The 121,896-nt window shown below is 41.2% G+C and overlaps 6 protein-coding genes across 11 annotated transcripts; 2 read left to right on the forward strand and 4 right to left on the reverse strand.

Moving 5' to 3' along the window:
• Positions 1-46,477: 46,477 nt before the first annotated feature.
• dlgap3 (discs, large (Drosophila) homolog-associated protein 3) lies at positions 46,478-68,901 on the forward strand. The gene is made up of 11 exons (XM_038725810.1): positions 46,478-47,620; positions 51,997-52,211; positions 53,882-53,984; positions 54,083-54,299; positions 55,935-56,473; positions 58,139-58,233; positions 59,192-59,411; positions 61,444-61,738; positions 61,832-61,923; positions 62,148-62,294; positions 62,971-68,901. Exons 1-11 carry the CDS (start codon positions 46,574-46,576, stop codon positions 63,274-63,276), a joined length of 3,276 nt encoding a protein of 1,091 aa, XP_038581738.1. The 5' UTR covers positions 46,478-46,573; the 3' UTR covers positions 63,277-68,901.
• A 2,013-nt stretch (positions 68,902-70,914) lies between these two features.
• On the reverse strand, positions 70,915-75,601 carry LOC119907465 (tissue alpha-L-fucosidase-like). The gene is made up of 8 exons (XM_038725234.1): positions 75,025-75,601; positions 74,732-74,866; positions 74,102-74,239; positions 73,849-73,954; positions 73,208-73,408; positions 72,680-72,870; positions 71,672-71,771; positions 70,915-71,448 (listed from the first exon to the last, which is right to left on the reverse strand). The coding sequence occupies exons 1-8, from the start codon at positions 75,363-75,365 to the stop codon at positions 71,314-71,316; spliced, it is 1,347 nt and encodes a 448-aa protein (XP_038581162.1). The 5' UTR covers positions 75,366-75,601; the 3' UTR covers positions 70,915-71,313.
• An 8,074-nt stretch (positions 75,602-83,675) lies between these two features.
• zbtb8b (zinc finger and BTB domain containing 8B) lies at positions 83,676-87,786 on the reverse strand. 4 transcript variants are annotated; one of them, XM_038725382.1, is made up of 5 exons: positions 87,647-87,786; positions 86,908-87,100; positions 85,528-86,461; positions 85,187-85,365; positions 83,676-84,259 (listed from the first exon to the last, which is right to left on the reverse strand). In XM_038725382.1, the coding sequence occupies exons 2-5, from the start codon at positions 87,079-87,081 to the stop codon at positions 83,951-83,953; spliced, it is 1,596 nt and encodes a 531-aa protein (XP_038581310.1). In that variant the 5' UTR covers positions 87,082-87,100; positions 87,647-87,786; the 3' UTR covers positions 83,676-83,950. The 4 variants fall into 4 exon arrangements, with proteins under 4 accessions (XP_038581310.1, XP_038581311.1, XP_038581308.1 ...); XM_038725383.1 differs by lacking the exon at positions 87,647-87,786 and adding an exon at positions 87,509-87,527 and having other exon boundaries at positions 85,642-86,461; XM_038725380.1 differs by lacking the exon at positions 87,647-87,786 and adding an exon at positions 87,509-87,527.
• An 11,070-nt stretch (positions 87,787-98,856) lies between these two features.
• heyl (hes related family bHLH transcription factor with YRPW motif like) lies at positions 98,857-103,275 on the forward strand. 2 transcript variants are annotated; one of them, XM_038724008.1, is made up of 5 exons: positions 98,857-99,415; positions 101,482-101,548; positions 101,638-101,721; positions 101,822-101,903; positions 102,145-103,275. In XM_038724008.1, exons 1-5 carry the CDS (start codon positions 99,336-99,338, stop codon positions 102,825-102,827), a joined length of 996 nt encoding a protein of 331 aa, XP_038579936.1. In that variant the 5' UTR covers positions 98,857-99,335; the 3' UTR covers positions 102,828-103,275. The 2 variants fall into 2 exon arrangements, with proteins under 2 accessions (XP_038579936.1, XP_038579935.1); XM_038724007.1 differs by lacking the exon at positions 98,857-99,415 and having other exon boundaries at positions 101,173-101,548.
• On the reverse strand, positions 101,407-104,098 carry LOC119906699. 2 transcript variants are annotated; one of them, XM_038724010.1, is made up of 3 exons: positions 103,628-104,098; positions 103,411-103,516; positions 101,407-101,524 (listed from the first exon to the last, which is right to left on the reverse strand). In XM_038724010.1, the coding sequence occupies exons 1-3, from the start codon at positions 104,042-104,044 to the stop codon at positions 101,487-101,489; spliced, it is 561 nt and encodes a 186-aa protein (XP_038579938.1). In that variant the 5' UTR covers positions 104,045-104,098; the 3' UTR covers positions 101,407-101,486. The 2 variants fall into 2 exon arrangements, with proteins under 2 accessions (XP_038579938.1, XP_038579937.1); XM_038724009.1 differs by having other exon boundaries at positions 103,411-104,098.
• Positions 104,099-115,918: 11,820 nt separating this feature from the next.
• Positions 115,919-119,910, reverse strand: LOC119907799 (coagulation factor XI-like). Its single transcript, XM_038725481.1, has 9 exons — positions 119,749-119,910; positions 119,454-119,619; positions 119,112-119,221; positions 118,826-118,988; positions 117,542-117,654; positions 117,323-117,455; positions 116,979-117,085; positions 116,385-116,541; positions 115,919-116,177 (listed from the first exon to the last, which is right to left on the reverse strand). The coding sequence occupies exons 1-9, from the start codon at positions 119,807-119,809 to the stop codon at positions 116,078-116,080; spliced, it is 1,110 nt and encodes a 369-aa protein (XP_038581409.1). The 5' UTR covers positions 119,810-119,910; the 3' UTR covers positions 115,919-116,077.
• Between the last annotated feature and the right edge of the window lie 1,986 nt (positions 119,911-121,896).

Here is a 121,896-nt window from a genome sequence, read left to right on the forward strand (position 1 = left end):
TCTTTTCAAAGGTTACTATTCCCGCTTCATTATCTCAACCTTTCCTCTCAAGCATCCCTCTTTTTTTGCTTTTCTTCATCCATCTGCTACATCTGGATCTGCTCTTGTAAATCAGCAAGGAAAAGCAAGCATTCCTCTTCTCCTTGCTGTCTCTCGTATTTTTCTTCACACTCTGAGAAAGCCTAACCCATACAGTCTCTAAAGCTGTGTCATCTCACTTGTAGCTTAATAGAACTCCTTTCAGCAGGCAGGGCGCATCAGGCCTTTACAGTACACATGCTCTCCTAGAGATCTTATTAGCTTTATCCTTACAGTATGTATGTCTAACAGGCACAATACTTAACTGTATGTCTCACTCAACAATATGCTAGGATCGAGGGGTTATCACACAATTTCATGGTGAGCTGGAATGAAGAAATGTGAACAGTGTATACCAGCTATATGGAAGGAATACATGCAACTGCTATTAAACTTTCCCCCTCTGTTAAGCTGACTCAAATCCCCTATAGGGTGTTTGCAGAGCTGAAGTCAGTGTTCTGTTAATAGGATCTAATTGGAAATGGCTCAAGTTAAGGAAGTTGCTTGGGTTGTCTGAACCTAATCCGGAGGAAATCCCTAAGAAGTTAATAAGAATCTATGTGCTATGTCCCAAATTTAGGACAGTGGTTTGCAAATGGAACTAAGCCTTTGGACTCTTTGGGTTTAGCATTTGCCCCACAGTTGAGGATACAGTAATACTCCCTACAAAGGTTCTTAAAAAAAACGTTTGTTGAGGTATATGTCCAGTTCATCAGAGCTGTCAGCTGTTGTATACTTACACTACACATCTGTGCCTCTGTCCACAGGAGGAATATTTTTAACAAATTCAAATTATGTTCTCTCTTCAGGGTGGTTGGACACAAGTTTCCTGGTATAGTGTCAGATTAATGTAGTTTTGTAATTTTACATGGGCCTGGAATGCAAGGGAAACCACAAGAGGTGGTTATATACCTTTTTTGTGCATGTAATAGGTTTGCAAAGTGAAAAAGCCCAAAGTCCATCCCAGAGGTAGTGCCCATCTCCCACAGAAAACTCTGCTCTGAACTGCCTGAAAACAGCTTGTTTCCCTTGTTGCTCGCCAAGCAGCTACTCTGACACGCCCTCAAAAACACCGGTGGAAAAACAGTGAGCTGCAGCACACCTCTCCTCTCCCTTCCAAACACTAGCTACCCTCCAGGCATCACAGACAGAGCTCAGTTTAAACTTTATGGATGAAAGATACTTTTGTTACAGATTAATAACTCACCACTCTGAAACTCTTGCTTCAGTCCATGTTGATAAGTTGGTAAGGGGATGTACAGCTAAACTGAAGCCTTGTTTACCGTGTTTTCTCACTTACCCGCCCTTCTCCGCTTCTAATTGGCTAGTAGTCCTTAACTAAGAACTGTGCATGTGCAACTCCCAACAAAGCTACTCTACAGCTAAAACGAACACAGGTGAAAAAAGGAGCTGCAGCAATGTATGACAAAAAATTATGTGTTTTTTGAATATTAAACCATGTAAACCTGTTCTTGTATCAATCTTTTAGTGCAATATCATGTATGTAGTCAGCTTAAAACATAAAAAGAAGCACAACCAACTAATGGGGCTAACATTAACCTTAATGAGCTGCTTAGCTACAGCTGATTAAATCTGCCAGAGACAGTTGTCATTTCAGCAAAATGGTCAGTCGCTAGAAATGATAAGCCTGCTTTTTTCTAACTGGCTGAAATGAAGGACCCATAGTTTAAAAAAGTATTACGAATTTCAATGTTAAGTCTATCACTGTTATCAGTCAGTATATCTACACATACATAAATATACATATATAACAGGCATAACAACTGTTACTTGCAGGGGCTTATCAAACGGTTAATTCCCTCATCAACTGGCAAAATAATATCAAGTTTAAACTAATGTAAAGGTATATATTACAAATGCTGGTGTGTGTTTTTTTCTTTTGTCACCTAGAGAGGCTAGTTAAATAGAGCTATTAAAGTTGAGCAGGGCTGCTGTATTGCTGTGCAGCAACTGCTGTCTCTGTGGTCTCTCATTGTTTCCTGATTGCAGTGGTCAGGCCAAACCTGTCCTATGCTGGCCTGGTATGAACTGGCCTTGCTGCTCAGCCCTGTGGGGAATCCTTGGCGCATGTCTGGCCCTAATTAATGCCCCTACTGCAGTCTCTTGTTAGAGAGGGAGATGGAGAGAGAAACTGAGAGAGAGGGACAGAGAGAGAGAGAGAAAAAGAGAGAGAGACTGTAGTGAAGGGGACTATCAAATATTGATTGTATTTGCATAAATAGCCGCAGTTGTTAAAAGCACTGCATGATCCCACTTACTAGCTTTGCACTCTCCTGGCATGCGTAGGGAGGGAAAAAAAAAGAGAGGCCGAATGGGGAAGAAAAGTGGTGATTAGAGTCCAGAGAATTCACAGATCTCCCGCAATGCGACATAACGTAGGCCGCTCAATCAAGCCATCCCAAAGGCTACGCCACCACTTGTTCACTTTGTAATTTGCACCAATTATTGCCCCATTAGTGAGCCCACTCTAGTAAAGCGGACCGAAGATAATGAGGGTTTTCTGTAGAGTTGGTCATCAATACAATAGGTTGAAGAAAGCACCTGAGGAGGTGAAGCAGTCACTCTTTGGTTGTCGTTTGTATATCAGTCGTAGCACTTAATAAATGTGGCCTTTGAAATGGGGGGCAACAACATGTAGAGCACAGAGAAAAAAGGAGAAAAATAATTGCTTTTCTCCTCTCTTACCTTCCCAGCGGCTATTCAGTTTACATCCTATCAAGCTTGGCAGGATTGGCCCTCAGTGAGGTGACCCCTGGTGACCGGTGTGAGAAGGTTGAGGCTGGATTATATATGATACCAAAAGTTGGTGTGGAAGAACAGAGAGTGAGTCTGAGTGTGCATAAAAATACAACTCGTGTGCACGTGTGTGTAGTATATGCGCGTCGGAAAGTGTCGATGAGGATATTAAGGATTTACTGTTAACTAAGCTGTAGCCCTCTCTCTGCATTTTTAGAGGTTATGCAGAGGAGAACTTTGAGTCCCACAGTTGTTGCCAAAGAACAGAGTGTTCAAATAAAATTGCCTTTGCAGCTATGTTGTAAAACTCACTGAAATGTTGAGCAAAAGAAAAAGATTTGTAGCTGTTTACTGGTTAACAAAAACGTCTGAACAGCTTATTATACCATATACCGGTAACTATAAATCTTTATGTAACTGAATGTATTATATGATATGAAATGTTATATGATACTAGTGATATAAGGCTATGTTTTAAAGAGTCACCAGTCTTACTTTGTACAACTTTACAAACAGAAAACAGTCAAATAGAAAATTGCACAGCGGAGAGCAGAATTATCTGGGAAAATATTATAAAAGTAGTATCAGTCATCATATTGAGAATGGAAGGTTACTCACTATTGCAGTCCCACTTTGTGAATTTGATAGCTCAGTTTTTGCATACTGAAAACCCATTGCCTACTGTAGTGTTACTAAAGTTAATGAATAGAGGTTTTATGGATTTATTCACTACAACTCTTGCTGGGTCCAGTTTTTAATCTAGTGTTTTTGTGTTTGTTTGTATCCATTACATCCCAGTACCACAACTGACTACAAACTAATGTCATTCTTACACCACAGAGTATTATACACACGTACTTACTGTCACAGAAAACTAAAGTACATTCTCATACTGGTATTGATTTTGGAGTAAGTGAATGAATTTGCATTGACTATGTCTGGCAATATTTTCTTTTGCCCTGAGAGATACTGACTTGAAGTTGCTAATTTCCACTGTCTAGTGTGTTTGTGAATTGGGCACTGTGTTTTTTTCTGTAGTAGCTGGAAAGTGGTGGGCAGATGAAGTTTCTCTGAACTCACACACCCATTGTGACTGCCTTCATTAACATAGAGGCTGCAGTGTGGACTTACATTTGCTTCTGTGTTTGTCTATATTTGCACCATACATTCATCCATGTGCATGCATGCCTCGCTGTGTGTGTTCGTGGAGGAGTTTAACTGCATATTTTGTGTATGAGAGAGCTTGCAGAGCTGATCAGTGTCCATGCTGAGGGCTTTGTCACAGCTGACCTATATTAGATGAAAGCAGCTGGATCAGTGGCCTGCAGGGACAGCAAAAGAGTTGTGTTCTAATTATCTCTGCAGCTAGCTAGCGACACATTACACCCGCGCTCATACACACACATGCTCTCGCATAACACAGGCATACACACTTTTCGGCAAATCAATGCAAGCTTGTGAGAGCATCTGCCATGCTCCGCTTAATGAACAACAGCGGCAGATCCTCCGTGTAGGATTGTCAAGGATACAGCACCTTATGTCACACAATGCATATTAAAACCCTTCTGTGATCATAGACTATGCCCCTTGATCTTTGAATGCGACTGTGTATGATGCAACTCTATTTGCTTAGCAAAACATAATTACACTGCTAAAATAAAATCAGGTTCTTCTTGTGGCATTTGGGAATTGCTGTAATGCACCCACTCATCTTGTAGATCATTCCTTACGTGGATTCAGACTGTGTAAATGTAGTCTGTATAGTGACCGCAGTTGCCATGGAGCCTCATACTAACACACTGAAGTTGTGCGTTAGCTGTAGTCAGGAGCAAAATGAAAAAGCCCGGGGAGCTAATGCTTACTAATCACTGGACTAATGCTAATGCTAATGGAAGGGTAATAAAGCGTGTTGGATCCTATAGCATCCTCCAATGCAACCGCTGTTAGCTTAGTTGTTTTTAGCATTAAGCTCACTTAGACACAGCAAGAATGCTATGTTCTTTCTTTTGTTTTATTACCTCTATTAGTATGAACATAGGCACATTAGACATGTTCTCACATCTGATGACACATTCACAGTGTTGTTTTTGTGCAACACTCTTTGGGGGGTTTTCTCAAGTGATTTCACACATTCTGCTACCTTTGGGAGGTAACTGGACCCTGCACACACTTAATTAAGCTTTTAGCCTTCCCTTTCTCTCTCTTTTTATGCTTTCCATGCCTCATCCACAACCCTTTATTTCCATCACAAAATTTACTCTCCCCACTGTTCCTTCATTTGTGGGTCCAGGTCCTATGTAGCGTTCCAAGCAGGGGTGCCGTAGCATAAGCCAGGCAGTCATGGGAGCTTCTTGTTTGGGGACCAACAGGCACAGCCACACATTTTCCACCACAATGCATCTACAGGCACCGCCAGAGATTATTTTACAGGTTGAAGCCTATGGGGACGGATGCTTCCTATAAAAGAGGGAGGGATATACTGTAGAGAAATGAAAGAGAGACAGAGCTAAACACTTGTCTGGTATGATAGTATTTGCACAGATCAGCTCATGTGAGCTTTTTGCAGCTTGAGCTTCCCTGATGTATTTTCTTGTTTTTCTTTGTCTCTTCCTTTCTGCAGAGTAATTGAGAGCGATTATTATTTAGCCGTCCGTTTCTACCTGAAGACATGGAGCAGCATTTCCTGATGAGACTGTGGTAGGTAGAAAGTATGCTCTTACGATACACACACACGTTTGTTCCTCTATCCCTGTCGTGGCCTCCCATTGACATAATGCATTCCCGACCCCCTGACCCTAACCATAAGCTAATCGTAACCTGAACCCTAAAACCATGTCATAACCCTTAAATAAAGCATTTTTCCCATGGGAAAAAAGTCCCCATGGGTGAGTGTGCATTCAAGGTCCCCACTGAGGTATAAGAACATGAAACACATATAAGTGTGATTCCTGCAGCTATGTGTCCCTTGTACACTTACATATAAAATCCCACTTCTGTCATTCTTCTTCTTGCCGTCCTTGAAATCCATCCCATGGAGGAGCACATAAGAGTTCCCAGTGGAACCACTCAAGGATTAACCCATGTCAGTGAAGCAGCTCTAAGAAAGTGGGGATCAGAAGCTTGCAACTCACTCTTTTGTCTTGTGCTTGATTTCACATGTGAACCAGTATTGATTGAGTAACTTTCTGTAGATGTTTTGCTTATGTCTGCATTCATGGCTGAACAGCATACAACACTTTGAGTTGTACCTACCATTTGCGGGTTAACAGTGCAGGCCACAGAATGCACTGATTGTTTCACAGGAATGTTGATGTCAACGGGACAAAGTTGGCTTGATGATAGAGAAAGTGATAGAAAGAGAGGAGAGTCAGACCAGTGCTAGCTGGCACAGTAGTAAAGTAAAAAATAGCAGGCAGGGCCGACCGATTGTGCTGGCCCGAGGTTGTACTACTATTCTTAGCCTCAGTCTCCTCCTTTCCTCACTCTCTTCTCTCTCTCCCCTCCCTTCTTTCTCCTGAGTCTTTTGTTACTGCTGTGACGTCAGAGCTCTTCAGTCCATCTGGTGTCTGGAAGCACTCTGAATTTATCTACTCTCTTTAATTGGCTAAAACTACTTAACGGTCTTCCATCCATCTACCTCCCAAGAATTTCTCATTTTATTTATTTATTATCCATATCGACCTATTTATCCATCACAACCTCAGCTGATACAGTCATGCATCCCTCTTTTCTGAGTAGGATTAACCAGACAGTATCTGAATAAGCCTACTTATACCATAGCCACTTATCATAGATTTCATTTAGTTGGACTCATGGTTTGATTAGGTTTCATCAGTAAAGCTTGCAGTTTATTAGCCTATATCTTGTGAGTTTCAAAATGATACATCTCAGTGGTCGTGAGATGATTAATGGACTTTTAAATTTGAAAAAAGAACAATCTGCTACACAAAGTTTTTCTCTGATCTTTGCTTGTGGTGAAATACTGGACCATTTTAAATTAAACTACATAAGAAGTTTCAAGGCAAAATATCTCTTAGGTTGAGCTGATAACAACGCACAGACATCTGAAATGTGACAAGTTTCCCCAACTAGACTCTAGTTTTTTGCCCATGACATACGTATGTGCTGTATTTTATAAGCTCATCATATGTTTTTATGTAAAGTCTTAATCTGAAAGATAACAAGCTGTCAAATAAATGGTAGTAGAGTAAAAAATACAAATTCTCCCTCTGAATTGTAGTGTAGTGTCAGTATAAAGTAGCAGAAAATGGAAATACTCAAGAACCTCAAAATTGTACTAGTTGTAATTCTAATCCGATACACGTCTTTTTGTCAGATTTAGTGAATATCTCCTTGGAGTCCGCCAATTGGCCATTCTGTGTGCACTGAAAAGAAATCCAGTGTTAGCACACAGCCCTGGCTCTGTAAATGGAAAACAAACAAAGTGGTCCAAGTGAACGTGAACGTACCTACAGGACACAGAATTTAGAGTAATTTCAACCTGAGCAAGTGAAAACACCTGCGTGAGTGTGCAGAGCCGTTATTGGACACCTGCCAGCCACTCAGTATTAAGATTGGAGGGAACGCTTTGTGAATTAAGATTGAAGGGAACGCCTCCTTAAGTCGGATTTCCGACTTAAGGAGGCGTTCCCTTTGAAATGTTCTACTTTGAACTTGGAAATTCCGACTTCCCATGCCAAATGGAACGCGCAATTAATGCCCTCAGTAAGTAAAGTTGGGACACTGTTAAACTAACTCACATGAGTGAGTGAACAATTCTGTTTTAGTCTACCTTAAGAAGTATCTGCTTATATCGAATATACACTTTACTGATGAAAGAAATGAAGTGACTTTACTGAGTTCAAACACAAAACTCATCAAAGAGTCAAAAATGATATCCTATACAGATGGGTAACACGGAATAATCAACATTAAATGTCTTAATAAGGTTATGGGCCACCACAAGCTTCCAGAGCAGCTTCACTGCTTCTTGGCAGATTATCCAAGTCTGTGGAACTCTACTGGAGGGATGAGCACTATTCTTCCAAACGAAACTCGATGTGGCTGATGCCAGCTACAAGCCAGGCTAAATTACAATCCAATCTGCGAAGAATGGTTGAATAGTTCCCTGTGACCATAATAGTATTTTTGCTTTAAATGCCCATCCCTAGTAATAACCTGAATAAATAAGTAAACAAATGCAGATGCTTTTGTAAATGTATATATTGTAAAGCATTGTGGATAAATGTTACCCCTGATATTTATTGCAGTTTGTAGCTGTGTGTTTGATTTAACATCATTTTACAGTAGAGTGAACTCCATAAAAGCAGAGATGAGTCACTTCCCTCCATTATTTTCCCCTTCACTTAAGTTCCACTTCTGAATGGGTGCCTGTGTGTGGGTGTGCATACATTGCAGCATGCATGTGTGTGTCTGCATTTGCAGACAAACATGCACTTTGTGGCTCTGGGCCCTCTCTCCTTGCTGTCAGCATATGGTTTTTGGGAGAGTAAAACAGTGGCTTTTTTTTTTAACACTTAAGGGCAGCATCTTATTAGCGAGCACATTGGGATGCGTGTAGTTTGGTTCACGTAGCTGTGCCAAAGCAGACAGAACTCTTGCAAGAAAACAGATCATCAATTGTGCTTCTTGATTACCTGCAGTGCAGCTTATCAGCAGAAGATAAGAGAATTACGCTGAGAATCATTTTCTCTGTAGCAGCCCTGCATGCCAACCCCTTTCTCAACAACTTTATACAGGAATAATATTATTTGATGTACTTTCTTATCATTATATTGCAGTCACCAGTGCAAAATAAACTTTATTTCTGGTATTTTTCATACAGGATTGTGTAATTTTCCAAATCAAAAAAAGTGATTTACTCTTGTGCTTTTTCTCTGAGCTGCACAAACAGAGGGCTATCTGTCACTGTCAAAAGCTGCAGCTCCTGCTTTGTATTGCTGACAAGAAAATGGACACAATAAAAAATAGATAACAAAAAACCATGTCATAAAAGTGCTCACGATTTTGAGCCATGGGGGCTACTGTAGGTCTTTCAAAAACTGATTGTGTTGTTGTGGGGTTCAGAGAAAAGGCAACGGCTTGAACTTAGCCGACGGCTAAAATCATACTTGGGGAAAGATTTTGAAATGAATCCTATAAATAGTTAAAATGATAAATAGAATTACCCCAAAACTTTCTTGCTCATCTGATTTTTGATGAGAAGATGGAATCAATATTAAGTGGAAATCAACGTTAAACAAGTATTATTCGTTTGGAAATGACTGTGCTGTTCTATTCTTTCTGATTGTCTGTTTCTCTGCATCTCGATCTCTCAACTGAACTGTCCATCTTTCCTTGTCTCCAATTCTCTCTCTCTCTCTCTCTCTCTCTGTCTCTTTCACAGATGATTTATGAATATCTTATCAATGTTGAAAGCAGGGCTCATCTGTTCTGAACTACTCAAGTCTCATATCATACAGTGAAAAGAAAAAAGAAGAGATTGAAGTATAGGGATTTAAATCCTACAGTGTGTGTGTGTGTGTGTGTGTGTGTGTGTGTGTGTGTGTGTATGTCTGAGAGACAAAGGGGGGTGGGGATGTGGTGGGGGGGGGCCTTCATATGATTTAATCAAAGCCATCCATCACATCTGGATAATTAGACAGCAGCATGGATCGCATGACCAGCGCCAATCGGTTAGAGCACACACACTTACACACATGCTTTCACTCCTGTACCCGTTTCTACACATATATAAGAGCCAGAAAACAGGACAGGGGGGTCCCAACACAGACTGAGGTTCAACACCCTATCCCTGTATGCACTCAGGACTATCAGCAGCTTAAACATATTGGCACATAGTTGTAGCCAGTCAGCCTAAGTTGGTCTCCGTCAGTGGGGTTTCCACTGCTTCACTGCTGGCCAATTAAATGTGTAGAATTAGTGCTGGCAGTCAGAGAGCTCTGCACAAAATCATCTAATGACCAGAACACTGGGCCTCATTGCAGAAAATGTCAACAAAAGTCTTAAAATCAGCCCTAAAAGAAGTGAAAAATACTGATATATTAGAACTTCACTTTTTTAAAGGATCAATGTGTAGTTTTCAGAAGTCAGTGAGCAGTAGTGAATATTATAATGAGATTGTTGCTACACTTTATAACAGTTAGACCACAGTAAGTAATTACTGTAATGAATGGGTCTTCCACTGTGTTGTTTTGCACCTTTATGTTGCATTATTGTATATTATGTGGGTCACGTAAGTTACAGATAGTGTACCCGAGTATCAGTAAAACAAATATAAATCTAAATTCAAAGCAAAATGCAGCGTATCCAAGCTAATGATAGCTGGCTGGCTAAAATCAACACTTTGACAGAAAACCAGTGGTACACAGGATAGTAATATGGATTGCGTTAGCTGTTGAAGTAATGTGGTAAGCCATTATTTTGCACTGGATGTTAGCAACTGCACGCTGTTAGCCAGCAAGCTAACATTATATAAGTTGAGCCAACTAAAGCACAAAATCACACTATATTTCACCTGCATTGCAGCAATGTTAATTTACCTGTCGCCAAATCTGTGTCGGTCTCTCCATAACTCAAGCCTTTCCGACTGTGTTTCCTCCGACATCGATTTGATTCTCATTTAGCCTGACGGCTCCAGCCAAAAACTTTATTATTACTTACATGAAGTTTATGTTGTGATTTTTACTGGGAGCCTGTCGTTCTGTGGTATTGTTGGAAGACTGCATTTTGTTAGCTGCAGTGTTGTCACTGTAGTCAGAGAGAGGATCGGTAGCACGCATGTAGCTATGACCCAATACCTTCACAAGAAGCAGAATTCTGGCTGTTGTAAGCAACAGAGAAAACAGGCACGTTTGCTTTATTTCTAAGTGAGGTTCCAGCCAATTGACAAAAAGTAAGTCGGTTCGTCTACTTTGAGCTACACTGACATATCTGGATCAAACTATTGGAAATTTGGTACAGATATCCATTTTGCCCAGTCTTCACATATTCAATTAAAGGTATAATGTATAAGATATGCCATTTTTGTTTAGAACATTCACATAATTAACAAATTTTATCAACAGAATATGAAGAAGTAACAGTTCTGACGCCATGTCAAAGTCGTCTGTGTAAAGTTTTGCCGACATATCTACTGAAGTTAGCATGCTAGCCAGCTAGCTTATTGTAGTTTTAATTTTTATGTCAAAGTCGTTGCACATAAGACATCGTTTAAAAAAGTGCCATTCCTTTAAACTTGACTTATGACTTATCTGTCATTGCTGTAATATACTGTAGGTCATAAGATCCTATTTGACTTGACGATGTAATACTTTTTCGACTTACATTGGCTTTGCACCTTAAAATAACTCTGTAGACAAGATAAAATTGTTACACTGTTGTTGCAAATGTACATCAGGCAAAATGAGGTAAGATGTGATCTGATTTGATATCTTGGTCAGGACCTTCCTTGCTGGTATTTGGCCTGACACCCTTACAACGCAGAGATTCAAGTCTTTACTAAGCCTTCCTTCATTGCTTTCTATCATAGCCTGATATTCCAAAAATGAGTCCCTGTCTCTGTGCCAAGTATTGTAAAAGCCCATTCTGCATTTATTCAGATTGTTGAATGATTGCAGTGAGATGTAGAAATTACATTTCCATAATGAACTTGGATAGGAAAATTGTTTGATTTAGACAAAACAGACAAGAAGGAGTTCCAACCTTCTGTATTTTTATTTTCAACCTTCTGCAAATTTGCTTTGATCCTCTGTGTGAATGCTTAATATGTAAAAGACACTCAGCAATGATTCTGCAAATTACATGCACATCAGAGGATGATGTGTATTGCAACTACAGATTAGCATTAATCCTGCCAAGATGTATTTTTTTATTGTGTTAGCTCATAATAACCAACATTGCTGGTCTAACACTTTGAGTGATCCTGTTTTAATGGTAAGTTCGTGTTTACATTGATTTAATGAGGGGGAGTAAAGTAGATCCATGGCTATCATAGGATTTTCAAACAATATGGACTAATGAAAATGCGCATATTGTAATGAATGCTTGCAAGTGCTTACACGCTAAGGATTGATCTTGGGCAGTAATGGCAGTCTTTCTCTCTCTGCTGACTAAGAGCAGTGTGATATCTTGTCTTTTTCCCTCTCCTCTATTCCTTACACTTTCTCTCATTGATCATGCGAACGAGTGACAAGAATGCAGAGTTGAGATTTTCGAGGGAAGGTGAAAACTTCCCTGCATTTTTTTCCTCTTGTCTTTCTACTTCATCACCACAGCGACATCTCTCCTCTTTTCCTTTTCCCTGCCACCTTCTCTTCATCTCTCACACTCTAACAAACACAATCACACACAAAAAAGTCTGCGAAAGAAAATCACATCCTCATTTGTCATTATCTCACCTTATCTGTTCTTCAGCTGCAATCTTTCTCGCCGCATTTCATTTTCAAGTTGTGACTGAGTTGTCGGTGCAGGTAATAAGAGGGTTTGAGCATAAAACAGATCAGATTTGTCACAGAAACCAGCTGGTAAAGTGAGGTAGGTGCAGTGCTGAAATTATACAATTGTGTGTTTGTGTTTTTCACACACGAGTGACTGTGTGTATTCTGTCTAGGGGGAGGCAGAAAATTCAAGTCTCTCAGAATTTATGCTCCCACAGCGACCTGCCTTGCCAGTCACAGCTGAAACAACATGTGCTTGAACCACCACAGAATGCACGCACGCACACACACACACACACACACACACACACACACACAGACAGTCAGGACACGTGCACACTGACTAATGTGAGCATTTGTGGTCTAGTAAGGGTGATCTAAGAAGAATCAGAATATGTTGTACTTCTTTCTCACTATAAGTGCAGAAATCAACTTCCCATCCACTGCAGTGGCATCACAAAAGGAAATAACAACTTAGTTACTTAAGAGAAAATAAAGGCAAACAACACAATTATTACTCAACCTGTTCATTCCTGCTCACTTTTGTGTCCAAATAAAATAAAACTATGTAAATAAAACCCAAGTTGTGATAAGGTATAGACATTAGTATTTGAATTTAGGTACTGATATATTGTTTCAATAATACACTTTTTTTTTTTATTAACTTGAGATATTTAACGATACTGGGAGTATGAAGGCAAAATACAGGAATGACACAAATGTAACACGCCTTTCCATTTTACTTTATTTCTAACCAAATATTGATACTTCTGCTGACTGATCAGAAAATATAATCACATGTGCAGCGTTGACCCAGTATGTCTTGCATCAGTGATGTCTTTGCACTGGAAATGTATACATTGATAAGAGCCAGACATTACTGACAATATCAGTGGGAGAGACATGCTGTATGGAACGATGTAGAGGCACTGTAAAGAATGGACTGAGGTTAAAAATGGTTGCAGATATGGTTACCATAGTGAAATCAGCCTATAACAGACAACCTGTGCTGTGAACGCAAAGAGATGTCTGTGGTCATAGCCTTAAGAATGCTGTATAATATACATGTATAAAAATACTTAATATTTGACACAGATTGATTGATTGTAGTGTACTTCAGTATATGGCGTGTCATGTTCATAATTTCCAGCTCCACAAACAACAACAACAAAAAAAAACTGGATTCTATCCAACGAAGGTTAAAATCAAGGGCAACTGGACTTGGTTGAAGATACTGGAAGACGTTTCGTCCCTCATCCAAGGGACTTCTTCAGTTCTGACTGACTGGTAGGGAAACTCAGCTATTTAACCTCAGTGGGATCATTTGCCAGGATCATCGATACCGCTGGTTCGTTAGTGTTCCTGGTTGTTGTAACGATAGTCGTTACGGTCGTTAGGACTACCCGTGGCCAAGACTGAACGACAATCGTTGGCATCTTCACCTGAGGCCAATAGGTTTGCCAGTGGACTTACAGCCTGTGGATACCCTAAATGGACCTTTGTGAAAACAGCCACAAGATCCAAGAAGATCAAAACTACAGGGGAGGAGGAAAAGAAGGTCAAATACAACAACATTGTGATTCCATACGTGTCTAGAGTATCAGAGAAACTCATTTTTTTTTCAGGATTTTCACCAAACATAACATCCCTGTGTTTTTTAAACCCAAGAACACACTAAGACAGATTCTGGTACACCCCAAAGACCGCACACCCAAACACAAGAAAAGCAATCTAGTGTATGCAGTCCAATGCAGTGAGGAATGCACAGACCTGTATATTGGGGAGACTAAACAACCACTACACAAACGCATGGCTCAACACAGAAGGGCCAACTCCTCAGGTCAAGACTCTGCAGTCTACTTACATCTGAAGGACAGAGGACACTCGTTTGAGGACCACCAGGTGCACATTTTAGACAGAGAAGATGGATAGTTTGAAAGAGGTGTCAAGGAAGCCATCTACACTCGGGTCGAGAAGCCGTCATTGAACAGGGGAGGGGGTCTACGCCACCACTTATCCCCCACTTACAATGCTGTCTTTTCATCTCTTCCCAGGAAACTCAACAAACCTATTGGCCTCAGGTGAAGATGCCAACGATGGTCGTTTAGTCTTGGCCACGGGTAGTCCTAACGACCGTAACGACTATCGTTACAACAACCAGGAACACTAACGAACCAGCGGTATCGACGATCCTGGCAAACGATCCCACTGAGGTTAAATAGCTGAGTTTCCCTACCAGTCAGTCAGAACTGAAGAAGTCCTTTGGATGAGGGACGAAACATCTTCCAGTATCTTCAACCAAGTCCAGTTGCCCTTGACTTTAACCTTCGTTGGATAACTATGACCTGGATGACTGAGAATCTTCACAGACAAATCTGGATTCTGTAAGTGTATTTTTTTTAGATCTTGGACTTCTTAGATTACTGTAAATGATAGAAAACAAACTGCCTCACTTCAGGAATAGCCAGTCTTGAGGAAGACGGCAGCTAGTGGAGCTACAAGCTATTTATCACCAGTAGCAACTTTCAAGTGCTTCACTATAAAAAAGAATAAGGCAACTGACATAAAATAATCTAAAGCAAGGCGTTTATACTAAAAGATTTAAGAGTAGCGGTTCAGGGGACTTGGGATCTCACAGACACTCGCTTGATCAAATGTGACTTCAGACATTAACATACATGGAGGCAGACTGTCGTCGTCAGCTATGTGCACTTTTATGTGTTATGTTTTGCACAGAAAAACAAAAAAAGAGAATAAAACTGTGGATGAGCTCATGGCTGAGAATAGGGCATCAGCATGGTTTATACATTTTATAATGTGAGCAAATACACCTTGGTGGTGCTTACCGGTCTGCTGGCTCTTATAAAGATTTGAAATCTAGGAGGCTCCGATCCAGTCGGTGACCTTAAGATTATGTCTTCCCTCACACTACAGTTGTCACTGTTTTTGTCAGACTCCATTTATCATTTTAATAAAAACACAATGCTTTTAGTTTTGATAAATCTTACAAGCTGTTGCTGTCATCTCTTCCCGATTTCTCACTATTTTACAATAAGTGAAACAACGCACCTCTAAATGCTATGCGTTGGATGTGTGGTGAAACACTATATTGTACCACCGTAGACTGACCTGCAGTCTGACTACGCGAGGAGGCCAGGCAGAGTTGGCATCCCTTTGTGAAAAAAAATTAAACGATTAACCAATCAGGTGAGGCCACTGTCGTGCCACTGCCTAACTGTGAGTAGTCAGGATGATGCCATGTTTTGCTTTCACTGCATTAATGCATATACTGTTGTGTAAGGTTTGTTCTCATTCAGATGAAATAACGGTAGCTGTTAGCAACTTTAGCTGGTGCAGTTATGGTGGGTGGAGATTTGGAGTTTTTAGTTATAAATAGTTTTACTTAACTAGCACTACAGCAGCAATTTAAGATTAAATCTGATGGAAGACCAACGCCAAAACTGGAGACAGCTGCCACAGAGAACTGGGCCAGGTTAGGCTACCTGACTAATTGTTTTTACTCTGTTGGTCTGGTACTCGGTTGTTAGTCTAGAGTGATGTTGTGTTATGAACATTTGGCCAAGCATTAAGAAGTATGTAGGCCTATTTGATACATGCACCACTGCTACTATGCAAATGTAAAACTTCAAACGTCTTCTGATTGAGCTTGTGAATGCTTCTTTTATTCTTAACCGAAGCCTATTTGTACTGTGCACTATAAGCAGCGGGCTATGTATGCTATTTGGGGTGAGAGAGAGTGAGTGAGAGAGAGTGTGCATCTTTAAAATATGATTCAGTTTTGTGTAAAATTATACCCTGCACAATACATTAGATAATTGCCCTCCAAAAATGACATCCCCTCTCACTTGGCTTCCCCAAAAAGTTACCCCACCCCATGCTACTGACTACAGGTGAGTAACACCTCCTGCAATTGCTGGGAGGTCATTTTGAAAGTAGCTATAATACCTGACAGGTACTGGGGATTGTTTAGCTATTGCTACATGTAGCATTGTTTCTCCCCAACACTCCTGTGAAATACCTGTGTCTGTCTTATTTAGCTAGCATACAAAGGCACCTTTTTCTTTTCTCTATATTGTATTTAAGATTTGGTTCTGTGTAGTTGATTTGTTTGAATCTTTTATAGAAATGTACTACAAAACCAGATAAACACTGGTAATTAGTTTTTAGTTTCTTTCAGGGAAGACACAAAAGGAATATGAAGAAGATAAAAAAAAAGGAGGGCACGGCATGTGACAGAGCAGGGAGAAAAGAAAGTGTTGGGCATATAAAATGCATCACTGAGCCACCTGCCTCCCTGACTATTTGACTGACTTTTTCTCCTCTCTCACGTATTTTACATTCTATCCCTTTGCATCACCCCCCCATATCCCCTTGTTCTTTCCATCCTCCATTTTTTATCTCCATTCCCCTGACTCTGCCCTGACACTCCAAAGCTCTGCTCCCCTCATTAACTCTCTTTCATGCAGCTGCAGATGACAATAATTGGTTTGAAAACAGGAGACAATGGGATACAAGGATTATCCCCGGCTCACACCCACCACCGCCACTACCCCACACCCACCCCGCGAGGACATCACTGCTCTGTATCCTCCCCTCCACTTCCTGTCCTCCTCTCTCCTGCAGACGACAACTTCGCTTGTCCTTTTTTTTCCTTGTGATTTGTTTCATAATTGCTCTTTGGTCTCTTGTCTTTCGCCCTCATCTTTCCCTTCAATCCTTTCATAATTCTTTCTTTCAAACCACACACACACATTTTCTTATTATCTCTCTTTTTTTCTTTGGCTTTCTGTCACCCCCTCCTCTCTTCTTTATTCATATTTTCTCAGGGAGCTGTGAGATGAGTCCCCATAGGGGTAAATCTTCTGTTTCTGCCAAGAGTGGAAGTGACATTACTGACACACACACACACTCACACTCACACACAAAGAGAGTTCTGTGAAACGATAATGACATTTGATTAAACACTGTGACTAATGTAATGCCATCTTTCCAAGGAAACCCGAACCTGTGACAAAGTGACTGAGGAAAATGGAACAGATAGCAGCTGTGGTTGGTTGTGCTGGTGGTGGTGGGGTGGGTGGTTGGTTGTTGGGGGGGGGTTAGGGGTAGGTAAACCATCACCCAAGTTCACCTCATGCAGATTGGCAGAGAAATGTCAAGCATTGTCATTCCACTCCTTCTTTCCCCTCTCCATCACCATGTTTTTCCCTGTTATTCTATCCCTTCGTCATCTTCTCCCCCATCTTTTTCCCCTGTTCCCATTTGTCCTGACGTCACTCTCTCCATTCCTCTGGCTTATCCCCCCCCCTCCATCGATACTCTCTCCATCTCTCCTTCTGTCCTCTCTCAGGTTTCGGCTGTAACTGCTTTAGCGCGAGGGATAATGGTTTGTAATTCACTCCCGGCTCCTCTCTGCTGGTCAGGAGGCCCACTCATGTACAAGCAGAGAGAAGTAATCAGTGTGTGTGTGTGTGTGTGTGTGTGTTTGTGTGTAACAAGAGGGTCCTGTAGATTTTGTATAACAAATTTTCAGGCATGCTGCCTCTGAGTGTGCGTGCATCTTTCTTTCTGGTTGCATTCATGCTACAGTAATATCAGCATGTGCATTTGCATTATTGGTGTGTATTTTCCACCCAAAATCTGCATTTCAACCATACTTCCTGTGTGTAGGTGTATGTGTGTCAGTTTATAATAAACAATCTGTTGCTGTATAGGGATCATCTGATATATTACCTAACTCCATGTCAAAATTTAAACACCCCTTCCGTCCAGAAATAATGAGCACGCACACACACATACACACTCTGCTGTGATGTGGAAACTCTGAAGCAACACTGCCTCCACCCCCCTCCCACTGTGGCACCATGGTGCAAGACTCCACTACTCCACCTCTCTGGAGGATGAATAATAGAGGGATCCCATATGTGTCAGCTTGTAAAACTAGATCACCAACTGTGGGCCCGAGGAAGCTTGGTAGGCCCAGGGGTGCCCCAGGGCCTCTGAGGTGGGTGGGTGAGGGGGTTGAGGCAGAAGCAGGACCAGGCAGACTGTCCACCGTGCGGTGCCTCACCTCAGGGCGACAAACACACAGTGGGGAGTGGCACGGCCCGCATAAGCAGGCCAGTAGCATCTCAAACTATACTGACCTTTCATCATTCTCGTCATTACTCTGTTGGAGTGTGACTGGATTGAGATTATGTTGTTGTGTGTGTGTGTGTGTGTGTGTGTGTGTGATTTGTTGTACATATACACACATTGCAGCTTCTTTCAGGACTTTAACTAATTAAGTACAGATGGGCAAGGGATCTGCTTTTTTCTGGCTTGTTTCATAGATATCACTATTTGTTAGCTATAATTAGCATTTTTATATTAACAATAAAAGATCACATGACTACATGCATGTGAAAGGGATCGCTCATAGCAAAGAACCCACAAAGAATTATTACCCGACTCAGTTTCTCTCAGATTTACAGACCTTTGTAGCATCTTTCACTGTTTGGGTTGAAACTAAAAAACAGAGTTAAAGGAGAGAAATAAAAAAACAATGGACATAACTTTCGCCTGTTAGACAGAAACATGACTCGATATGAATGCTAATGTTGCTCTGTTGGATGGAAGTACAACATGTTTCCCCCCACTCTTCCCGATTTCTCACTATTTTACAATAAGTGAAACAACGCACCTCTAAATGCTATGCGTTGGATGTGTGGTGAAACACTATATTGTTCCACCGTAGACTGACCTGTAGTCTGACTACGTGAGGAGGCCAGGCAGAGTTGGCATCCCTTTGTGAAAAGAAATTAAACGATTAGATTCAATCAGATGAGGCCGCTGTCATGCCACTGCCTGTGATTAGTCAGGATGATGCCATGTTTTGCGTGCACTGCATTAACGCATATACTGTTAAGGTTTGTTCTCAGAGAAAGTTATCCCTGTCAACCCTTTACCCATATCCATAGTAATCTTAGAACACTTACAAGAAGGAGAGTGTTCTACATAATATTGATGCACCATGGTGGTGAAAACTAAAGAATAAATGTCCACAGGGACCAGTTTGTGCTACATGGGCTATTTCTGGACTTCCATCATTAGATTTCAACCTGCAGATGTCAGACAGGCTGTCTGCCAGTGAAAGTTCAGTGTCGCTCAGATTAGTCTAAATGATTTTCCAATATACTCAGAAAGAGAATGGTCTCACTGAAATTCAGAAATACCCCTTTCAGTCTGAATACTATGACACAGACTGCTTTGTCTGCACATCATGGTTAAATTTAACACCAGCAGACTGGTAACATAGCTAGCTTAGTTCCTAACAGTAAATTCAAACAGTTTGCTTCTGTCAGACTGTGTAGCATATGTAAGACAAATATTTATTAAACTACTTCTTAGAACATAAAATGTCCCAAATTCAATTCAATTCAATTTTATTTATATAGCGCCAAATCACAACAACAGTTATCTCACAGGGCTTTTCATAAAAGAGCAGGTCTAGACCGTACTCTATGATGTTATTTAAAGAAGCCCAACAATTCCCACCAAAAGCAAGCACTAGGCGACAGAGGCAAACGAAAAACTTCCTTTTAAGAGGCAGAAACCTCGAGCAGAAACATGGTTCAGGGTGGGCGGCCATCTGCTTCGACCAGTTGGGGGTGAAGGAGAGAGAGACAGAGAGAGAGAGGAGCAGAGAGAGAGAGAGGGATGGAAGGAGAGAGAGAGGGGAGGGAGGCAGCCTACACAATATACACACAGAGGTACAGACAGTAAAGGTGATGTTGCTATAGACTAAATGAAAAATGGTATAGATATTTATAGATAGAAGTGTTAATGATAACAATCGTAATGTTAATGATTATAATAACAATAATAACAATAGGACTAGTAACAATAGTTACTGTAGCAGAGGGTGTCGAGCAGGAACACGGGGGCAGCAGGTGACCCGCAGCCACAGATCCAGACTCCACAGGTCCAGACCCAGAAAAACCTGCAGGAAGTGATAGGAGTAGAGAGGAGAGGGACGAGAAAGCACAAGACTACCGGAAAGGGGAGAAGTTGAAAACATGCAATAATGGGATGAGGTTGCATACAGAGGGAGAGAAAGTAGAGGAGAGAGGAGCTCAGTGCATCGTGGGAAATCCCCCGGCAGTCTAAGCCTATAGCAGCATAACTAAGGGATGGTTCAGGACTCACCTGAGCCAGCCCTAACTATAAGCATTATCAAAGAGGAAAGTCTTAAGCCTACTCTTAAATGTGGAGATGGTGTCTGCCTCCTGAACCCAAACTGGAACCTAGTTCCAAAGGAGAGGAGCTTGATAGCTGAACGCTCTGGCTCTTAGTCTACTTTTGGAGACTCTGGGAGCGCAGTGCTCTGGTGGGGTGAAAAGTTTTTTGTCACGGGGAAACACATTTGATTGTGAGTTGACAAATAAAAGAGTTTAATTTTCAACACATCATCACTAAACAGATATCATATATAAATGATACATTTTGGATAAATCATGTCTTTGGTATTCTGTTTAGACTGCTTTCTTGCTGAGAAGATTGATAACATGGCTACAGTCGTTAGCTGGTTAGCGTAGCTTAGCATGAACAATGGAAATGAATAAAAGCTAGCTTGACTGTGTCCAAATGCCATTTTTACATTTTAGTTCTTGTAATGATTAAACAAACAAGATATATAACCTGTGAAGTGGACTTTAGAAGAGGTGCTGGAAGGAAGATTTTATTAACTGTTTTGAAAATGATTGCTAAGTTAACTGGCTATTAGCTGTAGGGTTTTACTTTTGTGGACAGATATGACAAATGAATGTGCGCATTTACCAAAAAGATTCGTATTTACCATACAGACATGAGAGCGATATCAGTCTTTTTATCCAACTCTTTGCAATAATGCAAACAGGTGTTTATCACAAAACTATTTCATTAAGTAGATGTCAGTTAATTAAATGCAGTCATTTTGAATTTTGACCACAAGTAATGTGAATATATTTTTCCACAAGCACCGCTCAAAGGACCAGATTTGGGGAGTGTCTCAGAGTACAGAAACATGACCACTCATACAGTGCACCAATACCTCCCACCTCACCGGTCCATTCAGCTGCTCCACTGCACTTCTGATTTAAGCCCCCAGATTTGTTTTCTTTCCAACAGTTACTGAACTTATCAGGCTCTGACATGGTGGTGTTTTCGCTGTCACGGTGCTGGTCCTTCCCTCTGTTGGTGGCAAGGTGGAGAGTCGCTTTGTTTGTCGAGATGTGCTCAGCAATTCAATTTCACAGCTCCGTCTCAGATGAGAGCTGGAGGAGCATCAAGAGAGAGGGGACAGTAATTGAAAGTCAGTGGAGCTCATCCTGTGTCCTCTTGTTCTTTTATTTCTTTTGTGTACATATCTCTTATATTTGTGTGAGTATTTGTGTTTGCCCTCTTTAATGTCACTGTGTCATAATTATTTGGACGCTCCGTGTTATCCACAAAATAATGTATTATAAACAGAACTGACATGGTGCTCTCCCTCCCTCTGTCCCTGCTTTTGTAGCTGTCCCAGATTTGTCCAAAAAAATGTGGTTTGATCTCTACCTTGCTTTGAATCAAAGCCATTTACTTTAATCAATAATTGATTTACCTGTGTGAAATAATAATTTAAGCTACATGAAAGAACTTAAATTTGCATATAAAGGTACATTGTTATCACAGAGATCTGTCCCTGTTTAATTTAAATTATGCTACAAGTCTTTCTTAAAGCTTGAAACAGGAGTGTTAAAACTGGAGTTATTTCATCAAGATAAAATTCACATATAAACTTTTTACATCCAGTATCCAGGATGACATTGTGAACTGCTAGGATTTTAATATTAGTATGCAATAATGCTTAGAATATCCAATTCTATCCTGATATCTACATCCAAGGAAAAAAAAGAGGAACCATAAATCAATTTAAATTCTCGGGAATTATTTTGGATCCAACCTTAACTTTTAAAAACACAAGCCAAAAACATTTCCAGCATTTCAAACATCCGTAATTACTTTTCCTCCTTTTCTGCACTCCACTCATCTGGCCTAATGCACGCCGGTTCCAGAGGGCGACAATGAAGCCCCTTTGCTCCATCAGTGACAAATCTCTAAAAGGTTTGGACAAGAAACCACAACACCACCAACATAAAATCACCCACCCCCCACGCTGGTTGGAGATCGACAGCAGGATTACAAGGACATAAACAAGGGGTGACTTCCCCAGGTGTTTATTCTTTTTCTGTGCTGCTTCAAATTTGGAGTAGAATCCAGAGTGCAATCATCAATTTTAATCTCATGAATCAGTATTAACTAATCAAACACACACAACTGCTCTGTAATTACCATTTGCATCCTGTGACTGTGTATATAATGAACAGTATTTTATAATGCAAGTTGTATGTAATGTGCATGCTGTCTGTATTTTTGTTCACCTGTCTGGGGACTACATAATGTTTGTTTCTGCTTTTGGCAAGTTAAATATTTATTTCAGCAACCAAAAGCATAAAAAAGACCACACCATCAAAAGTTAAAGATAATTGTACATTTTCTGTCTTTCTTAAAATATATTTTTTTGGCTGATGTTGGCATTTGGCTCTTTCTTTTTGTTGTGTCACTGGAGTGTGAACCAACAAGGGCTTTTAGTTGAGTGTAACTAGGTCTGAATGAAGGTTTTGGCTGTGATTTTGGCCAGAGGAGAGAGAGGAAGTCACACTGCATAATTCAGAGGGGATGGTAGATTATGCACCATCTGTGTTCATATCCCCGTGGCCCTGTCAGAATTGATCCACAACCCTTGACCTTTACAGATACTCAGAGTGTTTTCCACCCGATCTGTCGTGCGTGGTGTGTTAGTGTGCAGGGCATGTGGGTGTTTGCATTTCTGTGTTTTGAGCCTGAGTCAGCCTGCTGCTCGCTAACCTTTCCACTGGATTACAAAGTGCAGGTCAGATACACACGACAAGTTTTTCTGTCTTTATTTTGTTGTCACTCAAATCAAAGGTCAAGCATTTCTGCCAGAATGGCGTATACTTGCACTAAATAGGTCATAAGAATGTAGTTAAAGAAACAGTACATATCTTTTGGGGAAATTCTGGGAACTTATTGGCTTACAAGAGTTACTTAGAGAAGATTGATACCACCTCAGTGTCTGCACAATAAATATGAACCTTCCATTTCACACAATTTTCCTATTTGTGTTCAGGAAAGGCTGTGCATCACAGACAGGCAGTGAAAAAGGAAGTCTGCAATTGATTTAGGTAAAACTGTTCTAAATCTGTTCTGGTGTGTTGTCTCAGAGCTCTTTGGCTGCCATTTAGTGATGTGTCAGCCACAAATGATTTAGCTCTATGAGCATGTCTCTTTTAAAGTGGTCATATTATGCTCATTTTCAGGTTCATAATTTTATTTAGGGGCTGTACCAGAACAAGTTTACATGGTTTATTTTTCAGCTACCATATTTTTGTCATACTGTACATTGCTGCAGCACCTCTTTTCACCCTTTGTGTTGACCACTCCGTTTTAGCTATGGAGTGAAGCATCTCACTGCTATTTGATCTTTGTTGCACATGTGCAGGACTACAGAAGCAGAGTAGCACGGGTCCTGACAAGCCGGTAACCATAGCTTCGGTTCAGCTGTACATGTTCCCAAACCAGCTTTGCAATCTAGACTAGAGCAAGAGTTTCAGAGTGGTTATTAAGTTTCATACATGAAGTTTTAACTGTGCACCGTCTCTACATCACAGTAACAACTTCTGTCCATTAACTGCCTGGAGCATAGGGTTAGACAGTTTTTACTGGGGCACGGTCAAGACCCTTTGGCGTTTGACGTGTAGGGCTCCGAGGTCAAGTTATCAACAATTGGCACATCTGCAACGTCTGGTCAAGTTTGAAATAATAGATATGTAACGTCCGGTTACACTTATAGGGAAAAAACATCTGGTTAACGTGAAACAGCTCACTGTTAACGCTGCGAGTGTTCACAACAAGGTGAGAGGATGAAGAGGTACTATCCTTCTGGGCACAAGAAGAGAAAAAAACTCAATGAGTGTGACTTTTGGGAACAGCAGTCAGGTAAACATGTGTTCTCTCCTCTCAAAGTCTGATGTCAGCAAATAACAGTAATGTAAGGTTAATATGCAGCTGCAGTATCTCTCTACTCTGTCGTGCAAATCCAGCTGAGCAGCGCACCTCTTGTCTGGCTGTGTTTAAGTTGCTTTTCAGCCTTTGTGTCTGAACAATGTTAAAGTGAAATACAACTATTTATTATTATTATTTTTGATAATCGCCGACGGGCAACGGTGTTTATAAAACTGAAAATGAAAATGTATTAAAGGAAACCTGGAGGAGACAGTTTCAATAGGCTGGATGAAGCTGATAACAATAATATCGATCAAGTAGTAGTCAAGACCGCCCAAATCAAGACCAAGTCAAGACCAAGACCAGAGTTTATTGAGACTTTTAGGGGCTGAGAGCAGTCGAGACCAAGACCGAGGGAGGGCGAGACCGAGTCAAGACCAAGACCGAGTCAAGACCAAGACCAGTTCCCTGCATTGCATGGCATGTATTAAATGTGGAATGAGATCAAAGGTACTTCACAAATTGATTTAAAAGAGCCACATTCCCATTAAAACACCCACATGCAAACACTGAGCTGAAGTCAACGTAAGCATCGCAGGGAGGGGTGACAGTCGTTAACGGTTACAACAAATGTTTAATCAGGGTAATTGGTTGCATTTGAAGCAATACGTTTTACTTCCAATCAAAGTTAGGATGTTAACAAATCAGAGTTATGGTCTTGACTAGTCTTGAAACAAAATCCAGAGTCTTCAATGTGCAAATGCGGTCGAGTCCGAGACGAGACCAAGACCATCAACAAGTGGTCTCAAAACCGGTCTTAAGACCAAGACGGGTCTCAAGTACTACAACACTACTATCAAGTATTGTTGTCTATAATATATAGGGGCAATGCTTACGTTTGTCAGTAGAGTAGATCCTGGATCATCAGCCAGTACAAGCTCAGTTGATCCACATCCAGCCTCAGCCAGTACGACCACAGCTGTGCCCCAGTAAAGCTTTATGTTCAGCAGCGCCCCTGGCCTGGAGGCTAGCTAATGTTTGGTAGGTAGGGTGGGGGTGAGGGGAGGCAGATGGCGGATGTCTTGTCTCTGTTTGCTGCAGCCCAGTGTGTTTCTCCACCAGTGTTTTTGAGGTGCGTGCTACACCAGCCATTAGGTGAGCATTATGACTCCTATTACAAGGTGATGCAGATAGGTTATGGAAGCAAAGACTACAATCAAACTATTTTCAGGCACTTCAGAAGCAGTGTTTTCTGTGGAGGTTTGAAACACTCTTTGGGAGGACTTTTTCACTTTGCAAACCCACAAAAAGATATATAACACAATAAAGGAAAGGGAAAAAGCCAAAAGCATAATATGACCTTTTCAAATGAACGATGGAAGCCAGCTCCTGTCTGAGAGCTGATTTTGTGGAAAAAAAGAAAGCATGACAATGAACAAATTATGCTTAGACTTTCACTACTTGAAATATACAGTATGTGTCTTTATGGAGTTGCGTTATTATTTATTAACCGTACTATTTAATTTTCATTAGCAGGGTGTTATTTTTGTTATAGGATGGAGATTAGGATAGTTTTTGACCATCAATATGTCAGAATATTTCAGTGTTCAGATGAAGAGTCTAGTATATTATTTCTTGCAACACAAAAGAATGTAACTTAGACAGTGATGAGCAGAAGTTGGACTACATCAAGAGCCGTTTGGGAGCTGAAAGAGCCGGCTCTTGTAAAGGAACGGAGCCATAAGATCTGGCTCCCTTGAAAGAGCTGTAATTCCCATCACCACTGTCGTTTATCTTTACAATCCCAAGTCAGCACAAAGGTGTTATGCAATATCTTTGTGTCTGCTGTGACAACCTGACCAGCTTGACAAAGCAATGAGGACAAACTGACCCTGTGTGTGTGTGTGTGTGTGTGTGTGTGTGTGTGTGTGTGTGTGTGTGTGTGTGTGTGTGTGTGGCCATGAAAAGCGTTTTGTGTACCCCAGTCTAGTCAAAGAGAACACTGTTTTAATGGTCTACAGTATAGAGGAACCATATGGCATTGAATGGAGTGATGGCTGAAGTGAATACATGGCTTTGATCCAAGCTGTGGAACATCAACACAGCGAGTGCTATTCTCCTCCTGATCATTAAAGTATGCACACCTCTGCTAGTACACAGGTATCCCTCACCCTCAGGTGGCTGTTAGATTCTACCAATTCTCCTATTTTCTGCATTACAGTAGATATTTTGAAATGTTGTAATTCCAATTTTTGTTCTGCCCACTTTCCATCAAACTGCCTTCTCTACTTAATAATTTAGTAAATTTCTCAGCAGGCCTTTTGAGAGGAGAGAGCATGTCTGAACCTTTTTCCATGTAGCTGTTGGTATAAGTCAAGGTAGATAAAGCAATAGAAACAGCAGATCAACAGAGTTGTGAGAAGTCTTCAAGGTGAGAGTTTCTGCTGCACAAGCGGTGCACCTTGCTCAAAATACATCATGTAATACACCCAGGCTGGAAGTCAGTGGGGTAACTCATGATGTGATAAGCCTAAGTTAGGCTTTCCGCATCTGAATGGTTGCAATGGTTCAAGAGGGTCTGTGTGATTTTGATGGTGAATTTTGTCACCTGTCCATATCCAGGTGCAGTGGTCCCATTCTTCCCACAAAATTGTTATGATGACGAACAAGTGGCTATCCAGGTTTTTTGTGTCGACCACATACTTTATTTTCATGAGACAAGTGTCTCATGTAAAGTTCTTGCTTTTTGATGATCTGACACCAAAATGGCTTGGTTGTTGCATCTAAAAAATGAGAAGGTGTCACGGTGAGTGGTGGTAGAGAAGGTTGGAGGACCCAAACGCAGGACCCAAAGCAGAGGTGGTACAGTTCAAAGGAGATTTATTCCAACAAACAAAAAGCGAGCACACTTACAATGAGTGGCTGAGTCGAGGTAATCCAAATCATAGAGGTACAACTAAGCTCTGATCCGACAGAGAAATCAAAAAACAGGTGAAAACCACAATCCAAGGAACAGGCAGGACGAGACAGAGCGATCTACAACCACAGACAGACAGAGCGTCAACATGCTACAAGCTAAAATGACAGGGCAGGGAAGGAATGGAAACACCAACATTTAAACACAGGGACTAACGAGCATGGCAGAAGCAACACTGGTGACTGGGATCAGGTTAACGAGGCAGAGAGACAGAAGGGGAAAACAGAGAGACTGGAATGCAGGCGGATACTGGAGGTGAGCAGACACAAGTACTGAACATCAGAGTAATATAAATAAACTAATACGAGCGGACGGATCACAAATAAACTAACACCAACAAGGAACACAGACCGAAGCTGGGATAAAAGAGAACACAGATAGACATGGGCAAAACACAGAAGTACGCAGTCCAGGAGTGAACACTAAGACGTGAATAAGAACGCAGGACATAACTAGGATATGAGACAAGACAGATACTACTGAAGACAAGGAACGAGAGAAACAGGTAAACAGAAAGACACATGAAACAATGGCAAAAACTCAGAAACTCACAGGGAAATATTACAAGTCACAACAGAAGGTGTATTTAAATACCTTATTGTCTCCATTTATCCAGCCTTTTGCAGGAATGACACCTGTATACAGTAGAAATACCACTCTCTGTTCACTATTGTGTTCCTCTTGTAGATTGGAACAAGCCAATGAGAAGGTAAGCTCTTTCTCAATGCTAAAAGAAAAGCTCAAGGATCATGTTGAGAATATTTCTTAAGGGGCTTTGTTGGTGTAACAAGGAAAAGTAAGACAGGTCTAGCTTAGAGTAATTTAGCTGACCCTATAAGTGTTTTCTGACCTTCTAGCTGTAGGTATTTCTCACATGTAACTGTCCTTGCCAGGGAGACAACAATAGACTGATTAGTTAGAGACAGTAGCTCAGGCGTCAGGCTAGCAAATATCAGTGTTCTCTGGGAATCTCACAAGGTTGAGTCTTACAAGAATGTTTACAAGAACTCACTGGCTCCACAGACTAGAGTACAACTCATGGATAGTGATAGATTCCAATATGATGAAGCATTGGAGTCTAAACATCAGATAGATTTGTTGTTCTAGGTTAAGGCCAGCTAAAGATGACCTAATAGGGAAACCTACGGGCACTAGGGGAAGACAGAAAATTTGGTGTTGGCATATGATATGTTTACATGTTGTATGCTGGCACTGTATCTCCTCGGCCGGGCTCAATAAACCATGCTATGTTTTTTCTGTACATGCTTGATGGCCTTTGTTGAAGTGGCCACAGCCTTAAAATAAGCACAGTCAAATGTGTCTGAAGAAGCAAATCCGCTGTGTGATGAGCTTGAACTAAATGACTATCTTACTGTAATTCTTGCCAGGGTTGGGATGCCTGAATACAAAGTACGACATGAAAGGCTGGGAGCCCCGTCTCTCACACGGCACACATCAAAGAGCAGACAGCCGAATGACACCAAGCTTTCCTCTGATCCTCAAGGAGTCAAGAATGGGAACGAGTGGTTGACAGAGCTCCTTAAAACGCTCCGTCTCCCCACCCGAGCGATTCTCCTGCCTCTTCTCTCCCTCTCTCACTCCCTCTTCTCATTCTCAGCTTTTGTGATGTTATCTTTCATTTCATTGACTCCAGATTCAATTTTTTCCCCCCTCATCAAAGCTGGCTGAAAAGTTAAAGGCCGTTAAGGGTTAGTATCGATGTGATGACCCAAATTGTTTCACTTACATGGCGCCCTTGAAACTTAGTCAGGTCACACCGCAGATGCCTGCACACATAGCAGAGTATATTGGGGGGGGGGCACACACTTTGCCGGTCAGACTGAGTTAAAGCCGCTGTGTTTGTGTGTGTGAATATGTCAGATTGTCTAGGTAGCGTTAATGTATTGTAGATTTCTGTCTGATTGTGATTAATTAGATGATGAGTGTGCGCTGACAAGCTGCTTATTCTGATTAGAGAGATCAGCTTCCTGTGAGAAGCAGAACTAACGAGGCTCATGAACCTTGATACCAAGCTTTCTTAACACATCTGCGCCTTGTCTGTTCTGTCCTCCCACCGCTTTAGATTTCTGTCACCCTCCCAGCTTCAAAAGGCAGTAGCCATCCGCTTCCTACCATGTAAAGATACCCTTTTTAGATATGTTTTAAACAGTTGTTAATCTTGTTTTAATCAGCTGAGATACTCACATAAGAAATGTTTGTTGCTTCCTGTTTGTGGCCCGATTCCACTTGCTTTCAGTCAGGTCAGCTAATGATGACGATTTTTCTGTCTGCTGTTTGGTGTTGGGGAGGTACTGAGGTACTACTAATGGGTTTATCTGAGCTCTTTCAGTGAAAACTGGATGGAAGTTGATGAATGCAGAGTTTGTGAGCCGGAGAACAAAAGCAATTTGTTGAAAGAAGCTAAAAAGCCCCATAGACTTGAGTATTAACTACAAAGAGTTAGGTTGTAACTTTCCGGAGGTTTGTCAGCATTAGTGACCACACCACATTTAATTTATTGTAAATATAAAAAGTATTTATAGTGCAGCTTTAAAGCAACAGAAGAGAATTTAAATTTATAGAACATGTGGTGATCCGTTACAGCTTCTTTATAAAACTATTAAACCATGTGAGGCAATGCTATTATTGTGCACCACTTTACTGTGATAAACAGCACCTCTAATCTACTCTAAAATCACTGTAAAGTACAGTGAGAGTGGTTTATTGGTTAAAAGAGAAGGTCTGTATCAATACAAGTGGTTCAAGTGAGAATAATATTTCCTTCCACCCTTGAAAAGCTCTGACATCACTTAGCATTACCTTAAAATTTGGCTCTATAAACTAAACAGTGCTCTGCAGAATTACTTGTATGTGTTCAAACACTTATGAGTTGCTCCATATACCACCTTATTAAAATGAAATTGCTTTGTGGCTCTGGGGTTCTACAGTGCGAATACATGAATCACAAGTGGATGAAATATTGACAGAATTATACAGTGATTGGTAACATACAGTACATTTGAAACGTGCTAATGTGTCTTTTTTCTGTACAAGTAAAAAGATATATGCTTGGGGGAATTTTCCCCTGCACGGATCTGCATCCTACCTCATCTGACTTGTATAATCCCCCTTCCCTCCCTGCCTACTTTCTTCGACCAAATGGCAGGTGTCCAGCTTGTTTTCCAGCCAAGGATGTGAAGAAAATTAAAAAGGCGGCTAAGCTACAAACAATCAAAAATCAATTGCATTACAGTTGGACAGTAATTCATACTGAACATTCAGAAGCATTACTCTGTCCTTGTAGTGGGCTTCTGCAAAGTTCTTACCTTTCGATTTTTTTGTGACATCTTTGGTTGCCAGCGCTCAGTGCACCGATGCATAGAATAGATTATTATCTGCAAAGAAAATATAGCAGCATTCCTTATAAAAAAAAAAGAAATGCTCTGCAGCACACAGGCAGGCTCCTCTGCAAATGTGCAAGTTTGAGTTAAGGTGGATTTAACCTCCCTGTTTACTGAATATAGCTTCTCCCTCCATGTGGGAAGACTTTCTATCCTGTAGCTGTGTAGCTCATCTGTTTCCCACAGATGGCTTGTCAGTCATTCAGTCTCACCAGAGATCCAAAATTCCTCAGAAAGTTTTGCTAAGCGTGTCCCTCTGAGTCACCCAAACTCTCTGTGTTTCTCTCCGATTATGGAGGGCTCATGGCTGTCTTTTATTGTCTCCATTGATGGGTGATGGACAGACCGTACTCGCTCGCTCGCTCCGTGACACATGCAAACACAAACACACACACACACATATGCAAATTTGCAGGTCTGTGAAACTGTGCAACATTAGAAGAGTGATAAGTCCCCTAGCACACAACACGGCTCAGGCAGAGATAAAAAAAGACACAGTTGGTGCAGAGAGAGATGGATGGAGCACAAAACTATGCACTCACACACTCACTGCAATTTTACTGTTGGAACCACACTAATCATGGGTACATTGTATTCCATTACTGTGAGGCAGACAGGTAATCATGTGGCTGTTTCCATGAGTTCTCTCCTCATTAACACTCATTTGCGTTTTCCTCTCCACTCCTGATCCTGATTATCTGTGGATCTGAAGCTGGCTCTGCAAGAACAGGGACCTCATTTATCAAGTGAGCATGCAGCTAAATTCTACATTAATACACTTAGTATTTATCAATTCAATTTTTTTAATTCTAAAAGAGGCATCCACTGCATTCAAATCTGTGACCCCTTGACCTTGCAAGCTGATATCATTTAATGCAGGAAAGACTCATTTCAATGGACCTCCACTGATCACCTTTGGAGAAGCTTTATCAAGTCGAGCCTGAGCTTGGAAACATTAAATGTTTCACAGGAATCCTGTTACGATGTGGAGTTTGAATAACATGGGCATTTACCAGTGGGGAGTTTTGGAACTTGAACTGTAATTAAGTCAGGATTTCTCTACTTCTGTATAAGAACATCTCTATCTCGACTACCCACCCAAAAACAAAATGAGCTTTCTTGTATTATATAGTCAGTGTAACCCATAGTAAAACCCACCGCTTTCCTCAATCTTTTCTTTGACAATTTTATTAGTTCTGCAGACTCATTTTGATTGTCTGACAATTTTATCTCACTAACATTTTATTGAACCAGCAGCTTTCACTGCTATAAAAATCCATTAACAGTAGGGAGACACCGTCGTTCCTTTCACTCCTGCATTCAAATCTTTCTGTTCTACTCCATTGAATTGATTGGAAATCCAACGTACATACCACCTGTAAATTTCACCTGTGTGTGTAAAGATTTCTGGATTCCTGCTCTGGCAAATGCCTCCTTTCAGCATGCAGTCCTGCCGATTATGTCAGTGTGACAGCAAGTGGAAAGTGTTTCCACAATCAGGCATTTTTAAGGACATCTCAGCAGTGGAATTTGTATTGGTTTCAACAATGGCGTGATAAATGAGGGCTGGTATCAGCGCTGATTAATGAAGTCTTCATTATCTCCTGTTTTCCCCTCTTCCTTTCATTCTCGCTCTCGTGTGGTCTCATTGTTTTGCCTGGTTAGATTGCGCCGATTTTGTACTTCATAATGAGATGGGAAACAATAGCAGAGTACTTTTTCACTTCTCCTCCTTAGCGATACTTGTTCTTTTGTCTGCATCCTCAATGAATGACTCCTGAATGTCACTTTTTTTTAATCTATCTTCCTCATTTTCTGCAAGCAATTTTCATTGATTCTAACTATGAATGGGGACTGGAATGAATGAGAAGACCTTTCCATTTATAACACTGCTGAATTTTCACCGTGTTGAATTTGTAGGCGACTATAAACCAAAACACCAGTTTATAAAATTCAAATGCATGTGTGTGTATGTGTGAAGCGGATTTTAAATGACAAGACTAAATGTCAGATATTGCCAGTGTTGGTGACTAAATGTCTCTTTGAAGGAACAGCGATTGTAATGCTACATGGCAGTCTGCATATCCTATTAGATAGTATCTATTACAGAAATGAAATTACCCTCAGTTAATTTGATTTGGATAATATTAGGCTAATAGAAGAGTGTGGTGCTCTGTGCTGAATATGAATTGAGTGAACAGAATTATACATTCATATAGCACACAGCTGCAACCTCTGGATGTGAGATGAGCTGGATTTCAAGGTTTCTTTTTTCTTCCTTTGCTATTATTCCTTCATTTACTCTCTCTCTATTCCTTTCCTTTCTCTGACACACACTTGACACAAAGAGTACAGTAATAACGGGAGCCAGCAATGGTGCAGCGATGACAAATTCAACACTAAGTGAAATAGATTACTTTTGTTTGGCATTGCAGCACATAAGCGTTCAGTAATGGAATTACATGCATCGCTCATCTCCACCAAAAGAAGAAAAGAAAATCAAAGTAATGCGTGAATGCTTTTAAGGCTTGTAGATAAAAAATAGGGCAGTTTTGGTGACAGTCATACGCAGTGTTCTCCATGTGTTATTGTGCCTGTGGAGACTGTTGTATCTGTTTACAAACAGCTGAGACAAAATAATATGTGCTCGCCTCGAGCTGTTTTTGAATATTCTGTCAAGTCTGAAGTTATTGAGGGCAGTTAAGCCAAACACACTGGAAGTTAAAGTTAGTTGTTAATCTTTCAGCTCTTTGCTGACCATTAAGACATTTGTCCTGTCAATGCATGTCCCTGCTCTGATGGCATCGTGGTGTCACAGACTGAGATTGCTTTGTGTGTAGGGATGGCAGAGCGAGACGGCGTTCGTTGGAGGAGTGGTGGCCGAGAGGGAACATAAGCTTGTATCCTGGAGTTTAGGTAGATGGGTGCAGACCCAGCAGTCACTCTGGATGCAAGCATTAGTGACTTGAATTTGATACGGAAGGACACGGGGCCAGCGGAGGTCGTTGAGTACTGGAGTGAAATGAGTCCTTTTGGGCTGATCAAAAACCAGACGCGCTGCTGCGTTCTGAACCATTTGGAGGGGTTTCACCTCACAAGCTGGAAGACACGCTAGGAGAGCATTGCACTATTTGACTTATGGACATGCTCCCAACAGGATGAACTGTAATTCCTTTGGTGACCCCAGAGCTTCCATCTCTTAATCTTTCTTACTTTGTAACATGAACACTGTATTTCTACTATTAACCTTGCAACGGTTGTGACGATAGATAAAATAATTGCCGCCGTGATAACTTTCCAGATTTGTAAAATCCTGTGTTTTCCCATCTCATGAGCCTTTAAGTGCATTAACCTGTTACTTCACACGGACTTCCTGGATTGATCAATGTCTGAATGCTCTCTTAGCCTTGTTTATTGTTCAGGGATTTTACCAGGAGAAACCGTAAGACTTAAGTAGTTTGCTTTCATGTGTCAAGTCAAGCCTTTAGGGAGTCAAATGTCACAATAGTCAATATCCAAATCAAGTGTCACGTACTCAAGTACAGCTCCACTCTCGCCTCACATCAGGCTTTTATTGCATCGAGATGTGAACTCAAGGCTGGAACGTGCATCTCAGCATTGATTTGGGGAGTTTCTGTAAGGGAAAATAGCTCAATGTTAAACTTAAGTGGATCACTTTAATCAGAAAAATACCTGGGACAGCTACTGCATCCCTGGAGAGCTTTTATGCTCACTTCTTAGCCTCTCTGTGGCCAGTGGATAAGTGTGCCAATGCATGTGTTTGTTTGATGAGTTCTGGTGGTGGTGGCTGGATGAGGGTAAGTTAGTGATACAAGCACATCCAGCGGGAGAAGGTCGTACAATCACACCACCAAGAACACGGTTTTCACTGCCTGTCACTTTTCAGCTATAGCACAGCTGTGTCCCTATTGCCAGGAGTGACAGAACACCTCGCAGCACGACACAGCTTTTATCTTTATGTGTGTAAATGTAGGTGCTGTGTGTGTGTGTTTTTGTACCTGTGTCTATGCATGTGTAAAATCCATAAATCCATCTAGCTATTGATTTATGCATGTGGCACAGCGGACACTGAGCATAGACTAAATTATGTAAACATTTACAGTTTAGCCATGATTACTGTTAAACTATTTATTTTGCACCTTAATGAGATTAAGTGTTATTAAGCTTCCTCCATCTGTTCGATCTTAGAGTCCACAGACTGTACGCTGCACTTTTAGCACTGATATTAGTTTGCTCATATAGGGAGTTGCAGGGAAGAGAGGAGAGGGAGATTGGAAGTGTGATGGGCATAATAAAAAGAAGAAAATATGAAGAAAGGAAAGGCCCACGTCAGTATTGGCTTTGCCCTCAAAGCTACTGTACATGACAATCCTACATCAAAGCGCCTGCTTAAGCAACCACACACATTTAAACATGCAATATGCAAATGCACATATATATTTTGCATGTATACTTCATTTGCATTTCAAACATGCTTACATTTGTATTTTTAAACATTTTCAACTAAACAAACACTAATAAGTTCTAATCTTGCTGCATTGCTGACCTGACTGCAGCCTCGGAAGATAAGCTGAGGCTGATCACAATTACTGATCCCAGTAGACATCTCTCTCTCTCTCTCTCTCTCTCTCTCTCTCTCTCTCTCTCTCGTGGTGTATGAACACCCATGTGAAAATTATGCAAAGATGTTCTACATGTAGTAACCTAGTTCACCAAGTAACCTAGCAACACTAGAGTCAGCTGGTTAGAAGTGTGCGCGCGTGTGTCCATCCTCCTGCCTGTCTGCCTGTCTGTGATTTGCATCTGTGGACACAGCTGCAGCCAGCCATGTATCTGCAGCATTTGGAGGAGTTTGAAGTGACTGCATGATGAGAATACATCTACAAACTGGTAAAGTTGTGAATTCCTAGAGCGATCCGTCTCACTGCATGATGTTAGTTCGTGAGTTACTTCTTTTTCTGATTATGTCTTTGCTCTTAAGTACATCTTGCTGTGATTTTTCCTTCCCTGTGATTACCTGTCAGTCACACGCCCAGAACTTGATCAGTATTTAGGTTTCTCTAAGTGGTCTTTTTTGTTATTTTTTGTTAAAGAAAGAAAAAAGTTTGAAGATTGCTGACCAATCAATCTCACTAGAAAGTCAATTTTGAAGCTTTTCAAATTTCCATTTTTCAGAACACTTTATCCTTATTAGTGTTGGCAATGTTGAGGCAAAGAATGTCACTTGGCAGATAGAGAAGTGTGTGTGTGTGTGTGTGTGTGTGTGTGTGTGTGTGTGTGTGTGTGTGTGTGTGTGTGTGAACGTCTGAGCCCGGTGGAGACTTTCACCTGGATACACACATTAACCGATGGGTTTTTATGTCACTGTGGGGACAACAGGTAGAGAATTATTTTTGAGGGTCCCAACGAGGATAGAGGAGGGGGGGGGGGGGGGTAGCAAAATAATGAAAATAGATCATTCATGGCTAGGCATTGAGAACAGCAAATAAGACAGCATTCTGGCATAAATGCGAATGAAAGTTTATTCTTCACCTTGGAAACAGCAGTTGGCCTGACAATCATCCAAACAAAAGAGAAATGCAGAAATGCATCACTGCTTATATAACAGAGGATTTTTACCCAGGAAAGTCCTACCCAAATTAAAATACACACAAAGCACCCAATATTTAAAGTTACAATCATTAAGATTTCACTTTGGAAGTTTGAGGTGTGCAGCCTGTCGCATGTAACTCCTCCTTCTTGTTCCATTACTCTCTTGCAATTTTTTTGCCCATAAAAACGTCATAGATCAGCTGAAAAATAGATGGGTTTAAAAACAAAGTCAGAGGCAGTGGCACTTTAAGGCAACCAAAACTTAATGAGAGAGGGAAAACACATTGAGCTGCTGTTTGGTGTGTGTGTGTCTGTGTGTTTGCGTGTGTGTCATGATTCTCATCTGAACTGTGGTTTTCTGCATCTACTTTTGATTTTCTGTCAGGAGAGATTGTAATGCAACACAACATGAGTGACAAGAGAGAAGAAGCGAGAGGGAAAGAGAGTTATGCATTGACATGGTAAGAGCTGAGGAGAAAAGGTGCGGATGAAGGAAGAGAGAGGTGCAAAGAGGGAATAAGAAGGGCACCAAAAAGGAGAGGAGGAAAGGTGAGAAGAGGGGAGAGAGGACCAGGAAAGAAGAAGGAGGGAGCTTCTGGGCGTGTTCGAAATGTAGAGTATTGGGAAATAAGAGCACGAGTACTACAGCATATGTGACCTTGTGTCAGTCTGTGTGTGTGTTTGGAAGGAGGAGTGCTCTCCTGCTGAAAGTAAGGCCTAAAATCTAATGTCTGACTCTGAATGAGCCCGTTACGCTGTTCTCTCATTGCGTTTGATCTTTGTCTACCACCATCTAATATCCTCGGCACTGTCCTCTCATGTTATCCAAGGTAGAGAGGGAAATGCAGGCCAATTACAAGCGAGCAGCACTCTACTAAGTGGTGTTGGTATTTTCCTTCGTATGAAGTCACAGCCTTCTCAGGCTGTTTTCACTAGCATAAACATACACCATATGTAGCATGTCTAAACTAGCTATGAATTTTAATACATTTATGAGAATACCCAATTATGAATTTTAATATTCAGACAATATTAATCTCTCGTTTCGCGTGGCACCACAGGAGTTGTTATTAACCTAGAGTCTCCGGACCTCTAGGTAGCAGTGATCAGTTAATAATCGCTCAATTATCTTAAATCAATCAGTCAGTCTCATATCATAAGGGTAAATTCTCTTAGCAGGGACGTAGAAATAGGCAACACACAATTCTTTGGTTACAGTTAATTTATTAACTAACTAAGGTGATATAAAAAGGTGGTTAAATACATCAGGGAAAAATACGGCAGAGGAGACTAATGAAAGTAAGCTATGAGTTTAGGAGTTAAAAAGACAATATTAACACTATGGGACATCCCTGACCACAGAATGTTTTGTTTGGTCTTACTGGTTGTTGGGGGCCTGCTTTGGCCTGTTGCACGGGTCCCACGCTAGCTGCCCGATCCTGGCTTTTGCTAGGGGATTCTCCAAGGTTCTCCGTGTCTGAAGAAAACCTCAAGGGTTGGCCGTCCTCTGTCTGGCAATTCGGCTGTTTTCAGGTGTCCTTCATTGCCGCTGGCAAGACCACGTGACTGGGTCTGACCTCGGTGAAGTTGGCTCGATAAAAAAGCTTAAAAGGGAACTTGGCCGTTCCTGAATTAGACCAGTGTAACTTAACGGACTGATAACTTTTAACAAAACAAAAGAAAGAAAACAAAACAAGTAAAGTTGCGAGGGAAAAATTGATATCGCGGCACTTCGCATGTGTAGCTTCAAGCGAAACAAAGACTTTGTTGCGCTGGTCGAATTCTTAGGCATTGCCGGGAGGGGCACACCGGACGCGTGCCAAAGCGTCCAGAGAGCAGAGCGGAGAGCGGAAGGGAAGAGACCGGATGACGTTGTGTGTCGCTCTTTTGTTGTCTGGGGTGTGGTTCCCCAGAGGGCAGTTCTTCGTTCCCGAGGGACTGACTTTCTAAACTTTTAATGTCTATAAAAGAAAAGGAAAATCTATTTGCGCGTATTATAATCAAATATTTTCCACAATCAAACCTCAGTGGTCAAACAGTTGTACCGTTCTAAGTTTAAGCATTTGGTAACAGGAAAACACTTGTCAAATTATTGGTCATGATAAATGAGTGACATTTATACATTAACGTCATTTCCGATGATGGTATGTAATACTTATTTCGTCCACTTGGGGGAGCTCAGGTTACATGAGGAAAGCTTAGATTAATCCAAAAACAATCTTTCCTTAGGAACTGGGGAATTTATTTATTTGGCCTTAAATTCAAGCTGGCAACTAACAGCGTATAATATGACATTTATCATCATTTCTAAAGGAATTGTGTGAGAAAGTATTGTGAACAAGCATTGGTTACACATAAAATGAATGTGTCCTTAATCTTGCTGAAAATTGAAACACTGCAAAAGTTACTTATGTAGATTCTTTTCAGCAATAATATCAACAACAGATAGAAACACAGAGCAAGGGCAGTTGCCACGGTTACATGTGTGTGTGGGGGGGGGGCAGTTTAGGGTTTCCTGCCCCCCTCCAAGGAGAGTTCCGATAGGCTGTTCGTAATCTCTGGTTAGTTTCTTTGTCATTTTAACAATTCAGGCACCGAGAGGCTTATCTCGACTGTTGCCAAAGGTGGCCAGTTTTACGATCAACTGCTCAGGAATAGCACTTAGGGAAAGTGACCTCTCCACCCCCCTTCTGTTGGGGTCTCTTCAGCCATCTGTAGAGGGTTGATAATTAACCCCCTCTCCTTCTCTCAGGGAGAGTGGAATAGTTTGGAGTAGTTCAAATTTATTTAATATAAAATGCACAAATCCACACTCTTGTCCACTACATAGCTGAAAGTAGGCTGTTTTAAAGAAAAAGGAATACATTTTGGTATGATTCCATTATATATATTGGGGGCTGCAAGGCAAGAGAATAGATTTAAAAAATAATTGCCATTTGAGGAAATGTAACTCCCCAAAACTCTAATCAATCATTAACCATTCAATTTGCTTCTTCTTCCTATACTTGGTCAAACAGGATTATCTCTCTCTGCATCTCTATGATTATGTATTTCTTTTTTTGAAATGGCGTACCAATTTACATGGAGCACAAACAAAACTGTGTGGAGCTAGCTTAAAGTGGCAGTCAGTAATAATCCACTGAACCTTTAAGTCCTAAAAGATGTACATTTGACCGGACAAAATACTGAGAACCTAAATTTTGATGACAGCAGTGGTCCTTTGGTAAAATGGTAACTATAAAATTACCTATGTTTACCCTCTCCTGAAAAGCAAGCTGTTGTGCACTAAATAATAACTATTCTGTCTGCAAAGACTGCAAGAAACAGGCAAGAAGAGGGTATGTGATTTGGTGTAGTACAAAACGTTTGATGCTGGTATTGGAAAATGCTGCACATACAGCCTCCAATAAACAGTCAACGTCAGTTTCTTTTATCAGGTTATGTGGGGAAAAAAGTAGTGAATTCAGTTTTGAAACTACCTTAGAAGGTATTAAAATGTCTTAAATTTGATTTACAAAGGTGCTGCCATAGTAATGTTAATTACAAATTACAAAATCAGGAGATATTATGCATCTAGATACATTATAACTAAATGTTGAATTGTTGCTACATTAGATTGTTCCACAAATTGAACTTGAATTTAAAAAAAATCCTGCTGGACAGTCATTTCTGCTAACATGAAATAATGGGAGAAGGGAGTTTGTGCAAGAGAATATGGGAAGGATGGGAGATGGAAAACAGGGCAAGAGGAGAGGAGGAGACTAGGAGAGAAAAATAGAGGAATTGCCCTCTAGGCACTCTTCAATTTTGCCCTTAAGATGGGAGCATATTTCCCCTGTGCTGTGGCCATCAACTCTCTCTCACACACACACATTGTGTGTGATTTAAAACTCTCATACTCTCTCTGCTTCTCACTCTGCCAATTTTATGCTGGTCCTTCTTGCTGCATTTCTGCTACGTTTTCCTCCTCTCTCACACTTTGCTTGCTCTACTCCTCCTCATCAGGCATCTCAAGCTACTGTCAATTGTCAGCCACCTTCATCAACATATATTTTTATGTCCAGAGTGCCCAGTCTGCAATTACATCTTCATCCCAAAATAGATATGAAAGCATGTACCAGGCCTTGCATTTTTAAATAACTTTAAAAGCCATTATCTTTTCTTCTTTTCTTCATATTTCTTACCATTTATTCCACATTGGCCTTCCTCTCCATATGCAGAGAGCTGACGAGCGTCATATTTTACAGGCGGGTCTGAAACATTCTATCTTTCCCGTCATCCTTGATTCTTTCTGGGTCATGATGTGTTAGCTACAGCAGTCACCCGGGTGTCAGAGATGTGTGTGTCTGTGTGTGTGTGTGTGTGTGTGTGTGTGTGTGTGTGTGTGTGTGTGTGCATGTGAGAAAAGGCAGCGGAAAAAATTAAAATAGATCATTCATGGCTAAAATCTGAGAAGAGCAAATCAGTCTTTCTGCCACTTTCCCAGCATGTGTGTCTCTCTGGCTGGCAAAGAAGTTGCAGAAATCCACGCCAACACACAGCTGAGCCAGTACTCTATTATTTCCGTTCCCATTTTTATACATTTTACTATTGTCTGTCCCACTCTCCATTATGGGTGTGCAGCGTGCTAGTGGTTAATAGCTTATTTGAAGTCTACTGTACTGGCACATATGGACAGATACCAGACTAATGAAAACTTCCCCATTGTTTGACTACAATCCTATAAGGGCTCTGTGCAGTTCACCTTCTCATATTCTCAAATGGGTTGACATATCTGCCCCTGACCATGCTGTAGCTTCATTCATTGTATCTGCATTCATACACAGCCAGTATTCAGACACACAATACTAACTTCCTTGCAGCTTTAGCCCATTTCAATAAAAGCCAAGACTGTGGCTGTTTTGTCCAAATGATTGTCTGCTATTGTCTTCCATTCTGGTAGCAAAATAAAACCCTATTTAAAGTAATAATTCATGATATTTGTGTATATTAAAGGAATAGTTTGACCATTTCTTTTCTTGCTGAGAGTAAGATGAGAAGATCAATACCACCCTCATGTCTTTACGCTAAACCTGAGGCTACCGCTAGCAGCTAGTTAGAACAAAGGCCAGAGTTTACGGGGGTTATATGCATTCCAGGATTATTTCTGGGTGGGAACAGTATCCTGGGGTCTCCACTGGCTACCTGTCAATCTTACGCAGACGACCAGACTCTAGTAAGTTAACACATAACCCTCCATAAAACCACAGAGCCAGGTTAACCCTTTTCCCCTATTTCCAGTCTTTATACTAAGCTAATCTAACTGGCTGCTGGCTGTATAGCTTCATATTTACCTCACAGACATGAGAGTGGTGTCGATCTTCTTATCTAACTCTCGGCAAGAAAGAAAATACGCATAGTTCCCAAAATGTTGAACTATTCCTTGAAAGCCAATTTAGCATTGTCTTATAGTTATGACTTAACATATTCATGAGATGTTTAAATCAAGTGTTTATTCTCTGAAAGTTAGGATTAGGGTTATCTTTTACCATCAGCAGGTTCCTTCTTGTTTCACAAGCACTGGTTTCTCAACAGCTGTGCAGCAATCAGCTGACTAGTCATGTCCAATCGTATACACGCAGGTCTATACATAACGTGACCATTATAATTTGAAAATTCTCACTGTTACTCTGCTGATACGCTCATGTCAATGCTGTCTGCCACAGCTCCATCCACATCCCCAGCCTCCTCTTTATGTGCTCTATTTTTGGTATTGTGATATTAGAATTAACAGTTGTCTGTTTTTTAGATTTCCAGCCAAATTGTTGTTGCCGTAGGGATTCATTGAGAGCTGCCCTCAAAGAGCAGTGCCTTTCCTGCTAACTCTGACTATATAACTATCTGCTTGAAATGGTCACTTCTTTGACGTTGGAGTCTCTAAAAAATTGTTATCACTGAAACTTACATTTGATTGCTTCGGCCTGGAAACAGTGGAGGATTTGGATGCTGGAAGTTTTTATTTTGCAAAAAATTAATAATGTTCTTAAAATGGGATTTTCACTAAGCTAATAAAATGCCAGTGGGCATGAGGTCCTTCTGTCCACCAGTCTCCACCAAATCTGTGAGCTATCCTTCCTCCTGACAGGCAAGTACATTTCCTTTAAGTGAGGGGAAATATATCAAAAGACATGTATCATTTCTGGTATTTCAGCTGCTGAATTTACAGTGAAACACCCTTTGACCCAAAACTCACAGAGATGGCAGCGAGCAGGCAGACTCAGCTGTAAGCAAAGTGGGTCAGAGCAGCTGGCATGATCACATGAATATTTAAAATGAAACAGCTCCAGACTGAAGCCTCTGCAACAATCACGTTGATGCCAAGCAGTGTTAAACAATGACAGCATGTTGTACAGCTCCAACTCCCCATTGAGCCGCTACTGAACATTTCTGCCTACACAGAGTGGAGCAGGGAAGTTGTCCAAAGAGGAATGGAAATATAGAGATAAACCAAAAGATGGAGTGGAGTACAAAAGGGAGGGCAGTAGGTGGGGTCAATTCAAATACTAGCTAAACATTCAGATATGAATTTGAAGAGATCCCTAAAAAAAACATAGAGGGGAAGTAGTGGAAGAGGAGAGAGAACAAATGAAGCACCTATTGTTTGGTTTAAAAATGTGTGTACATAACACTACAATACCTTAATGATCTAACAAGAAATGAAGAAGCGAGAAAACTGATGGGTGACAGATACAACCCCAATTTCAATGAAGTTAGGATGTTGTGTAAAACGTAAATACAAACAGAATACAATGATTTGCAAATCCTTTTCAACCTATGTTCAATTGAATACACCACAAAGACAAGATATTTAATGTTCAAACTGATAAACTTTATTGTTTTTTGCAAATACTCACTCACTTTGAATTTGATGCCTGCAACACGTTCCAAAAAAGCTGGGACAGGGGCATGTTTACCACTGTGTTACATCACGTTTCCTTTTAACAACACTCAATAAGAGTTTGGGAACTGAGGACACTAATGGTTGTCTTTCCCATTCTTGCTTGATGTACAGCTTCAGTTGCTCAACAGTCCAGGGTCTCTGTTGTGGAATTTGGCGCTTCATAATGCGCCACACATTTTCCATGGGAGACAGGTCTGGACTGCAGGCAGGCCAGTCTAGTACCAGCACTCTTTTACTACGAAGCCACGCTGTTATAACACATGCAGAATGTGGCTTGGCATTGTCTTGCTGAAATAAACAGGGACATCCCTGAAAAAGACATTGTTTGGATGGCAGCATAATTGCTCCAAAACCTGGTCATGGGCATTCAATGTTTGTTTTAGGCCTTGCCATTTACGTGCAGAGATTTCTCCAGATTCTCTGAATCTTTTGATGATATAATGGACCGTAGATGAAATCCCTAAACTCCTTGCAATTGTACTTTGAGAAACATTGTTCTTAGGTTGAAAATGATGTGCAGATGAATGTATTCTGGTTTTATTTACGTTTTACACAATGTCCCAACTTCAGTGGAATTGGGGTTGTAGATCAGTACAGGTCAAGAGGTGAAGAATAGAAACAAACTTTGTTATTGACTCAACACAGAGAAGTGCTGACAGACAGAGAGCCAGACGGACTGACAGGTTAAAAAAAATAGAAAAGAAAAGGAAAGGAGGAGAGCGTAGGGAGGGAGAGACATGACTGGAGGATGGATAGAAGTAGGTCAGCAGGAGAGACTGAGAGGAGAGGGAGACATGTGGAGAGATGGATAGAGAGAAGCAAATAAAGGAAAAGACGCAGCCAAAATTTGGCTACGTCTTTTCTACCTCTATCTTTTCTCAGTTGCCTGTCTGCACGTAGGCACACAACAATACATTCAGGCATGTGTGTGCACGTCACTGTGATTGACAGCTCCTAGCCAGCAGCCTGCTCCAAAGCCAAAGACTTCATAATAAACAGAACATGGTTTAATTTACTCCTCCAGGCAAAGTGGCGCTGCTCACTTTGCTGCCTATTCATAAACAGGGCCACACATACATGCAAGTACGACACACTGCAAAAAATATCCATCCCCATTTTTACTTTATTTTTCTTGAATTTTAGTCAAACTAAAATTTGAATTCCACTCACTGTTTGTGGAAGGAAATATAAACTATGATGATACTGCTGTTATTGTGCATATTTTTCAAAAAAGGCTTAAAAAAAATAGTTTTCGGACATACTTTTGGAAAATGAAACTTCAGGCCTCAGCCCTTCAGGGTGAGCTTTTCCCATGACAGCGGCTGATTGACATTTGAGAGCTAGGTTGTCTCCTAGCTTGTTGCTAGGAGACACACTGCGCTTCTGACTAAAGTGCATCCTGGCCAGCCTACGAATGAGAGGCCGCCCTATTCACCCAGGTGCCACGGCTGTCTGAAATCTTTCCACGGTGGGATGTTGACTTGGAGAGGCCTGTCGTCACGGCTACACCAATGACACGGCTGGATGTGGGTGAGCTTCCTGGGTGGCGGCTCTCATTCAGCCAATCAAGGCAAACAGGCCACGCTCTATTTAATGATTATCCCAGCATCTGTCCCCTATCTCTCATCTCTGTGTGAAAGCCGACAAACACCAGTGCAAATAAACTCGCAGGAGCTCACTGAATCCCATCCAGCCGAGCGGCTCGATTCTGGCTTTAACTGTAATTTCATTTACAATTTAATCAAATCTAGAAATGATGGGAAATGGTTGTGTGCATTATAAACAGGCTGTGCCAATGATTCATTATATAGTTAGTGGAAAATGTGGTAAATAGAGGATGTGATTACAGCAGCAGCAATTAATGCCAGTCCAATAAAATACATGATTACCACATTTGGAGTGTAATCTCGGTTGTTATCCATGTGCTGACAAGAAAGACAATACAAAGAAAGGCTTTATCCTGTTCCCATATCTTTTCACTTTTACTTAGCGCAACCACAGTGTGTGGGTGATATGGTTTCCACATTCTCGCTGCAGCTTGGCATTGATTTCATTTCCTGCATTTGCTTTGTGGAGAAGATCCCATCCTCTTCTGCACTTTTATCCTTTCAAGTCAGCGGCAGGGTTAGTTTCTGCCTGGTCACCTGCATGTTGTGAATCATGTTATTGTTCCCCCGATACTCAAACGGTGACTTCACTGTGTAATTAATAGTACAGACGTTGGTGAATATGCTTGGACACTTGCCGCTGCTCTCTATCCCCACTGCATTAGGATGCACGTGATCAATAACCACATTGTTTTTCTCAGCTGTAAATCATGTGAATGCTCTGGGACTCCCTGCGGGCACGAATGGAGGAAAAAGAGACAGACAACAAGGAGTGCTGGGCTGATGACTATACCGATAAACGGGAGAGAGGAGCGAGACGTACTAAGCGGGAGAGTGAGGCAGAAACTAAGAGCCACCTTGAAAGAGAAAGAAAGGCTAATATTGTTGATTTATCAGCCCAGCAGCCTTTGAGATGAATGAGACGGAGAGAGCTGTCTGTGGCCACTTATTGCAGCCCGCGGGATGAATGCTCACTATTGCCCTGTTTGTCTTTGGTTTGGTAAAAAATGAAGTGCTAAATCAATAAAAATGTTAATCAGAATAAGAAAAAAAAACATTGTTTTCACTTTCAATTTAGCAGACTACTTGATAAGAGAGAGTAAACAACCGGGACATCAGTCTACAAATTCTATTTATTTTTGTTGTGATTAATTTGTAAGTCATACCAAGAATAAAACTCAACTGCACCTCACACCTATATGTCTCACACAGAGCCGTTATTTATACCTGCACTAAATAATTTTGAAAGGATTATATCACTGTCCTTCTCATGTGTACACTGTTTTCCTGTTTTAAAGCTTGAAATCTCAGCAGTTATTGAGGTAACAGAAGCGTGGATGGGTGTGATCAGCAACACCTACTCATCATCTCATGGTTATTCAGTTATTCTTTGTAATGAGACAGAAAACTCATACTGCTTGCGATACTGATCACTAGATTCAGATAGACGAGAAGATTTTTATTTATAAATGCAATGTGTTCACATCTGTCTCCCAAGATACAAGACCTAAATGGTTACCCTTTTTGTGTCTCCAGGTGAGACCGGTGCAGCCCTGTCACGCCCACAGCGCCCCCTTTCGGCCCGGACGGCCCACCACGCCCCGGCGCCTGTGAAAGGGTACCATGTCAGCCGTAGCATGTCCCAGCATTCCTCGGGCGGAGGAGGCCCCTGCCACTGCACACCTGAGGACTGTGACGGCCCAGGCAGAGACTACTACAAGGGTCACAGTGATGGCCACTATTACCCTACAGGAGGTCCTGCTGAGGCCCTGGCGCTTGAGAGGCACCATTCCCACTCCCATAGCCATTCTGGAGGGGGAACCTTCCCCCGCTCCCACCCCAGCCAGCACCCACCTCTCCAGTCGTTTGACTCTTGCGAGGAGTGCCTGTCCTCAGGCCACGGAGGGAAGATGCATCGCATTCCTCCGAACCTGATTGACCAGTTTGAGAAGCAGGTGCCCTTTCATCCTGATGGCTTCCACACACTACAGTACCAGCGCACCACTAGTGGGGGTGCTGAGCCACGCAGCGAGAGCCCCTCACGTATCCGCCACCTGGTCAACTCTGTGCAGCGCCTCTTTGCCAAGTCCCATTCCCTGGAGGCACCATCCAAACGGGAGTACAACGGCACAAGGGGAGGTGGGGACTACCGTGGCGAGAGAGGAGGAGGAGGCCACAGGAGTGGAGGGGAGGACGGCGGCAGCCACTACTCAGGCCACCAGCCTCGCTCTACCAGGAGGAGCAAGTCTCGAGAGCGAAGCAAGAGTGGAGACTCACGGCACGAGTCGGGCAGACGCCACCGCAGCAGGACAGCAGGCTGGTGGAGCTCTGACGATAACCTGGACAGCGACAGCAGCTTCCTGGTCAGCGGGGGCAGAAGGGGGTATCCCAGTGGACACGAGAGCCTGGATGCAGCCATCCAAGAGCTCACCATGAAGAGGCCCAAGGAGCGTGGTGGGCCGGGGCCTGCGGAGTGCATGGCCTGTACCACAATGGCCCTGGCCGGGGGTGAAGGTGGCGGACACCATGGGCACCACGGCCACTCTCTGAAAAGGAGCACGTGGTCGGCCATGACAGTGAGTCAGGCCAGGGAGGTGTACCCCTCCACCAGGGGAGGAGGCTACGATAAAGCCCTTGTGCCTGTGGAGAGTAAGCTAAAGGAGAGGACCTTCCACTACCTACAGGTGTGTGTATGCTTGCATGTCAACCAATGTGTGTGTTTGTGTGTGTACTATAGTATGAGGTTGACTTTGTTTGCTGATCAGTGCTGACCTGCAGCAAAAAAAGCAATATTTCTGTAAGTTAAGACCTTACATTTTCCCTGCAAGGTTCCTACATAAAAGGACAATGTAAATGTATTGCCTATGAGGAAATCGCACTTTACACATTTCGCACCAAAAATGTCACATGGTTCAAACCGTACAGTAAATAAATCCATTTCTAAATCATATTAAAACAGTGCTCCTTATGGCGTCAGATCATTCCTAATAATCATGGTTACTATGCTAACAGGAAAAATGCAGCACAACTTCTTGGTGCAGATTTGCCTGAATCTAAAGAAACATGAGCTTAAAATGGGACTCGTGTAGCTTACAGCTACTTCCTATTTGCATAACTCAAAGCATGATGGGAACTCTAGTGCCAGAAACTCAAAATGTTTTAATCCCAAACTGAAATCCATGAAAATAATTTTACAATCAATACATCTTTTGTCATACTATGCCCCATTAACATGATTCATATATGCATGGGACACAGGCACTCTCCTATATCTGTTCATATACATGTTAAACATCTGAGCAAAAACAGCCCAGAGATTAAAGGGTTAAATGTCCACCTGAGCGATCCCGTAGACTGTCTTGGTATTTTGCTGTGAGTCAGAAAACAATGATTGTCACCCACACATTATTTAATGTGTCTCCCTACAGTCCATCTCCCAGTTTTATTCGCCACGGCGGTCTGTCTCCTAAACCAACAAATGCAATTTTCCCTTTGCCCTTTCTATCATTTTATTTACATGAATTTCCTAAAATGAAAAGCTAATTGCTGTTACACCTACAAAGTAAGCGAAAAGAGCACACACACACACACACACAGACGAGCATGCTCAAACCTACAGCTGTGCTGAGGTAGAGCTGTCATGCAGGCTGTGTTTCTACGGAAACAGCAGGTAGCCACGGGAGTCCCTGGTGTTTTTCCAACTCTCATCCTTTAGACACAGCTGGGGTCTGCTGATAGAAGAGACAGAGAGAGCAGAGCTGTGTGTGTGTGTGTGTGTGTGTGTGTGTGTGTGCGCGCGCGCGCGTGTGTTTCCAAAAGGACGAATTCAAAACAAATTTTACTGTGTGCCTTAAGCTACCATCACATTCACACCTTAGGACACGAAATGAACTTCCCCACTGCAGCTTTTCTCATATCTCCAGGCGTCACTTGCAGTTTTGTGAGAAGGGGGCATACAGCATGTGGAGGGAATTTTGTGCTGCGCTTAGATGTGCTGAAGTCAGCCAGATTGATCCATGGCTTCAGAGCAGACAGCTTCCTGGAGCTGCAGATATAGAGCTGATCAGGTCTACAACACCAGTCCTACACCTTGGGACAGACAGCAGCACATGTCTGCCATATAGAAGCAACAGCTCCAAACTGAATCTTTGTTCTCTGGAAGCAGAAGTGTGCCAGACATGTGCAAACAGAGTGTGTAAAGACAAGATATTCAACAACTGACTTAAAAGCAGCTATAGATATTCTTCTACGCATCATGGATAACATGTCTACTTGTATATGAAAGCGGTCTCTTATGGAGATGAACTCAGAGTATTAACGCCGAACTCAGCAGTTCCTCTCAACTCTGCAGAGCTTTATAGCTTCTTTTAGCTTGTTGTTTTGGTTTTATGGCCCGCAACATCACTATTTATTTAACTCTCACCGCTCTCATAGTGTAGTTTGACTCCAAATGAATGATAGCATTGCTCTGTATCTGCTGTGTAAAAACAGGTCACCCTATTTAAATATATACATTCAAAAGATGGTAATATGTCACTTCGGTGTTCACATCTTACACTGACAAGTCTGCACTTGGTCATTGCTCAAATTTCGCCCCACAAACGCAAAGTGAAGCAGCTGAAAATGAAAATGAAAGGATCAAAAATTTATGAATCTTCACAAGTCTGAATTATTGTGGTCAGAGGCAAAGGCACATGTGAGAGGTTTTGTCACATGGTGTCAACGCCAGTCACGATGCATGGCATCAGAACCCAGCGCTCTCCATTCCCTAAGCCTCTCCTTTCCCCTTAGCCTGTGTCTGATAGATAAGGAATGATAAAAACGGGAGTATGGAGTGAGAGTGAAATGAAGACAGAAACAGCGAGGGAGAGAGAGAGAGACAAAGATAGAGGGAGGAAACAGCAAGGTAGAGGGATGCAGAGATAGCAAAGCACGCTCAGGGATAGAAAAGAGATAAAGGAGGTGATGGTAGCCGAGGGGCAACGTGAGAGAAAGAGCAGGATGAGGAAATGAGAGAGATAGTAGAAGGCCATGGGGATGGGGAGATTAGGCTGAATCATCTTTTAAGTGATGACCTTAAAAACACACACTCAACTGGATGCCAAACCCTGGGGCCTTAACTGTGTGTGTGTGTGTGTGTGTGTGTGTGTGTGGGTGGGTTTGTGTGGGTGTTAATGTGTGTAGGTGTTTTCATTTGGTCACATGCTTGTGCGAGACTACACACCTCACAGTATTTGCAAAAAGGGAAAGATCGAGGGGTCTTTCAGCACAAGGAGCTGCTGTTGCCTTCTGTTAGATGGTGTCAAGCTTTCATCATACTGGAAAAAAGTGGGATCAAATGGTACACACACACACACACACACACACAGACACACACAGACACACACACACACGCATATTTAGATATTGCATCGAGTGGTCCTAATAACAATAGAATTCTATGTACAAGGTTAATAGGTGTCCTCATCTGCTGTGATGCTAATTAAACCCTGGGTTTAATTTAATCTGATCACATCAAACCAATTTCCAGCAGTAGGCAGCTGTTTTCAGCAACAGCAAAAAAAACACACAAATAAACCAACCATACGCTACCTGCCAAGCATCAAAACCACACACACAAAGTCAGCTAGCCAGAAATTATTCTCATGAGCTGGTGGAAATGAAAGCAGGGCTAAAAGGGAAGTGACATGTCAGTTGGCCAGAAACACAACTCCAAAAGGGTGCTGATGTTGCTCTTTGTTTGCCGGAGGTCATTGCTCGTGAACACATACGCCACAGCAGCTTATTTGATTTAAGGTGATTAAATGTTAGATGTTGGCTTTTGAGTTGTCCCGCTGACTAATGCTGCTTTAAAGACAGGAAATGTGATGTGTTTCATTGTGTCTCTTCATAGCAGCCTGGCTATCTGTTTTTCATTGGTCAGGTTCCCCACAAACGGTGGAACTTTTTGGAATATCATTGAATTTAAGAGGTGTATTTCAGGCAAGTCAGGGCAAATCTGAAAGCGTTACAAAATAAGTCACCACCTATGAATAGACCAGAGGTAACATTTGAAAGAGTCTATCATCCTTATTTTACACAATTTGATGGCCACAGTGGGATCCTGTCAATGTAAAGTTTTTGTTTCATTTCATTGCAACCTATCTATTCTCTTTGTGATGTCTTCCTCTTGAGTTTCTTGTCTCGACTGTGCTCCTGTGTGTGTTTTTCCTTTTGTTTTCCCATCGGACTCTCATCCATTCACTCATTCATTTCTGCACACTTATGTCTCATCTTCTCTGTTTCTTGTTTTGTCACCCTGTACATATGCCCGTCTCTCTTTCTGCCACCTTTGCTGTGTGTCTGTCCACCCTGCATGTATACCTGCCTTTTCATGCATTGGTTTATTTTCTCTCTGTCCGTCGGCTTCTAGCTTATGTTGTTTTTCCTTCTCTGTGTCAGTGTTTCTCCAGCTGTCAGAGTTTCTCTCTTTCTGTAAGTCCCTTTGTCCTTTTCTCTCTTTCTTTAACTCCCATGTATGCATATATTATCTGCATGTGTGTGTGTGTTTTGTGTGTGTGTGTGTTTGTGGGTGTGTGCTGTCATCGTGTACATGAGCATGCTTGAGCTATCCAGTGTGTTGGCTTTACACTGGGTGCACGTGTGCCATGACTGTATGTCTGATTCATCCCTGTCCTTCTGTTCGAGGTGCAAAATATATTTCAGTGATGAAATATATTTCTTTTTTGAGAAGTCATTTGACTTTAATAACAGATATTGGGAGGAGGCTGCCAACAGTGCAGTGGAAACATCTTCAATATCTCAACACTAATTAATTCACATTGTGATCAACTGCTTTTCCCTTAACAGTTGATGTAGAAGAAGAATGCATACTTACTTTTAACTAATTTTAATGTGTTTAACCCATTTATAGAAAGTCTTACTAAACCGAGTTTGACCATGTATACTCCACATGGTTGCACACTTATACTCACGTTGTTTTGTAGATTAATCCTCCTCCACCTTTTTTCTACTTACCTGTGACTATGCAAATGTAAGTTTGAATGCTGTTGTGTCTCAGGTCCCGTCAGAAGACTGGGGAGGTGGATATTGCGGTGGCGGTGCAGCCGACAGCGGAGGGGAGATTCCATGCCGTCGCATGCGGAGCGGCAGCTACATCAAGGCCATGGGCGACGATGACAGTGCTGACTCAGACACCAGCCCAAAAGCCTCGCCTAAGTCCACCCTGATTGCCCAGAGGGATGCCTTTAGACGATCTATCAGCATGGATCAAAGGTCAAAAGTCACAAATGGAGTGTGTTGAAATACTCTTTTTGAAAATCAGCTGGCTTTTATTCTAGTGCTAGCAAGGACAGTACAAGTTAGCTGTAGTTAGATCACTAACTATACCCATTTAGTGGTTCTGTAGAAAACCTGTTTGCTCCATTTTGGCATGGAAGGGCATTTTGCATGATGCTAATTTATTGTTGAGCACTAGAAATTCATGCCTTTAATATCCTTTCATTGTTGGTGTAAAGGTCCTGGGTGCAAACTATGGGTAGACAGTGCAGACAGTAAAACAGTAAAAATATATTCAGAACGTTTAAGTACTTAAAGGGGACATGCTAGCAATTTAATATTGCATGTCTAAAATACCTTTATTTCACCAGGCAAGTTAATGAAGAACTGTTTCTTATTTACAATAACGGCCTGGCAGGAGACAAAGGCCTCCTGTAGGGAGTGGGTCTTGTGATTAAAACAGACGGAAGACGCAGGACAACAACATAGTCCCAACAACACCCTAAAACCAGGCACAAAGACAAACAAACCAAATGAAAGAATAATTAAACATAGACAACAAGAAACATGATAACAGACTAAGACATACAACAAACTACAGAGTAAAGTTGAGGGACTACATTTCCCACAATGCATATAAAACGCATCTCGCATTAGACCCCGTGTCTTGCAAACTTCACACATTCAGTTTTCAGTTCAATTTTATGACAGCTTGTGTCTGCTTACCTCAACGAAAGCACGTTTATACACACACACACACACACACATATCCACAAACCTTACACCCTCACAAGTGCATACAATGGGTGCATTCATTTTAAAAAAGAATTCTAAAGCAAACCACGCGTTTTACATGTGTACTCTTCAAGCGGGGATAACCCTGGTGACACCAGAGTCACAGAGGATATTATGTCACTGTTTTCACAGGCTGAGGACAATTGTGTGTAACATTGGTGTTGGTGCCCCCTTAAGATATTCTGTGACATTTTTTGGTAACATTTAAATCGTCATCACTCATTCAGAGATGACAACTGTGAACTACAATGATGATTATTTTGGAGAGACAACAAATGCTAATATTGAATCAGTGCAATGGAGCAAACATTAATATATCAAACCTTTAGATCTCATCACCACAGTCCAATCATTAACAAGAAAAAATAGAAAAGTAGCATCCATGTCCTTATAATATGTTCAGTAGTGGATACCTTCATATAGGCAAGCTCCTTGGGAACTTGGGATTTGTTGTTAGACAGATTTAACTGTATGTCTGCATAACCAGCATGAAAAATACATTTACTCAGATGTTCAGAATGATCAAAAAGATTAACAAGTTATAGTTATAACATGATTCATTGCAGTTTTTCCCATTTGAAGCGGCAATGCAGCATTACAACACTCAAAATGACTCCAGCTGGCAATAGTCATAGAATATGACTCACTGACATTTTATTTGATAGTTGTGGTTAACCAGATGGTGTACTGTGTGTTGTGGAATGTTACAAACACGAGTCTTTGATAAAAATAGCACTGCAACTGGCTGAAGATTTTACAGCCAGGATATAACTAAGGAGTTATTTCTAAGTAAGAAATAGCTGTGTCGTTATACACGATAGTTGTTACAGTCGTCAGTAAAGCTGATTATGTGTATTATTTGTTTATTTCAGGTACTCATGTAAGCAGTGTACAGACTCCTACCCCAACAGCCGAACTACACCTAAACCCCAAGCCCGCACTCGTAGTTACACCCGCTCTCTGACCAGCTCACAGGTAAATAATAATGTGGTTTAGTTGTGTGAATGCTGTATTGGATTTTGTCTTGACCACAGCAATGTGTCCCCTCTCTCACCCTCCCTCTCGTCCTTCAGCTGGGAGACTCGTTGAACCGTCAGTTTGAGGCGGTGTGTGAGACCATGTTCGGTGAGGTGGAGTCTCAAGCTGTCGAGGCCCTGGATCTTCCAGGTGTGTTTCGCACCCGCAGCCACAGCTACGTCCGCGCCATCCAGGCTGGCTGCTCCCAGGACGACGACTGCCTCTCTGTCTTCTCCATGTCGGGCCCCCAGGGAAGCATCAAGGGCGGGGCTGGTGAGTGTGTGCATGAGTGTGGTGTGGTATACCAATAGAAATGTATGCCTATGGCGTCTGTGTGAGTGTTAGAAGGATGTGTGGTTGTCCTTTCATGTGGCGGCAACCTGGTGGGAGACACAGTAGGACAGCCGGTGGGAGAGGAAATTTTATGACAGCTTGTGTCTGCTTACCTCAACAAAAGCACGTTTATACACACACACACACACACACACACACATATCCACAAACCTTACACCCTCACAACTGCATACAATGGGTGCATTCATTTTTAATTTTTAACCTTTTATTGTTCTCCTTCAGTCGGTATGATCTCACTTTTTCACCCAAGCCTTCTGCTCCTCTGCAGCACTTTCCTTGTGTTTGTGTATGTGTGATTGGATGTGTGCGCACGCTACAGGCATACACATGTGCATTATGCTATTGTGCATGCTCTTTGTTCTCTGTCATCTCTGTATTGTCTCTGTATCTCATCTCTCCCATCACCCTCCCCTGTGTGATAGCAGGTTTCTCAGGCACAGTAATAGGTGGAGGAAGGCTGCTCGTGATTATGGTGATAGCTCAGCTGCTTCTTTCTTCCTCTCTGCCTGTCAGTATACAGTATACAGTCTCTTTCTGGTGTGATTTTTTTGCCTTCTTACTCTGTGTTTCCCTTTATTTTAAACATTTTTGGTGCATCTGGGGAGTTATTTCTGAATTTTTTTTTTATTTATCTTTTATGCACTTGCTCAAACCTAATATGCAGAACATCTGCAGTAATTTGTGATTTGTGTGTCTGTTATTGTACAGTGGACTACAGAGCCACTCTGATGTCTAACAGGACTCAAATTTCTAAGCTCAGACCAGCAAATCCCCCCCGATACTTAGTCAAGCTTCTGTGAAGTGTCATATACATCAGCTACAAACACACACGCACAGTACACAAACTCAAAAACACACACCTACATGCTCCCATACTAGGGCTTAGAGCTTCATGGTTAGGGTCTTTGTAAACTGTGACAAGCTGGCTGGTGATGAAGATGCTTTGGAAAGAAATGCATTAAAGTTTGATTCTTTATTCACTGAAAATATGTGTGTGTGTGTGTGTGTGTGTGTGTGTGTGTGTGTGTGTGTGTGTGTGTGTGTGTGTGTGTGTGCATACTCATTTGAATGAAGCTTTGAGGGAGGAGGAAGAGACAGAATCTGCGCCTTTCATATTAGTATTTCTCTCAGGAAATTGCTTTATCTCCTTAAGAAGCAGAGTTAAGTTAGCTCAAGAGAAGAGGTTTTCTTTTGTCACTTCTGTCATGTCTGTCTTTTCCACCACTTCGCTCCCTGCCTCAAAAGCAGATTTTTGGTGAGAAGAAATAGTACTTTTGAGTTACATTTATAAAGCTTTCTGTCACATCTTGCATCGGCATTATTTCTTAATGATTTTGTTGTTTTCTTTCTTTCTCTCTGCATTGGTCCGGCCCCTCTTATATCAACACATTTCCTCCTTTTCACTCTTTGTCTTTCCTTTCACCTCCTCCTCCCAGTCTGTCCCTTTTGTAAGTATCCCCCCCCCCCCTTTTCCCTGTTGATATAGTACCCATGTTTCTTTTAACAACCCACTATGCCTCTGTCTTCCTTTCTCCCGCTCTTCTCACACTTCAGTCTTTCCTTATCGTAAAGGTGCTCCTCCCCCACTCCCACCTCGCATGTCCAAGTCTTCGCTCTCGGTGCGAGCCCAGAGCAGCACAGAGTCAACCCAGGATGCCTACTTCCAGAGCAGCGGACAGCTGGCCTCAAGCTCGGGCCCTGGGCGCACCAAGATGCACAGCAACTCTGTGGACCTGGGCAGTTCCGATGGCCCCTCTGGTCGCTCCTCCAGAGGAGGCTACTACACCGCCACGGGACCTGGACGTTCTCGACAGCACAGTAACTCGGCAGAGAGCCTAGATGGAGTCAGAGGTTCAAGGGAGCTGGTGCCCTACGGAGGTGGCCCGGGAGTCGGGGTGAGGGCCAAACACAGCAGCTCGGCTGACAGTCTGCTGGAGGGGCCACCAAGGCCGGCAAGAGAGAGAGACGGCAGGGTTGGGGGCAGCCTGGGGAAGTCAGCCTCTCTGCCTCAGAACAGCATAGTGCTGAGTAAAGCTGGGGGGCAGGACGATGGACGCGGTGGAAGAAAGTGGAGGCCATCCATAGCTGTGCAGGTGAGAAAGGACATTTTACTCTATCAGACATATATTCCTGTCTGATTATTTTTTTCAATGAATAATTCAATCTTTTAGTCTAAAAAATGTCAGAAAATTGTGAAAAATGTTCATCACAAGTCTTTGAATTGCTCGGTTGGTGTGACCAACAGTGCATAGTGCAAAACAAGAGCATTTTTAGGTTCTTGCGGGCTTAGCCCAGCCCAAAAATCCTCACATTTTCACCTGCTAATGGCACCCCACCTACCATCCCCACACACAGCAGCACAGCCGAAGAAAGCCCTGCCTAACCAAACCAAAGTCTTCAAAGCAACAGTAAACAACCTCTATTTTTATCTATCCACAACAAAACTCACAGCAACTCTATCAGCTGTCTCATTTGCTGCCATGCCATGTGTCTAACTGAATCATCACCAGGTCTTTTACACCTTGCATTTCACTCTATTCAAAATATTCAAAATATAAAAATATAATGGAAAATAATGCAGTAAGTCTTTCCAATATGTATTCTTCTGTAGATCAACTTTTCTTAATATCATCCCTGCTGAGTCAACACACATGTAGACATGACTGATTAGAGTAACGTCGTTAAATGTGCATGTGGCGCCTCTTCACTTCAATAATAAATTAATTAATTTTGATACATTTAGAAACCCTTGGACTTTAATAGCTTCTGAGTTTCAGCAATTTTTCTGCTCATGTTCGAAACTTTCTGTACAATCAGAATCTCTCCCACATCTGCCTTCTCTGACATGTCGAGTCAGAGTTGTAATATTATGAGAATAAAGTCGCAATCTAATGAGAAAACAGTCATAATGTTTTATAAAAATCTAGCCTAAGTTATTGCTCTGCTGATATCCCCTTAAGACCGTCTGACAGACACAGTACTGTAGCCTACTGGATAAGACAAGGAGGAGGAAAACTAACTGAAAACACTTCTGATCAGGCAGAAATCTCACCACAAATCCACACAAATGTTAACTTCAGCACCTCAGCAAGTGCATTTCACAGCCGCTTCATAGGGAAGCATCCTGGAGTAGTGTCTTCTCTCATGCTCACTCAAAATGCCGGCAAGCTGAGTGACATTAGCGTTAAGTAAAAAGTGATGTGTGGCTCGTACAGAGAACCCAACGATATCATATTATTTTCAAGTGCTTTAATTCATGATCGGAATGAAGATAAATAAATCTGGGGCTATTTTTTTATTCTTATTTTTTTTTGTTTGTCTTTTTGAGATCCAGAGCTATAAAACAAGACACAAGCAGCAAATCATCACATTTGAGAAACTCAAACCAGAAAAGGATTTAGCATTTTTACTTGAAACGATTCTGAAAATTGCTATTGCAAATTTTCCTGTTGATTAACTAAAACATCAATTTACTAATCAGCAATGACCTATCAGCACTAATCAAAATACATTCCCAATCACACAAGGTTCATAAACAGTTGGACATGTTGAGAAATTATAAGAATTATTCATTTGTAAGAAAAGCTACTTTCATAGTTTTATTTTGTAGAGAAATGTGGAGTGAAATTAATGAGCATATTTACCAAACTGTCTAACTATTCCTTTTATTCCACTTGCGTATGACGTCATTAGGGTGTGTGTTTCAGTAAATACCTCAGCGTTCTGACTGTGGTGCTTTGTGGCTTCTTCTGTTCCAGGTGGACAGCTCAGAGACTCTGTCAGATTCAGACGCAGAGGGCAAAGGACTTACAGAGGTCCACTCTATAGGCGTCCAAGTGGAAGATGACAAAAGGTAACTAAACAGCTAAACAACTAAAAGTCAAAGCAGGGGGAAAGTATTTATCTTTGAAATCTCATCTCACCTTGAAGTGTGTTTATTTTGCCTGATATTTAACTTGCCTTAATTATGAACACAAGTTTGCAAACTAAGATGTGCATTTGTTTATTTACTCATTTATCTTTGCCCCAAAATATGTGGCTTCATCAGGAGCTTTTGGTCTTTGCACAGCAATTTATGTGAATAATTTTAATACATAATTTGAAAGGTCTTTATCTCCTGGGCCCCCGACAGTGCAACCATCTTTGGTTGATTTCTAGGCTAGATCCTATTATTTCATTTAACATTTCATCAGACATCACAGCTTGAACTCAGTAACACTTTGTTCCAAGAATGTCTTGTTTTTCGACTGTAACTATGACTACTGCAAATCATACCCTCGCCATGACTTTCACACGTGATACAGCCCTTCTCCTAATTATATCCAGCATCGCTTACGGGTCAGATTCACACGCATGCATGCAAGCATTCACAACATCACATACTCCCAAACCCAGAGCAGTGCGTGATTATGCACTTGTTAACAATGTCCCCCGCCTCCTGCAATCATCAAGGGTGACAGTGTGACGTCGGGGGACAAAGACAGAAGAAGTGTGAGGATGGAAATCTGAGTCACACCTCACACCTTATCAGACAGCAAAGGAGGATGAAGGGAGGTGGGGTATAAACTTGTAATAGAGTAAACACTCATCACTGAGTCCATCGATATGACATTTGCACACACTGGTGCGTCATATGCCAGAGGATTTAGCAGGGCTTATCACAATCGAGTGAGTAGTAGTGACTGTAGTGATAGCATGACTATCACTGCTCCAATAGGAATGAGGCATAGCATCATTTCAGAAAGGCTTTTGCATGTGATACTCTGTATGACTGGAAGGCTCTGGGCCTGCTGTGACTCCCTGTTTTGCAGGCGGGCTCGTTTCAAGCGCTCCAACAGCGTGACAGCGAGCGTGCAGGCAGACCTGGACCCTGAGGGCTTCCAGGGGCTCAGCATCGCCGTGCCAACACAGGACAAGAGTCTCCAGTTTGGATGTTCCTTCCAAAGGCACTCGTCAGAGCCAGAGTCAGCCAGCCAGTTTACAGAGTGCCACCGCACCGTCCACACACAGGGACAATGGGCCTACAGAGAGGTAGGCCTGAAGTGATGCGCAAAATGTTTGTCCTGAGTCCTCCTTGATTAAAGGTTCTTGTAAACTACATTCAGTGTTCCCGCCAAAACACAGCATGTGTATGCTTGAAACCTGTCATAGGTGTTGAATGCATTTTGTTCCCCATAAAACATTTCCAAAGACAATAACATATTCTACCGGTACCTTTTAAAAGAATAGTTTTTATTTTGCTGACATCTTGCTGAGAGATAAGAACATCAACACAACTCTCTTATGTGTCTTGTAAAAATTTAATCCACAGCAAGGAGACACGTGGCATAGCTTAGCACAAATGTAACCAGTGGTTTCTTGCGTGTTTTGAAGTAGGGACTCAGACCAGGATATCGTTAGAGATGGTCTCCATTTATTCTCTATGGAAGCCCTAAGCGGCCATCCATTCAAAGATTTTTTTCCTCCATTTTCCTGTGATAACGGGATATTTTTTTCGTGATCTTGAGATAACAAACCATAGCTGAATTGGCTGGTGCGTTTCTTTACGGTAATTTCAGATAGCTTATCAGTGTCACTAGTTCACTCAGTTGGTAGAGCACAGGGCTTGTAATCTAAGGATTGTGTGTTTGACTCCTGCTTCTAACAACTTTTTTTTTCTTCTTTTGTTTTTTAATATCCTCTTCAACAAAGTTGTTATGAAGAGATTCAGGGGAATCCAATCACACATTTCCCGATGGCTATTTCAAAGGTTCGGAAATAGCCGTCAGGAAATGTATAATGTAATGGATTCTCCTGAATGAGAAGCGGAGGAATATCCTCTGCCTGTGAATGATGGGGAAATGAAAAGTCCATAGGTTGATGGATGTGGATCAATCGCTGGGATGCACACAGTCCAGCAACAGTCTCTTCATAAGATCTTTGTTGAAGAGGATTATGAAAAAGATTTTAAAAAGTCAGTCCTATGAGTCCTGCACTCTACCAACTGAGCTAGAGTGACATTGAAAATCTCACTGAAATAACGTTCCTGCCAACCCCTGTGTTAAACTACTGCTTTAGTATCTAGAGATCACGAGACAATGATCCTGTTATCCTGGGAAAACGGAGTAAAAAATTAATTTTAATGGATGGCTGCTTAGGCTTCCATAATTCTCTCTCTCTGACAACAGATATAAATACAAAATCCTTCAGTCAATTGTCACTTTACAACTTCTGCCCCTACACAAGTTAAATGACACAGGAAATTATTAGTATACCACACAAGTTTAAGCTAGCGGGCTAAAACACAATTCGCACAATTCTGTGGCCACGATACAGCTTACCTTTTCCATGAAGTAGAACAAAAGGGAAGAGGTAAAAGTGGGAGACCCCATTTATATGGAGCCATCACCTGAAAGTGAACGTTGGGGTACAGAATATAAATCACAAACTGAGGTCTAACATGTTAGGTGATGACTATTTACATAGAATACTGAGTAATTATAATATTACAAACAGTATTTGACTCTGTTACACAAAGACTGGAAACAGGGGGCTAGCCTGGACACAAATTGTCATTTACTGTTTTTGAAGGAATCAAACAAACGGGATATAGCGTGTTAATTAGGCTTTACAGATGCTGGTAGGCTGATTTGCTACCTTTGGACAGAGCCAGACTAGCTGTTTCCAGACGAGATTAGTATTAACCTCTTATTCTTAGCAAGAAAGAAAATACGCATTTTTCTATTCCTTTATACTTGGCCAATACACAAAGTAATGCTCAAACTAGTCTAGCTTAAGTGGGAAGTTACATAGAACTATTGAAGAGAAGAAAAACATCTTTTAAAAAGATAAAACATTTTTAGATATATCAAGCATTTAATATTTTTAATGTAAAAATATAATATGTTGAGATATTAGGTCCAAAATGTCATCACACTGGCTGGATGTAGGTATTAGAAGGAAGAAGTTCAGCCATTCCTTATGAACAAATTAATTGCTATTAGACTAAGACATGGGGATTTAAGATAATGTGTACCAGTTACTTATGCTCCCAATACCATGTGGGTTTTTTATGTTAACACAGGACATGATCCAGAGTGGCTATACCACTGAGGCCTGCCCAGCAGACCCACGGCCACACCAGCACCCACACTTGCCTCCACGTTCCCACTCACCTCTGCCCATCACCTCTGAGAGAGCCTGGGCAGGGACACCGTCCCTGGAGGGCCCCCGGAGCCTGCCCGACTCGGGCCGAGCCTCACCCTGCATGAGAGATGGAGAGTTCTTCTTACGTCTCCTGCAAACGGAGGTGGAGAGGATGGAGGGCTGGTGCCAGAACATGGAAACAGAGGCAGAGGAGAACGAACTGCCAGAGGAGAGTGAGTTTGGGAGGAGGACTGAAAGGAGACAAAGATAAACAATGAATAATTCTTGGATTTCTAAAAATGACTGATGTGCTGTTTCCTCCCTAGTTCTTGAGCTGATTCGAAATGCAGTTGGCAGTGCCCAGATGCTCATGTCTCAGAAAGTCCAGCAGTTCTTCCGCCTCTGCCAGCAAAGTGTGGTGAGTGTGTATGATTGAGTGCAAAATCATGACAACACACATTACATATGGTGCATGGTTTTGCCAAGATTCACATGCTAAAGGCAAAATTAGCTTGGCTGCAAAAACACCTGCAGAAATTGATCCTATTTATTTTAGTTGTCTTTCTCTTTTTCGCAGATCCTGATACAGTATATTACTTTGTCTCCTATCCCATGTCATGTCCCTTCTCCCTGCCCACCCAGGACCCATCAGCATACCCCCAGCCCACCTCTCAGGACCTGGCAGGCTTTTGGGACCTGCTCCAACTCAACATAGAGGACGTCAGGGTCAGGTTTCAGGACCTCCAGAGGCTCAAGGATTCTAATTGGAGGCTCCCACCTGAAAAGAAGGTGAGAGGCCTAGGGGTCCAAACAGCCCTGGTTTCCCTACATCACTCCCCCAGAGCTAAGATGGCAGTGTGCAGAAGAGTCGTGCCCTCCAAGCCTTTGCAAGCTGTGAACAGCAAGAGGAACTGAGCTGAGCTGCCCACGAGACGGTGGAGTCTTAAACTGCTAGAAATCTAAATGCATATCAGCATTTGTGCATTTATTGCAGCTGGTCAGACAGAAGAAAGTACTTGTCTGTTATAGTATTGTCTATAAACGTTAGGCTACTCACTGAGCGACTACATTATTCTTGATAACAAACTAACAATTCTTTCTCTTTTCTTCTTTTTCTTTTTACATTATCTTTGTTTACCTTTTCTTCTCCCATTTCATTTCCTTTTACGTCACCTGATGCCCGATGCATGCTGAGATACTTTTTCGCTGACTTTTTTTAAAATCAATTTTGGTTATTTGTCTGTCATGTCTCTGCCCGTGATTCTTCTTCTCACTTGAATTTTACCCTTTCTGTTGGTGGTTTACTCTTTGGTTTGTCATTCTCTTTGTTTCTCCCAATATCTCCACTTTTTTTTGCATGGGATCCCTTTCGTACAACCACATGAAACCATATTTTTTTCACCATCCGACATGATGAATCCACTGTCCGTTTCATCTTACATCTACGTCACCATCGCCGGGCTAGGAGGATAAGAAGCTCCCTCCTCCCTTACCAAAGAAGCCAGCAGGTGGGGTGAGTGGCAGCCTCCGGGCCGATAGTGTCGGGGATGGGGGCGCTGGAGGTGGGTCGGGGGGCCTGGTGGTGCCTCGCATTGGGGGACATACCTTACCCATCAGGGAGAAGTCCCTGGACCTCGGGGACCGTCAGAGGACAGAAGCGAGGAGGAGGCTGTTGCAGACCAAGCGCACTGCCTCCTTCAGGCAGAACTCGGCCACAGAGAGCGCAGACAGCATCGAGATCTACATCCCCGAAGCCCAGACTCGACTCTGAGCACAAGCCTGAGCTGTTTCCCACTCACCCTCCTCACTTACCCTCACCCCAGCAAAGCTGACGTGCGTACCAATCTCAGTCTTTCTCTGAGCCCAGTTTGGGATCTTCTGCGGGTCACTGCTGTTTATCCGCTACCCTCCCTTCCAGCATTTCCATCACTTCACTTTCCACGACTTCAAAATCACTTGTCTTTGCATTATACAAGCAATGACAGTCATTTTAGTGTCTTGAAATTTTACTGATACAGAGGCCTGAAATGGTAGCTAGCAGATATGAGTTGTAGACTTTTTTAAATAATTCTCTGAATTTCTTTTTTGGCTGACAACAAACAAGAAAAAGTCACACTTTTATAACAGTAGTAGTCAGAGGTTCACGCAGTAGTAGCATGCCTGTGCGTGTTCATCTAGTGCTTCTCCATCATTGAAAATAAAGGGCTTAACAGGCACAAAACCTCTGTGGAGATGGGGGATGACACATCTTCCTATGGACCCCCTGTTACCATCTCCAGAATGCCATTTGCAACAGAAATAACTAAGTTTTAACCACACTCTTCACTGATGCTACTAGTATGGATGAATAAACATGGATTCATTTCTCACCATCAGTTTAAATGCCCTTAAAGTCAGATGGTTGGCAATCCCCAAAGAACATTCTCCAAGCATACTAAGTTAACTACAGCTGGCTCCTTTCACCCAGGTGCCATCTGTCCACCATGGCACCCAGTAAAAGAATATGAAACAATTTTCTGTCTCTTTCCTTCATTCCTCACGTCCCGCATTTCCATCGAGAACCCTCAGCAGTGGGGCTGTTTGAATGTGCAAGTGCTATTTGTACATAGTGTGCACACTCATATTTGCCAAAAGGAGCTTTTGCGGTGTAGCATCGCTGACTTGACTGCCCGAGAGCATCACCGACAAAAACACAGAGCTGTTTGCTTTTTATGTAGTCTCTCTGAAGTGGTCAGGGGTGGGGTTGCTGGGAATTTTAAGGAAATATATTTTGATGGCTTGTCAGAACTTTACTGAGAAGGCCCCCATTTCACTGTGAGACTATAGCACCACCAAGTGGTCAAATGAGGACCCAAACCAACGACTGTCGACAAGAGCGCTCTTTTCACCTCAGTCAGGAATAAACAGATGTCCTGATGAAACAGCCATGAAAGAAGATCAGTTTCTTTATTACGTTTTTTTCAGAGTGGACTTTCCCATGATATGTTTGCATAATTGAGAAGATAAAATAGTGGATCACAAAGTAAAAGGGGGCGGGGGGGAGCTCTTCAGCAGAATCCACTTGCCGAACTCAATCCTCTCAATTTCACACACCACTGATAAAAGAAGGAATGTTTTCTCTGATCGAAAGAAAATGAAAGAAGTCATATTATTCAATGTAGCTCCCTCCACACCCCTTCCAAAGAGTCATCAGAGGAAACCCATCAGTTGTGAAGTGATAGAAAAGAGGCAACTTGATAGTGTTTGGTAATCATGTGAGATTAAGTATCACCTGTTGACATTACACTCTGCTATGTGTTCTTTTCCCTTCCTCTTTATTTAATTCTTGAAATCATACTATCTGGTGTTTCCACTAAACAGAAGTGTAGCATGATTTTAAAAATTCAGAGGGGTTCTCATATACGCATTTATGTCAGAATAGATATTTCTAAATGAAGTATTTTGAATGGATGGTGCATATTGGTTTGTGTGTGTGTGTGTGTGTGTGTGTGTGTATGAAGGGCTGTTTGTCATTAGGGACGTGCGATGAAGCCCAATGAATACTACAAATCCAAATCAGATGTTTTAAAGACAAAAAACTATAAGAATCTTTTAGCATGACCTGTTTTTCTTTTGTTTTTTTTCTAACATTTGGATGGAATGTGTTGGCAAAATGGGATATTTTAATGGGAGATGTATATTTTATAGTATAATCTACATTTCTAGATTAGTAGAGACTATTGAGTACAGTATTGTGTACAAAAACAGCATATATCAAATGTGAAATACTACAGTATTACTATGATAGATTATAGCATTGTGTGATACTACAGCTGTGTGGCATATCCTGACTCAGCACATGTGAAAAAGAATTTCAAATGATTATTATCTTAAGTTTGTGAGTGCTGGGTCAGGTTCACAGGGTATGACTGGCAAGAGTCTTAATTGCCAAGTATGATCCTCCTTAGGCCTACTGTATATCTGTCTGTGGTTCAAACATATACTGCTGTATCCCCTCCCTGTATATCCTCTTTAGAACCAACTACATGTGCCTAACCAGCTATATGTGGAGGTTTCCTTTGAACACAGTTTACAGTATATTTATATATACATATATAAATGAATATATATGTATTTATATATATATAAAGATATGTAAATATAGAAGTATACAATCTGCAGTGAATATTGTGAAAGAAAATGTTTTTATTGTACTGACATGCCACCCTTTGTCTCCCTCACTCACTTGCAATACACACATAAGACTGGCAGATTTTGTTGATGTTAATACTGCATGTTTTATGTCAGCCTCCTTTAAACAATTTACCAGAATCTCATTTTTTCTTGACAATAGGAAAGCAAATTTTGTAGCTTATAAACCGTTTTTGTTTTTGTGATTGAAAAGACATTGACAAGATTTTACAGTGCCGTTATTTCAATGAGTCGCTTCTTTGTACAAATATTATATCCTTGGAGGACAGTGATACTGGCAACCTTGAAACAGCAATCAGCATTTTGATTTGAATCAATTTAACAACCTCCACGTTGAACAAGCTGCCCTGGCGATGATAAAAAGGGCTGAAAATCAGACATCATGTTTAATTCATTTGCAGCGGTGTGGGTTGCAGAGCAGCCTTTTTATCCTCTCATCCTTCTCCTGATACCCTCAAACTTGACAAGATCTCAGTGGCGTGTGACACAGGCCTCATCTAACAAAGCACAAAGACCTGCTTATACTGTTACTCCACTGTGAAGGCCTCTTGGCTCCACCCTCACAATCTTCAAACCTACACACAGTGGGATGGCAAGGTTGGCCTTGAGGGACACCAGGAATCAAAGAGGCTTTGTTGGATATTTATCAACCGTAGCAACTACTACTTCTCCAATTCTCGTTGACTTTCTCCTCTATACTTTTGATCACACATTGAGGTGTTAGCCAGCCACCTTGCCTTGAAACAGGTCTCTTGCAAACACACTTTTGGTGGTATATGATTTCCATTCTTTTTGTTCTGTATTTTACCCATCCATCTTTCCTATATCTTCACAGTATAAATAGAGGAGCCTCAGCTAAAAATAGCACGTGGGTGTGTAGTTGTACAAACATGATCCGAGCACTCACCAACACACCAGACGGACTACTATACGAACCCTTTCACCTCTTTCTAGAAGTGCAAAAACCCCTTGTGGACAGCCAGACGGACAAGTCAACTTCGAGTACCTCAGTTTCTAGCAGCAGTGTCTCCAACCCCGACCCAGGCCTCTGTCCTCAGGGGATTCTCTGACACCACACAACCGACGGACCCTGAAAATACAGGACCAGATCAGTCCCGCAGGAATGTTGTCCATATTCTCTGAACGAAAGGGGAGATCCTTTGAGCCCAGCATCTCTAGTAGCCATTCTCTAAGACTAGAGAGCAACAGTGAAAGAAGTGGTCGTTAAGGGAAGAGCTCAATTGTAGCCACTTTGTGTGTGTGTGTGTGTGCTGTGTACTGTGAACCAGGTGGGGCAGGAGGGATGCTGTAGTAGCAGATTTGAGTTTTAGTTATGCAGACATTTCTGAGAGGTAGAGCTGCTCTGGAGGGAAAAGCTAAATCACTAGTTGAGTTAAGCCTCAGTGGGAGTTGAATAACTAAAGCCATGGCTGCAGCTTCTTGTTCCATTACTCCCTGCAATATCACAAACTAATCTTGTGTCAAAAAAATGGAACAGAAATGTCTTATTTTGTTGATTTTTTGATGAACAACCATGTTCACGGCATGTTTCAGCAGCTGAATGCTTTTAACGAACTAGCAACAACAGAATAATGCTGGATTACATACATGCATCATTTGCTGTGATACTCTTATACACAGCTAAGCAATTTCATTCCACACGGGAATGGCAGACTCCCCCACTAACATTGAAAACTACTATATAGAAAAGGAGCTACAGAATGTCAATAAATGAAATGGTTAGTGCTATAAAAAATTCCAATCATAAACAGTGTCAAAAAATCTTATTTATACTTTGACCAAACCTCCTTAAAACTTATTTTTCTGTTCTCCTTTCCTTCCCTCTGTCTCCAGAGCAGCTCAATCCCTAGAAGATGTTTAACTGAAATTCCAATGTGCCTTTAGCACTGAGGCGTAATTGTGTTTGTAAATGTGTGTGTTGCTTTACAGTACACACACATTTAACCATGTGGGTCAGAGACAACTGAGCAATTACTGTGTAATTACAAAAAAATAACACCCTGCCACCCTCATGTTTACAGAAATGTAAATACCTATTGCCAATGGACATTGCGCTTCTCAATATTACATATATTGTTATTACAATATGATTATTATTAGTATGATTATTGTCATTAAAAGGATTACTTATTGCCATCACTGTCATTATTATAAATGGTGTTGTCAGCTATAGCTATGGGTAAACATTGTTCTGTATTCAAGGGCAGGTGTTGTGTACAATAACAAATAAAGTAGTTTAATCTATGAAGACAAGTCTTAAATCGCTGCTACTAAGGAGGAGTAGAAGAAAAACAAACTGACAATAACTCTGGGAAGACATTTTTCTCTGGGATCCATGATGGACACTCCAACGAGGAGCGAGAGATCACCAAAGGAGGAAAGTAAGCGACTGAATGGAAGATCCAAACATAAGATCCTTCTTTCTTCCTGTGCATTTATTCCACTCTGAACTCCTAGTTCTGCCAGAGGAGGAAAATGACATGTACATCAAACTGAAAGAGATTCTACTCTCTCTGTATTCTACTCTATAATGTAGCAAAAACTAAATAGCCCCTCGTTCTCTACTCTCTCCTCCTATTTCATCTGTTTCTGGCATTTCTCACTTAACACCATGACTTTTAATCAGACGGGTTTGATACAGCGAGCTTTTCTGTCTTCAAGCTCAGCTTTATTCTTGAGTTCTCTTTTTTTATATGTTTATATGTTATTCAGTGCCAAGACAGCATACTGTACATAAATGCTTTTGTTTCTTTTCTCCTATAAAACGAATTGACTGGAGCATATAGCAATATCGATGCCATAAGATATGAACTCCGTTTCATAAGGCCACCGGTTGATACACAAGATGCATGAGAACACCACAGTGACCGGGAGATGCAGCTTGAATATGTGCTGGATGGGCAGTGGAGGGCGTTGCACAGTGAAGTGTAAATCATGATTCCGTTTGTTGTGTTGTGGTTTTCATTTTGTACATACAAATTTATTTATTGATCTTGTATGTTTTATGGATCTAGATGTGTCAAAGGAGCACGTCTGACAGCGCTGAAGCCCAGAGAGATGGCACACTGTGACGTGGTTTACCCCAACACAGAATGTAACACTGTCAACATTGTCAAAACATTTTCTAATGGCTAATATTATTACTATTAATATGATTATTATAAAGCTATTTTAGCGAGTTAAATGAGGGGTGCTGTGTCTCCTTTGTCTTTCTTTTGTGTTGATTTTCTGACTCTATTGAATGTTTAAACGCTATTGGGGGGAAAAGGAATCCTTAAGGCAGGTAACTGAATCAAATTTTAAATTTTATTCAAGCCCCGGAAAACTTTTTTTTCTTTATTATATTAAATAAGCATGTCTAAATAAGCAACGATCAAAGTTATAGGTTATTATTTACGAAGACTTGAACTGTCAAAAACGACTTCGGGACTGAGTGGGTGTGGTTTGATCAGATTTGACTGACAGTGGACTGGCAAACAAGCCCACGATTGTCATCAGTTTTCGATTCAAATGTTGCTAAACTCTGACATCACCTTTCCCTAGGAAGAGAAAGGATTTTAAAGCACTTTAAAAAAAATAAAAATAAAAAAGGTTTGATATCTTGGGAAATATGTTGATTTACTTTCTGGTTAAAAGATAAGAAAGTTGATGTACAAAACCAAACCAAAAGGGTGAAAAAAGAAAAAAAGAAGAAAAAAAAAAACTTTGTTGGCTCTGATCTGTTGCCAGTGCAACCAGCAGAGGCTCCAGGAAGTTACAGTGCCTGGCCGAGAAATGGTCCAGCACAACATCCCCCGATAATGGAAAATTTTTTATGCTTTTTTTTTGTACGGATCAAACACACGTGTTCAAATGTGGGCTGTAAAAGAGCTGGTAGGCAGATTGTGATACCTTTGGACAAAGCCAAACTAGCTGTTTCCTCGTTTACAGTCTTTGTGCTAAGCTAAGCTAACCACCTGCTAGCTGTAGCTTGATATTAAATGACAGACATGAGAGCATTATCAATCTTCTCATCCAACTCTACCAGAAAACAAAATTAAAGAAATTCCCAAAATGTCAAGCTTCCTTGGACAGAAAGTTGTGTATTTTTGTAAGGCCCCCATTTTTAATAGTAATCAACTGATTTAGGGTCTTTATAATAACTGTGCTGGTAGAAAACTACACATTTCAAAAGCAAAAAAAACTATCCTGCTTCTGTCACTGTCATTTACTGCAATCGCTTATTTTAACACTTTTTAAGGTGATCAAGTCTTTCCTCAGCAAGTGGCATTATCTCATTCTATTCATGACAAAATCAGCACATTAATCGAGACATTTCTTGCAGTGCAGACACCAAAAATGCAAAGCTTTCTTGGTCTCTCTCTCTCTGCCTGTAGAGATTTACAATGCAAATACCAAGCATCCCACATAGACCCATTAAGGAAGGTTAAAAGACAGGACAGAGAACAATTTAGCACTGGCATTTGGGGTCAAATGCACAGTCCCCATGGGCATCCTCTTCCCAGGCTAAGGTCAGACCGACACATTGAGCAGATATTTTAATCCATTCACACAGTAGCTGTAGTAGAACTGCACTGACAAATATAGCCTGCTGCTACTGAATATAAAGTGTCCAGTAGCCTCGGGGTAAAAGAAGTAGGTAACAACCAAAGGTCAGGAGTTAGTAAAATGTAATAATAATTAAAGTGTAGGAGATGAATGAGTAATGCCATCCTAAGGCAGTTAAGGTAGTAGCTGGAAATACAAATATAAATAAAACGTGTGCGGCACCAAACATCAAAATATCCAGACGTACCCTTGTCATCTTGCTGACCGTACTGCATATGTACCGAGAAAAAAGAAGCTATTCCCTTATACTGGAGTGTAAAAAGGTTTGTACACAGCTTTGAGTTTTTAAGAGAAGATTGTGTCCGAGCACAACACGGCAACAAGCAACCAGAGGTTTCTAAAGTGATTGGACCTGGAGTGTGCTTTAAAGGCCATTTGACAAATAGAAAGACACCTTTGTTTCTTGTCCCTGTAAGCGATTCCAATGTTTCAAAAACCCTACAGGCCAAAAAAAATGTAAGAAATTGGACCATGAATATATTTTAAAGTTTACCCAATGTTCTGAACTTCATCACTCTTCCCAGGGCTTCTTCGGAAAAAAACAAAAAACAAAACCTTTAAGATCTCATATACTGAATAAACACCACCATTCATCTGACAAATCAAATCATCTTTTATTCAACCACTTTAAAAGCATACAGTAAAAAAGTGCTTTGTGTGGGAACTGTTCATTTTCAAACACAACTTTTACAAACCGCACTTTAAATTAATCATTCCTGAAACAGCAATTTGGCAGCTGAGATATATTCCACTTTTTAAATCATAATAAATTCAATCATATAAAAAAATAAGAGCACAAGTGAGAGGCAGTGGCCTTTAGTCCTCAGAGCTACAAAGGAATCATTGAAGAAAGGTGTTCCAGTGATTCATTTTGGCAAGTGCGGTCCCTTCAACCATAGTGCACAGGTTCCCCCTTATCCTATAAACATAATGAAACCCTGAGATATACAAATTCATGTAGAGGTTAAACACTTCGGGGGTCTAAGGCTCACTGGATACCATCCAGTTTGAGTGTCCAGGCTTGACCAGGGGTATAGGGAAGTTCAGGCAGAAGGACAATAAGGCCACCACTGGGTTGGACTGGGGACCAGGGTAAGGGTGTTGGATTACCCAACAAGGTCACCTGGACAAGTGACAAAAATCAATGATTAGGTTTCTTAAATTTCATTTATGACCTTTATCTCTTCTGTAAATAAGTCAAGCTGGTTGTGAAATGTTGAACAGCAAGTAGTACCGCACCTTTCAAACCTATATATGTTTCTCTATTTTCTTTTTGTCATGACTTAAATGTTGAGTTTTTATAATCTATAAAAACTACATAGACTACATTGTCTCAGTGCCTTTACCTTGGTGTCTGCTGATGTTTTGGGGGCCAGTAGTTGCACTGTGGGCTTGGGGGGTTTGGTTGTCACAATGGCATAGACAGTGGTTCCTTTAGATGTATACCTACAAAAACAGAGACAATAACTTGCATCAATGATCTCAACTTCAAGCCGTCCAGTAGCTGAGTGGTTAAGAAGCATACCACATAACTGCAACCTCCCTGTTCGACTCCAGCCCGGGACCTTTGTTGGGTGTTATTTGCATTTCCTGTCTGTATCTCTATTTTCAAATAAAGGCAAAATCCAATAAAATCTTTTTCTCTCTAAATCTGCCTTTCAATCACTGAATCGAACACCTAAACATTATCACAGCAAAAGGTGTTCTGCATTAACTAAAGCTGCAACCATTAGTTGATTGATCGACTAGTTGTTAACTATTACATTAACCACCAAGTATTTTAAGTATCTAAGTATCTAATTAATCTTTTTTTTTTTTTTTTCCCCTTCTTCTCTATAAAAAAGGTCCAAATTCGTTGATTTCATCTTCTCAAATGTGGATATTTTCTGTTTTCTTTGCTCCTCTATGACAATAAACTGACTATATTTGTGTTGTGGACAAATTTGAGGGCATCACCTTGGCTTTGGGAAACACTGATTGACATTTCACAATTTTCTGGACCTAACAGCTAATCAATTAATCGAGAAAATAATCGACAGATGAATTGATGATAATAATAATAATAATAATAATAATAATAATAATAATAATAATAATAATTATTATTATTATTATTATTATTATTATTATTATTATTATTATTATTATTACACAGCAGAGCAAAATGAGGTTTGGCAGAGTAAATTCAAACTTAAAACCAAGTATGTAAACACTATTTTCAGTCCACCTCTGTCTTCGTCTTGTATCGAGATACACTTTACTGCTCCTACATAGATTTCTGGAAATTGTGCTATAAAATGACAGGAACAACAAGATCATAGACTGGCTCTCATGATTCACCCTCTGGTTCTTACCTAACTGGTACAGTGGTGTTCTCGGTCTGGACCCTCCAGGGTTTAGAAGCGTAGATGGCCTCCCCGTTAATCTCTAGCCATGCTCCAACACCTCTGAGCCTCTCCTCAAACACTGCAGGGATCATCCCATCTGGTGTGGGGCCCACATTCAGAAGGTAGTTACCTCCCAGAGCCACAGTGTGAACCAGATCCTGAAACAGAAGCAGCAGCAGCAAGACAGTCAGTCACAGAAAGAGACACCTCACTGATCACAGTATTATTCTGGAATACATTTTTCAGCCGTGAAAAATAAGATGACCAACACATCACGTGCTTGGCTTCATTTTTGATCAGAATTTTCTTGACAATGATGACAACAATGCACAAGTGATTGTAACACAAGACATTATGGAGCAGCAATTTGACTGATTAAAAAAGCAACACTTATTTATTAGATTAGATTAATTACTGTGAGTGTGTTGGCTTCTATGACAAATTTAGATGTTAGCAATCAACACAGCCACAAATAGCACTATTACATATTCTCACCTCTATGATAGTGGGTAAGTCCATCAGTTCACTCATCTTCATGTTGCGACGGTAACCCCAGGAATACATGTCCACAGATGTGCACTTCTCCCACTTGTGCTTGGGCAGTTGGCCTGGAGTGTATTTGTCTTCACAGTTATAGTAGCCACCATGTTTACAGGCGCAGCCAGCTCCCCATCTGTCATTGGTCACAACGGTATCCTAAGCCAAAGAAGATCTACTAAGTACACGCAACCATGCAGAAACATTGTTTGTTTTTTTGGCTGTTATTAAACATATTATCGATACATTCTTGCATAGTTAACACAGTTATGTGATGCTTCTTTGTTGTTAGGGCTGAATGATTTAGAAAAACATCTAATTGTGATTATTTTGACTGATATTGCAATTGCAACATGACTTGTGATGTTCACATCATTATTCTCATTTTCATTGAATTTAATGATTAATGGTGTGATTTTTGCAGGGATCTGTACCAAACATAGATGTTTTCTTAATTCTCTGGAATATGTTGTGTAGGCAGGACATTCTGCAGCACCACAATATTTAATTTAAAATGGTACCTTTAACAAATATTGCGCCTCCTTCTATTTGAAATTTTTGATTATCTGTTCAGCCCTACTTGTTGTAAAAATACTTACTTTGACAGGGCTGTCATTGTAGAGCCAGGCCAGGAATTGGGTGGAGTTCCAGTAGGTGTCAGGCGCTTCCCAGTCCCCATCAGACCAGATTACTTCAGGTCTGTACCTGCAAAACAATAGCCGTCTGGTTATACTGACATGTTCTTGCATCACCTACAGACACGTAAACAAAAATATGGCTGACTTTATTAGATGCAAAAGAAAGCATGCTTGTACTGCAACAAGCTGATGGAGCAATGTAAGCACTACAGACCTTACAACCATGTTATACAGCTCTGGTAGTAGTTTCTGCATCACAAACGTCTGTGTTTTGAATCCATTCTTCTTGTCATTCAGGTAGAGAGGGTGGAACCACTCATATAATGAGTTGTAAAGTCCATAGTGCAATGACCTAAAACAGGAAATCAGAAATCTTCAAATCTGTCATTAAAGACAACCAGAGAACATAAAACTAGTAAAACAAAAATCAGGCACTAACACCAAGTAAATTCATGCAAAAGCCACCAGTCCACAACACAAGGACGGGGATGTTGTGGCACTAAAAGCTGAGCCTGCAGCGATGGTATGAGCTGATAGTGGAAAACGCTGATTATTATGACACTGATAAGGAAACTGTAATAAATGTGAATCGGTCTGGTTATGCAAGCTTTCCAAATCCTACATCTTTAGCAAAAGTCTTAATTTTTAATACATCCCACTACTGAACAACAGACCATATATCTTAACTGAACAGTGTCTTGAGAGGAAAGCGGTGGTTAAAATATCCCATGAGCAGGACAAACTGTGCAACACTCACTCACACATTTATTGCATTCTTGGTGTAACCATGTCAGCACTTTGTTATCAGACACTAATCTTCCTAGCTGTACATCTGGTGGCCCACCTGTTGCGCACTGCCTCTCCCAGGTCTCCCACTAGGTCCCTGTGAGGACCAGTATCAACTGAATTCCAGTTCCAGGAGTTTGGAGACTCCCAGTTAGTAAATCCTTCGTGGTGTTTGGCAGTCAGGACGACATATCTGCAGTGAAGATAACGTTTAAGTGTAACATACAGTATGACAATGTTTTCGACAAACCTCTACAAATGCAGGTCCAACAAGATTCGATACGCGGAAGTGAGGCTGTCTGTAAGAAGATGATTTGTCCCGTAACGTTATAGCTAGAGAAATACACTCACTTTGCACCAGATGCCTTGAATATGTCTGCCCACTCCCCCGGGTTGAAGAACTGAGCTTTAAACTGCGGAGCAAACTCCGGGTAGCTGAACCCAGGTGGGTAGTTCTTTGACATGTAGCTCACACACTTCTGGTCCGGAGGCTGCTGGCCCTGCCAGTGCCACCAAAACCACTCACTATCAAACCCGGGGACAGAAAACACGCCCCAGTGGACGAAAATGCCCACCTTGGCTTCGTCGTACCACGAGGGCAGCGGTCTGGCGTCTAAACTCGTCCAGTTCGCGGTGTACTGAGCCGCCGTTTGACAAACTACAGCACCGACAAGGAGAAATGCGGCTAGCATGACTACAAGTTAGCCTAACGTTAAGTTGCCTGTGTACTCCTCTGGCTGTGCGCACGTCTTGATGCTACCGAAAAAGTCAAACAGTTTAACGCCGATATGTCTTCAGAGACGGAAATCAACAAGCCTGCAGTAATGTGTACTTGTTTCCCTGTTGGTAGCCCTGTTTGACGGGAGATGCCACTTTGTGTTGTGGTAATGACACTTCAGGTGTATTGTTTCAATCACATGACTGTATAACATTGACTGTATTAAAAAAAAAACAACCTGTAATCACATGAATAGTCACATGACTATCTCCTGTCCGTTTTCTTCTTCTTCTTCTTCTTAGTTAATAGCGGATTGCAAACAACTTTTAAGTGCATACCGCCACCTACTGTACTGAAGTGTGCAACATCATATAACTCAACTACAAACCCCAATAAGGTGCTCTCATATTCTGTTTATCAACCCAGTGTCTTTAAGAAATATAAATAATGCCTTCCTGGTGATACCCTTTTTTTTCTCCTTCTGTTCCCAATACCCCCATCAGATTCCATTCCCGCCCTGCCTCCTGAACCCTATCTTGAAATATCTGTCTTTCCAACTCAAACAATATGCAGTGCAAAATGACATGTTCAGCATTTTCTTTAACCCCACAGTTTTCACACTTTTCACTATTCCTTTTCCACAATAAAAACAAGGTGCCATTCAGTCCTGTGTGTCCTACTCTCAGTCTTGTCATTATAATTTCCTCCTGCCTGGTCCTTTCGCTATAATTTTTATTACTGATAGACTTTTGTATTTTATAGTAACTCCTTCCTTTCCTGTCTTCCTCCCACCATTTCTGCCATATTTTAATACCTTTCTTCTTAATGACTGCTTTTCCTTCTCCTTTTCCTAGCGGTATTTGAACTGTTATTTCCTTTTACAATGCCTCGTTTGTCTGCAATCTCATTTCCATTTACTCCCTCATGAGCTGAAACCCAACAAAACTGAACATCTATACCTACCCGATGTAATCTTAATAAGTATCAATAGGTCTTCTCTGAAAGATGTCATTGACTGAATGCTTTTAATAACTGCTAAGGAATCTGTGCATAATGTCACCAGGTCTGACCTCTTCAACCCACTGTAATGCTATAATGACTGCCACTATTTCTGCTGTATATACGGATAGCCTATAAGATAATCATTTTGAGATATTTATTTTGAATTCTGGTATATGTATTCCAATTCCCACACATTACTGTTTGTTTTTAGATCCATCTGTATAGATTTTTAGATAATTATGGAAACTGTTGGAACTATGGAAAATGTTTCTCAGATAGCTGCTTGTCTGTATTCCCACTTCCTCTATTCCCCATCCTCTTTTCTTTTCCAGTATACTAAAATCTGTTTTTACGTCTGGATAGAGCCACGGTGGAATGTTACTGACTGGATTGGGTGTGGTGAAATCTAATACTTGCATTCTGTATTTCTTGACTCTCTTTTCCCCTGTCCATCCAAACCCATGCCCCCAAAACTTGAAATACTCCCAACAATCCTTTATCTCCTTTGCAGGGTTTACCCAATATGCTAGCGCTAGTTTCTCTCTTCTTAACTCCAGTGGTGTCTCTCCAGCTTTCCTGTCTGTTTTTTCTATGACAACTTAATTTAAGAAATCAACATTGCACGGACCATTTATATTTCTTAAGTCCATGGTAACTAACCTTAGACTGTACTATTGTTAGGCTAAGTTAACCACAGACTGTATAAATAAGGTGGTAACCTTATTTGTTGTGAACTTTATGTAAGAGCTGGATTCTGTTAATACTCACAAATTTATTTCCGGTGTACAAATAATACCTTTATTTATTTTTGGCCTAAAAGGTATGGTAGTCACAATAAAACAACAGTTCTAGACGTACTGAAATCAGCCTCTGAAACAGCCACAATGTAAAATTGTTTTATTGTAGAAGGCAAATCCCCTGCAGGTTGCTACTGAAAACACCTACAATCCCAGAATAAAGAGGATATGGCCTCAGGGTCCTCAGCCCTGCTGACACAAACCCCATTTATTATTTGTTGGCCCATCTTTGAAAGAGGTAACTAATGATGCTGAAAAATCATGGTGTTTCACGAGGGAAATTCTTTGTAATAGATGTTGATATAGGAAAAGCATTTTGAGATTTTCTTTATGAAAGAAGGAAATAAACTGACCCCAAAACAAACAAATAGCCCACATTCCCATCTAGGGCATGTGAAAAAGGAGGTGAAAACCTATATTTTGTTGACACAGATTTTTTAGAATGTCATTTGTTTAGTCTTGATTTTTTCAATACTCTCTAATTATTTGAGTTATAGCCTATTCTGTTTGTACATATAGACATGCATACTGTTCCGTTAAAAAAGAAATGCGTCCAGCTGGCAGTTTCTGTGGAATTAATATAGGACACCATCACGAAACAGACAGTTGGTTACTATGGATCCGGGTCACTGTTGTTGCTGCACATTAAGTCTGTGGAGGACTGAGTTCTTGGGTCCGGGTCATTGTCCTTGCAGGATTGATTTGTTGGGTCCGGGTCATTGTTATTGCTGCACACTAACTCCTCAGAGGTCTCACGCTGTTCTGGGCAGGAAGTGTACTCAGCTAGAGCGTCGAGCCCGGCCAGGACGAGTGTGTCCCGCCGCTGAGCCCTGCGGCTGTACCCCAGCCGCTTCAAAGTCCGCCGGGTGGTTGTGAGTGAGATGGGCTTCTCCTGCCCGCTGCTGTTGTACAGAGCCTGGATCTGCACGCTCGTGGCGTGGTTGTTAGCTTCCACAACTCTCTCCATCTTCTTCTCTCCGCTGTCATCGACGAGGCGTTTTCTCCCACAGGACCCCCGGTGACTGGAGGTTTTCTGCTTCTCACGCCATTCCCTGTAAACCCGAGACACCGCCGTCTTTGAGAATCCCAAGCGGTTCACGGTTTCCGAGATGCTGCAGCCAGCGCTCCGGGCTCCTACTATCATGCCCCGCTCAAACTCACTTAAATCTCGCGACTTCCCCATATGTCACCGTGTAGCCCAGCAGGGACTTTGAAGGACCACCGCAGGGACTCGCGTTCCTCTAAAAACAAAACAATCGCTCTTCTTCTATGGTTTTTGGCACATTAGACTCAACAAAGGCTTATTGTCGCCCTCCTCAGTCGGCTTCGTGATTTCTTCTTTGACCATTTTGGCATTTATTTTATCAGTAATAGCCCATGTATTGTATTATAAAACTGTAAGAATCCAAAGCTACAATATGACACATCAATTGATAGCATAGCAAAGATTTAGAGCCCGCTAACTACACATGTTGAGGTGCTGCACAAAACATGAACGTTTGGTCTTCTCAGTCTGCCCCTGCCTCTATAACGTTTGATTAGCCTAATTAAGTAAATGACTTGTGACTTTTCCCCATGTAATATGTTCCCTCTTATCCCAAAATTAAGACGTGGCTAACCTTCTGGGTCCTGTAGAGAAAATGGGATTTGTAGACTAGTGTTTAAGATGGAGGCACCCATGAATATGAATATTTTAAGTGTTTCATTGTGTCTTAAATGATGTAGCTGCTCTTAAATTTTTGAGGAAAATAATCTGTTTCAGCTTTGGCTTTTTACACTGACAAATGGTTAAAAGGAACAAGAAGGACGACAATAACATCCACAAGCAGTGACCATTACACACTCACACACAAACAAACAAAGGGTAGGCTATTGTACACATGATTTGTTTTTGTATATTAACATGGGTTAATAAACTCATTTAATACAAACACTTCTCTTAAAAAGTTTTTCCACAGAAAGTAAAGTGTAACAGACATGCCCCTTGACCTAAATACAACTTCTCTACTTCTCTCTGAAGTTAGACTATTCTCTTCGATTTCAGAGACCAGGCATTTCCAGGAGACCTACATCCACTGAGTTCCTTCATGGTATTTGGATTGTGAAAATGACACACCTGTAAGCACATATTCTATTACACATTTCTGGGACAAGGAAGTGATCTGGTATTTGCGTGTATTTAAGCCCAGTGGGTAGTTTTTCTGCATGAACGCTGACTTACATAAAAGCAAAACATCCATCCCACCATAGCTCACTATTTACTAACTTTGTGCATAATAAAAAACAAAGTATCAAAGTTCAAACCTTTTTTCGCAATTGCAATTTCCAAATGTTATGAAACACATACTGTGAGTTCTATAATCATGGGATTTAGATATAGACTGTATATAAAAAGGATTTAGATTTAAAGTCTGGCTTGTGTTATGCTATGGTAATGCCACACCCATTTCCCACATTTGTAGCGCCCCCTAGTGGTACATTTGACTGAAACTTTTAGTGCATGTGTGAGGTCCTTATGTAGACATATCCTGGAAGATTTGTGTTGATTGGACAAACATTTTCTGATTTGTAGCCTGAGTTGCTTGAAATAGGTGCGTTTGACTTCATGTGGCATTGCACAGCGCTGACTTAACACGATGCATGCTCGATTTATCAGGCATACTTGTTAGAAACTGTGTCCGACTTTCTCTGGCGCTGCAAAACCTAACCATGTCACATGACATTAAAACCTTGCGGCTGCAGTTGAGTCCAGCGACCACAGTTGCGTTTCTCTGGCTGCACACAGTTGGAACCACCTTTTGCCTGATCTTGCGGAATTTTAGGAAATGCCATATTGATCTCAGCTCACAGTAAGCTCACGCAGGTAGAATATGTCAGACTTGACAAAGCTGTTTTTATTCCCTGCAGCTCACGTTTGACTATCGAGTCTGCGAAAGTCAACCGTGGTCATCTCAAACGCACCTAATGACTTGCAGTTGTCTTGCATTTATAGCGCCCCCTAGTGTCTGATTTAAATTAAAATTTCAGGGCGTGTTTCAGTGAGCCCGTTCTCATTTCAGGGCATCCAATAAACAGACGCTGTGACCTACACTGTACATTTACTGCCAGACTGAGGCGTAGCGCTCATCTTTTCCGCTGCCACCTGTCATTTAGCTGTCCTTGTGAGCAGAGGACGCTAGCTAAGCGCTATTGGCTGCACAGTGTGCTGGTTAAAATCATTAATGCTAGTTGCGCATTGATTTTATTGATCATGTGTAAAGTTTAGTTTTGGCAGTCACTCAAGTTCAGCTGTCTGGGAGAACCACACGTCTGTTATGTGCATCCGCACAAACGGTCCGGAGCTGCACTTTCGCGTTCCTCCTTTTTCATTGCGTCAATGTTATCAGTTAACCTCTACATAATTAATCGTAATAAAATGATTGACATTTGTGAACCAATTCATAATCGTCCAAGTCTGCATCGTGATGCATTTAAAAAATTATTTTCCACACCCACTGTCCTGTGAGATTCGCAATGATAAAATGGTAAAATAAATCTGATTTATATTCTAATTTGTATAATGGCACGCCAATTTCTTGCACAAAGCATCAGTTATCTGAACATATCCTGTGAGTTGCGATGACAGGCCCAACAGTTGTTGACTTTTGTCTATGTCCATATCACATTCATTTCTAAACCTTAATTACAGGGCTACCATTTGGCAGATTGGACTCATTTTTGTGGAAGCATTTGCACATCCTTTAAACAGGGATGTGATTTTTCCGGATTAATCCGGAAGTCCGGATTTTCCAACCTAAAAATATGATGCACGTGAATCGTGCAGATCTGTAATAAAAAAGGGGGGGAGAGAGGGGGGGGGGGGGGGTACAGGACCTGGCCTAGTGAAATGGAAAGGATCTAGGTTGACGTGTGTAAAGTTTTCTTCCTTTCTAATGTAACCAAGTCAAATAGTGAGGGGTTCAAATCCCCAAATAGTCAATCACCAATTGCCATGGGTCTCCTACAATTAATAAAATTCAAAGATGTGAGTTTCGACCAGAAGGAAGATTTATTAAAACAATTAAAAAGGTCAGGCTTTTGGCAATTTTATTCGCTGCACAAGCATAACAATAAAGACAAATAAGATGTGGATGCCAATACTGCCAGAGATGCTAAGGGATAAAAGCACACGGTTAAAAACACTTCAGCATCTACAGGGACCACACCAACACTAAAGGGGGGGTGGGGGGGGCAAAAACAGGGACAACCGCCACACCCCTAGCAGACCCAGCAGTTAACAACCACATTCACAGGGGCCCATCCACCTGTAACAATTCTCATAGACATAACAATTCAAACACAAATAGCAGCAGTTAATCAGGCAGGCAAAACAGCAGTGGCTAAACAACCCTAAAATTACAAGAATTTAATTAGTTCAGTTGTCTTAACAAAATATACTTGCTAAATACCTGACAATATTTACCTCACACAATGCAGTAAGTAGTCAACCCAGCTCTGACTCATGGATCGGATGTTTAGGCCCACTGCAATGTGAATCATGTTATCAAAAGGCACACGAACTAGTAAACTTGCATAACTATTAGACAACATACCTCAGCGTTAACCACTGCCTTCTCTGTGGTGGACCTTTAGCACAACAGGCTATTCAGCTGACGAGGTCTGGACAACAGGTGACTTAAAATACCTGTGATTAAAACAAATTAAAACATGTTTACAAGTTAAAAAACATTGTCAGCCTTGACTCGCATCAGTGGTACGTAACGTCCATCCGTCCATCCATCGTCAACCGCTTATCCTGCATACAGGGTCGCGAGGGGTACGTAACGTGTTGGGCAGTAATGCAAAATTACTTTTTCCAGTAAAGAGTAATGTAACGGGTTACTATTTCCAAAACAGTTGTATTATTACAGTTACTAATCCAAGTAACGGTGCGCTACTGAACGCACCATCCTTGACGTGAACGCGCGACGCGCTGCATCTCAGCTGCACCGGACCTTAGGCCTATGTTGTAAAAGTCAGCTGTTAGCCAAGAAACTAGGACAACTGGAGAACAGGGAGAGAGAGGTATTTTCGACAGCTGTAAGTAACGTCATTGCCATTACTGTGTCACAGTCTAAGATGCAAAGAACATTGCGATCAGGCCACCAGGTCTTAAACAGGCAACAACCTTTGCTGCTGTCTCTTATTCATTAAAAATAATCTATTAACTTCAACTGAACTAATTTGAAAGTTAGTAGTTACATTATTTAGTTATAGACTCAATTATTTCATGTTGCACATTTAGCTGTTATGAATACAAAATAATAATTATTATAGAGAGGTTGCGATGGTGCAGTGGATTAGACCCTTGTCTTTGATTCCCACTGCAACACATCCATTAAATAACTTATTGTCATGGGTCCTGCTTTCTCTTCCATGTTAGAGCCGCCGCCAGTTTAATCAAGGTGTCGGTGGTCTCAGTATATTTTCCTGCTTTTTCGCCCTTTGCCAAACACATGCCTGTTTAAAGTTATTACCCCAAGTTTCATGTTTCTAGCTTATTCTTACACATGGGAATTTGATCCGTGGCATAAGACAAATAATAATAATAAAAACAATAGGATTCTACCGCTTTGTGGTTTGAATCTTAAAAAAGCATTTAAATTAACCTCTGGATAGGCTACATTTTATGCTTGTCAGAAGCTTCCGGCAGCACTTGTAGAAGCAGCAGCCGGCTCCACTGTTATTTTTAATCTGTTTCTTCCAGCTTTATTGCCAGAACATGTGTTACCTCTGTCATTGGAAGACGAAGACATGGTTTTTGGATTAAAGAGCAGCCGGCCCAAACAACTGGACCAGTTGCCATGGCGGTGATCGCTCAGTGGAGAGGAAAGAGATGTTTCAAGCTGCCAGAGCAAGAATCTGGCAAGATGAGAGGAGGTGGACTCTGTGTTTTACATCGTTGATGCTTGGTGCACAAACACAGTCAAGATGGACTCGGTTTCCCAAATTTCAAACTGTTTATTGTGAAGATGAAACTTTCCTATTATCATCTGGTTGCTGCCATTTATATTCACCCCAGATGCAAATTCCAAAAATGCACTGTAGAATGTTCGGGGTGTAAACGTGTATGTATAGGCTATATCTATGTATATATATATATTTGTGTTTGTTTGTTTGTTTGTTTGATTTTATTTGTTTTAATTTAATATTTAATATAGCCCTACAGTTGTATGTTGTGTGTGTAGCATGGAGGACCTTTGTTTCGTTATGCAGCCTTGTGCTATAATTACTTATAATCAACCTTGTACTTTAATGCAAAAGCCTGTGATTTCGGTGACCACTGGAGCAGATTTCCAACCACTGAACAATATTTTTTCTCCGGTAGGGGCTCAACCACTAAATGGCTCTTTTTGTGTCACATTCCTGCAGGTTGACCACCTGATGCAAATCCATGACAAACAGCAGGCGGAAAAGCATTTAAAAGGCCAAGTAGGATAAAAATGTCCACAGTTACAAAACACATTTATTGCAACAATACATACAATGGCTCCATTACAACCACAAAGCTCATTTTAACTGTAAATTTTTTTACTTTTGCTGCCAGTCAAATCACTGGAGCCAAATATCTCCAACAGTCAAAAGTACACGTTTTCTCGTTACAAATGAGTCAATAAATAAGGTCTTACAGTAATAATTTAACATCAATAAACAGTATGGCCACGGTTAACTGAACAGTGAAACAGTTCACGGTAGGGTTTTCTTCTCCATGTACAGTAGGCTACAGATTTACATCTGTACATACAGCCAGCTGCCTTTCAAGCATCTGTTTCTCTACCAAGTCCTCCACTCTGCCAACCTCCACCTCATCTACATCGTCCATAAAACTGGACCAATCCGTACCCCCGTCTGCACGTTCCATGGGCTCTGGTTGGCTGGTGGGGTGAACAGGGGCGGAATCATCGTGAGTGGTGGTCACGCAGTTGCAGCTGTCGCAGATGCCGAAGCGCCTGAGTCCTGGTGAAACACTGGATCCAGTGAAGGTTCGCCTGCAGCTCTTACATGATACTGGCCAGTAGTGCCTATGGACCTGTAAATGGTCAGACAGCAGGATGTGAATCTTTTTTCCACAGGCAACACCAACTTTCAGATTATTCTAGGTGAAGAATAACAACATAGGAGCCGAAAGATTTATTGCTCTCATTATGCTTCACATAACAGAAGCAATACAAAACACAAGCAGCAGGGGAAAAAAGAGCTGAATTTAACAGCCCTCAATTTAAGAGTGAGACAGCTAATTACTGTTTACAACTAAGTCAAGGCAATTACTGTGGTTTTGTACATCCCTTTATATCTTAACTATGTATTATTCACTATAATATTATACTACAACTGAGACAAAATCCAACAAATGTTCTTTACACTACAACAAGGACGGGTAATTGTCACCGTGCAATTTCCCACAAATATTTAACTAAAACAGTGGTTTTAAAAAGTTATTCAAAATTAAGAGTCATTTTACTTAAAATTGTTTTCAACAAGTGAAGTCTTTCTACACGAGAGATGCCAGCACATGGCTGGCCATGAAATTCGTGAGATTCCTCAATCATTTAAAATAATGGTAACTCATGTTTTAAAACAAGTTGTAATTTCCCTGTTTGGCAAAGTGCAGTATTTTGTAAATACCACATCCCTGCCAACAAAAAAACAATCATTGATCACAAGTGGAAAATGGAATAAATCATTACTACAACTAAAAAAAGAAAGACCGAGAGAGAACAAAAGCTAAACTGCAGGTTTGGTAATGAAAATATATTACCACTGAACAGACAGTAGGTAACTGAATAACTGGAAAACAAGGCAAAAATGTTCATAAAATAGTCTATAGTAGCTGTAAAATGTCCTCTTCAATTACCTTTTATCAGGGGCTACCTTAGAGTTCGAGGCCTACATATCAAAGCCAGGTTAGATGGCACAACAATACAAAACTATCTTTGCAGTCTCACTGAGGTCTTACACTGAGGGCATGACTGCGAAGGTGCTCCTGTCTTGTGAACCTCTTGCCACACATGGGACAGGGGAAGGGCCTCTCTCCTGTGTGGCAACGAATGTGTCTCTTCATGATTCCCTTCTGCTTGGCAGTGTATGGGCAGAATGGGCACTTGTGGAGTTTCACCGGCACTACCAATCCATCACCTGCAGGGGGAGAGAGAGGCCAATAGTTCAGATTTACCTCAACAGAACAGTGTGGCTGCAAAATGTGCAGCCTTACTCGTCTGCTTGAGAAAGTATTGAATGCAAAATAAGATTAAACAGCCTACTGAAACATATCTCCCTAGGCCGTTTGCATGACCTTACATTGAGCTTGCCAAATACCTGTGTCCTCCCCAAGCCAATCAGACTGGATCTCCATGATCGATGATCCCACAAACCCTAAACCTTCATCCATTCTGCCTCCTCCTGTGTTGTTACCTAGTCCTTGGGTAAAGCGCTGCCCCACTCTGTCCCCCAGAGGACTGGGGCCTTCGCCTCTGGCTAGCATCTCCATCAGCTGCCTGGCATTAAAGGAAGGGCTGTATCCCAAGGGGGAGCGCTCATTGGAGGGAGAGGGACTTGGGGGAAGTAGCCTGCTATGATGAGAGTTATGGAGAGAGGGCCCAGGATATGAGGCCAGGTGTTTGGTGTCAGGGGACTCCATGAGCTCCTCATCAGGGTCATACTCTATTTTGGGGTTCACTAACTCCGGGGTCAAAGCAGACGAGGAAGAGGATGAGAGGTTTGTCTGATCCATGTGTCCTTTCGGTCCTTCACTCCCAGATGCAAATCCCTCCCTGGAATGGTAGTCACTGTCCATGTCCCTGCTGGTGCCTGGAGTTGTGGTGACAGGAAGAGACAAAGGGGTTCTGGCCGAGCTCACAGACTCCGGACCTAACCCCGAGCCTCTATCTGCCTCCGCTACCTGTGAATGAGGCTCCGCAGCCCCTGCACCACTGGAGATTGTCGCAGTACGACTGTCACTGTCTGCAGGACCCATCCCGCCCTCCTGTGCCTGGCTCTCCTTCTCTGTGCCCCTCTCCTTCTCCTTGTTGCATATTTCCAAAGATGAGCGGATGTATCCCTTACAGAAGTTTACCAAGTCAGTCATCTGCAGGTAGCTGGCCGCTGACATCACCTCAATGACATTGCTTCTGTTCAGGGCCAAGCGGCCAGAGTAAAGGAAGTCCAGGATAATGGAGAATGCATCGGCCGTCACGATGTCCAACGAAGCTGTGCTGTAGCGCTGTCCACTATCCTGAAAAGAGATGTATTGAGAGGTTCAAGGCAATTTGGGACTTCCTTGAAAATACAATTTCTTTAATCTGGCTCACTTCTAATTTTTTAACAGTTATAACATTTACAAGGAGAAGCAGAGCAATTATTTTGGCGTGCTTGTTATAACAGATCTGTAAATTCTGATAAATGTATCTTAGCAGCATACTGGATGCACTACTCTACTGGAGAATGAGCTGATACAACAGTCCAGACCACCAAACCAGTTTACTTAAAGATCTCCCAAACTATGGGGAGGGGATAATTTCTTATATTCTTCTTCACTGCTTTAATAGAACATGATCTGCTTTAATGTTTGGACATTTTAAGGCATTTAAGATATCATTAATAACATAATAATAAATACATTATCTTTTTCTGAGAAGCCATAACCAACACTTGCTCTCTTCTAGAGAAAAGAAACCTCACCTGCAGGTAGTGAACCAGCAGAGCCCGGAAATAGCCGCTCCCAGCAAACAACACATTACGGTGGGCCTTGAAGACACGACCTTCGACAAGGATGCTGCAGTCACAGAAGAAGTCCCGCTTACGCTGCTCATTGAGCTCAAACAGCAGTTTGGGCAGGTAGCAAGGCACCTCCATGTCTACACCACAGTGAGCCCTGCGAGGAAAAGGGAGGAGAGAGTGTATAGCAAAAGGTTGATATTGGACTTTTTTGTTCTGTAATGTGGTTCTCCTTTGTTTGGTTAATGCCAAACACTGGATTTAACATGAAATATACACGTTATGGTCCTGATTAGGAGACCACTCCACTTTGTTATCGTATACCAATGGGATCATTACAGTACCTTACCAAAACAAAGTGTGTTAAAGGGAAAGTAGGAAACCACCAATGGACGTTAATACGTATCAGGTGTATGCAGTTTTAATCACTTTAACCACATTTAATACTCTAACAGACAACAAGGCTTAAATGTGCAAACGTTAAAACAAATACACGTCTGACAAGGAGGAATAAAAAGAGAAGGGACCTGTAAAATAACGTAAGCTCGACTCTGTTTTTGCTTACAAGCTAACTTGCGTTGCTAGCGCCGTTGCTAGTTGATGACACATTATTACACAGAACAGCAGACCAACAATATCGCCTGCATTTTAGGAAGCACGCTGACAGACCGCGACATAAAACGGACACATAATACGGTCTCACCTGTATAATTACGTGAGAAAACCTTTATCATAACACAAAGATAGAAATTTTCCAGGTTCATTTTTCCATGTCCACATTAGCCAACAACTTCCGCCTTCAGCTAACAGTGACGTTTTTCATTTGTCCAATCGATGCCTGATGAGGCGTTGACCATAGTGATTGTTTCTAATGCTTGTTTTTGATATTGCGAACACTTCCTTTCACAGACTGCACACAGACAATGGTGTTAATAGAAAGTGTTTCACTACAAAATTTTCCTTTTTTTAGTTCAATGATGTGGGCTTAATGACGTTCAACTTGTAAAATGCTGTAGTTAGATGTGTTAATTAATTTCTAAAAACAGAAGACTTTGGTAATACTTACAATCAGGCAGACAGTTCATATTAGACTAATTCCAGTTTGCTCGAAATTAATGTATCCTCTTTATATAATGTGCTGTAATATGACAATTGGAATATCATATAGCAGGATTAGACTAGTAAGATCACAAGAAAAAGTCCCAGACATGACCCCAAGTAAGATGTTACCTTTCTAAGTGCTAAGTAATTTGTATAATTTATACTGACTTATAATACATACATAATACAACATAATGTTTTTATCTATATAATGGAGTATTCAACAAAAGCATTTTATTGGATTATTAAAGTATTTTAGTCCGTATTAGGTCTACAACTATAGGCCTACTTTGAAATCATGGTAAAACCCTGCTACATGGCAATATTAACTGTACACCAAATTGACTGATTAAAGTTTGACATCTGTTTTAACATAGAGCCGTAGCTCATGAAGTATTCAATTTCAAATAAACATGGTCCCAGCCTTCATTTGCTGTAGTCTAGTGTGGTCTCATACTATGGGTGCTCTTGTCCCCTGCTGCTGTAGCTAAGTTGGTAGTCGCAAAAAGTTGCAAATTCAATTCAGATAGAGTTTTCTGTACTTGATGTGAAACGTTATTTTAGACAATGTTGCACTGAACTGTGATCAACAAAAAATATACAATGTAAAATACCAAAATTATGCAAGTGCTCTTTGAAGGTGTCTGAATGAAGTTACAATGCTCTGCTGTAATGTCATTGTAAATCCCAAAAAGTGGAACAAAAAAGGTAAATTGGCTAATTAGAGAAGAGAATCATTGAAGCATTCTGAGTAGAGTAGTAAATGTAAGAATTTCACTTTAATTCATAATGTAATAAAAATACATCTTAAGCAGACTTGCAAAGAAAATTCACATCAGAGCAATACGTCTCACCATTGAAGAGTTAAACATATGCAAGTTTCTTATTCCCCTTTTGATACACAATGGTAATTATGTGTTTTTGACAGTAAAGTGTTTTCTTCGCTGTGAGTTATGTCTGCTTTTCTCCATTGCAGAAACATATTGATAGTGATGATGATAATGATGATGATGGTGATGGAAGAACCTCAAAGAGTCACCCTCCTTCTCATACCAAGTCCGGCATGCGGCTGCACAACCGCAGGCAGCTCGCGCATGCCCACGTTGTCTGCTCAAGAATACTTGTTTATTTGCCTTCCATTCTGGAGAGAAAATAATTCCTTTTTTATTTTTGGACAAGCAAGAGTAAACAAGTAGTTCCTTTAGCACTGCGCCACACCCTCTTAGCACAATCCAAAGCTCTTAGTGTTTTTACACTGATGGGTGCCGACCAAGCGACTCATTTGTTTCAGATATTTTCCCATGGCAAACAGGGCAAACACAAAGGCTTCATGTTGGCCTGGAGAAACCACAGGGTAGGCGTGCATGAGCCTCTATACTCACCCTCTTTTGAAAATGAAATTTATGGCACCTCATAAAAACTCTATTCACGCTTATAAGCACTAAATATAAACCAGTATAAACCAGCAGGGTTTGACTCATTCCTTGTAAACTTGACCTGATGGAGCATTGTGTCCGGCTGCAGGCAGGCCAAACGTCGGTTGACCCAGCTGCCCAGCCCTTACACGAGCCAGTCCCAAAGCAAAGCTGAAATGGGTTGAACTCTGAGGTGGCTCTGGTTGCTGACCTTCTTCTTGCTCTGACTCAGGGAAACACAAGGCTTTTGTTTTTGTCATTTGTTGACATAAGGGCAGGAAACTCCCTCTCCATGGACCTTTCACAGCCAAGCAATCACACTGGAGTTTCTACAACACTGCCCTATCTGTGTGGCAGTTTAATGCCGGTTCACACCCAGCAAACCCTTAGGAACAAATAATATTCATGATTTATGATTGGGTTTTTTCTTACGCCTATGATTATGATGGTGTATGATTTAGGGATCGATGCCCAGTCTAAAAAGTAAATAGATGCTGTGTTATGTAAGGCTGCATCCAGATTTGGGACCTCACTCATTGTGTGTGTTAGCCACTGTGAGACCCACGGCTGGCACAGAGGGCTCCAGCAGCACCCCTCTGGGTCCCTGTGGTCTGCGCCTCAGCACATAACAGCCACTTAGGCCGGCATTTTCCCAGGCTGAGACAACACACCACGGTGGCAGCGCGAGCCACAGAGAGGGCCTGATTAAAGAGTAGGGACAATGGAGGGAGAGAGACCGTGGTGGCATTTTCCATCTCCGCCGCTGTCTCCTGGGGGGACCAAGTATGTGCCGTGAAACGTTTGAATTATCCCAGAATCTCTGGAATTCAGACAGAGGCACCGCGGAGAGGACCCTCGACCGGGGATCAAAGAGCTTTGAGAGGAGTGCGGTGGACTGGTGGTGAAGCTCTAGTACATAGGGGAGTATGAGTGTGTGTAGGCTATGTGTGTGTGTGTGTGTGTGTGTATGCTTCAGAAAACTGACTTGAGGCAGATAAAAATAATGTTTGAATTTAAATCATATTTTCTTTTATGGCTACATATCTAAAGATGTTTTCAAAAAGCCATGTTTGACTTCTGAGGAGGCTGTGATCACTGAGCAATGAAATACAGGCATGTGGTGTGTGTGTGTGTGTGTGTGTGTGTGTATGTGTATGTGTGTGTGTGTGTGATGCTGTTCTTTTATCCCTCATGGGATCAGATAATGCAATCATAGCCAATCAATGGGAGACTGATGCAGCGGGCGCCCCTCTTTAGTTTGGAGACGCCACTCTCCGCTGTGGTGGCAGAGGAAGAGGAAGAGAAAAGTGAGAGGGGGAAACCTTGTCCCTCTCTTTCGTTCTTTCTCTCTCTGTAATTATCACTTAATGTTCTTCGGTGATCTGGAGACGTCTGGCTGTTTCTTAGTCCGTTCTTCCCTCGCTGGAGCGGAAATGTATCACTGTCTGAAATAAATCTGCCAACCTTTTTATTATTGTATATTTAGCACCAGAACAGAGTAGTAAATGGAGCAGTCCCGGACCACAAGCTTCCGGTAGCGCAGGGCCTCAGAGCTGGCTGTCTTTGCCACAGCCAAGTCTACAGATCAAAGCCTCCTGTACTATATACAGTTAGCTAGTCGTCCTCAAGCAATGACCTCGAGCAAGTTTCATGTCTAAGAAAGACAGCGTGTGTAGAGTGTATAGAATTGGTTTCCTTCGCAAGTATGCCTTTTCAGCAAGCCAGTTTTGCATGACTATCTATTGTGTGTACTCTTCTGAATGTGTGTACAAGCTTTCATGTCCGTCTACATGTCCATATCTGTGCTTTAAGTCAAGCTTTGTCATGGCATTGTGTTGTGTTTGTTTGATGTCAAAAATGACAGCGTTGTGTTTACACAGGAAAAGACTTACAAAGTGGTGTCCTGGGAAGTTGTCTCGTGGCATTCAACGAGCACAGTTCAGTACAAGGAAAACTCAACTAATTAAATCAACTAAACTCCTCACAGTTTGCTGTAAAATATAGGCAATATCCAAATATTTGTGTTAAGGAGGAAAAAGACAGTCCCACTGGTGTGATGCTGATCTTTACTAACTTTGTAATAACCAGTGAGCAGCCCGTCAAAGTCAGTTTTAAGACACTAACATCATATCTGCTTGAGTGTGTGAGAACTAGCTAGCAAGTGAGCAGTTGAAATAGTTAGCTAAAACTAATTAACAAAAAAACAATTAACATTAGCAAAAAGTAATGCTAAAACCGTTAAAATAGCAAGCTAAAGGTGATCAGTAAACAAATAATTAGCTAAAAGAAATGCTAAAACTGTTAAATTAGCAAGCTAAATGTGATCAATAAATAATTAAAAATAGCTAGCTAAAAGTAATGAATAAAAAAAGAATTAGCTAAAAGTGAAAACCGTTGAAATAGAAAGCTAAAAGTAGGCCTATCAAATAAACATTTGAAAATATTAGCTTAGAGTAATGAATATATAACTGAAATATGGTAAGTTGCTAAAAAATAATGACTAAACAGTTCAATCGAACAGTTGAAATACTTACTACAAGTAATGGATAAATGAAACCAACCACTTCCATCTTTTGCCAAGTAGTTGCGTGTCAGACAAAAAAGATTGGGAACCACTGGGATATCTGTTCACCATAGGGCTATATCACTTATTCACTCCAAAACTAATACAGAGGCCAAATTTATAAGTCAGCTAAACTGATCCAGACCATTAATTTTACTGAACAACGCAGACTTAGTTTGGCTTCAGTAAAACAAAAGAATGCAGATTAAATCCAGATTCAGTGCATCCATTATTTAGTGATCTTAAATAATAAAAGCTACTATCAAGACCAATAAAAGTGGTACCAATTCCCTCAGGATATGAAAATGATGTTTGTCATTACGCTCATCCTCCCTCCATTAAAGTCTTCCTGACTTTCCTTGCACACTCACTGTAATCCCCTTCTGGGAATGCTAAAAATTACCCAGCAGTGCGTTGGCGGCAAGTTTTTATGCTGGTTTTTAGGGGCTTATGCCTGCTCTTCCGAGCTGCCGTCAGAATGAGGTGTCGGCTGGACGCCTCCCTGATAAGGCCGTAATCTGAGGTGTAAAGTTATAAGAGGGATTTGGGAAAGGGAGCGGATGTCACAGAGCAGCAGCCAAGGGTGTCTCTGGCAGCGTAAAATGGGGATAGAGCACCCTCTCCTTGGTTTATGACTCTGTGAGAGCTCCTCTGAACCAACCTGGTATCCGATTAATCCACATCTCAGAATTTCAGACTGACCAGGGAACATGTGCATATGTTTTCTATCCTTGTCATGTACAGTTTACTTTCTTTGTTTCTACACTGAAATCCTTTTGTGTAGACAGTGACAAAAATAGAAAGCTGACGGGGGAATTATGCATCACACAACTCCTTGCAATAAAAATGAGTCTCCTACATAAACTTGAATAGTAGTCAGCTTCCAAGTCAAAAATGCTTGAGCAAAACTAGCTTTACAGTGGCTAATATTAGCTGAGTCTTAAACGCCCCCACCCCCCAAGTCATCAAATCAGGCACAGTCGCATGCATGGCCGAAGGGACACAGTGGATTAGCCTTAAACTCTTTCATTTTTTACTTTCCCCCTTTTCCTCTCTCTCTCTCTCTCTCTCTCTCTCTCTCTCTCTCTCTCTCTCCGTGGCTCATAAAAGATTGCGTCCTGTGTGTGATGTGGTGGAGGAGTGCAGTCAGAATGAACTGATTACGGACGAGGGCCGGCGTGCCTTTGAGTCATGGCACCGAACAACATTCTTCAAGCACTTAAAAATAGTAACAGTTGACTTTTTTCAGGTTTGTTTTTCTCATTGGAGGACTTTGGAGCATCCTCTGCTGGCTTTGAAAAGTCGAATCATAACCAGATTTTTTTTTTCTTCTCCCCCCTCCCTTCCCCTGTTCTTTCATTTTGTTATTGGGAGTTTGTTTAATCTTGTGAAGAAAATTGGTTTAGCGTGGGATAGGCAGAAATCTTTTGGGGATAGGTTTTGTCGCTTTAGACTTGTTGAGCATTGTATTTTTTTTTTCAGTGCAGGAAGAAAAAGTGCCAGTTTGTGCCAAAACCTCATGAAGTATAGATAAAAAGGGGTTGAGTGAGAGGGAGGCCGCAACACCACGACAAAGATATGGGCTGTCTAAGCAAAGAACTTTACAAATGACGATCTCCAGGGGAAAAAAGGGGGAGACAAAATAAGGGAGGAAGGCAGTGGAAGAGGAGGGAGGAGGAAAAGGAGGAGGAGGAAGATGGGTATTGGGGGGAAATAACACAGAGCACTGGAGGGAGGGGAGGAGATGAGAGGGGAAACATTCCCCCTTGCCCACATTAAAGACATAAAAAAGAAAACAAACAGAAAAACATGTCTGACATAAAGAGGCTGGTTTCCGCGGCGACAGCACAATGGCTGCCTGTGGCTCTCGGGGCCCTCGCCGTCCCGTCTGGGGCCCGGCACCAGCGAAAGTCACCACAGTCACAGGGCCCAATAGCATGTGTGTGTGTGTGTATGTGTGTGAAACATGCTGAATGTCATCACAGGCCTAGTACTGTGGGAACCGCCATGAAAGGGACCCCACTCGGAAGCCACAAAAGTTCCTTTCTGCTTCTTCTCTTCGGCTTTTAGCCTCTTTATTTATCTGTGCGTAGGGGAGCCGGATGAGGAGGGAGGACTCACTCTTTCTCTTTCGCTGTTCTCTCTCTATGTCTCTCGCTCTCTGACAGGCAGCATGACCCATCACTGCAGCCCTCCTGCCCTCTTGACACCTCAAATCACAGCAGCCACTATCTCAAACACACATATACTGACTGTGTCTAACCCTGTTTCTCTGGAGGTTTATTCACACCCATATCAGCTCAATCAGGTCATTAAAACACAATGCAACTCTTTGGAAGTACCCTATAGGAACAAACCTGCCGTTTCCCAGACATGCCTCATATATCCAAGTTATTCTGAGGGAATCGCGGAGACGGACAGACAGGCAGTGCCACAGGTCCCAGGCATTCCTTATGTGTCTGAAGGGCAGATAATTCCCTCATGAGCCCAGCCTGGACAGTGCCAAGCTGCTCCGGTGCCAGTTCCCATGCCAATCCAATCTTGACCCCAGTGACTGAGCACCCAACCACAGGCTGACTACTATAAAGGCTTCATACCAATAAAAAATCAATAGATTTTTTTGGTGTATGTCAGTAGCACTTGCATACAGCAGGGCACCATGCAGGGCTCCTTTGACCACAATTGGCCTTTCATTTATTCTCTGCAAGGGCCCCAGACAGTGAACAAACATTGGATTTTGCCTAATGCTATTTGATTACATCTGAGGAGTTATTTGTGGGTACCATATCATTCACAAGATATATTTACAAACATCTCTTCATAATTTTTGAGGATGTAAATAAGTGAAACTTAAGCACTTACACTTTATAACCATGGCTATAAAGTGCTTCACAGTTACAAAAACAAAAAAATGATAAAAAGCATTTGTATGAATGTTTAAATATGAGACAAGCAAGAATGGTTAAAGAAGGCTTTTCTCCCTCATGTCATAAAATGTTGTCATCTATGTATTTCCTCTTGCATTATCATAACTGTGCTTGTGATTTCAACGGTTTGGTCCGCGTTAAAGAAAGATTTTCTCTTTTTCTTATGAATTAACATAGAAATTCTAATATATTGGTTCTTCAGTTACATATCGCCGCTGCAGTGAAAACCACATGTCTCCATTTAAGTTTTCCAATAAAGTGAAAGATTATTTTCTACCTTTTGTGTTGAGAAAAAAAATCCTTTCAAAAATGGATCGTCAATGAGTTTAAAACAAGGCTGTTTCTTATTCCATGAAATGGGGATACATAAGAGGGTCAAACATGCTCTAAATTCAGATTATAAATTATGTGTTTAAGTTTATTTTTACCTTCTATTTAATTGAGTTAATTTAATTGATTATTATTCCATTGTTGATGTTGTTTTTTGCCTTTTTTTCATTGAAAGTATTTTTATCACTGTAAATTACTGAAAATATTACAAATTTGCAGCAAAAACTTTTTTCATATGATAATGCTGATAATATTTTATGTTCTAGAGTCACAAAAAAGCACTGTCAGCTTGTGTTCACATGATATATAAAAGACAATCATTGTATTTACTGACAGACGCCAGTATGTTAATAAAATGACTCTGCTGCTTATATATATATATGACATTGACACCACTACTTTTGCAATTGGGCACTTTTGTGATAAATAAAATGCACTGAAACGTCTTTTGTATCTTTTATTATATTTAATGGTTTACTACAAGTTTACTCTCTTATATTCTTACAAGGTTACATTCTTTGTAAGTGTTTACTGTGTAAACTGGAGTATCTACATTTTATTTAATACAATGTTGCTGGAAGTTGGTTTTCTGTTACTGAAAAACAACAGTACAGATGATAAAAGTCATCCATGTAGTGAGACATATCTGATCAGTTATTCAGTTTGACATGAATGCAGAGGGAAAGTTATAAACAAAATATCCTGCTGAGCTGGTTCCATCTCACAGACTTTCAAACAATAGCAATAGTCATGCATAAGGAACAATAATTGCAGCTGAGTGTTTGTGCCTTATAAATTGTGGGTAAGAACTGTCCACATTCGTGTTAAGGAGTTGAGTGTGTGTGTGAGTGCGTGTGTGCTTGTATGAATTTGTTAATTGCCCGTGTGTGTGTATGTCCCTGAGCATTCACACGTTCATATTTGAGTTGCGCATGTGTGCGTGTGTGCGCAAATTGTAAAAGTATGAGCTTGTTAATTTCAATAAGGGATGTTGCCTTGTTGTGGTTTGGAGGGATGGGAGGGAGAGGACTTGAAGTGGCCGACCAAGATCGCCAGAAATCTCCCAGAATTCCATCCCACCATCCAGTGCCAGCTCTCTCTCGTGTTTCTCTCCGTCGCCATCTCTTCACACACCCCCACCATGAAACCATTTTCATAATTAAGTTATTTATTTATTCATTCATTTTCTTAATTACTTTCCACTTTGTGCATGCTTTCCATGCAACTTGCCTCATCCTGGAACAACTGCGAGGTGTGGCCCGGCCAAAAACGATGAGTGAAACCAGAGTGATTTACTTTTTTTTTTAAGCAAGAAAGACTGGTGATACAGAGAAGAAAGATATTCTTTGAAGAGAAGGGTGGTTGGGTGATAAAAATAACAACAGAGAAGGGACTCAAGCCTGACTTCATAGATGTCTCTTTTCTTTCAGACTCTTTCTTCCCTGTTTTCTGATGCTGAAATTAGATCCAGATCTGAATTAAGGAATGATTGGTAATGAAAGGATATATAGACAGGGGGTTGTTTGGAAGGGGTGCAGGGGGTTTCTCTTTTCTGTCCTGACTCATACTCACCACACCATAATCCCCCCTGGTGATGGTCACACTGATTACTGACACTTGGGCATTATAAACACACGCACATGCACATGTTTTAAGTTAGTTTATTACTTTACACATATGGCATGATAAAATGCAGGCGGGCAAGGTTCAGTAATGCAAGTGAAATAAACAAGGCGGCTGAAAAGCACATCATATTTAAAGAGAAAAGAAAAAGAAACACCTGGAGTAAGAACAATAAATCAAAATACACCTGATATTATATACAAAAAGCTTGTCACAACTTATAGGACCAAAATAAGTACAAAAAAAGACACTTTCTTCAAACAACATACAAAAAAATTCATTGTAGTATGTTTAAACTAACACACCCTTCCAGTCTGCCAGGCAGGAAGAGAAACACTCAGCTGGGCATTGTGTGGAAGGGGGCATGCCACTTGGCCTCGCTCCGTCTTTCACACACACACACTGCTGGGTCAGTCAGGCATCGCTCTTAACAACGGGCGCCTGGGCTTGCGTTTCCATGGCAATCTGTAACAGCAATCTTCCCACGGTGGCAGCGGAACCGATCGTTAAGTGTTGCAAAGAACCGTGTGCGTGCGTGTGTCTGTGTGTGTGTGCAAGAGAGAGCGTTCAGAGAGCGCTATCTTGTCCAGCGAAGAGCCCAGATGTTCAGACACTCACTGGGCTGATTGCTCTCTTGACCCCTCAGTACCTGCCCTCATCTCTGCACACACTGACACACATGCAAGACAGATTTGCCAAAAAGTCACATTTTCATAAACTAATTAATCAGCAGTTGCATGGTTGGTAAATCTGTTTAGGCTATATCTGTATAATCCATGATTAAAATTGTTAGCCAAAAGTAAAGCATAAACAATTGAAATGGTTAGCTAAAAGGAATACTTTAACAGTTAAAAGTCACGTTTTCAAAAACCAATAATAAGTGGTTGAATGGTTAGTAAATCCGTAGGCTATAGACTATATCTGTATAATTATATGATTCCCAAACAAGGGTATTTAATAGTTTAAAGTTTAAATATAATTGATAAACAGTTCAAATGGTTAGCTAAAAGTAGCCCATGCTAAAGCATAAACATTTCAAATATTTAGCTAAAATACTGGATGAAAAGTTTAAATTATTAACTTTAGCTAAAAATAATGACTAAACTTCAAATGGTTAGCGCTAATGTTAGCTAATGTTAAAGGATAAACTGTTGCTAAATGCAATGTATAATGTGATTAAAACCTCTGGCTTCTGCTACTCCAAGTGGTAATATGTATGTAAACTTGAACAATGCAGCCTACACATCGACAATTCAGTTGTATGAATACAGTAATTGTAACAATAATCATAATTAAATAGAGCATAAAAACATAAATTCATAAGAACAGATAAGTGGCACAGCGAATGGTGTTGGTGCCAGTGGTACTTAAGTAATTTGCAATCACATGACTCAGTCTTCACTTCAGTAATTCAGTCATGATGACACTTTTCTGATTTTTCTTCATGTATGATTCATATGTGATTCTTTTCTGATCACTGACAGCTGCCCACAGGTCATGGGTTACCTATCTTTTGTTAATCACTGCAGTAGTGTTTTGTCTCTCTGCTGTTTGGTTGTCTCTCACACTCACTCACAAAAAGTTCAGTAACTCCATTCTCCAAGTCACCTGCATGATTGTGTGAGAGTAAAGCTGTATGCACTGTCACACACTCCTCTGTAAATGATGGAGTGTTTTCACAGTCCATCATTCCCACACTCCTCACCTTTCTCCTTCACTCCCTCCCGCTGCTATTGTTCTACAAAGCAGTATAATTAAAGGAGCAGAAAGTGAAAGAAAGGAAGACAGAAAAAAAGGAAGGAAGGAGAGCAGGATAAGATTGGAGGCTAATTGACTGAGGATGACTGAGCAAAGGGGTGGAAAGATGGGGCCAGCAGAGTAGGGAGGGAGAGAAGGAGGGTGACAAGCTGGGGAAGGCCAGATTAAAGGGAGGGAGGAGGGACAGGGAGAAGAGGCGGGGGAGCCAAAACTGGCAACCCTGCCCCAACTGCCAAAGTCCTATTTTGTCATTGGGTGGCTGTGACAGAGAGAGGGAGCCAAGAGAGAAATAACAGAGAGAGAGAGCGAGAGACTATGATTGGATGCCAGTGATAGAGTAAAAGACTAAAGCAGCTTGTGAATTTTCTTAGTTGCCATGGGCCCTTGGGGGTCGATCAAGTGGTACTGCTGACTCACAGAGCAAAGGACAGAAGACACATGAAGAAACAACAACAAAAAAACACTAGTGACAAGAAGTAACTAAGGACAACTAGGCTTTTATAAGTAACAGCGCAAGAGAAGCAGAGAGTGAGGGGCACACAGGGTGAGCGCCTCGTCCAGACGGTCTTCAGTGTGTTGCCTCCACGCACCAGAGATAACAGGATAACAGAAATCCACCAGTCTATCATCTATCTGTTCATCCATCAAGCCAGCCAGTGAGGAAGAGGCAGAGACATGAAGAGACCTCACGACTACAGCTCCCCAGACTCGGACACAGACGAGTTTATTGACGTGGGACAGGAAGACGGCTATTGGTGAGCATCCGCCAACCACACCTGACGCCGTAACACCCTCCTATCACACTTTAAAGGACAATGACAGCTGCAAATTAGTAACAAAAGACAAATTTGTCAGTGAACTGTCGGGTTTACAGGCATTTTGATGCTGCCACACACAAAATTGCAGACATGTTAAAAGAAAAAGACTTCAGGAAAAGTTTCAGTTTTTAAGTCTCAGGAACTAATGTGGTTTCTAAAGCAATAATGAAAATTTGTGAATCTTACTCTTAAACGTTTTCTGCATTCAGCTCAAATGTTTTTTTTTGTTGTCAAACATATTTAAATAATTTAACATCATAGTAGAAAGTTTTGACAAACCTTCCAAACAACCTGAGCTGTTAGTGTAAAGTTTAATTTCAGGCCTCTAGCAGCAAATCTCCCATATTCAATAAACTATATATATTGATTGCATTCCCCTCTCAATGAAACTGTGTCATGTTTGGTCCTTTTACTTGTTCATGTGAGTTAATGTCGAGGTTGAAAATAGTCATTGTATGCACAACATGCATTACAACAGAACAGGCTAAAAAATGTGTAAGGCCTGTCATGAATGAAGCATGGAGACAGGGGTTGAAGTCATGAGCAGAATTTTCTGACTCAGTATCATTTAAAAATAAATTTATTTAAAATATCTCCAGATCAAATACATTTTCAACGTTCCTGTGGGTCAAGATTCACAATTTATACATCAAATGATTTTGGGTTCACTTATAATTGAAAATTATTGTGATGTAGTAATGTTAAGTTTTTAATCCTCCAGGTCAGGAACTATTTGATGTCGCATTAAACTGAAAAACTGAACTGTCAAATTTACACCAAAACCAGAGAGGGACAAACCCACATCAAATGAGTTTGTAACATTTCGACAGGCGCGCTTTATGTGACCATGAAATTGCAAAATATCAATCAATCGTATTCATAGAGCTAGAAGTTAATCATTCTTTTCAGCTTTATTGTATTATGGTTATAATCTTGCATGCATTAAACACAAATTCATGCAAGTAAACATAGTTAGTTAATTATTCATATGCACAGTTATAAAAGACATACGCTAGAAAATGCAAACTACAAAAGGTATAACTTAATGTAGAAACTGAAACACTTAATTCAAAAGAAAATCATTTAACCTTTAAATACAAATGTACCAAGCAGTATATCATGTAAGACTTATTTCAGTGTTGTGGAAAATGTATAACCAGTGACAACACCGCACATAATTATTACAAGCCATTTTACCGTTTTGCTTTTTAGGTGACTTAGTCAAGTGAATGGTTTTAGGGAAATGTGGATTCAAGGGCATATTCATTAGAGTGTATTTGCAACAGAGCATCTACAGTACACAAAAACACACACACAAAAAAAAGCACAAGCACTGAGCAAGCCAATAACACTAAAGACGGTTTGGATAAATCAAATTGCCATGTGACATGCAAACAGAAGACAGAAGACTTTTCAAGTCAGCCCCATCAAACATAAACCTAAACAAAAACACACAGCTAAATTGGCAGCATTCATGTTAAAATCTAATAGAAACTCAATAAGTCTCTGGTGGGGCAGTTTGAAGGGAATTCCAAGCTGTCAGGCTCTTTCGGGCCTGTAAGATGAGAGTTCACAAACAAACACAATCCACATTGAGTGACTGCACTCGGAGGAGCTCAGATCCCATGCTGCACGTTGGAGCCCCATGCGAGCGAAAGCATCACCCCGAGGCTATATAATCATCTTTCTAAAAGTGCTTTCCCTCAGATGGAAAGGAGAACAGCATGTCATTTCACTGAGACTAATGTCCAGAAACGCATTAAACCAAAAACAATCTCGTCTTCCCTCCTCTCCCAGGAGCTCCTATGCTGTTCAGTGCCCAAAAAACAAATTAGATTGAAGGGAGCTGATGTGCCATCCTGCCTCTGTGTCATATTAAGGAGGATAATAATAACAATATGCAGGAGAATCAAAGTTACCATGTTTCTCTCATGTGCAAATACCACTCACCCCTCCATCTCTCTTTTTCTCTCTCTCTCTCTCTCTCGATCTCCATGGTACAGCCCAGTCACCGGGTCCATGTCTCCTGGCAGCGCCTCACAGATTCTGGCTCGAAAGAAGAGAAGAGGGGTGAGTGGATTAAAGCCTTGGATCATAATCTTTTTAGTCCTGTTGTTTTGGTTGGCCCTGACTGACCCTCTGCTCCTCTCGTTGTGTAGATCATAGAGAAGAGGCGCAGAGACCGGATCAACCATAGCCTGTCAGAGCTCAGGAGACTGGTGCCCAGTGCTTTTGAGAAACAGGTGACTGCTCACAAATCTGGGATCAATTAAAACTATTTCAATGACAGAAGAAATAAACCAGCTTCATAACTGAGTAAAACGTCGCTCATTTCCCCTACAGGGTTCATCTAAGCTGGAGAAAGCAGAGATCCTACAGATGACCGTGGACCACCTCAAACTTCTGCATGCAATGGGAGGAAAAGGTGACACTTGAGTTTTTTGCTTGCCAAAAAAAAAAAATCACTTTCATCCATTTTCTGCGGAATACGGATCCAAAAAGTCTTTGGAATAATGCCGGAAAATATCTAACATGTAAAAGTAGACAAAAATAATTCTTTTTTTGGACCACAGATAAAACACTCAGCATCTACAGTAGGTATATGACTAACTGCATTCCATTACTATTATTCATGTATGAATAACTCTCTTTTTTTTTTCTCTCAGGTTACTTTGATGCAAGGGCCCTGGCAGTTGACTACAGGACACTGGGCTTTAGGGAGTGTGTTGGAGAGGTGGTGCGGTACCTCAGCTCCCTTGACGGGGAGTCCCCGGACCCTGTTGGAGCCCGCCTGGTCTCCCATCTTTCCCACTGTGCAAGTGAGCTAGACCCTCTCCTCTTACAGTCGCTCCCAGCCTCCACCCTGCCCTTTCCTCCTTGGCCGTGGGCGTCCTTCCCTCAGATCTCCCCCACCTCACCAGCCTCTTCCTCACCTCCTTTCCCCAGTGGGCGAAGGGATCTGGCCCTGCTGGGGAGCTACCCGTCTCCCGCCTCGCTCCGCCTTGCCCCCCTGGGCGGCTGCCAGCAGGGCGCACCACAGCTACTTGCGCCTACAGCCCTGGCCACCGTCCACAGGGTGCCCTCCCTCGCAACGTCCGCGGCCCTAGCTCCCTCAAGGCCGACCCAGCCGTCCCCTCACAGCGCCACCAGGGCCTCGCCTCTTCCTCTCCTCACCCCTTCCTCTTCCTCTCCTTCTACCTCCTCCTCTTCTACTTCATCTTCTTCTGCTCCACTGCAAATCTCTTTCAGGCCCTTCGCACCTCTAGGGTCGCCCACAGCCCAGCGCAGGGTCTTGAGCGGATCAGCCAAGTCGGCCCAGGGATGGGGGACTGAGATTGGAGCTTTCTGAGGGTCAGCCGTGGTTTTGTTTTCCAAATGAACTGTGTGCAGTGGACATGGTACTTCCCATGTGCACCATGTAGCAAATATGATACCTTTGGAGAAAGAAGTATTGAACCTTTGATTGTCTCTGCTTTGGAGGGACTCTAAAAGCCATATGAGACTGTGGGTGAAGTGTCAGATAATCACAAACAATCGTATATAGTGGAATAATGAAGGAATGTGAAAGAATAGAGGATTTGAATAAATTCACCTTCATGATCTTGCTTGACAAACACATCCACAGTGTCACAGAGCCATATATATATATATATATATATATAACGCTCAACAGTGACGTTGAGTTTTTACTGATCTTTTAACTGTGATATTCGTTTGTTTTTTTCAAAACATTTATACATTTCATTGCCTTTCTGAAGATGTTTGACAAAAATCTCTATAAAGACTAAGTGCCTTTACCTTTGTTCATGTTTTTCTTCGTGTGTTTTTTCTGACTGTATAAGCAACTGTCAACACGTGCTTGCAGCTATGCATTATCTGCTGCGAGTACAAATGGCAAAGGAATGGCCGAGAGCTACATGTTTGCCACTTACCCGTATTCGCCATGTCTGCAAACACTGCTTGCATGTTCCCCAGCCGTAGCCCCCTCTGCTTCTGAGCTGTCTCCAGTGATGGCTGATGGGAGCTGTGGTCTTGTGGCTGCAGAGGATAAACATGGTGGGAGCTGGTGATGTTTTTGGGATGCCGCGGCGAGGCAAACAGACCCATCACTTTGCCCTCTAATTGGCAGTCCCCTGTAATTAACTTTACCCTCATATCAGTCCATGCATCTTCCTCTCCTCTGCTGTCTCTCTGCCATTCTTTCTCTCCAATCTTGTGGTACACCATCGGATATCTTCTCTCCCTGTTTGTCTGCGCCACTGTCTCCTCAACAATGGACAGACAGTACAGAAGAGGGCGAGAGGGAGGGATGGAGAGACTGAGAGAGGAGAAAACAAAGAAAAAAGATCTGAAGGGCTGTGGTTGGGTGACTGATTTGGCGTAGACGTTCAATAACAGGGTGGGAGGGAGGCAGGAGACAGGGTTACGGGGAGATGAGAGGGATTGTGAAGGTTTAAGAGGACAGGAAGAGAAAAAGTGTGAATCACAGAGAGTCGGCAGCACAAGAAACCCCTGAACAATGATGAATGACAGTTGCAAGGAGTTGTTTCTCAAGAAGATCAGCATAATTGTGCCGTGCTTCACCAAAACGGCTCTGCGGGGATGAGAGAGCAGAGAAGAGCCTTGTGTGTGTTTACTGCTGGAGAACGCTTTGATCTACTTCAGGATGCAATGTCTGTGGCCTGCGGTCCAAAAATGTGTGTGTTCCGCAAAGTGCATATTGTTTATTTGAGTGAGTGTGCGAGTGTGTGCTTAAGCCAGTCTCATGTCCACACTGTTCTGTTTGTGTGTGTGTGTGTGTGTGTGTGTGTGTGTGTGTGTGTGTGCGCGCCTTGCCGAGTGTTTTGTTTATGTGGTGTTGTGCGCACACAAGTCTTGTGTGGGTTTGTGTGTGTGTGTGTGTAATGTGAGTCTTCTGGGCTGGCGTCAGGACTGAACCGCGGTGGCGGCGTGGCTCTCGTGCGAGGCTGGCCGGCGGTCGGACGGACGGACGGACGGTATGGTGGTGGAATGTTTGTGGATGGTGCATGCACACACACACGCACACACAGAAAATACACACACAGGCTGGCACTATTCTAGCCTCTGAGCGGAGGAGCCAGAGTCACCACCACAGCTTCCAGGAAGGACAACCACAGTCGCACTGCACTGGGTTTCCCACGGGGGGAGGGGAGGCTGGAGGGAGAAGAGAGGAAGGAGGGAAGGGAACGATGGAGAAAGAAGGAGGGAAGTGTGTCTGTGTTTGTGTATGTGGGGCAAGGGTGTACAGAATAGACCAATGTTATGGTTTAAGCTGAATAAGGAAAAGAGGAGGGTCCAATATGCAAGGAGGAGGCAGAGGCGGGAGGAAAAAAGTGTCTGAAATCAAGTGAGAGAGATTTCTCCACTGATGTGCCAAAAAAACAAAAAACAAAACAAGTATCAGTGCCGAATTTTTCATTGGATTATATACACATATATACATATTATATATATATTCTTGAGGGAGAATCCAGACACGGTATTGGTAGCTTTAGGAGAAGTAGGCATGGTGATGACACACAGTTGTTCACGATGGATAAGCCATGTGGTTCGAAAAAGATACCATTTGGAAACTGAAAGCTCCTATAACAGAATCATAAAGCATGTCTGACATACCTGTTAGCAGATTGAGAGAAACTCTTGTGTGACACAGGTGTAGAACTGGCAGATGGGATCGTCAGTCCAGGTCCTTTGGCACATCGTGAAGGTCTGAACCCTAGAGAACTACAACTTCATGAATCTTCTTAGTCTAGTCTGTTAGCAGAGAGGAAGGGTACTGTACAAACTACAGAAATACAACAGAAACAGTTAACTGAGAGAATAGAAACAGATACACATTCATATTTATTGATTATTTTAATTATTTTTATAATAATAATAATTTTAATTATTATTTTTTAAGCTTCCTTATGATGTTTTTGACGGTTTATTGCATTAAAATATAGCTTTTTTTTTACCAGGCGAGGATGAAAATATCATATTCTTTATTGCATCTCCATGTAGTCTGTAATGGTAAAATAATTATATTAATTTACAATGGATTTATATTCCTTTGCTTCTGACCTTTCAAAGGAGACCAGAATTATGCATCTAGGCCAAATGGTTGAGGAGTTACTCCTGATTAATTTTGGGTATGTTATTTTGGGCGTTTTTCCTGGAAAAAGGTGTCTAAGAAAGAAAGAGCTCGCCTGGCTCAAGTACAAAATGATGAATAGACAGTCTCTGGTCAACAAGAAATACTTACAGTTCACTATTCCACCTAAAACCAAAACTCTGTGTTTTGATAAAAGAGACAAGACATGACATGTTGATTAGCTGCAGATGTACTGGGCATATTTGCTAATAGTGTTTTTGCATGTTAAGCTGCATAAATTGCCTGCTGGTTCTAGCTCTATTCTTAAGGCATGAGAGTGGCTTTGATGCTCTCATCAAACTCTCTGCAAGAATCATTCCTAAAATGTGAAATAGCTGTAACACAAAGTAGCATTTTGTAAGTCAAACTAAGGCATAATATATTATGAATTCTGAATACTTAGTCTTTATTCATTATTTTGGGCAAACAAACACAGCAAACGGTCCAGCAGTATGAAAGACGCAAGGCAAAATTTTGCTTCACTTGTTGTCACTGTTTGAACATGCCTCAGACCCCTCTTCTTTCAAACCCCACACTTTCAGTTTGTAAAGCAGGCCTCAAGTCTCTTTGCTTTCTTTTGGCTTTCTTTTTGGAAAGTTTGAAAAGCTCCTCTAACTGTTTTACCAAGTCCTGTAGTGCTAACACTGACCCCTTTCATTTGAGGCAGGACATCTGGTCATCACATTTGCAGAAAATTTTGGAAGACCTAAAAAAAATACATTTGATTAAAACAACAGGAAGGCTTTTGTGTTTACATTTAAATTTGACATATTTAATTGTTTTAATGAAATTTTTCTGACAAAATTAATCCACTGATTGGAGAAATTTTATATCTGTTCCTGAGAAATCCAAGGTCTGGAAGCTCTGAACTACATTCTAAAGAAATCGAGAAGGAAACACATGCAGTAGTGAAATAGATACTTGTTTAGTCTTAGGCATCCCTAAACAGCATGTAAAATACCTTATAGCATATTTCTGTATGATTTATGTCTAAGGATAGAGGTGTTGAATGTTGTACGCTACTGATAACTAAACCCTGTAAGACAAATATAGGTTTTTGGGTTATACACATAAAATCGACTTGAGTTGATGTGCATAACCTTGACTAATGGAGACCATATAGATGTAGCGCAAACCCACTAAAATGAAAGTTTTCAGTTTTGAAGCCAGTAAAGATTCTCCAAGCACAGCAGCAGTCAAAGAGGTATTTCTGCAACTGCATGTTGACCAGAGGGCTGTTTTTTCAGTCCACACAGTTGTACTTATTTACTCCTAAACCACACAGTTGTACTTCTATCTGTATGACTGACTGTTGACTCATTTACTCCTAAGCTCTTTACAACTTTGTAGGGAAAAATCACAAAGACACAACTTTCATACGATCAGTAAATATGGGTTTTAGGCTCATAGGCTTACAGATTTTTTTATATGGTTAACATACATCGGTCAAGACTGAAGCCATTTTTCAAAACTCTTGAAATAGTCTGCATTACCAACCTGCATCTCAGACAGACAGTTAATCTCACCTCCTAAAGTCACTCAAACCAACAAAACACGTCTCAGAATAAGTTCGTTCAACCAAAACACAGGCAACAATTGTCACTCAGAAAACATTCATCATCACTCATAACACACTGACCTACAAAACACTAACAACAGGGAACATTACATAAATGATGAACTTGTGTGACAGATTTTTTCATACATATTATTATTTCATTATAGAATACAGTTGTTCTCAGTCACTTTGGTACAATTTTCAGATCAGAATTAAAATTCTCAAAACTACTTGCTCAAACTCCACATCATCTAGTCACTTGTACACATCATAAAAGCAATTTCTCATTCATTTAAATGCTTTGAAACATTCGTGCAAATGCTCATGTACAATTGTCTGCTGTTTCCTACATTATCAATTTCTTATGTCAAGTTGATCTAAATGTATCATACTTCTCTAATGAATAGTCTTACCCCTCAAAACATCCACGAGTAAGTTTGTTGCATAAGTCACTACATGCAGAATGATTGAACACGTCATAATCTGTCAAGCATATTTTCTGCACATGCTATCAGATTTTTGTTGTAGATGTGTCCTAAATTGGTGAAGATATCCATTGTGATGTGGACAGGAATCTGTTGCCCAATACACCTACATATAGCCTACAGTTTTTTTCAGTTGCTAAGATGCAATGGTCAAAACTGAAGTCACTTTTTTTAAACTCTTCACACAGTCTGCATTACCAACATGAATCTTGGCCAAACAGTTAATCTCACCTCCAAAAGTCACTCAAACCACCAAAACACTTCATACAAGTTTCAAAATAAACTCGTTCAACCAAAACACTGGCAAAAGCATACACTGTCACTCATAACACACTGACCTATAAAACACTAATAACAAGAAGCCTATAAGGTAAATTTGATGAACTTTATCTTCAAAGTGTGACAGATTTTTTTATTATGTACAATTGTCTGCTGTTTCCCACATTTTCAATTGCTTACTGTATGTCATGTTGATCACAACAGATTATACTGGTTCTCTGTTACTGTAAATGGTCTTATCCCCCAAAACATGCATTAGTAGCCATAAGTTCACTGCATAAGTAACTACATATAAAAAGTGGTTGAACACGTCATAATCTGCATTTCTTCTCCATATGTCTATAAACCTTTTTTTGTAAATGTGTTCTACAGTAAATTGATGGAGATATCTGTTGTGATGAGAATAAGAATCTGTGGTCCAGTAGACAGGAACGTCAACCTGAGGGAGTGTTTCCATGATTCCATTTCTTATTTTGTAATTGTTGCTGTTGTGCTACGCAGTGCTGTTAAATACTCTTGTTATTTTATTTTTTGCATCACAATGACATGATCTGTCAACAAATTACAGTGTATACAGTAAAAGCATAATTGTGAATCCTGTCCAATCTCTTGCAATGTTCAGCTCTGTACTGTTGAAATTGATCTATGCCATACAGAAAAAGTGTAGCCTTGTGCAGTTTTAATCATTGTCAATCAAACCTTAGCCATAGTTTACCAATACAAACAGTTTTGCAAATGTTTAGAATGATTCTAGAAATGTACCAAAGCAACTGAGAAAAAACACAAGAATTCAGTTTTTCTCAATTGCTTAAACACTATAACCAGGCTATTGAACTAAAACTCCATTTTTCAAAAAGCACACCAGTTTCTCTAAACTCTACGCACAAATCCCTTCATTTCTCATTGCCTACATCATGTGGTCATTGAGAAAACACTAACATTCAATATTGTCCACTCAAGTCAGGGTGAGCTCAATTAGCACACAGCTACCCAGGTGGAAACACAAACAGTCAAAATTGATAACACACCAATCAGAACCTTCAGTACATAGGTAAAAGGGCCAGAGTCAGTTCATTCAGTTTTGGAATTTATCTCACCGGTGTGTTAAACTGTGTTGAAGTGTGTGTGTTTTTGAGGGCTTGTGTGTTATGTATGAGGGCAACGTTTGGTTTTTCAGCAAGACTGAATGGTTTTGAGTGGAAAGCTTCATTTTGACTTGAAAATAGGACGTTTGAGGAATTGTGTAAGAAGTTGTGGAATTCTGAATTGTGTCTGTAATGACCTGGTGTTATCAAACCTTTCAGTCGATCTCGGGTGATCGACCTTTTACTTTAGTGGCAGAGAAAACGCCTCTTAAAGTAGGGGTCAGCAATTACGTTCAGACATGGGCCATTTTTTTTTTGCTTTTGTTAAATTGTTACATTGTTTACTGTTGTTCAAAAAATTTCAGCTTTCATCAGGAGCCAACTATTTACCAGCCATGAAAGCGCACGTGTGTGTGTGTGTGTGTGTGTTTGTGTCATCATTACAAAATGTGGTCCTGGAGACACCTACTGTACTGAGAGAGAGAGAGTATGTCTGTGTGATTATTTGAGTGTGTCTTTCTGTGTATGTGTATGAAATATGATAGATAGATATGGGATGCCAACCGGTCGCTAGTTTTGCCTAAATCTGAAAACACAGTGAATGGCATTTTTCACACCCAAAAACTGCATGTCAGAAACACTCCTCAACGTGGAAAGACAAGGAAACACCTTTTTGCTATGATGGTGTGTCAGTTGAAACATATTCACAGCTGTATAGCAGTGAAGCCACAACTTTTGGTTTGAGCCCCAGGGAAGTGACAAAATACACAGTATATAAATAGCAGCAAATTACTGAGCTGGTAAAAGTGACCTGAAATGTGCCCTTTTGGGTCTTAGATGTGAATACATTTTTAAAAAACACTTGAGTTCATGTTTTGGTTATAAATTGCGTTTCTACTGGAGAACTTAAGGTCCCAAAAGTAGAATGGACTGAAGACTGTAAGATCAACAGTGGTTTATACATAGTGACCTCTGCTGTCAAAACTACATAGGTGCAGGGACAAAGATGCTTTTCTGTCAACCAAACTTTAAATTCAAATTTGATGTTTTTTAACACAGTATTTTGGTCTATAAACCCACAAAAGCCTTTTATAGTTTTTCACAGTTGCTAAAACACTTAACCTCATTCTCTGAACCAAATGCTCAGTGGGCTAAACCCATTTGTCGAATCAGTCACTGTTTTGGCCAAACAGTGACTGATTCGAGTGAACCATGAACAAGTTCAGGAAGTTAAGACAGTTTTTGCAAATCTCATCCACTTTTTTTGAAAAACTCTAAATACATTCTCACTCACTAAAACACATTTTGCATTGGGATGCACTTGTGTTGCAAAACGGGAAATGAATGAGGCAAAAGTTAAACACAGCTACAACACAGCTGTCAATATTTTACACACAACAGCTCATAATTCTGTACACATGTTTCTAATGATGTGATCAAACCAATATGTGGTGAAGTCCCTGGCCAGCGCAGTGGCAATGTCACCCTGTGAGCAAGCTATAAGTAAGGGACAGGTTCTCTACTGTCATTCAACCTTGGGGCCATAGAACACCAAACATGTTCTTTCTGGGTGGTCTTTGGATTTTGTGAGCAGCAGGATCATCAGCCAGCAGTGCAACTTGTCTATGGGACGATATCAGATTTTACTGTGGTGTCCCGCTAAGCAAGTGGTTCAACGTCAGCCAGCAACCAGTGATTCATAAATGTTAACCTTCAACCATACAGCCCCTACTTCAATCCAATAAAGGAATTTTTCTCTGCCTGGTGGTGGAAGGTCTATGACCGAAATTCATTTGCTAGGGAAAATCTCTTACAGGCAATGGAATTGGCCTGTGGTGAGATAGGTGTGGAGTGTTGTTGCAGTAAGGTTGCATCCAGCACACCCAAGGGTTTTCCGCCTTTGCTTGGCAAGGGACAAGGTTGCATGTGAGGTGGAGTCCTGATGCTGAAGCAGAATTAATCTCTCATTGACTTTGATTTTGCAGCTGCACAACATTTTTGAGTGTAATGTGTTTTTCATTTAGTTTTCTTTGTTCTTTGGGCTTACAGTGCTGTATTTTTATGCAAGAGCTAAATATACAGATATTTAATACTGTATTACTTGCAGTACTTACAGTATACTTCATATTTACTGTATGTTGTGATTACTGTACTTTTTTTGAAAATTGGAAAATGTTTTCTACACGCAAAAACATTTTCTGTAACTACATGCCCTGGAGGCTGTGTTCTCAGTTTTTTGATGTAGTGTCTAAAGAATGCTCTGTTGTGTTTTACTTATTGACTGGTTGTGTTTATGTTTTGAAAGCAGTGTTTTATTTTGAGAACAGATCACATGGTTTTGAGGCGATTTTTTGATTTTGCCAGAAGAGTCAGGGGTTTTGTGAATGTAGTTTAAACGTTAGGTTTTGTGTTTTAAGTTTTGAGAAAATGAAGGAAGGTTTCAAGAAATATGTCTTAGCAATTGTGAAAAAAATTGTTACTTCCCATAGCAGGGTTGGTGGGAGTAATGAGGGAAGAACATTTTTGACAAGTAGAAATGGGAGAAAACACCTCAGGTGTCACATGAAAATAAAGCCATTTACACAGATTACTTGCTGCTGAATCATTTATTGGATTATATGTGGATTACACTGATTATATATGGATTCTGTGTTTAATTCAATGTCTGTTGTTTGGAATTGTTAGATTCAAACATTGTTTTTATACAAACAGTTCTTCAGGGAGAAGCCAGACACGATATTGTCCATTTTGGAGACGTTAGGAGGAGCAGGCATGGCGATGACACACTTTAGATAGCAGAGGCGCCTAGAGCACAAAATCAACGACAGCATCTTCAGTGATGTACCACGATGAATTTGATATAAAAACAGATATACACGTGTCTTAAAATTACAAAGTTGGGCTACAATAACATCTGTTTCTGAGCACTGAATCATAAAATATCTGTCAGTGATGTAGCTGTAGAACTGGCAGTTTGCATTCTCAATACAGGCTCTCTGGCATGCCTCCATGCGTCACATTCGTCACAAACGAGAGAATATCAGAAAATGGGAAATCTACTCCTACATAGGTCTTCTTAATCCAGTCTGTTAACAGAGCGGAACAGTGTTAGACTGCTGCTGCTGGCCATAATATAGAAACTCAACAAATAAAAATAAACAGAACAACATTACATTAATCTGACGCTTTTATCCAAAGCGACTTACAATTGCTATACATGTCAAAAGTCACACGCCTCTGGAGCAACTAGGGGTTAAGTGTCTTGCTCAGGGACACATTGGTGGATGATTCACAGTGGGGGATTGAAGCTGGGTCTCTCACACCAAAAGCATAGTCTTACCCATTGCGCCATCACCACCCCATACATACAACTTAGATATACATTCCTATTTGTTAAATGATTCCAATGTTTGAGAGAGATTTGGTATGTGGTACATACTGTTATTCAGCTGACAGATGCGTGCTGGTAACCCAGATGTGATTCTTGTTACAGGTTTCTTGACCATTTCATTTGGGTTGTTCTTCAGCTAACAATTAAAGATAAACCAGAGTAGTTACAGTGTGTGTGTGTGTGTGTGTGTGTGTGTGTGTGTGTGTGTGTGTGTGTGTGTTTATTCACTGGAATATTATGTTTTCTTAGGAAAACATGCAAATTCTATCACAAGCTGCTCCAAACCATTTTTACCCACCCAATCACATCAAAAGAAACTGGAAGGTAACTCTCCACTCTGGCAACACTGGATAGTTAGTATTGTATTGCATTGTTTTATAGCATTTGATATATTTTTCTTGTTTGCCAAATGGGAGGGAAACACTTTATGAAGCATTTCTTCACTCTGATAAAGCAAAGTGCATAATTGTACCTGTTGTCACACCAATGACAAACTCTACCTGATGTAAGACAAGTAGGTGCACAGTGGATGAGCAGAGCACAATGTCTGACAGTATTCAGGAGAGGCAGCAGGCAGAACCTCCTGGGCTGTCAGTGTTTGGAAAAAGCTTGCCCTCACACGCTGTGTAAAACAAGCAGTACAATGCATGATGGGGATGCAACAGCCTGCAGTATGGTGCTACAAATGATACTACAACCTTTGCTATAAGTGTCTGATTACCTGTGTTACCGTTTTGAGTTATTTGTATTCCAGGGGAGAATCCAGATACGATAGTAGCAACTAAGCGTATCACAGGTGCACTTATACCTAAACACAGAGAGAAAAATATCAACATTACAAAATGCCATAACTCAAATCGGCCTTCTCATTGGTTGAACTAAACCTTAGTGGGTAAAGACAAATGAATACTGGGGACACCAGTCTACAAGGTTTCCAGTTCAAGTCCATGGACTGAAAACCTGCTGAACACCTGCCCTGCCTGAGTGCAAGGCTGCCAAAATACTGGCTTGAAGCTGCTCAGGAGCCAGCAGACCTCAGTAGTACTGAGCAGCCAGCTGTTGCCACTACTGTCTTTTCTTTTCTTTTCTGTCTAAAATCACTCTGTCTAAAATAACAGTATCATGAAAAATTCAATGTAAAATGATTCACTTTATGTACCTGATATTTTCAGTTGTAAAGTCCTTGTCGATAAAAGTAAAAAAACTGACAGCCAGGATCACATGTGCAGGCTCTCTGACACTCCTCATAGTCCGCTGTGAACAAAGTTCGGTAGTCTGCCCCCGGGAAGTTCACGTTCCTGTACACCTGAGACAGACAAGGATCTGGCAGATTCAGAGCCAGACAGAGAGTTTAGGACAGTGTCCGCACACGTCATTAATTACTAATGATTTAAAATGGCTGCGTGCCTACTTGGGTTTGGGTTGCAGGGTTTGAGAGAAAAGCCAGAGGTGATGCCCTGAAGTGGTTTCTGAACACTGGGCTCTCCAGAGGCAGTGGACTTGAGGTAGCAGTAGAACTGCCTGGTGGAGACAGAGGCAGGTGTACTGAGGTCAGCCACTGACAATAAACAAGGCAGGTAGGCAAAGGTTTTAGGGCAGCTGCGGTTAGAGAACCATTATTTATTTGTTAGTGTAAATAAGCAACAAGCAAACTCAACTTAGAGTGGTCCATCTGAATAAGTAGGGGGGCTCCCAGGGGAAGTGCTGTACTTTCTGTTTAGGGATTAGGCTGCTAAAGTACTTTGTTTTTAAAGAAACATGTTTTGAATGGACTTAAATGGTTTCTATCAAAAAACCTGGAACGTGTTGTCGCTACTCAAATTCAAACCCAACTCACCTCTAACAACCAGTTCGAACCATTTCAGTCTGTATTCCACTCACAACACAGCACTGAAACAGCCCCCCTCAAAGTAACCAATGACCTCCTCCTCTCCGCCGACTCCGGTCACCTCACCATCCTCATCATGCTCGACCTTACTGCAGCCTTCGACACCATCAACCACTCCACTCTTCTCTCCCGACTGGAAATTTACTCCAATATTACTGGCACTACACTCTCCTGGCTCCGCTCTTACCTCACCAACAGACAACAGTTCATCAACATCAATAACTGCACCTCCTCCACTGCTCCTTTGTCACAAGGCGTCCCCCAAGGTTCGGTGCTTGGTACTCTCCTGTTCATCATTTACTACCTGCCACTCGGAAATATCATACGTAAATATTTTCTCCACTTCCACTGCTACGCCGCTAACGTCCAGATCTACATCTCCACCAAATTCATTACCACAGTTACACCTGCAACTCTGACCAAATGCCTCTCTGCTGCCCTCTGGAACTCCTTACCCATACACATCTGAGATTGCAGCGAGCTCAAAACCTACCTCTTTAGACTAGCTTTTAACCTCAAATAATGTTTTATTGCACCTGCTGTTTGTTATTTATATAGTCGCCCCTACACTCTTATGTATTTCTGCACCACAGGTTTTTACCTACCATTCATATATTTAGCTATGTACTTATTTTTAATATGTACAAAACTTCTTGTTTTACTGTAGTGTCTTTGAGTGTCCTGAAAAGCGCTAAAGAAAGTGTGTGTGTGTGTGTGTGTGTGTGTGTGTGTGTGTGTGCACGTGTGTGTGCATCAACCTCTTCATTGGCTCCCGGTACAATACAAAATCAACTTGATAACCATAGTCTTTAAGCACTTTTTAAAACATATTTAATTAAAAAAATACAACAAAAGAAATGTGCAGAAAATAAATAAATAATATCACAACAAAATGTGAAATGTGTGGAAAGACTGATTCTTGGGTTTAAAGTCTTTTTGCATCTGTCCTTCTTCTTGGTTTTCTCTGTCGGCCGCCACAATATTAGATTTAGCCATTAATGTGTCTTTAAACTCCTCATATCCTGACACAATCAATGTGCATTCTTCTGGAGAAATATGGAGCATGCGCCGTTGCTGAACACACCCCTTTTATGGGAACGTGCACCAACTCCAATTAAGTTAACACCGGGTTAACACCGACTCAACTAACCAACATCTTTTTCACCGTTGTAATATCGTTTAACTCCAGTGTAGGTGGTCAGAGTTTCTCAACCCTGAGTTTGCTTGATAACCCTGAGTTAACTCTGAGTAGGTTGAACTCCCTTCGTAGTACACGCCACAGATAAACCTTAGATCAGTAACTCCGGCAACTGATGCTGTAAACCCGTTGCCGTGGTGAATCATAATATCAATTTTTTTCGTCCCCACACACACTTCCATCAGGCTCAACACACTCAGAGTTGATTTAACTAATTCTGATCATCTGTTCTGGAACCAGAAATTGAGAGTTTCCCCACTCACACACCTCCGGCTCAATCAACTCAGAGCTAATAAGAGAGTTTGTTAAGCCTGCTGTCTGAAAAAGGGCCCAGGTGTCACATCGCACACATACTGAAGGGGCTGTGCCAAAGCTTTCAAATCAATAAAGCAGGCTGCAAAGCAAACTGATCTGTTTTATTGTTTTATTTACACACAAAAAGACTCACCTGCAGCTCAAATAGCAATCAAATGATGTTAGGAACAATCAGCACACAAAGTGCATATATTAAAGAATTAACATTTAATTTGAACACCTGTACAGTATGAGCTGGTAGAGCACTCAGCAGTTTTTCAGTGTGAAACCAGACACGACATTGGCCTGTTTGGTGACTTTAGGAGGAGCAGGCATGGTGATGACACTCTTTAGATAACAGCGGCGCCTAGAAAACAAAATCAACCGCATCTTGACTTAGGTACCATAAATACAGTTTTCATCAAAGGGAGGCTACAATAGTGTCTGATTGGTGATCAAGTTAAAAGTTGTGTGATATGCAAGTATTGCCTGAATTACTGGTATAATTTTATTTCAAAAAATGACAATATTTGTGTTTATGTAGGTTTGCATGCAAGCATAAAGAACTGTTTACCGATCAAGGCCAAAGAGGTTCTCAGTGTCAAAGCTGTAGAACTGGCAGAAACGATCTTCAGTACAGGTCTTCTGACATGTGTCTGCATCATCCTCCAGCTCAAAGCGAATGTCAGAACCTGGGAAATCTATGTCTTTGTGAGCAACCTTAAGCCAGCCTGTAAGCAGAGAGGAACAGGGTTAAACTTCTGATGCTGGCTAAACAACAGAAATACTTCACTAAGAATAAACTAAAATGATGGATAGAAACACATTCATGTGCACTGAATGATTCCAGTCTATGTAATATACCAAATCTAGCTCAGCTTTGGCACAATTAATTTATTTCTCTGAAATTCTATTAATGTTTCAGACTCTGACTTCTAGCACAGCGCTTTGATTCTAATTGCAACTGCTGAGAATAAATAGCTTCATAATGCAAGACTTCGAGTTTACACCCATGCTGAATCAGCCATCGAAGTGCACTTCATCCGGTGGGATAGTTGCTGAGACATTCTACTCAACTCAAAAGATTGCAGGGGATCGCCACAGTAATTAGGATACCTCATTTGGGAACATAAATGTCAAAGTTTTAGTGTTGATTAGTGATACATACTGGCATCCAGCTCACAGAAGCGTGCTGGTATCCCAGATGTGACTCCCTCTTTCTTTTTGGTCACCATTTCATTTGGATTATTCTTCATGTGACAACTTAAGTTAGTACTGCAAAACAGAAAGTTAAACCTTTTAATATAACATGAAGTAGAGCACAGATTTTACTGAAAAGGAGAAGCAAATATTCTACCACTTACTGTCAGGTAAATTTCCTGAACAATGAACAGGCTAATATAACTCAGAAACATCTAATTACTTACTGTACTGTCTTATTGGACAAGCTTTGACATTATTGCCACAAAATATTTATTAGGCACTGAGAGCGTTTTGTCAAACACACGCTACCTGACATAAGTGAAGTACGTGCAGAGTGGATGAGCAGAGCACAATGTCTGACAGTGTTCAGGAGAGGCAGCAGGCAGTGTCTGGATGTGGTTTTCTGGAATGGCAGTACTTGGAAAAATCTTGCCCAGACATGCTGTACAAAACACAGATAATATGTACATTAAAAAAGCTTGCAAAACAACCTGCAGGATGTTTCCTAATGTTATGTTGTTTGTGTACCTGTGTTTTGAGTTGTTTGTGTTTCAAGGGAGAATCCAGATATTATACCAGCCTTTCTTTCTACAACAGGGGTCCTTGGTATTGCCAAGCTGAATTTAAGCTGGCACTTGAACCTAAAAAAGAACAAGAGGTAGCTTTATTAACAGAATGGCATGCTATCACTCCATCTCCCAACACTGATGTTACAGATGGGCCTTGCAAATAGGTTACAGCTATGAGTACAGTGATACATGTTGAAAATAATTAGGGAATTGTAGAGCCTATGTTTCCACGTTGAGGAACCCTAACAAACTATGGGGGTCAAGGATATGTAGCCAGTCAGTGGAATTAGCAGATTTTTTCTGAACCCAAATAAATCGGCTTTGGCAGATGTATGAAGATGCCAATACCTCCAAGACACCTACAGACCAGGGGTCTCATTTATAAAACCGTGCTTAGAAACCTCACTAAAAGTGTAACTGCACCCAAAAGCCAAAAATGGCGCATGCCAAAAAATATTCAGACTTACAAAACTGTGCGTACGCACACTTGTAAACAAGTTCCCTTTATAAATCACAATCAACTTGAAATGTGGCGCCTCTGAGGGAGCTCTATGTCCGATCCTTCAAACGCCCATAGTGGCCTATAAAAGGTCAGTGAAACGCCCCTCTTTAATATTAATACGCCCTGACTGCAGGAAGTTTCTCATTTCTCTTCTTTATGTGCGTAGGCATGGTTCAGAGTTCACTTACAGGACCGCACATTTTCCTGTCAAGTTTGTTTTTTATAGATCACAACCTTTGCTTGGGAAGTGGCGTACGCACGTTCCCAGCCCTGTTTTGTACGCACGCACCGTTTATAAATGAGACCCCGGGGCTGTACAGAGGGTTTTAGAAATACCAAGGTGCAAAAGGTCCAGCTAGCTAGGGGTGTGTGCCATAAGTCATTTATCCACAGTTGTACTTCTAACCTTAAAAACATGTTAACCATATCTACAAAGCCACAGGCTGATATGGCTATTTAAATTCTGAACTTGCAAGGTAACTGGTAGCTAAACCATCCAGTAATTCACTCATGTACAGTGTAAATATGATGAATAATTTCAGCACTTAACAGTAAAGAATTTAATGATTATTATTATTAAATTAATCTATTTTATATCACTTCATCCCCTATACTGTTCGCCCTTTGCACCAGACACAGAGGTTCGTCTCAACCGATGACATTACCTCAGCCTCTAAGCCCTGTCTTTGAAAAATTACTATTCAGTTTCAACCGCAGTGTAACATTATGTGATCCTTTTACCTGAACTTCTCTGGTGTGAAGAGCTCATTTACAAAAGTAAAGAACTGACAGGCAGGGTCCTGGGTGCAAGCCCTCTGACACTCCTCATGGTCCGCTGTGAAAAAGGATCGGTAGTCTGCCCCTGGGAATTCCACGTTCTGGTACACCTGAGACAGACAAGGCTCTGAGAGAGAGACAGCCCAACAGACAGACAGAGCAAATAAAGGAAAGTGTGAAAGTAATTAACTAAGTGTGAAAGTAATTAACTAATGGTTTTCACAATGGTCTTAAATGGTTATGAGCCTACGTGGGTCTGGGTTGCAGGGCTTGAGAGAAAAGCCAGAAGTGACGCCTTGGAGTGCAGTCCGAGCATCGGGCTGTCCAGAGGGAGAGGACTTGAGGTAGCAGCGGAAGTAGCTGCAGAGAGGAGCAGAAGGTTTTTTGTTCGAAAAACCAATAGACTGACAGTAAGAGAAAAAGTAGGCTACTCATAGGATTACTTCCCAACAAATAAATAAGATTTTAAAGATAATACCTCTAATGTAAGGCCGTGAAATTGCTGTTTACTGAAAAAATGCCACTTTTCACAAGAAACAAGTTTTACTTACTTTTTGCTTAATTACTTAAATGTCTACTACTTTTTTCTTACGTGTTATCTCTGGTCCAGTCAGCTCGAGAAAAGGTAAAGAATTGGCAGGAAGAGTGCTGGGTGCAAAGCTGCTGACAGTGGTCAGCATCAGGAGAGGGGAGAAATATAATGTCAGTTCCTGGGAAATCCACATCCTGCAGAAGTTCTCGATTACATTCTAAAGGAACTAGAAAGCAAACACACACATTTACATGTACAAATACACACAAATTAAATACATTAGTAGTATTAATAGTAATTTAAACATGCAGTAACCACCTGTAATAACAATAAACACAGTATAGTGTTGTATTACCTTGACTAAAGGAGAGGCTGCAGATAGAGAGCAGACCTAACAAAATCAAATATGTTCCCATATTCTCAGTTTTTACGATACTCTTGACGATAGGCCAATAAAGGTTCTTGAAGCACAGCTGCCGTCAAAGAAGTGATTCTGTAACTGCAGGCTGACCAAAGGAATGTTTCCCAATTTATACATATGATCTATTTGTACAGCTGATTGTTTACACATTCAGTGACTGACTCACTGCAACCTTTGTACAGCTACTGTAGTTTAATGTGCAATAAGCAAATAAAACAAGCTTACTTCTTAATTCTTGATTGTTTGATTGATATTGCTGTGTAGCACACTGCTGTTAAATGTCCCACTTTAATGGTATCTGTTGTTGTGGTTATATTTGTCTGCCACAGGGAATTTCCAAAGGATAATAAATACAACTAATAGGTCTGCTTCAGATTGGCAAAATTACACGGCCGGCTGATTTTTCTAGCACTGATATAAAGTACAGTTACCAAAAAAAAAAATGTTTTAAAGGCATTCCAATATAAGGCTTTATTTGTCTATGACTGCGACATTTGGATGTTCTGACAACAAGACCTTGAACAGTCCTCTGTTTATTTTAGCTGTGCTGAACATTTTCTTGCCTCACACTTATACCGTAATATTGATGTTTCATTCCCAGTGTGTTGTTGTTTTATGGCATTTTTTTAAAGAAATGAAACCTAACCAGGCAAATCCCAATGAGATTACATCGTCTCTTTTCCAAGCGAGCTCTGGTGGCCAAGATAGCAGCAATACAGAGTTTCAAACAAGATACACATAAACTTTAAAAACACATAAAACTCACAGAATCATATGCCTAGGAAGACAGACAGGAAGAATCAAATCAATTGAATTCTCCAAATCCTTCTCTAAAATTTTTAAATGCTCCAGTTGGGATTAGCCTATTCCACGTTGCAAGGGCAAAGAATATAAAGGTCTGTTTGGCCATTTCAGCACAAGCCTCAGAGAGACATTTGAAGGCCAACAGTAGGCATGATGAATCCTGACACTTCATTATAATTTCAGTCCTTTAGAAGTCCCTGTTTTCCTTGAGCTCTTCTTTTTGCCATTATGTTGTACTGTGAGTATGTATAAAATGTTGCTTGGAGACCTGAAACTGGCAAATCACCTGCAGTAAGAATGGAGCCATTTGTTTTGATCCCCTGGGTGAGGGACCAAATAGCTCAGTAAGGTGCCGAGACAATGTGATTTACAAGTATTTTTTTGTTTTGGCATTAACACATCTAAAAGCCCAGTTCATGTTCATAGTTTTAAGCCTATGTGGGTCTGGGTTGTAGGGTTTGAGAGAATAGCCAGAGGTGAGCTAGGGTCCCAAAATAGGGCTCTCTGGATTTAAAATATAATACCTCTGATGTAAAGCTGTTAAAGAGCTCATAAACTGCATGTTTACAATTCAGGAAAGTATCCTGTATGCTTTCATTTGTTTTAATTTCCACTGTTTTATTGTATCTAGCATCTTCTTGTCTTTTTTGATGATAGATTGTAGTTTCTATTTAAGTATTATTTACCTATTAGTCATTTATAATTATAAATGTCTACTACTTGTTTTGTACCTGTTATCTCTGGTCCAGTCAGCTCGAACAAAGGTAAAGTAGAGGCAGGAAGGTGGAAAGCTGCTGACAGTGCTCAACATCAGGAGAGTAAAGAAATGTAATGTCTGCTCCTGCGACAATTGCAGTAAAAGAGGTGGTTCTGCAACTGCGGGTTGGCCAAAGGAATGTTTCTCAATTTATATCTGATCTTTTTGTACAGCTGATTGTTTACACATTCAGTGATTGACTCACAGCAACCTCTGTGCAGCTACTTTACCTTGTGCAATAAGCAAATAAAACAAACTTACAAGCTTGATTGTATAGAGATGATATTTGTTAAATTAGCCGGCAGGGGAGCTAACAGAAAATTCAGCAAAAATCATGTCTGACACAATATTTTATATGCCTTGAATCTTCTAATGTCTTCTTAAGACATTAGAAGACTTCTTGTCACTTTGTTGTACTTAATTCTTTAATGTTGGTGATGCTGTGGCGCACACTGCTGTTAAATGTCCGTCTTTAATGGTAATATCTTTTGTTGTAGTTATATTTGTTAAACAGTAGTCTA

This window comes from Micropterus salmoides, unplaced genomic scaffold (assembly GCF_014851395.1).
Source record: "Micropterus salmoides isolate LMB-PRFRI ecotype aquatic unplaced genomic scaffold, ASM1485139v1 Ms_hic_scaffold_17, whole genome shotgun sequence".
In the NCBI taxonomy this organism is placed as follows: Eukaryota; Metazoa; Chordata; class Actinopteri; order Centrarchiformes; family Centrarchidae; genus Micropterus; species Micropterus salmoides.

Bases quoted from the DNA above. Each gene is read 5' to 3' on its own strand.
- heyl (XM_038724007.1), top strand. From the start codon at position 101,186: ATGGAAAGGAGAACAGCATGTCATTTCACTGAGACTAATGTCCAGAAA. The intron at 101,549-101,637 runs GTGAGTGGATTA...CTCGTTGTGTAG, and splicing joins CTCGAAAGAAGAGAAGAGGG to ATCATAGAGAAGAGGCGCAG. The intron at 101,904-102,144 runs GTGACACTTGAG...TTTTTCTCTCAG, and splicing joins GCATGCAATGGGAGGAAAAG to GTTACTTTGATGCAAGGGCC.
- zbtb8b (XM_038725382.1), bottom strand. From the start codon at position 87,081: ATGGAGGTGCCTTGCTACCTGCCCAAACTGCTGTTTGAGCTCAATGAG. The intron at 85,366-85,527 runs GTAAGGTCATGC...CTCCCCCTGCAG, and splicing joins AGGTATTTGGCAAGCTCAAT to GTGATGGATTGGTAGTGCCG. The intron at 84,260-85,186 runs GTAAGACCTCAG...GACCATTTACAG, and splicing joins TTCGCAGTCATGCCCTCAGT to GTCCATAGGCACTACTGGCC.
- LOC119907799 (XM_038725481.1), bottom strand. From the start codon at position 119,809: ATGGGAACATATTTGATTTTGTTAGGTCTGCTCTCTATCTGCAGCCTC. The intron at 119,222-119,453 runs GTAAGAAAAAAG...TCCTCTCTGCAG, and splicing joins GACTGGACCAGAGATAACAC to CTACTTCCGCTGCTACCTCA. The intron at 116,542-116,978 runs GTATGTATCACT...CTCTGCTTACAG, and splicing joins CTTCTGTGAGCTGGATGCCA to GCTGGCTTAAGGTTGCTCAC.
- dlgap3 (XM_038725810.1), top strand. From the start codon at position 46,574: ATGTCCCAGCATTCCTCGGGCGGAGGAGGCCCCTGCCACTGCACACCT. The intron at 53,985-54,082 runs GTAAATAATAAT...CTCGTCCTTCAG, and splicing joins GCTCTCTGACCAGCTCACAG to CTGGGAGACTCGTTGAACCG. The intron at 56,474-58,138 runs GTGAGAAAGGAC...CTTCTGTTCCAG, and splicing joins GGCCATCCATAGCTGTGCAG to GTGGACAGCTCAGAGACTCT.
- LOC119906699 (XM_038724009.1), bottom strand. From the start codon at position 104,044: ATGCTGATCTTCTTGAGAAACAACTCCTTGCAACTGTCATTCATCATT. The intron at 101,525-103,410 runs GTAAGTGGCAAA...CTTTCGAGCCAG, and splicing joins TGCAGACATGGCGAATACGG to AATCTGTGAGGCGCTGCCAG.
- LOC119907465 (XM_038725234.1), bottom strand. From the start codon at position 75,365: ATGCTAGCCGCATTTCTCCTTGTCGGTGCTGTAGTTTGTCAAACGGCG. The intron at 73,955-74,101 runs GTCTGTAGTGCT...ATTGTTTTGCAG, and splicing joins CTGTATAACATGGTTGTAAG to GTACAGACCTGAAGTAATCT. The intron at 73,409-73,848 runs GTAAGTATTTTT...TCTTTGGCTTAG, and splicing joins ACAATGACAGCCCTGTCAAA to GATACCGTTGTGACCAATGA.